The sequence below is a fragment of the Ovis aries genome, chromosome 17 (genome assembly GCF_016772045.2).
Source record: "Ovis aries strain OAR_USU_Benz2616 breed Rambouillet chromosome 17, ARS-UI_Ramb_v3.0, whole genome shotgun sequence".
NCBI lineage: Eukaryota > Metazoa > Chordata > Mammalia > Artiodactyla > Bovidae > Ovis > Ovis aries.
The window spans coordinates 44,011,918-44,145,547 of record NC_056070.1 but is presented as its reverse complement, the minus strand read 5'-3'; the positions used below and the strand labels follow the sequence as shown (position 1 = coordinate 44,145,547).

The following is a 133,630-nucleotide window of genomic DNA, read 5'->3' as shown; positions in this document are numbered from 1 at the left end:
GCTTTCCTGGTGGCTCAGAGGGTAAAGAATCTGCCTGCAATGCAGGAGATGAGGTTTTGAACCCATCTCTGGGTCGGAATGGTCTCCTGGAGATGAGAATGGCAACCCACTTCAGTATTCTTGTCCAGAGAATTCCATGGACAGAGGAGCCTGGTGGGCTATAGTCCATGGGATCACAAAGAGTCAGACACAACTGAGCAACTAATACTTTCACTTCTTCACAATACACAGTTAGGATGTATAGCATAATGATTTGATTTAAATACATCATAGAATAATTATGACAAGTTTAGTGATCATCACCTCATATAGATACAAATTTAAAGAAACAAAATATTTTTTATTGTGATGAGAATTCTTAGATTTACTCTCTTAAAAACTTTTATATATAACATACAGCAGTGTTGATTATATTTATTATGTTGTACGTTACATCCCCGTCAGGAAACATTTAACAGGAAGCTTCCTGTATGCTGTTTTGGATCTGTCATGAATCCTCCATCCCTTATTAATTCTTGAATATTCAGGAATTAAGTGGAGTAGCAAACTACTCCCAGGGAATGAAGAATGCATGCATTTCCTTCTTTAGTTTTTCCATACGGTGATAAGTAACTATTTATGACCCTCTTCCTTTTTATGAACCATATGGTAAAAGTGATTATTTACAACCCTCTGTCTTTGATATGGATTGCCTTATGATAATTTGTAAGTTTGGATTTCTGATTTTTATTTTTGCTGAAAATAGTTACCTTATCACTTCATGGGAAATAGATGGGGAAACAGTGGAAACAGTGTCAGACTTTATTTTTGGGGGCTCCAAAATCACTGCAGATGGTGACTGCAGCCATGAAATTAAAAGACGCTTACTCCTTGGAAGAAAAGTTACGACCTAGATAGCATATTCAAAAGCAGAGACATTACTTTGCCGACTAAGGTCCATCTGGTCAAGGCTATGGTTTTTCCAGTGGTCATGTATGGATGTGAGAGTTGGACTGTGAAGAAGGCTGAGTGCCGAAGCATTGATGCTTTTGAACTGGGGTGTTGGAGAAGACTCTTGAGAGTTCCTTGGACTTCAAGGAGATCCAACCAGTCCATTCTGAAGGAGATCAGCCCTGGGATTTCTTTGGAAGGAATGATGCTAAAGCTGAAACTCAAATACTTTGACCACCTCATGCGAGGAGTTGACTCATTGGAAAAGACTGTGATGCTGGGAGGGATTGGGGGCAGGAGGAGAAGGGGACGACAGAGGATGAGATGGCTAGATGGCATCACTGACTTGATGGACATGAGTCTGAGTGAACTCCAGGAGTTGGTGATGGACAAGGAGGCCTGGCGTGCTGTGTGATTCATGGGGTTGCAAAGAGTCGGACATGACTGAGTGACTGAACTGAACTGAAGACAGTATAAATACCCACACTATGTTGAAATAAACACCTTTGCTCCATCAGAGCTTGGGGCCCTGTGTCTTTCTTTCTTTCTCTCTCTCAGGCTAATTCTCTGGAGCACAGAAACTCACTGAGCTCAGTTTCTTGCCCCGGCTTCTAAGACCCTCTGGTGAAGGTGCACTGTGCCTTCACCTCCTCGAGAGGGCGCCTGGTGCCTACGTGTAGCAGTGCAAGCCTTGTGTCAAAGGCTTTATTGGCTTTCTGCGTAAACCAAGGAATATCAGCCTCTTTCTCTCTCTCTCTCTCACTTTCTTATGGTAGACTCCGGACCACGACGTTCCGGTCCATTAAAGGACCTCAACACATTCCTAGTACTTGTTTGTCTTATAATTGCAAGTTACTTCCTGTTACACAACATAATGTTACCAACTTGGGTCCTTGGACTCTTTAATGGATAGAAATTGGTAAGTGGCCAGATAAGGAATTCAGACGAGGCTTTATCGGGACTCACACTGCAGAACAAGAAACAAGTGCCCTTGCTTGCTTTCTGAAATAGGGTAAGCTGGTCCCTTAAATGGGGTGAAGGTAGGGGTGGATCAGTGGGTTGGGCCAAAGGGGTGGCTTAGGGTGGTCTACCCACCCACTTTGTTCAGGGATCATGCACAGTATCCTTCTTTTGCTCACTGCACATCAGAACTAGCAGTTATTTTTGGCCTTTATATGTCTTATTATTCATAATTTTTCCCAATTGCACATGCGTACAGTTATTTTTTTAGTCCTTTATAGTTTCTTTGTTTTCCATTGTTCAAGGAGATGTTTGTCCATTTGCAAATCCTCCCAGGTGCCAGCCTATCTCAATTCAATATTTTTATACATTTCAAAATGATCACCATGTTAGGTATAGTTGCTGTCTGTTGTTACCTTACAACAGGGGTCCCCATCCCGTGGATCACAAACCAGTGTCAGCTTGCGGTCTATTAGGAACTGGGCTACACAGCAGGTGGTGAGCGTCAGCAAATGAGCAAAACTTCATCTGTAGTTACAGCTGCTCCCCATTGTTCGAATTACTGCCTTAGCTCCATCTCCTATCAAATCAATGGCAGCGTTAGATTCTCATAGGAACTCGAACCCTACTATGAACTTCACTTGCAAAAGATGATTTGAAGTGAAGCTGAGGCAGTGATGTTAGTGCTGGGAAGCAGTTGCAAACACAGATTATCATTAATACAATAAATGTACACTTGAATCATCTCAAAGTTATTCCCCACCCCCACAGCCCTGTCTGAGGAAAAAATTGTTCTTCCATGAAACCAGTCCCTGATGCCAGAAATTTTGGCTACTGCTGCCATATGGGATATTACATAATTATTGATAATATACTACACACTGTATATTTCATACCCATAACTGATTTATCTTGTAACTTAAAGTTTGTACCTCTTAATTACCATCACCTATTTCTATCCTCCCACTCCCCCATGCTGTTTTTTCTATTTTGGCTATACTATGCAGCATGTGGGATCTTACCTGTGCCCCTTGCATTGGGAGCAACAGAGTCTTAATCACTGGACAGCCAGAGAAGTACCCCCTACCATGCTGTTCTGAAGAGAAAACTATTCGAACTAATAAATGAATTCAGTATAATTTCAGTAGAAGGTTGCAGATATCCTTTATCACCTTAAAAGGAAGTTACTTTCCATTTTGAATTTGTTAAGGACTTGATCCTGAAGAATGGCTGGAATATATTGAATATTTTTCTTTAGCTATATAGGTAAACAAATATGTATTTTTATAACAACCTATTGCTGCATTAATATGATGAATACATTAATAAACTTCAATATTAAATTATCTTGAATGTTATTTAGTTATAAAGTTGAACAATACTGTCCTTTTGTGTGTTGGTCCAGTTGTTCAGTCATTATGTCCAACTCTTTGTGACCCCATGGATTGCAGCATACCAGGCTCCTCTGTCCTCCAGTATCTCCTGCAGCTTGCTCAAATTCATGTCCATTGAGTCAGTGATGCCATGCAAACATGTCATCCTCTGCCACCCTCTTAAATCTTTCCCATCATTAGAGCTTTTTTCCTAAGTGAATTGGCTCTTCACATCAGGTGGCCAAAGTATTGGAGCTTCAGACTCAGCATCAGTCTTTCCAATGAATATTCAGGGTTGATTTCCTTTAGGATTGACTGGTTTGATCTTATTGAAGCCCAAGGGACTCTCAGGCGCCTTCTCTAGTGCCACAGTTAGAAAGCATCAATTCTTCAGTGTTCAGCCTTCTTTATGGTCCAACTCTCACATTTGTACATGACGACTGGGAAAACCATAGCTTTGACTAATGAACCTTTGTCAGGAAAGTGATGTATTTGCTTTTCAATATGCTGTCTAGGTTTCTCATAGCTTTCCTTCCAAGGAGCAAACATCTTTTAATTTCATGGCACCTGTCACCATCCACACTGATTTTGCAGCCCAAGAAAATAAAATCTGTCACTGCTTCCACTTTTTCTCCATCTATTTGCTATGAAGTGATGGGACTGGATGCCATGATCTTAGTTTTTTGAATGTTGAGTTTCAAGACACCTTTTTTACCAAGAGGCTCTTAAGTTTCTCTTCACTCTCTGCCATTAGAGTGGTATCATCTGCACATCTGAGGCTGTCTACATTTCTTCCAGCAATCTTGATTCCAGCTTGTGATTCATTCAGCCCAGCATTTTGCATGATGTACTCTGCATGTGTGTGTGCTCAGTTGCTCAGTTGTGTCCAACTCTTTGTGACCTCATGAACTATAGCCTACCAGACTCCTCTGTCCATGGGATTTTCCAGGCAAGAATACTGGTTTGGGTTGCCATTTCCTTCTCCAGTGAGTGCTCTGCCTCTAAGTTAAACAAGCATGGTGACAATATACAGCCTTGTCACGCTCCTTTCCCAAACTGGCATCAGTTTTACCATGTCTGATTCAAACTGGTCCAGTTACTCTTCTACATAATAGATCACGTCACAATTTAGTGGCTTATTATATCTCACACTTTCCTGGGTCAGAAATTCAAGATAACCTCAGCTAGGCAATTTTTGTCTTGGGATCTTTCATGTGATTGCAATCAGTCGATAGCTGGAGCTAGAACAGCAGGTGCTGTAACACTTGGGGTGGTGTAGGCATCTCTCACTCTTCCAGTAGTCTCAGGCCTCTTTAGTTCATCTCTTTGTGTGAGCTGTTTGCACCTCTTCATAGCACAGCAGCCTCAGGGCAGTTGGACTGCTTACCTGGCAGCTGAAATTCTTCATCAGGAAGAGCTTCTGTGAACAAGGTGGGAACTGCATCTCCTTTTATGACCTGGGCTTGGAAGTCTCACAGCTTCATTTCTGCTGCAATCTGCTGTCTATGAACAATTCACTAGCCCATCTGGATTCAAGAGGCAGGGACACAGACCTCTCCTCCCCATGGAAAATGTGACAAAATCACATTTTCACACTGAAAGAGGGTGCCGTGTAAGAGGTGCTCTTGTAGTCATCTTAGGAATACACAATTACCACAGTCCTCTGGGTTTGACAGTTAATATCTGCAAACTATCACTATCTTCTGTTCCAAGACCCCAAATGTCTCATTACATTGTGGCATCAGATTGATCAATCTCATGCTAGAAATCAGGCCCTGCTTGGGGTGAGGCTCTTCAGGACTTCCCCCTTGGATATAGCTCTTACGTGCTATTTCTCTCAATCAAACTACCTGTTATCTTCATCTTACACACATGTAATGCAATAGTTGGACACTACTATTCCAAACTGGGGACAACAGGAGTCCTCCTACAGCAGTTGCTGGCGACAGAGCAGCCACTGATCCATAGAAATTCCAAATCATGCTAGGTATATGTTACCAGTTCACTGCTCACGTACAGTTCTCCATACCTCTTAGCAGCACCTTAGATCTTGATTCTGCTGAGTCATCCTTCCTTATTCATAAAATGTGATCCATGTTTGCCATTGAGTATCTTTTTCAGCCTCCTTCCTGTCCAAAAGTGACTGAGAGCCCAGAGATCTCTTTTTTATTTTGTCCAGCTTTTGTCTTTTTCAGTTCAAGGTAATATGGGAGTTTTTATTTAATTTTCATTTTAAAACTTTTATTTAGTTAGTTATTGTTTTGGCTCTGCTGGGTCTTCGTTGTTGTGTGGGCTTTTCTCTAGTTGTGGTGAATGGGGACTACTCTCTAGTTGCGGTGCACATGTTTCTCATTGCCGTGGCTTCTCTTGCTGCAGAGCATGGGCTCTAGGGTCTGGGGGCTTCATTAAATGTGGCTCCTGGGCTCTAGGACACAGGCTCAATAGTTGTGTCACTAGGGCTTAGTTCCTCCACAGCATGTGAAAGCTTCCCAGACCAGGGATCAAACATGTGTCTCCTGCATTGGCAGGCTGATTTTTTACCACTGAGTCACCAGGGAAGCCTCAGTATGGCTGTTTTTTAAAACTTTGTGGTGCATATGTATATATTTATACTATCTTTCTGTTTACAATTAGCTTTCACTTGTTCCTCTTCTTGCTGGGAACCCTACAATTAGTCATTGTTGTTTAGTCTCTAAGTCATGTCTGACTCTTTGCTACCCCATGGACTGTAGCCCACCAGATTCTTCTGTCCATGGGATTTTCATTACTTGCAGTTGGAGGCATGCTAACTAAAGGGATAAAACGAGTGTCTAATAAAGAAAAATGGTGAAATTGGAACTTGTTTGAGTAGAGAGAAAAATACAGGACAAAATTACATAAGTATGGCTAATTGTAGGGCTTCCCAGGTGGCTCACTGGAAAAGAATCCACCTGCGAATGCAGGAGACACAGGTTGGATGCCTGGATTGAGAAGATTCCCCTGGACAAGGAAATTACAACCCATTTCAGTATTCTTGCCTGGGAAATTCCAGAGGAAACTTGTGGGCTACAGTCCACTGGGTCACAAAAGAGTCAGATATGACTGAGTGACTGAGCAGGCATGCATATATCAAAATATTTTTTTAGGGATAAGACTTTGTCTTAGGGATAAGGCTTCATTATCCCTTTCTTTGTCATGGAAGGTTTGTTTTTTTATGAGAAGTTTCACAGAGGCTTTCTTGTAAGATCCTTTTTTTCCCCTCTGAAGGGGTACATGAGGTACCCTCTGAGATTTTCCTGAAATCTTCCCTAAGGATCTTTCGGTCCCTGAGGACCTTTCTTGCTTTGAGAATGCTTTCTTGGAATAAAAGACTGTACTAAGCCACTGATAATTCCTCATGGAGTGGTTCGTTGTTCAGTTCCTCTCTCCTCTCTCATATTATTATGAAAAGTGAAAGTATTTAGTCGTTCAGTTGTGTCTGACTCTTTGTGACCCCATGGACTGTAGCCTGCCAAGCTCTTCTGTGGAATTCTTCAGGCAAGAATACTGGATCAGGTAGCCATTCCCTTCTCCAGGGGATCTTCCTGACCCAGGGATCGAACCCAGCATTCTTTGCTGTCTGAGCCACCAGAGAAGTAGCATGAGAATAAGGCAGGTAGCACAGTAACACTGTCCCAAGAAAACTCTCAGCTCTACCATTAGAGGTCATTATGTTATTGAACCAAACTTGGGTCCACTTGCCCCCACCCAGCAACACCAAGCTACTGACAGTAGGTTGTGGTGAAGGTAAGTGCAGTGTTTACCACAGGTGCCCAATGTGGGACCAAGCAAGGTGCATGGTTGGCTATTGCTTGATGGCTTTCAGGGAAAGTTTTAAAAGATAGGGTGAAGGAGAGGGATTACAACGTGTGTGATCAGCCTGTGGACATTCTTCTGATTGGTTGGTGGTGAGGTAATCAGGGGTCAACGTCATCAATCTTCTGGTTCCAATCTCTCTGGGGCCTACATGCTGGTGTTCAGCATATACTTAAAATTTTTCCATCTGCTGCAGGTTTCAGTATCTGCAAAACATTTCAAAGGATATAGCTCAGAACATTATCTACAGCCCCTGAAAGAAAGAAAGAAAGTGTAGTCGCTCAGTCGTTTCTGACTCTTGGTGACCCCATGGGCTGTAGCCTGCTGGGCTCCTCTGTCCATGGAATTCTCTAGGCAAGAGTACTGGAGTGTCTTGCCATTTCCTCCTCCAAGGTATCTTCCTGACCCAGGGATCGAACCTGGGTCTCCAGCATTGCAGGCAGATTCTTTACTGTCTGAGCTACAAGGGAAGCCCCTGGGGAGGAACTAAAGGTCTTTGACTTTAGCAGCTAAACTATTATTATTTTGTCTTGCTTGACTGTTTTCCTTTCATTCTGCATTTTCTTACTTCTCTGACTAAATTTGTTCTTTGGAACTTGGGGAAGGCCTAGGAGGCTAAGTTTACCCCAATGTTAACATTTTGCAAAACTATAGTATAATATCACAGCCAGAGTGTTGACAGTGATACAATCCACAAGATTTAACTGTTTTCCCGTTTTACTTAACACTCATTTGTGTGTGTGTTAAGTTCTATTTTATCACCTGTGTGTTTATGCAGGGTTTCACAGGTGGCATGAGTGATAAAAGAACCCACCTGCAAGATGCAGGAGAGGCAGGTTTGATCTCTGAGTTGGGAAAATCCCCTGAAGGAAATGTTTATGTATTAATGACTACAGTTAAGATACAGCGCAGTTCCAACACCACAAAACTTATTTTGTATTTTGATACTTTTGAAAATGAATTCAGTGTATTAAATCCTATTTTGTGAAAATTTTGTGGTGTGTAGAAGTATTAATAGAATTGACGTGGATAATCTGATGTGACATCCAAAGACCTTGCTAAATTCATTTTCCTCTTCCTAACTGTATCATTTACAAATAATTTCATGCTATTAAAAAGTTGAATAAATACTACGAAAACACAGAATTTAAAAAATTGTGAAGAATTCCTAAATACCTTTTATCTATATTTATACAACACTTACATTTGACCACATCTGCTTTCTCTATAAAAGAACATATTTTTCTTGAAAGGTATGAGCATGAGTTGCAGGTGTGAGTCCTCTACACTCCCCAAAGCTTCAGTGAGTTTCTCCAACAAGGTCGTTCTATTATCTAATGACAGTTAAGTTATAAAATTGAGGAAATTAATGCAAGCACAGTACTATTATTTAGCATACAAAACTTATCCAGATTCCATCAATTGCCCAGAAAATGTCCAAGAAACAATGTGGGTTCAGTGTGCAGCACCCTGTCCCTTTAAGTGTTTAAACTGGAGCAGCCTTTCAGTCTCTGTCTTTTACATCCTCAATATTTTAAAAATTGCATGTCATTGTCATGGTCAATGGCCCAGACTTGGTGTTTGGTAGATACTGCCTCATAATTTCGATTCAGTTATGCATTTTGGGCTGGAATACTGTATAAATGATGTTTTGCCCTCCTCTGAGAATCAGAGCAACCAGTTCCCTGATGTTTGATTGTACCAATAGCTGCAATATTAGCTTTGTATAATTAAGGTGGTAAATGCCAGATTTCTTGTTTTCCAACTATAAGCAGTAAGCATTTTGTGGAAAGATGTTCTGAAACTAATGAAACTGTCACCTAGTTTTAGCATTCATGGATGACTGTTGCCTTAAAGAATCACTGTGCTGGCTACCAAGCTGTGAGTTTCTAATCTGTCATTTCCTTTTGTATTTATTGATAGTCAACTTTTAAAAAAAGTTTTCCCTTCTTCCCTAGTTGTTTGCTGCTGCTGCTACTGCTAAGTTGCTTCAGTTGTGTCCAACTCTGTGCGACCCCATAAAGGGCAGCCCACCAGGCTCCCCCGTCCCTGGGATTCTCCTGGCAAGAACACTGGAGTGGGTTGCCATTTCCTTCTCCAATGCATGAAAGTGAAAAGTGAAAGTGAAGTTGTTCAGTTGTGTCTGACTTGTAGCGACCCCATGGACTGCAGCCCACCAGGCTCCTCCATCCATGGGACTTTCCAGGCAAGAGTACTGGAGTGGGGTGCCATTGCCTTCTCTGCCCTAGTTGTTTATACACATACAATTATATATCAATACAGATATATGAATTTTTATTTTATTCTTTTGAATTGTAACCTGTTATTATTTGGTCCCAGTTTTGACCAAAGCCTTAGAGCTGTTTGTGATGCCCTTTGGGGCTTGTTCTGTGGCCTAACGTGTGATCTGTGCTGCACAATGTTTCACAGTACTTGGAGAGTATGCATTCTGCTGCAGTGGAGCAGAGTGGTTCACATGTCTGTTAGGTCCAGTTGGTTTAGAGTGTTGTTCAAGCTGCCTGTTTCCTTGTCAAGTGTTATGGGGTCAGTTGTTTTCACCACAAGAGATATGTTGGAGTCTTCACCCCCCACCTCAGAATGTGACCTTAGAGACAGGGTCTTTATAGGGATAATCAAGTTCAAATGGTCATTAGGGTGGGCCCTAAACCAATAAAACTGGTGCATGTATGTGTGTGTTTAGTTGTGTCCAGCTCTTTGTAACCCCGTGGGCTGTAGCTCACCAGGCTCCTCTGTTCATGGAATTTTCCAGGCAAGAACTGGAGTGGGTTGTCATTTCCTTCTCTAATATGATTGGTATCCTTATAAAAAGAAAAAATTTGAACACAAATTAGACATACATAGAAGAAAGTGATGTGGAGAGACAAACGGAGAAGATCAATATCCAGAAGTCAAAGAGAGGCCTGGAGCAGATTCTTCCCTCAGAATCTGCCAACTCTGTTGGCACCTTGACTTCAGATTTCTGGCCCCAAGAACTATGAAATATATGAAAAATAAATTTTTGTTGCTTAAACCACTTGTTTTGCAGTACCTTGTTACAGCAGACTAGCAAATGTATAAAGATTTTGGCTGGAAAATAGGGTGTTGCTTTACAAATACGTAAAATTTTGGAAGCGGCTTTGGAATTGGCAACTGATGGAAGAGTTTTGAGGTACTTGATAGAAAAAGCCCAGATTGCTTTGAGGGAGTTATTGGTAGACATACGAGAATGTTAAGGTACTACTGGTGAGATATCAGATAAAAATGAAGGACATGTTATTGGAAATTGGAGAAAAGTGGCAGATAACTTGACTGACATGTGTCTCAGTGTTTACCAGAGGACAGAACTTGTGAGTGATGAATTGGGATATTTAGCTGCAGAGATTTCTAAGCTAGGTGTTGAAGGCATGACTTAACTTTTCCTTGATGGTGATGGTAAAACATGGGAGGACAGAGATAAACTGAGACTGCATTGTTAAGCATAAAGGAACTAGACTGCAAAGGTTTGGAAGACTCTCAGCTTACTCATATTGCAAAAAGCAAGAAAGCAAACTCTGGAGAGAACACCAAGCATGTGGCCAGACACTGTTTGCTCAAGGGATTATGGGTATGTGGCTTATGAATCCGATCAATCATTTCGGCAGAAATGCTACCAACTTGGACTCAAGAGAACAGAGAAAAATTAAAATGAAGGAACTTTGTGAAACTTCTGAGATTCTATAGGCAGGAAACAGGTTGACAGAGCTATCTAGCTGTGGACACAGACTGAGGGTGAAGCCTCCTTTTCAATTCCAGAGAGCTGCCCCACTATTCAGAATTGAAGATGCAGGGCCACCATCCTACTGGGCTTAGAGAACAGAGCATTTAGCCACAGGCGATTATTCTCAAACCTTAACATCTAATGGAATTTACCCTGCTAGTTTTGGGGCTTCTCTGGGATCATAACACCCCTTACCCTGACAATTTCTTCCTTTTGAAATGGAAATGTCTATCCCATGCCTATCTGATTATTGTATTTTGGTAGCAAATAACTCTTTTGGTTTCATAGGTTCACAAATGGAGAGGAATATTGCCCCAGGATGAATCATATCCCAAATCTCACCCATATCTGATTTGGATAAGATACTGGATTTAGAGTTGACGCTGGAGTGGATTAACATTTGGGTGGGGAGGAAATGTTGGGCAGGGGTGAATGTACTTTGCATGTGAGAAAGACATGAATTTGGTGGGGTTGAGGGGCAGGAGGGCCGACTGTTATGGATTGAATTGCATCCTGTCAAAAATACATTGAATTCCTAAACCCAGTATCTCAGAACGTGGATTAGAGACAGGGCCTCTACAGAGATAATTAAATTAAAATTAGATCTATACAATGAGATCTAAGTCAATATGATCAGTGTCCTTATAAAAAGAGTACATTTGGACACAGCTGGTAACTGAAACATGGGGTACTGAAAGAATAAGCTTCCTCCTCCAAGGAATGGTCCACTTTTTCAGGGAAGGAAGGGCCTCTACATTAGGAGTTAGCAGGTTTTGGGGGCAATACTGTATCTGCCACAACCACTCAACTCTACCACTGTAGTGTATAAGCAATCTACAGCCAGATTATGGCTGGCTGTGTTCCAATGAAACTCGATTGATGGACACTGAAATTTTAATTAAATAATTTTGTCATTTCATAGTTTGGAAAAATTTTAAACCATTTAAAAATGTAAAAGCTTCTTAGCTTGCCATCCATAAAAGTATCAACCATCTGTATTTGGCCCGTGGACTGCAGTTTGCAAACTTCTAGGCTGTATCCCCGAGTGACAAGCATACAAAGTGTATCATGAGTTTGCTACGTTGAGTCCTCAGATTCTTCACAGGATCCTCTACTCAAATGATTAGTTATCAAGAGACACTTTTTCTAACATTTTTACATAAGGGATTGGTGCACACTTAAGGTAGATGACTCTGTATTTCAGCAACTGTGTCTTTGATTTCCATCATCTCAACCCTACAACTCTTGAGTAAGCAATTATTACCACAATATCAGAGAGCTGCTGACAACACTCTGCCTTGAGATGAGATTCAGGCCATCAAGTCTGGCCTTATGTTTAAGAGCTGATGGAACCAGAATTAGCCATTTCATCTGATGTCCTAGATATCCTCATAAATTTAAAAGTTTTCTAGGACAATAGCTCCTGAGTGTTGCCAGAATCTTACCAACAGAGTCCACAAGGTTCTTGGTGTACATAAGCAACAACACTATTTCCTACTATGAGCTAAAAATATCCACTTTGGAATATAAGTAGGAATCTGAAAGATTTTATTCTTGTCTTAGGAATAAACCTAAACCACACACCCCACTTTTCTTTAACAGTTTACTAACAGTTTATTCCAGTGAAACTATTTACCAATTAAAGCCTTTCAGTTACAAGAAATAGAACTCATTCTTCTTAACATTAGCAGAAAATAATGTTTTTATTGCAAATATGAGGAAGCACACAGAACACCAGAAAACTAGGTTCAGAATATCCAAAGTTATCCTGAGAAATTGAAATAGCAGGAACTAATTGATGGTCTTAGTAAAACTGTGGGACAAGAATGAATTCTGATATTTCCCTTCTGGTTCATGTGAGACTGAATTAGAGAATCAAACTTCTGGAAAACAGGTTACCATGATTCAACCGTGGCAGAATGCTCACCTATGGCTGGTGGGAAGGACACCCTGAGAGATACACCACAAGGATGTGCACAACATAGGAGGAGTATTTCTCCAGAGAATTCTAAGCTAGTCTTATCAATCAATAGGAAGCAGACACTGAATTGCTAAATATAATCAATCTTCACTACCATGAGTGCTCTTGGAAAGCAGCCCTGTAATAATGGACAGGCCCACTTGTTGAATAAGTAAAATCATTTGGATTAAGATAAAATCCTTTCATTTATTAAAATTCACATTATTTTAGTTATATTGCTAAGAAATAAAGAGACAATACTGATACTTAGCATTTAATATAAAGAATATTGGAGAACGTTATTCCACAAATTATCAAATATAACAAGTTACATTTAAAAATAAAATACCAAAATTTTAAAAAATGCTATGTAGTATTACTCAGGAAAGTCACACTCCATGCCCCTGAACCTTCAGAATATGTTCTTTGCTATTTTCCTATTAGTTACATACTAAAAAACAAAACAAAACTACTTCATCCTCCACCAAGAAGGATTTTCTTCACTCCAAAACAGCATCAAATCTGGAACATGACTCCCCTTGTAACACATCTTCTATGGAAAAGTGCTTTCCTGATTTATTAAATTCATATGGACTTAATATGCATTCCCCAAATTAAATCTTCATAATTATGCTACTGTATATGATACCATTACTGCTCTTTACTCCTTCAATCATTCTCCTGTGTATAAAGATTTGCATGACTTATTTCTGAAAGCTTTTGCATGTTCATTCCAAATATGATTGGTCCCTCCCCCACGACTAATTTTATTAGAATGTATTTTTAGGTATTCCTGCTTATACATCCTGCTTCTATCATCATCTGAATTCTCTTGAGGATCAACTTCTGTGAGTACATCCAAATCTATTCTGATTTCTCACTTGTGAGTTTTTCGATGTATACGAAGCCCTGAATTCCAACAGAAGGATTTCCCACACTCAGAGCATTTCCATGGTTTCTCTCCTGTATGAACTCTTTGGTGTTCACTGAGAGATGACTTCTGAGTAAATGCTTTCCCACACTCACTGCATTTAAATGGTTTTTCTCCTGAATGAGTTTTCTGGTGTATCTGAAGTGATGCCTTCCGGGGATAGGCTTTTTCACATTCGCTGCATTCATAGGGCTTCTCTGTTGAGTGAGTTCTTTGATGTATAATTAGCTGTGACTTCCCACAAAAGGCTCTCTCACAGAAACTACATTCATAGGGTCTCTCTCCTGTGTGTGTTCGCCTGTGTATAACGAGGTATGACTTGCTGCTGAAAGCCTTCCCACACTCACTGCATCCGTAAGGTTTCTCTCCTGCATGAGCTCTCAGATGTGCAGTGAGCTGTTCCTTCCTGCCAAAGGCTTTCCCACATTCACTGCATTGGTAAGGATTATTTCCTGTATGAATTCCCTGATGCACAACAAGTTGTGTCTTCATATTGAAGGCTTTGCCACAGTCACTGCATTGATAGGGTTTTTCTCCTGTGTGCATCCTAATGTGAACAAGGAGGTATGACTTACTCCTAAAGGCTTTCCCACATTCACTGCATTTATGGGGTTTCACTCCCGTATGAGTTCTCTGGTGCACAACGAATGGTGACTTCAAACTAAAGGCTTTCCCACATTCACTGCATTCATATGGTTTCACTCCTGTATGGCTTCTCTGGTGTAATATCAGTTGTGATTTCCAGCTGTAGGCTTTCCCACATTCACTGCAACCATAAGGTTTCCCTCCTGTGTGAATTTCCTGGTGGACGATGAGTTGTGACCTGAAAGAGAAGACTTTCCCACAGTCGATACAGGAGTAGGGCTTTTCTCCTGTGTGGACTCTCTGATGAGCATTGAGGTTTGACTTGGCACTAAAGGCTCTTTCACATTTAGTGCACTCATATGGTCTCTCTCCTGTATGAATTCTGAGATGTACAATGAGCTGTGATTTACAACGAAAAGCTTTCCCACATTCATTACATACACAGTTTTTTTCTATACTATGAGTTCTTTGATGCTTAATAAAACATGATTCTTTATACCCATGAAATTGATCAGTATTCTTTCTTAGACAGCTTGTGGCTGAAGCTAAGTTTTGTGTCAAACTTTTTCCATGTGTTTTATATTTAAGGAGTCTTTGTCTTGAAGAAATGTGGGTTTTGCTCAGATGAAGTTTTCCAAATGCATTACAAGCATGGCTTCTCTGAACACTTTCAAATTCATCATGACTTTTCTGGTGCCATTTTTCCCAACCGTCTAAGAAAAAAAAAAACAACACTGTAATTTAAAAATCATAAATAAACCTGATATAGAATTAAAGTGCTTTAGAACTGCTATTTAATGAGTCTTTTTCTTCTGGTCCAGGCCTCTGACACTGGTTGAAAAGAAATAATGGCCAAGTGCACACACACACCATATAACCAAGTGTGGGGGCAAAGGTAAGTGAAATAAACCACAATAAATCCCTCTACAGAAATGGGTAGCTGATTAGCAGTGATGAGAATTGTTTTTTAAATACAAGTTAAAAAAATTTAGCCTGCACTTACTAATAAAATAATTGCCAACTATTTATGCCAATTTTATCATTTCAGAAGTTTACTAAAATGGTGAATTAACAGGGCACGTAATAACTAGGTATAACGTTTAGGATGGTACAATGAGATATTAAAACAGGGATTGAGCCATAAGAAAATTAAGGCAAAAACATTTTAGACAGAAGCAAGAGAAACTCCTAGATTTGAGACTTGACAAGCAGGAGGTACTGCTCTTTGAGACTGAAATCACTGGGAGAGAGACATGTTTGGAGAAAGACAGAGGACTTTGTTTTGGATCTTATTATACTGGAGATCTTCATTAAATATTCAGACAGAGAAGCAGGTAGGCAGTTACACCTAAGTTCAGTGCTCAGTAAAAAGCAGGCATCAACAGCACATACAAGGTATTGAATGACATGAAGGATGAGGTCTTCTAGGGCACATGTGCAAATTAAAAGGGATGCCAAAAGAGCCCTGGAGAAGGTCACATTTAAGACTGGACAAGAGATGTAGAGAGAATGGGAAAGTCCATCTGTGAAGCCTGAACACTGTGATGATGAGTGACAGAAAGGCAAGGTTAAAGGAAAGCAGCAACAGCAGGGCAAGGTCTTGACAGCACCCATCAGACACAAGCCTAGTCACCCTAGGACGTAACTGCTGTACTGGGGACTTCAGAAGCTGTCCTGTTTCCTCAGGACTGCTTGCTAAACATTTTCTTCCCCAAAGAAGAAAATGGTGGGAAAACTGAAGAGGAAAAGCAATTTCAGAAGTGCCTTCCAATTTCTGCCACTGAGAATGCAGAGTGGGAGATCAAGAGCTCTGTCCTAAAGTATATAAAGCTGGAACCAGATTGCAGGAAGAAGAGAGGAGGGGATTGGCAGCTCTGCTGTTACAACACTGGGAGGAAAAAGCTTCAGTTTTCAAGATGGTAAGTCCTTCCAGAGTTACAATACAGAGGAGAAGTCCAAACTTGGACAACTTGAAAGGGAAGAGAAAGAGGAGTCAGGGAAATAAACATAAGGTGATAAAAACCACTTAAGGCTAGGTTTCAGAATTCTTTTCAGAAAAGTGCCCAAGGGACTTCCCCAGTGTCTGGTGCTTAAGACTCCATGTTTCCACTGCAGGGGGTATGGGTTCTATCCCTGGTTGAGGAACTAAGATCCTGCAAGCCATGAGGTGTGGCAAAAAAAGAGAAAGAAAAGTTCCCAAGAAGGTAAGAGTTGTGATTTCCAAATGACTAGTGTGAGAAGAGTGAAGGAAGCAATGAAACCTCCTAAGATGGTCAAGAGGAGAGAAGGAAAAGACTGCAGGTAAAGTTGAGGGAATTAACTGCAGAGGCAAAAGGGAAAATAAGGCCTATGACCACAGTTAGGAATGTGCTCGAGGGAAGGAAACTAACCTAGAAAGCAACCTTTGAGCAGTGTGCAGAGAACAGCTCACCAGCCTCTTGGAGTCATGGGAGGAAAGTGACAGCCCTCACCTGAGGACTCTTGGGCTCATCCCGAGCTGCTCCAATGGTACAAGGGGTTAGAGAACAGTTCCCACACATGACACTGCCTGAATGCCAGCACAGTTTACTCCCCATCTCCCATCTTCATGGTATCTGCTCACCCACCTGGACAGCTCTGATGGGAAACTTCCAAGTTTATGATCCATGGCTCTTCTCCTTGCTCCAACTTGAAGATTAAATCAGGTTTGGTACCATGATACCCTGTTAAGGGAAAGTCACAGAGAATGTAGTCAGACTGCTGAGAACTAAGAGGTCAGGAGGGAGGAAAGAAAGCAGCTTGTTTGCACTTGGGGAAGATGACAGTGAGGAGCTGAGGGTTCAGTAGGGGCTAAGAACATGTGACCTCCAGAGGCTTCAGGGTAGATCAACAAAAGAAAAGGCAATGGTGACTTATGACTCATGATCTGGGCTTGTACAGGCTCATGAAGCTGTACTTACCTACAGACACCAGGTTACTATAGTTTTCCAGAGTCACATCCCGGTACAGGTGTTTCTGCACAGAATCAAGCAGCTGCCACTCTTCCCAGCTGAACTCCATAGATATATCGGTGAATGACAACAACCCCTGTAACAACACACACATTACTCAATAGGCTGCAATTACAGTTGGAGACATGAGAAAGATGTAGAGGACCCAGGAAAGGAGACTATCCTCCACAGTCTGCCTCCTATGCCCAGGCCACCACTTCTTTTGAGAGGGAATTAAAAATACTACTAATAATTGAGGCTCCATGTACCACATAACCTTTTGGGTTCTGAAGATTTCAGGATGAGTGAAACCCATTCTGGCCTCAAGAAGGTTTTAGTCTTGTAGAGCGAAACAAACGTCTATGCTGGGGCTGGGACAGGGGCGGAGGAAGCAGTCAACCAGGAGCCCTATTTTAAGCCTTTTACTATTTTAAGCTTGAGAAGAACAAAAATAAAATACAAAAGAACTACTAAAATTTTTTAATTGGACAAGCATAATCAAGAAATAAGGAAAAGAAAACTATTATGACCAAGACTGTGTGTATTACTCTAGGATATAGAAGCGATTTTAAAATTTGTAAGCGATCACTATACAAAGGCAGTTCTGCTATAATGTGATATGTATTTACAAAAAAAAAAAAAAAATCACCACTATGAAAAGTCTCAGGCTTATGGGAAGAACAGGGCTGGGGTGTAACACCTTTATCACCACATATGAAAAAAAGTCAATAAAAAATCTTAATAAAAATAGTAGAGTTTTATACATGTTTAATGGTTAAGAAATATATAAATACCACCACGAATATGGCACTGTACCTTATAAAAGACCTGATGTTTGTGTAAGAAGCACTGTAGTTTATTATAAAATGGTGAAAAGAGGCTTGCCTGAAACCAGAAAGCTCACAGCATTCCCTAACATATTGAAACAAATTTACATTTTTAAAGCAAACATGACAGCAGAATTGACTGTATGTATAAATTTGTTCCAATAAATACAAAAACTTAGAAGAGACAGAAACTTTCCTAGGAAAATGAAAGTAGCCAAAAATTTCCCAGAAAGAATTAGGAAGACCACACTGATTAGTTCATGATCATAACATACACTGAAATAGTAATCAGAAGTATACCCTCTCCATAAAGTAAATAGCCCCACACTATCTATAAAAGTAAGTTTTATCAATATCCAAGAAACAGAAAATTTCTCCCATTAGATGTAGAGCCAGGAAATGATGGTAAACTCATTATACAAATTTGTATAATCTCACAGAGAAGGCAAGACAGCCCAATGTACACAATTTCATTTGTTAAAAATACCTAGGGCTTCCTTAGGCGTCCAGTGGTTAAGACTCTGCCTGCCAATGCAGTAGACCCAAGTTCAATCCCTGGTCTGGGAAGACTGACATGCCATAGAGCAACTAAGCCCATGAGCCACAACTACCAAACCCACACTCTAGAGCCTGTGCTCTGCAACAAGAGAAGCCACCTCAGGGAGAAGCCCAAGCACTGCAACTAGAAAATAGCCCCCAATTACAACAACTAGAGAAAGCCCAAGAGTGGCAATGAAGACCTAGCATAGCCAAAAATAAATGAATAAATAAATCCTAAAATAAACCCCCAAAACCTAACGGGGACTTCCCTGGTGATCTAGCGGTTAAGATTGCACTCCCAATGCAGGGGGCCTTGGTTCAACTCCTGTTCAGGAAACTAGATCCCAGTGGTGCAGGGCTTCAGAGAACAGTTCCCACACATGACACTGTCTGAGCGCCAGTGCAGTCAAGTAAAATGAATATTTTTTTAAAAACCTAGATAAAAATACTAACAAATATTTAGATAAAAACATTAAAATGAATCCTATACGTGCATAAACAATAGTCTATGAAAGAAATTATTCCAAAAAATTAAAGGACACTCCAAACTTAAAAAAAAAACCAAACTGTAACATAGAAATAAGTAACGTTAGTACATTAACGGAGAACAATAATCTCAATAGAGAAACAAAGTACTATGATTAAATTTAACACCTTCAAAAATCAGAATTCAATTCGTTACAGGTAAAAGTAATTTCCCTAAGCCTATAAAAAATATCATACTTCGTGTGAAACATTAGAAGTGTTCCCTCTAAAATCAGGGACAATTTGAAATTGTTTTTCAGAAACAAGTTGAAATTTTCATATCAACTCTACTAGTCAGTGCTGTCCAAGAAGACCTGGTACAGTGGGGACAAAACAAAATACCAGCGATAAACACTAAGCAAGGAGGAAAAACTACTCTCATTGTCTAAAAACATCTGATTTTCTGACTAAAAAACCTAAGAGAAACAGCTGGCATAACATGAAAATCAATAAGACATATCAACAGGGCAGCAATTTTTTAACAAAATCAACATGCAATGGCTATTTGATACATCAACAGCAACCAACTTGAAAATGTAATAAGAAAAACCACAACACAAATTGACATAAAGTATTCAGGAATAAAACTTAAAATAGAGAAAAACATAACCAAAAATACATGTGATAAAATACATAAATGTAGAGGAAAAGAAAACACAATAGGGAACAAGATGGCGGAGGAGTAGGTAGATGTAGAGTACATCTCTTTCCACAGATACATCAGGAATACACTGTCAGACACAGCAGTGCTTGCAGAACACCAGCTGAGAGCAGACAGTACCTGACCACTGGAAAAGAATAGAGAGAACCACACAAAACTTCGTAGGATGAAGGAACTAGGGGGAGAAACAGGTGTATTATTAGGACTGGACCTGCCCTCAGAGGGTCGGGGAACTGAAGCAGGGGTCCGATCTCCACATTGGGGCAACTGTCTGGGTCAGAGGAGAAACATTTAAGGCTGAGAGTGAAATAGCTGATCTGTGGCAGCTTCAATGGAATGAGAATCAGACAGTCCTTGCCACAGCCATATGTACCCTGGACAGGGACACAGGTGAAGGCACAGTGGCTGGGAGCTGGTGCATAGGATTGTGGAGCAATCCAAGGGCGAGGGCTGCTGTTAACTGCAGAGAGATGGACCGAGGGGATGTGAGGGAGGAAATTGTGGTGGGAAATGCCTGTGGAGGAAAGCCAGGCAGCCATGGAAGCAAGGCGATACTGCTGAATCATGTGTAGGGGGTGGAGCCATCACCATAGCCTCTCTCTCCCTACATGATAGCATTGGCAGCTGAACCCATCAAGCGCCTGACACACTGAACTACAGAGTAGGACCCCACCCAGGGTGCTCCTTTAAGTGACTGATGTGCCAAACTACAGAGTAGGACCCCAGCCAGGGGGACCCCTCTATGTGCCTGATGTGCCCAACAACAGAGAAGGACCCCAGGCAAGGGAGCCCTGTAAATGCCTGAACAGGTGGAGCTATGGTGAGAGACTAGCTAAAAGGCCTTCTGATCACCAGCTATCAAGGTCTTGAAAAAGACTCTGATAGGGCCAATAACTCCTGTGGCTGAGGCAGTCCGTGTCCCTGCACACTTGGCACCACCAGGGTACCCACTACCCAAGCAGCTGCACCACCTTTACATTCAACCCTCACTGGGGCAGAGCTGCCACAGGCAAAGAAGTCTTGCGTCTATGCACGTGAGGTTGCTTCGGCCATGTCCAACTATTTACGACCCTGTGGACTGTGGCCTGCCAGGCTTCTCTGTCAGTGAGGTTCTCCAGGCAAGAATAATGGAATGTATTGGCCAATACTGGTTGCAGTCCCTTTCTACAGCACTATTATTTCCCTCTGCCCTAGCTGCCAACCCCCCTGAGTACCTGATGCTTACAGAACCCCTGTGACTCAAGCAGCTGCACTACTTCCACACCTGGCCCTCACTGGGGCAGACCCAAGTCCTCCAGGGCAGACTCAGGAGCAAAGCCCAGTGGACAACCCCCATGCAGAGGTGGAAATAAAACCACAATCGAAACCCAGGAGCAGTGTGGCTAAGGAAGAGGAACCAAAACCTTCCCACCAGCTGTACCAGCTGCAGATCAAATCCACATGATCAGCTAGGCAGACTCTGTATCTATGGAATATATAAAAGGACATTGAGAGCTCCCACAAAAGAAAACACACTAGTTCTGATAGTTGTGGACATTGGAGACAATAACACAGAGGAGTAGGACCAGATTAGAGTCTGAGCTGCCCCCCACATCAGGTCCAGAAACCAGCGCAGTGTTGGAAGGCACCCTAGTGGGGTGAGGTGGACTGTGACTCCCAGGAAGGGAAAGAATGCTGACAGCACTGACTCAAGAAAAATATTTACTATTCTTATATTCTTACTTGTTTGGTAGTTCCTTTTGGATTTTTTCTTTCTCTTTTCCCTCTGTTGTAGCTGCCAATTTTATTAGCACTATGAAATCTAATTAAGCTTTTGAGATTTTTTTTTCAATCACATTTTTTATTCTTGTTATAAAACTCTACCTCTATGCTAGCCTTTTGCAGTTCTGTGGAGTTTTCCTTTTATTCTTTCTTTTTTCTCTCTTTTTTTAGTTTTAATTAAAAAAAATTAAGCCTATTATTATTTTTTTCTACATTTACTCACTGTTTGCTTTCCCTGTTGTTCTTTTCCTCTTGCAGCTAATCTTTAATGTATATAAATCTTCTTTATCTACCTCTGTTTAACTTTACATATCTATTCTTTCTTTTCTTTCCTCTTTTCATATTTGTTAGTTTTGGTTTCATTGCTTTATATCCCACTTGCACCTTGCGTTAGTTTCATTTTCCAGTTTGTGGTTTAGTTAGTTTTGTTCTTAACTGGTAGATATCATTTTTGGTTTCCTTTGTTCACTAGGTCAATCTACTGTACTTTAGTTTTGTTGGACTGTTTTGATTGTGCTTATGGGTGTATAGGTGCATTTTATATTCCATTATTTTAATTATTATTTGCCTGATTTTGTAACTGCCATTTGTCTGGGGTTCATCTTTGGTTTCTTGTTTTTGGGTATTTGTTTTAATCTCACTTAATGCCATAACAAACCACCTGTGGAATCTTCATTCTTGGTCAGAGATCAAACCCTAAGCCATTGAAGTGGGAGCACTGACTCCAAGATCCTAGACTACCAGAGAACTCCTAACTCTAGGGAGTATCAAATAGTGAGGACTCACACAAAGGAAACCACTTGAATATAAGACCTGGCATCACCCAAACACCAGAAGCACCCCGTGCAGGATGCCTCATCTGAACAAACAAGACAAAAATACAAACCCAATCATCAGCAGACAGGAGTACCACCTCACTCGTCTTCTGCACAAATCTCACTCTATGCAAAGCTTACACAAACCACTGGAACAACCTTAGGAGGGAAGAAACCAAAAGGAAGAAAGAATTCAACCCTGAAGCCTGGAAAAATGAGACCTCAAACACAATAAGTTAAAAACAAAAAACAATGAAAAGGCAGAGAAACACTACACAAATAAGGGAACAAACTAGAAACATGGAAGTCCAAATAAATGAAGAGGAAATAAGAAAACTACCTGAAAAAGAATTTGGAATAATGATAGTAAAGATTATCAAAACCCTTGAAAACAGAATTGAGAAAATTTAAGAAACAATTAACAAAGACCTAGAAGAATGAAAGAATAAACATAGAGAAAAAACAACACAATTACTGAAATTAAAAACACTCTAGAAGGAATCAATAGCAGAATATCTGAAGCAGAAGAATGAATCAGTGAGCTGGAAGATAAAATGGTGGAAATAACTTCTGAAGAGCAGAATAAAGTAAAAAGAATGAAAAGAGATGAAGATATTCTCAGAGATCTCTGGGACAATATCAAACACACCAACATTCGAATTATAGGGCTCCCAGAAGAAGAGAAAAAGAAAGTGTGTGAGAAATTTTCTGAAAAATTTATAGTTGAAAATTTCTCCAAAATGGAAAAGGAAATAGTCAATCAAATTCAAGAGGTGAAAAGAGTCCCATACAGAATAAACCCAAAGAGAAACAAGCCAAGACACATACTAATCAAACTAACACAGATTAAACACACAAAAAGAATATTAAAAGCAGCAAGGGAAAAGCAACAAGTAACATAGAAAGGAAACCCCATACATTTAACAGCTGACATATCAGCAGAAACTCTGAAGGCCAGAAGGGAATGGCAGGATATATTTAAAGTACTGAAAGGGAAATATTTACAACCAAGATTACTCTACCTGGCAGTATCTCATTCAAAATTGATGGAGAAACCAAAAGCTTTTCAGACAAGCAAAAGTTAATAGAATTCAGGACCACCAAACCAGCTTTACAACAAATGTTAAATGGACTTATACAGTCAAGAAATACAACAGAAGAAAAAAGATCTACAAAATCAACCCCAAATAATTAGAAAATGGCAGTAGGAACATATACATCAGTAATTACTTTAAACATGAATGGATTAAATGCTCCAACCAAAAGACACAAACTGGCTGAATGGATACAAAAACGAAACATATATATATATATATATATATATATATATATATGCTGCCTACAAGAAACCCACTTCAGACCTCAAAACACATATAGACTTAAAGTGAGAGGATGGAAAAATATATTCCATGCAAATGGGAAACAAAATAAAGTTGGAGTAGCAATCCTCATATCAGACAAAGTAGACCTTAAAATGAAGAAGATTGCAAGAGATAAGGAAGGTCACTATATAATAATCAAGGGATCAATCCAAGAGGAAGACATAACAATTGTAAATATCTTTGCACCCAACATAGGAGCACCTCAATACATAAGACAAACACTAACAGACATAAAAGGAGAAATTGACAGTAACACAATAATAGTAGGAGACTTTACCACCCCACTCACACCAATGGACAGATCATCAAAACAGAAAATCAATAAGGAAACACAAGTCTTAAAATGATACATTAGATGAGATGGATCTCATTATCTTCAGGATGTTCCATCCAAATGCAGAAGAATACACCTTCTTTTCAAGTGCACATGGAACATTCTCCAGGATAGACCACATCTTGGGTCACAAATCAAACCTCAGTAAATTTAAGAAAATTGAAATCATATCAAGCATCTTTTCTGGCCACAATGCTATGAGACTAGATATCCATTACAAGGAAAAAACTGTAAAAAACACAGGCACATGGAGATTAAACAATATGTTTCTAAGTAATGAACAGGTTACTGAAGAAATTAAAGAGCAAATAAAAAACTTCCTAGAAACAAATGACAATGAAAACGTGACAACTCAAAACCTATGGGATGCAGCAAAAGCAGTTCTAAGAAGGAAGTTTATAGCAATACAATCTGACCTTAAGAAACAAGAAAAACATCGAATAGACAAGCTAACTTTATATCTAAAACAACTGAAAAAAAGAACAAAAAACCCACCAAAATTAGTAGAAGGAAAGAAATCATTAAGATCCAAGCAGAAATAAACGAAAAAGAAATGAAAGAAACAATAGTAAAGATTAATATAACTAAAAGCTGGTTCTTTGAGAAGATAAACAAAATTGACAAACCCTTAGCCAGACTCATCAAGAAAAAAAGAGAGAAGAATCAAATCAACAAAATTAGAAATGAAAAAGGAGAGGTTAAAATAGACAATGGAAAAATACAAAGGATTATAAGAGACTATTATGAACAACTATATGGCAATAAAATGGATAACCTGGAAGAAATGGACAGATTCTTAGAAATGTCCAATCTTCCAAGACTGAACCAGGAAGAAACAGAAATTATGAACAACTCAATTACAAGCACTGAAATTGAAACTGTAATAAAAAACCTCCCCAAAAACAAAAGCCCAGGACCAGATGGCTTCAAAGGAGAATTCTATTAAACATTTAGAGTAGAGCTAATGCCAATCCTTCTAAAACTCTTGGAAAAAATTGCAGAGGAAGGAACACTTCCAAACTCATTCAACAAGGCCATCACCCTGATACCAAAACCAAAGACAACACAAAAAAAGAAAACTATAGGCCAATATCACTGATGAACACAGATGAAAAATCCTCAACAAAATTTTGGCAAACAGAATCCAACAACACATTAAAAAGCTCACACACCATGATCAAGCTGGGTTTATTCCAGGGATGCAAGGATTCTTCAATACATGCAAACCAATCAATGTGATACACCATATTAACAAATTGAAGGATAAAAACCATACAATAATCTCAATAGATGTAAAAAAAAGCCTTTGACAAAATTCAGCACCCATTGATGATTAAAACTCTTCAAAAAATGGGCATAGAAAGAACCTACCTCAACATAGTAAAGTCCAAATATGATAAGCTCACAGCAACCATTATTTTCAATGGTGAAAAACTGAAAGCATTCACCCTAAGATCAGGAGCAAGACAGGGGTGTCCACTTTCACTGCTATTATTCAACATAGTTTTGGAAGTCCTAGCTACAGCAGTCAAAGAAGAAAAAGAAAAAAAAGGAATCCAGATTGGAAAAGAAGTAAAGCTTTCACTGTTTGCAGATGACATGATACTGTACATAGAAAACCTGAAAGAGACTATCAGAAAATTATTAGAGCTAATCAGTGAACTTAGCAAAGTTGCAGGATACAAAATCAACACACAGAAATCACTTGCATTCCTATATACTAACAATGAAAAATCAGAAAGAGAAATTAAGGACTCAATCCCATTCACCATTGCAACAAAAAGAATTAAATATCTAAGAATAAACTTACCTAAGGAGACAAAAGAACTGTACACAGAAAATTATAAGACACTAATGAAAGAAATCAAAGATGACATGAACAGAAAACAGATGGAGATATATTCTGGGTAGGAAGAATCAATATTGTGAAAATGACCATACTACCAAATGCAACCTACAGATTCAATGAGGTTTCTCTCAAATCAACAACGGTATTTTTCACAGAACTAGAATAAAAATGTCACAATTCATATGGAAATACAAAAGACCCCGAACAGTCAAAGCAGTCTTGAGAAAGAAGAATGGAGGTGGAGGAATCAAGCTTCCTGACTCCACATTATAGTACAAAGGTACAGTCATTAAGACAGTATGGTACTGGCACAAAAGAAAAAAATACAGACCAATGGAACAAGATAGAAAGCCCAGAAATAAACCCATGCACCTATGGGTACCTTATTTTTGACAAAGGAGGCAAGAATATACAATGGGGCAAAGACAGCCTCTTCAATAAATGGTTCTGGGAAAACTGGACAGCTACATGTAAAAAAATGAAATTAGAATACTTCCTAACACCATACACAAAGATAAACTCAAAAATGGATTAAAGACCTAAATGTAAGACCAGAAAATATAAAACTCTTAGAGGAAAACATAGGCAGAACACTTGATGACATAAATCAAGGCAAGATCTTCTATGACCTGCCTCTTAGAGTAATGGAAATAAAAACAAAAGTAAACAAGTGGGACCTGATTAAACTTAAAAGCTTTTGCACAGCAAAGGAAACTCTAAGCAAGGTGAAAAGGCAACCCTCAGAATGAGAGACAATAATAACAAATGAAACAACTGACAAAGGATTAATTTCCAAAATACATAAGCAGCTCATACAACTCAATGCCAGAAAAACAAACTCAGTCAAAAAGTAGGGAAAACAGACATTTCTCCAAAAAAGATATACAGATGCTTAACAAACACATGAAAAGATGCTCAACATCACTCATTATCAGAGAAATGCAAATCAAAACTACAATGAGATATCACCTCACTCTGGTCAGAATGGCCCTCGTTAAAAAGTCTACAAACAACAAATGCTGGAGAGGGTGTGGGGTAAAGGGAACCCTTCTGCACTGTTGGTGGTAATGTAAATTGATACAGCCATTATGGAAGATGGTATGGAGATTTCTCAGAAAACTAGGAATAAAACCACCATATGACCCAGCAATCCCACTCCTAGGCATATACCCTGAGGAAACCAAAATTAAAAAGGATACTTGTATCCCATTGTTCATTGCAGCACTATTTATAATAGCTAGAACATGGAAGCAACTTAGATGTCCATCGAAAGATGAATGGATGAAGTTGTGGTACAAATACACAATGGAATATTACTTGGCCATAAAAAGGAATGCATTTGAATTAGTTCTAATGAGGTGGAGGAATGTACAGCCTATTATACAGAGTGAAGTAAGTCAGAAAGAGAAAGATAAATATCATATACTAATATGGAATCTAGAAAGATGGTACTGAAGAGTTTATTTGCAGGGCAGCAATGGAGAAACATACATAGAAAACAGACTTATGGACATGGGGAAAGGGAAGGAGAGGGTGTGTATGGAGAGAGTAACATGGAAACTTACATCACCATATATAAAATAGATAGCCAACAGGAATTTGCTATATGTCTCAGGAAACTCAAACAGTGGCTCTGTATCAACCTAGAACAGTGGGATGGGGAGGGAAATGGGAGGGCGGTTCAAGAGGGAGGGGTTTGACTCATGTTGAGGTTTGACAGCAAAAAACAAAATTCCTTAAAGCAATTATCCTTCAATTAAAAAATAAAAAAAGAAAACACAATAGCCCAGATACAGGAAGCAATGTGTCTACTGACAGATGAATGGATAAACATACAACACACACACACACACACACACACACACTAGAATATTACTCATCCATTAAAAGAAAACTCACAATCTTGCCATCTGTAACAACATGGATAGAACTAGAGGGTATTATGCTAAGTGAAATAAATCAGACAGAAATACAAATACCATATGACTTTACATGTGGAATCTAAAAGATTAAATGAACAAATAAACAGAACAAAAATAGACACATAAATACAGATACCAAAAAGCTGGTCACCAGAGGTGGAAGGATGGTGAAACGGGTGAAGGGGATTAAGAGGTACAAATCTCTAGTTATGGAACAAATTAGCCACGGGGATTCAGCATAAGGAATATGGTTAATAATATTGTATGGGGTCAGATTACTAGACTTGGGGTAGAGATCATTTCATAATGTATGCAAATATCAAATCACTATGTAGTAAATCTGAAAATACCATAATATCATGTATCAACTACATTTCAAATATATTCATATTTTTTTAAAAAAGAAACCGAAGGACCTGAGTAATTGAGTAACATTTATGATATATAGATTCAATATAGTATAAATATATTCTCAACAAATTAATTTATAATTTCAATGTGTTATCAAAATGCAAAGATATTACATTTTATTTCATCTAATGGTATTTTCTAATACTCATTCACGACAAATAAAATCATACATTTGGACTACAGCTGCTACAACTGGAAAATTAATGGTAAATCACAATCCATGAACATCGAGACCCATGGAATGAAGGAGAACTAAATGAGCCAAATTCCAAAGAGGGGAGAGCTCTTCCCAGATAAGCTAAGAGTGCTTTGGCTGTTTACTTCGCTGAGGGCATTTGTCCAGCCTGAGAACAGGCAAGGTGGGCTCAGCTGAGACAGAGGATGACACCAAGAGAAAGAGAAACCAGTAGAGCCTTCGGTGCCCACCCTGGACAGCAGGCTCTTCCCACCGAGTGTTTGCTGAGTGTGGTCAGTGCAGGAACTGGGCAGGAAAGGCAGACTGATTCTCCCATGGTTTCAAGGCACCAAGGACACAAAGGAAGGAGCCTGCGATCAGCACACCCCTTGAAAACAAGGTGATCCAAGTTTAACTAAAGCAGCAATCCAGTCCCAAACCAGCTTGCTGCCTGTTTAGATGGAATGATCAGTCACTCCCCATCTGCACAACAAAGCAAAGGGGAAACAGGCTCTGGTAGAAAGTAACATTGAACTTCAGTCTCTGTGGTTCTTTTTATACCAATTCACATACACACACACACACACAAGTAAAGAAAGAATAACAGAGCTAACTTGGCAAAATAACAATGGGGCAATCTGGGTGAAGGATGGTTTTTTGTTTTTTTTTTTAATACAATAGAGGAGGTTATTTTATTCTATTTTTGCTACTTCTCTAGTTTTGAAATAATTTAAAAATAAAACATAAAATACAATAAACTCCTTGGGCTCTCCAGATGATCGTTCGCATACTTAAAGGGCCCTTCACAAGCTAGCCCTGCTCTCACATGCTCCCTATTTGGCCATATGCCTTCTTTCCACTTCACAATGCATCTGCTGGTTCCATGGCAAGGCCACCAAATTAGCTGCCTCCAAAGCCTGGAATGTGTCATGTTCTGTGCCTTCATCTGCCCATGATCATCAAGTTGTCATTCAGATTCTGCTTAAATGCTGCCCCAAGACAAGTAGCCCCCCAGCCACTCTCATGTGCACAAACACCCACAGTTTTGCTCATGATGTTCCTGTGATATGTTTTACCATCTCCCACACCCTCCATGGGGTTATGGGCCCTGTTAATCTTGTTCACACACCCTAGAAAATTACCTGGCATAATAGTCAATTAATGTTTGTTAGCAAACATGCACTCAAAAATAAGGAAATACAGTTTACATTTGTCAAAGTCTCTTAGGTCCTAAGGGCAATAAGAGCACAGACTCTGAAGACATTCTGCTTGGGTCTGAATCTTAGCTCTGCCATCCTTGTCTCCTTGTTTCCCTTACTAGTTTGGAACTGTGGGCCGCCTCCCCAGTTTCCTCAGCTATACATTGGGGACATACTTGTCTCACAGGGCCCTGAGACTTTAATGACGTCACACACACAAAGTGCCTAGGCCAAGAGTGGTGTCTATTAGTGTTATTCAAAAGTTGTAAAGTCTTCTTTATTAATAGGTCCTGTACACTTATAACCGAGAAGGCAATGGCAACCCGCTCCAGTACTCTTGCCTGGCAAATCCCATGGACGGAGGAGCCTGGTAGGCAGCAGTCCATGGGGTCGCTAGGAGTCGGACACGACCGAGCGACTTCACTTTCACTTTTCACTTTCATGCATTGGAGAAGGAAATGGCAACCCACTCCAGTGTTCTTGCCTGGAGAATCCCAAGGACGGTGGAGTCTGGTGGGCTGCTGTCTATGGGGTCGCACAGAGTCGGACATGACTGAAGTGACTTAGCAGCAGCAGCAGCAGCAGTACACTTATAATGTTCATTTATTTTATATTTCTTAATTGCTATCGGAAATACATTCTCTCATTGTACTTTCTGTATAATTATTGTTTAAAGACAAAAAGTTCATTGATTTTTGAGGTTAATTGTATCCCTCAGGCCACCTTAATGAAATCCTTTCCCCTTGACACCAAAACCCTAAAAAAATACTATTACTATACTATTACTAATTGCTTCTTTACATCCTGCTGTCCACATGCTACGTCGCTTCAGTCATGTCTGACTCATTTTGACCCCGTGGACTCTGGCCCACCAGGCTCCTGTCATGGATTTTCCAAGCCAAGAATACGGGAGAGGGTTGCCATTTCCTTTTCCAGGGGATCCTCCAGACCCAGGGATCGAACCTGCACCTCTTTTGTTTCTTGCACTGGCACTCAGGTTCTTTACCATTAGTGCCACCTACACTCCTAAAGGAAATCAACCCTGCACATTCACTGGAAAGACTGATGCGGAAGCTGAAGCTCCAATACTTTGGCCACCTGATGTGAAAAGCCGACTCACTGGAAAAGACCCTGATTCTGGGAAAGACTGAGGGTAGGAGAAGGGGGTGACAGAGGATGAGATGGTTGGATGGCATCACGGACTCCATGGACATGAATTTGAGCAAACTCTGGGAGATAGTGAAGGACAGAGAAGCTTGGTGTGCTGTAATTCATGGAGCTGCAAAGAGCCAGACATGACTGAGTGACTGAACAACATCTATACTATTACTAGTCTCTTCTTTACATCCTGCTGTCCTCAGCCTAATGCAATCCCTTTACCTCTTAGGAGGTGAATATCTGTAGCACACCCGGCATTCTGTTTGCTCTGGAAAAGAGTGCTTTAGACCTATAAATTCTGAAATCCAAGAAGCACCTTTTGGCTTTATGAAATACTTTCAAGCTTCTAAGAAGTTCTCTTTTCTCAAGTTTGTAGGGGAAAAACCACTCTCCAAATGTTCTCTCACCTCTCCTGCACCCCAGCCCCTCTTTAATGCAGCCCTTGTCATTGTCCTGAGGCCTCTATTTGGTCCTTTTGGGGGCTCTACTCCTATACCTGTAATTCCTATAGTTAAAGGCACTAACATAGGTGTCTTTAATTGGTATGTTAGTGGAAAACTCCCACCTGAATTACAGACTCAACTGTAGGCACCACATATTTAATACCTACAAAGCTACACTCTGAGGTCTAGTGGTAAAGAACCCACCTGCCACTGTAGTGGACATGGGTTTGACCCCTGGTCCAGGAAGATCCCACATGCCTCGGAGCAAGTAATCCCTTGCACCTCAACTAGTGAGCTCCTGCTCTAGAGACCAGGGACCATACCTACTAAGCCCTCATGTTGCAACTACTAAAGCCCGCTTGCCCCAGAGCCTGTGCACAAGAGAAGTCACCGCAATGAGAAGCCCAGACTCTGCAACTAGAGAAAGCCGGAGCAGCAAGGAAGACCTACCCCCGCCACCACCTCCCCCAGCCACAGGAAAAGATAAGTAAATCTTAAAAGAAGGAAAGAAAAAAAAAAAAGCTACATACACTCTGTCCCTGGATACTTCTTCCAACAGTGTTCTCAAGACCGGACACATCACCGGTGTACCAACAGCTCAGGAGTTCAGCATTCGCTGTTAAGTCTCCCTCTGGTTCAGTTCTCGAACCACCTGCACGGTCCAGAGGGTCCACTGGCTCTCTCCTCTCACAACACTGCTCCTTCCCGCTTTGAATCCTTAAACTCCTTCCCCGCCATCCTGCCCAACGACTCTGTGCGCCAGACCACAGCTCCTCTAAAACAAGAAACGTACGTGATTTCTTTGCACTGCCAGCATCAATCTCTGGATCCAGCTCACGAGGGTGCTCAGTATACAAGCATCTGAACAAGCTAGTGAACAAAAAGGAGATAATTTCCCTGCTGATGCCCTGAAAATCTGGACGCGAAAACAACTCTATACTTGTTTGTGGAAAACCTGAAACGATAGAGGATCATTTCCTTCACAAGGGCCCTCACTGCCCTCGGAATTCAGGGTCCGCTGTAGACAACAAAGCAGAGTAACTGCCCACGGACAGGGCACCGGACACCAAGTGCCAGAAGACAAGGAACGTTTCTGGAGACTCAGGGGGATGGCGGGGAATAGGTGAGTTCAGGCCCTGGTGTGACCGTGAAGGGATAAAGAGGTCCGCCCTCACGGCCGAGTCAGCTTTCTTAAGTGAGAAAGTCCCTACTTACCGAACACGAAGCTGTCGGGAACCTGGTGGCCATCCCAGGCTGTTTCGTGCAGGTTGCGGAGAGAACCGAACTCTGAGGATATCCCTGCTGGTCCCACCCTGCCCACCAAGAGGGGGTCCGCGAGCACCAGGCACCTGCCCCTCCGGGGCTGAGTCCCTCTTAGGGAAGCGGCCTCCTGGCCCGGGCAGAGGGAACTTGGACAACGAGTTTGTACCGCTCCGCAGCCCTGATGCGGGAGGGACCGAGGCCGGGCTGGCTGCCTCTACGCCAGGATCGACCGTGGGGGTTCAGTTGGTCAAGATCCTGGTTTGCACAGGATGTTCTGGGCCAGGGTAACTTCTCGTCTCAGCTAGCTCCTCAGTCTCTGAAACAGAACGCCCCCGCCCCGCCCCTGAGCACAGAAACCCTGCGGGATACAGCCTGTTAGGCGCGTACTCCTTTACGCCGCAGGGCGGCGCAGGCGGAAGTACGTCACGTGACGACCAGCGGCAGGCAGAAAACTACATCTCCCAGAATCCTCTGTGGAGGTAGAGGGCCTCGATAGACGGGCGAGGCCTCATGGGAAAGGCGGGCGGGCTCTAAGAGAGTCGGTATCGGTCATTTCCTCAGCTGCTCAGAGAAGAGCCAACGTCTGGGCAGTGGCCGGTGTTGGGTTTTGAGGCCAAACCGGGTAGAGTTCGTAGAGGAAGGCACAGCAGAGAACACACACCGTGTGAGACTATGAGGCGCAGTGCACAGGTATAAAGCTGTACTGAATATCAGTGCACGAGATAATAGTTACCAGCTTTATAGAGGAGAAAGTATAGTAGATGAGAAGTAGAAGGACATCAGTACACACAAACGTGCGGTTGTCCAAGACAGAGCAAACAATAGCCAACTGGAAAAAAAATGCACAACCTGAAAGTTGAGTGTTCTGTTTTATTCTGTGGACAAAACTGAGGACTTAAGCCTGGGACACAGCAGCTCAGATAACTCTGAGAGGGGACTGCTCTGAAGAGGCAAGGGGGAAATCAGGATAGGTAGGAATTTTTGCAACAAAGATCTAGTCGTTGGAACATCAAAAGATTATTGATTAAAGAAAACTAGATAGCTCAAGTTAAGGGATTTACTGCTTTCCTATCTATGGGAAGATACAAGAGTCTGAGCTCACTGAAACCATTCCTTTAATATGCACCTCAGCTATCTGGGGCCAGTATTCTGTGTTTTCTCATCCTGAGACCCCCTCCAGGCTCACAGGTGGCTGTAATGTGATGGCTTGAAGGCTGCAACATCCTTTGTTTACTGATATGGTAGGCAATATTTAACTATAAATTAAAAGCATAATTTAAAAAGGTCTTTCTGTCTGGAAAAAAATTGTTTTAAAAAAGTCTTATCTTCAACTGACAGCAAGTGAAATAGGGAAATACAAAACTGTAGACAACACTATGCATTAATTTGTGGGAGAAACTAAGAGCAATGATGACAGGAAATTTCATAATCTTAAGTAATTATATGGAGTAGGAAATGGCAATCCACTCCAGTGTTCTTGCCTAGAGAATCCCATGGCCAGAGGAGTCTGGTAGATTATGGTCCATAGGATAGCAAAGAGCTGGACACGACTGAGCGACTAAGCATAGCATAGCATAAGTAATTATAGTAGTTATAACAGTGAAAACAAAACAGTAAGAATTGAATTCTTAAACAGCTAAAGAACAAAGTAAGCCTAGGGCTTCCCTAGTGGTCCAGTAGTTAAGAATCTGCCTTGCAATGCAGGGGAGATGGGTTAGATCCCTGGTTTCAGGAAGATCCCACATGCCTGGGGGCAACTAAGCCCAGGCGCCAGAACTAGGTGAGCGGCAACTCCTGCCACCATTTGGGGAAACTACTGAAGCCCAGGCACCTACAGCCCGTGCTCTGCAACAAGAGAAGCTACTGTAATGAGAACCCTGTGAACCACAACAAGAGAAAGCCCCACACAACAATGAAAACCCAGAGCAGCCTAAATAAATAAATATGTATTAAAAAAACCCCAAACAAGGTAAACATAAAAAAGGCAAAGCAGAGGAAATACTAAAGAGAAAAAAAATTATCCAAAATTAGCAAGGACAGAAAAAAAGTGAAATAATCCTGTGAATCCAGTCAAAGTAACTGACATATATAGAACACTGTAACTAAAGATATTAAATATACATAAATTTTACATGCACATGGGGCATTCTCCAAGATAGGGCCTATGTTGGACCACAAAATAAATCTCAATACATTTGAAAGGACTGCACCCATAAAAAGTATATTTTCTGACAATGGTAGAACTAAATTAGAAATAAACCCTAGAAAAATGTAGGAAGTCCCCAAGTTTTTGGAAATTAAAAAACAGTTTCAAGTAATTGCTAACTCAAAAAAATCACAGGAAAATTAGAAAATACTTTAGAATACTAATACTAAATACTAATACTAAATACTAATACTAATACTAATACTAATACTAAATACTTTTTTTAGAAGTGAAAATGCAACATACTGTAAAAGTCTACATCACTAGAAATCCAAATCCTGAGCTCTTTCTTTTATTCCACTTACCTCCAATTTAATCTTCCCTTTCTATCTGAACCCAGAACTGCTCAGTCGCTATTCACTTCAGTTCAGTCGCTCAGTCGTGTCCGACTTTTTGCGACCCCATGAGTCGCAGCACACCAGGCGTTTGAGCATTCTTTGGCATTCCCTTTCTTTGGGATTGGAATGAAAACTGACCTTTTCCAGTCTTGTGGCCACTGCTGAATTTTCCAAATTTGCTGGCATATTGAGTGCAGCACTTTCACAGCATCATCTTTCAGGATTTAAAATAGCTCAACTGGAATTCCATCACCTCCACTAGCTTTGTTTGGAGTGATGCTTTCTAAGGCCCACCTTAACTTCACATTCCAGGATGTCTGGCTCTAGATGAGTGATCACACCATCGTGATTATCCGGGTCCTGAAGATCTTTTTTGTACAGTTCTTCTGTGTATTCTTGCCACCTCTTCTTAATATCTTCTGCTTCTGTTAGGTCCATACATTCCTGTCCTTTATCGAGCCCATCTTTGCATGAAATGTTCCCTTGGTAGCTCTAATTTTCTTGAAGAGATCTCTAGTCTTTCCCATTCTGTTCTTTTCCTCTTTTTTTTTTTTTTTGCATTGATTGCTGAAGAAGGCTTTCTTATCTCTTCTTGCTATTCTTTGGAACTCTGCATTCAGATGCTTATATGATCAGTTGCTATTATGATCTCATAAAATTCCCAAGCAAATTGTATTCTTAACAAATCCCTAACATGCTCTATGCCCTGTTCTCTGATGGAAGGAAACAGCACTTAAGAGCTTTCTTAGGCTGTTCTCCCATTTGAACTGTCATGTCATTTAAGTAAATTTAAATGAATAATCCCTAATACTACTGTCTTTTGAGATCTTACCATATTAGACCTTAGTCTAATTCTAAGGGGAATTGAATTAATTCCCCTTATTCATAATTCTGAAACTTTTGTTATGATCTAAAACTGCTACTGCCTTAAAACAGTGCAGAACTATTTTTAGGGAAGAGGGTCTAGGATTGATATTGGTTTATAATGAAATGGCAGGAAGTCTTGGGAAAGTGTGTGACAGAAATAGACAGCTGTAAGAATAATTAATGACAGTGTATAGCAAAGAGGAAACTAAGGAGGACATTAGAGTGTGTAAGGTATGATAGACTACAACACAGAGATAACCATTCTGTTCATAGAAGATTAGGGATAGTGATTGGGGCAACTGCATGCAAAAAGGAAGTAAAGCTACAACAATGAATACATGCATACCTAATTGTTTCTATATTTTCCAGCGATTTAGCTTAGGCTTTTGCTGTCGTTTGTTTGTTTTAATTGGCATGGGAATTGATGCTGGAAATGAAGTAGAAGGTAGATGGGCTACAGGGCTGAGCAGCTGGAATTTGTCAAGCTGAGTAAATTGGAGTTTTGTTTTCCTTGACACTAAAAAGGAAACCGTTTAAGGTAGGAGCCGAACTCTGCTGAAGTAAATAGATAAGACGACCACGTCTATCACTTTTGAGATCAAGGAGACCTGCCCTGACCGCGCATGCGCAGAAAGGCTCCTCTGGGGTCAAAAAGGAAGGGGGTGCTATCCCATAGTAGGCTAAAAGATGCACATGTATATTGGGGAAAGCCCTGGTCCAGGTCAGATGGGGAGAAGGAAGTGAGATAATTGGCCAGAGAAAAACAAAGATCCAGAAGAACTACCCTTGGATAAGCGATCACCTGTCTGGCACACTCCTTGTTAAGGAGGATGCCCACCCTCTTCTCTGGGTGCATATTTCTGCCCTGTTTTTGTCTTAAATAAATAAAATGCTTCTCTGTGTGCTCTCTCACATATTATGCTGTGTCCCTAATAACAAACTTTGTGACTGTTTTCAAGTTTTTGTCTCCCTGAAACACTTGTTTTTAACAGGGACAAGAGCCAGAGAAGCTTCAAATCTAGCTTCTAGTCTCTGGTGGTTAGAATTCCTGGTTTTCACCCCAGCTACCCCAGGTTCATTTCTTGGGCAGGGAACTAAGATTCTGGTTCAAGCCACCACTCACTGCTGTCTCTGTGAGAACAGAAAAACCATGCTTAATTAATGCATTTAAATTTTTATTTAAGATTCGTTTGGATGCAAATGCCAGAAATATAGCTCAGATTAGCTTAAACTAATAGAGAAAATGTATTAGCTCTCATATATAAATGTATATATATAATATATAAATGTATGTGTAATGTATATAAATGTACTTTCCCCCTCATCACCTGGGAAGATATCATAAATATATATAACATGTATTGTATAATGTATAAATGTGTAAATTATAAAATAAATGTATAGCTTTTCTATAATAACTGAAAGGAACAGGCAGTAGGCTTCAGGAATGACTTGACTCAAAACTTCAATCAGCATTACACTACTTTCTCCCTTTCTCCATTCTTTCCGGTTGGCCTCATTTTCAGTCAAGCTTTCCTCATGAAGTAGCAGAGGAAACCTGACACTGCTTTCATAACCTTGGCTTATTGTATAAAACCAATACTTCATTGTCTGGAGCTCCACTGAAACCACATAGATCAAGCACAGGAGAAACCTTGTCTCTTAAAGAGAAATTGAGATAAATTATCAGAAGAAAGGGAATGGATGTAAGGAAGGCAAAAATAAAATTTCTTAAGTCCTGTATTTCTGGAATTACTGACTCCCCTGATACATGAATTCAGCCTGGGACAGTCACAGCATGAGGAAGCACTGTGTCACATTTTCAATGCTCAAGTCATATTGCAATGCCTCCAAAGTCATTCTTGTCTATCCCAGTGAATTTTGATCTCACCATATTTATGAACTGCGATAGGATTTGTAATCTGAACCATGTAAATTATTCTTATGGTCTTTATAGCATGTCATTCTTTGTTTCCTCTTTGCATATCTTTATTTATTAATTTTTTTCTACTTAAGTTCTAAGCTTTGTGTAAAAAAGTACTCCTATTTATTTTATTCCCAATCTTGGAAACATTATTTTAGATATTGAATTTGTTGGTTGATTTATATGGAATATGCCTAGAAAAATTATTTCTCCATTAAAAAAATTATCTTTTTCATAACAATTTCTTCTCAGTCTCAGCTTTCCTGATCTTTCATTCTCTTTCTGTGGTTTTGAAATGGAACAGGACCCCATGGTCCTTACCCGCCATGTCCTCTGCCTGCCTTTTGTCTGCAGAAAACTTTAGTCAAAGAATAAGTTTAATTGGAGAAATGAGAAATGCAGAAACAAAGGAAAACAGTCAAAGGAGATCAAATAATATAGTCATTAAGCATAGTCAGGGACCTTCAGTTCTTTCTCAAGGGCTATAGATAATATTCTGAGTCACATCTTGAGAGCAGTCTTATAGATACCAAAAACACCAGGGTGAAGAAGTTAACTAAGTTATGACCAGACTGTACCCATAACATAATGGATCCTGTTGCCACAGTGCTGAGAACTGGCCTCAAAGAAATGGGAACAAATGTACCCTGGAACTGAAGATTCAGTTCAGTTCAGTTCAGTTCAGTCGCTCAGTCGTGTCCAACTCTTTGCGACCCCATGAATTGCAGCACGCCAGGCCTCCCTGTCCAACACCAACTCCCGGAGTTCACTCAGACTCACGTCCATCGAGTCAGTGATGCCATCCAGCCATCTGTCGTCCCCTTCTCCTGCCCCCAATCCCTCCCAGCATCAGAGTCTTTTCCAATGAGTCAACTCTTTGCATGAGGTGGCCAAAGTACTGGAGCTTCCGCTTTAGCATCATTCCTTCCAAAGAAATCCCAGGGCTGATCTCCTTCAGAATGGACTGGTTGGATCTCCTTGCAGTCCAAGGGACTCTCAAGAGTCTTCTCCAACACCACAGTTCAAAAGCATCAATTCTTCGGCGCTCAGCCTTCTTCACAGTCCAACTCTCACATCCATACATGACCACAGGAAAAACCATAGCCTTGACTAGGCGGACCTTAGTCGGCAAAGTAATGTTTCTGCTTTTGAATATGCTATCTAGGTTGGTCATAACTTTCCTTCCAAGGAGTAAGCATCTTTTAATTTCATGGCTGCAGTCACCATCTGCAGTGATTTTTCGAGCCCCCCAAAATAAAGTCTGACACTGTTTCTAGTGTTTCCCCATCTATTTCCCATGAAGTGATGAACTGTACCTACCTACAACAACCAATGGAGAATACAATGGCAACCCACTCCAGTACTCTTGCCTGGAAAATCCCATGGACAGAGGAGCCTGGTAGGCTGCGGTCCGTGGGGTCGCTAAGAGTCGGACACGACTGAGCGACTTCACTTTCCCTTTTCACTTTCATGCATTGGCGAAAGAAATGGCAACCAACTCCAGTGTTCTTGCCTGGAGAATTCCATGGACGGAGGAGCCTGGTAGGCTAAAGACCATGGGGTCACAAAGAGTCAGACATGACTGAAGCGTCTTAACACTCACGCTTGATCATAAATGAAAAGGATGGTTCGCAGTTTATGAACAAAGTGGCCCCCGTATCCTAGAGCGCAGCCACAAAGCGTTTTGCAACAGGAAACGGGACACCTGTTCCTCAGGGAGGCGCGCCGCAAGCCCCTCTGGGAAATGTAGTTCTAAAGCGAGTGGGACTCTGGGAAATGTAGTTCGGTATGGACACTTCCGAGGCCCAGCCGCCTCCGCCTCGGCGCCGAGGACTGGAGGGGTAAGGCTGTGGGGGGCGGGGGCGGGGGCAGGAGTGCGGGCTGGTGGTGGCCTCTGCGTCCAGCTGGGGCCGTGTGGTGACCCTGGCGCGGACCTGGCTTGGGGCGACGCTGGCGAGTGTACGAACCAGCTCCGGAGCCGGGTACGGGGGGAGGTTCGGAAGGACTTTCCTGCTGCGGTGGCGTCGATTCCGGTCCAAGTGTGGGGGTACGTTGGGGGTGAGGCTGTGGGGGGGCATAGGGCGGCACGGCGGGGTGGGGCGGCGCGGGGTAAGGGCTAGAGGTGGCAGAGTAGCGCGGAGGCGGGAGGGAGCGGGACGGGGGCCAATGTTTGGAGGACTGGGGTTTGTAGGGTTGGATGTAGGTGGCGGTGGTGTGGGAGTCTGGAGGGAGATTTGGGGGTCCGGGCGAGGCCTCCGGTGGTGGTGGGCGATGAAGGGACTGTGAAGTAGACCGTGAAGCTGATTAATTTGGGAGTCACTTGAGGGTTGAGATATTGGAATGTCTGTGGAAATCAATAATTTGGGGTTAGGGAGGGATGAATTGTTGTGAAACCAGTGGAGGGAAGGATTTTTTGGGGGGGCGGGGGAGTGTTTAGCCTTGGGAGGTGGCGACAGCAGGCGCTGGGAGAGAGGGAGCCCAGAGGTCACCCTCCAGAGTGAATGAAGGGCTGCATGGGGTCATTGTGCACTGGGGAAGTGGATTGAGGGTTTGTAGGACTAGTTAAGGCTCTAGTGATCCATGATTTGGGTGCCTTGGACTGGGGACTGGACCCAAAGGGATGAATGATAAGGCCCTTGAGGGGAGTCTGTTTGGGCAGTGTTTAGAGGGCTCCGAGTGGTTGAACTGAGGATTTGGTTGACAGGCCTGTTGGTTGCTGCAGTGTTAGACTTTGTTCCCTGTGCTCCTGGAAAACAGGAAGGTTAAGAGGTGTCCCCTTCTCCAGGGTTCAAGGAAACACCTTCTTGCAAAGAACCCTGTTACCCCCATAGGACTCCCTTGTTTACCTGTGACAAGGCCATAGATAAATATGACACCATATTTATATCCTCTCATCTCAACTCCTCTCATCCTTTACCTCATCAATGATTCGCTGAACTGTTAGTCCTCACACATCAAAGCACTTATTAACCAAACTTCTTTGGTTCAGCTTCTCTTCTTCTTGCAGTTTCCTGAACTTTGGTGCACTGCAGCTTGAGCAGCCTTACAGCCCTGACCACCAACCACCTCCCCCCACCCCCTCATCGAGAAATGGCCAGCCTCTGGTGAAATGTCCTGTCATCTGCCATCTGGTCATCCTGCCCTTTGATCCAGCATCCTAACACCTTGCCGAGATGCTTCTACCTCTTAGGGCCACAGCGTTCTCCCTACTTCAGCACCCCGCACCACCCACAATAATAAATTCTTGGAGTGAAATATTTCTTTGCCAAGTCTGCATTTTTTAGAAGATTCACTTATTTTATTTTGGCTGTGCTGGGTCTTCGTTGCTGCATGCAGGCTTTCTCTAGCTGTGGTGAGATTATTTATCTTGGCTGTGCTGGGTCTTCTTTGCTGCATGCAGGCTTTCTCTAGCTGTGGTGAGATTCATTTATTTATTTAGGCTGTGCTGGGTCTTCTTTGCTGCATGCAGGCTTTCTCTAGTTGTGGTGAGATTCATTTATTTATTTTGGCTGTGCTGGGTCTTGGTTGCTGCATGCAGGCTTTCTCTAGTTGTGAGATTCATTTATTTTGGCTGTGCTGGGTCTTTGTTGCTGCTGCATGCAGGCTTTCTCTAGTTGTGGCAAATGAGAGCTGCTCTTCAGTTGTGCTCAGGCTTTTCCTTGTGGTGGCTTGTCCTGTTGTGGAGCCTGGGCTCTAGAGCACATGCTTCATTAGTTACAGTGTGTGGGCTTAGTTGCCCTGGGGCATGTGGGATTTTCCCCGACCAGGGATTGAGCTGGTGTCCCCTAAATTGCAAGGCAGACTCTTAACGACTGGATCCCCAGGGAAGCCGTGCATTTGTTTTGGCCTGACAGTTTAGTGGTAGCTTTTTCAGTGGAGGAGAGTGACTAGGGTGGCCCGGGCTAGTGAGTGATCTGGGTCCGTGTTTGGGGATCTGGTGACCGAGATGTCAGGTTGGAGGCTGTGTATCAGTGTTGGGGGTCTGTGCTTAAGTTGATGGGTGGCCTGCTGGGGGTTATGAGTGAGTGGAAAGCGGGGGTGGTATTTCAGATTGTTGGAGGGGCTGGGGGTGTTGGTGTTTATGTGGCGCTGGAGGCCCTTGCAGAGTGATGCGCTGTCGGGGTGTCAGCAAGTGGTGGGTGGGCACAGGGTGAACTAAAGAGTGGATATCAAGGAGGTGAGTGGCTGACAGCCTTATGTGATGAGGGGCTGGGGACCACTGGGGGATTAGTGATGGGGGCTAGTTTAGGTGGTAGGTGGTGATGGGAGATAGCAAGCCTGCAGGGGACTCTGTGCAAGCACTAATGGGGCACCTGTGAACGTGAGTGGGTGGGTACCCATAGAAGGGAGTGATGGGAGGTCTGCAGGTGTCCTTTGGGACTCAGCATGTGAGATTCCAGTGACAGTTTCTAGTCAGCGAGTAGACTGGAGATTGTTGAGTGTGGTTTGGAGGAGCCAGTGATGGGGTTTCTTGGTGGCATTGAGAAACCTGTGGGAACCGGAGGTAAGGGGCTCTGGGGTTGTAGTCAGCTAATGGGTCTGTTGGGATTCCTGTGGCTATGCGCAGGGCTGAGTGAGGGAGAGCCTGCTGTGACCAGGAGCAAAGGGTTCTGTGTTGTCTGATTGGGGATCGAGCTGTGGTGAGAGACTTTGGGATTCATTGATTCACACACTTCTGTGGATTGGTTTTGTCACTGGTGCTTGGTGATTGGGAGCTTTGCTAGAAGAGTGTTGGGGACCCACAGTGTGTATAACTGATGGCCCAGACACCCTGGAGGGATGGTGGACACGTGGGGGTCAGTGGTTGTGTGTTCAGTTATTGGGGCTGGGGAATTCTCAGGTGGTCAGTTAGTGTGATTGAGGTGGTCTTTGGAACCTGTGTTTGAGGGGCTGTGGATGTTGGTGATTGCAGGGCCTGTGAGCATGGTGTTTTGGGGTTTGGATGGATCATGTGTGGGCTCAGGGAAGACTCCCAGGTTGTGACTTCTATTCGATAACTATGTTGTTTTTGTTCTTTAACCCCTCTCATCCAGCACCTGTGTGGCCTTGTTGGTGAGTGATGGCTCCTTTTACCTGAATGTTTCCTTGTTTAAGAATTCTCAGTGACTCCATTGACTCTGAATCCTCCCACTTGTGTCTGATGCACCTTCAAGGCTGTGGTTGGCCTATGGCCTTCCAAAGGGGGCTCTACCTCCTCAGGGCTCAGCTGAGAGTCATCTCCAAGGAGTATCCTTCATCTACCCATTTGTCTGTCACATTTGAAGTTTCTTCTGAGCACTCTGACCGTCAGAAATTTTTTTGATGTTTGTTTCCCACCTGAGAGAGCAGGGATCATCTGTCTTATTTTGTGGTCTCTCCCATGTGTCCAGAGCAGGGCCCAGTAGTAAGAGACCTTTAACAAATTATTGCTTTCCTGGGCCATAAATGAGACTGTGAGTGTGTGTGTGTGTGTGTGTGTGTGTGTGTGAGAGAGAGAGAGAGAGAGAGAGAGAGAGAGAGAGAGTGCATGAGTGTGTGTGAGAGAGAGATCTGATGTGGATGTGAGAGCAGAGTGCAAGAGTATGTTGGATCCTGGGGGAGAAACAGAGTGACTGCTTTGGGTATTAGTACAGTCAGCACGTCCCCTTTTCCAGAGAAGCTGCATGAGGGCTCCTGTGCTTCAATCCAAAAGGGGTCCAGATGAGATAGATGCTTCCAGGGCAGGTGGGCCTGCATCTCAAGGACCCCAGGTTTGGAAAGCATTGACTCTGGAGTCTCTTCCCTCAGCCTCCTAGACCACTGGGACCTGCCCTTGCCCAGGAGCCCCAAAGAGCTCCCTGCATGTCCCAGGAGGAGGTGCTTTTCCCTTGGGTGTCACTCTCTGCTCTCCCAGGATGTTTTTCTTGAGAGACCTGTTCTCAAGCACGACGCTTTTCACACTGGACTGAAGAGAGTCCAGTCTCATTGGGGGACGTTGATCTTTGTGTCCGCTGCACCCACACATGGGCAGAACCCATGGCATTACTCTCCCTTCCCACCAGTAGGAGTTCTTCCTGACCTGGATGCCCTTGCTCTGCCCTCTACCACTGTTTCAATCAAAATCCCAAATCCAGTCTGTCTTCCCAGCCTGCCTGGTTCTTGATTCACTGCAGGTCCTCTCTGCACCTGGTCCACACTGGGACTTTCCCTCCTTCCCTGGCCTGTGTCTTCTCTCGATTCTCTCAAGGCCCTCGATCGATGATGCTGGAAGCTGGTCTGTGGTCTGGCCGGCATTAAGCAGTGTTCCTGGGTTTCCTTTCTCTTTCCCCTGCCCACTGAGCAATCTGGGGCTCCTAAGCAGGTGGTGATGAAAGCAGACTTCCTCTGTCTGATTCCAGCCCTCAGCCCAACCCTGAGGGTGGCAGGAAGGGCCTCGAAGGGGTCAGTGTTCTCTCCACTCTTGTTAGTGGCCCTGGAGTAAAACCTGGCAGTGTGCTGACACCCAGGCATAACTTTCTGCCCTCACTTGTGGAGGACGAGTCCATACATCTCTCTCTGTTCAACTGGGACACTCAAGATGCCTCCTTCCCCTTCCAGGCTCCTGCTCTGGATCTCCTATAGGAATTACATTCTCTTCTTTCTCAGTTTACTTTCTGGAAAAGTGTCCATTGATTGTCCATCACGTCTGGTCTTCCTTGTAGCCTGTCAGCCTGTGGGGACCAAGCCAGGAGCACAAACAGCTAAGGGGGCGCCCAGCAGTCACTCCCAGACCACAGGTTTGGACCACAGCACTGGACAGATCTCAGTTAGGAGGTGGAGTTTGTCCCTCGTGTCCCCAGGTTTACCAGGAACTGTGTTTTTGGACACTTCCTTTCAGGGGTACCCTCATGAAGGAAGTCACATCCCTGTGTGACACTGCCCCCGTGGCATCCTTGGCTCTGATCCGGTGTCTGGCTGATGTCAGTGACCTGGCTCATGAGTGGTGGAGAAATTGAAAGTGTAAGTATTTGTGTGCATGAAGATGTAGTATTTTATTTGTGATCATGCTGATCTTATCTGTTGGTCCATCTGTTCCGATAATTCTGCCTAAGGTGATCTCTGTTTTACAGTTTGTGATCTTTTAAAAAGTTTTTAAAGTAGTGGTTGTATTAATTTATGTGGTTATTTGACTCTTTGTGGATATAGTTTAACAAACCAATCCAGAAAACTTCTCCATAAAAATAGAAGAGAAGGAATAGTTTTATTATTGAATAAAAATTAAACCAGAATGTGATGCCCACTTTAGACAATCTGCTAAAAATATTGCAAGAGACAGGAAGAGATGGTGTTCTTTTCTATAGCCACGCAGGTACAACCTACTAGACAGACCTGCAACACAGTCTCAAGGGATCATTTGTCACGCAGAGTTCATCCTAAACTTACTTGGTAGTTGGAATGGCTACTATATTAGCTACTTGCTTTCACCCAAAGGAAAAACACACTTCTTATGGCTTTATGATGGGAGGTAATTTTCCAGCTTGGACCTGGGTGCCGCAGTCAGGCCAGTCAGGCTGCTATCTTCCCAGAGACCAGGAGATAGGGATGTGTCTTCCTGGATGATTTCAGAGACACCTCCCAGGTCCATAAGAAAGACATTGATGAGTTGTTAAACTTAGTTTTAGAAAAGATTTACATACATCCCAAAGGGGCAGAGAAAGATTTTGTAATTATACATTTTCTACAGTAAATGCTCTTGAAATAGTGATCTGAGGGGTCTTTTCCTTTTTGTTCTCCCTTGTTGGTTGAACCACCAACGCAGGTGGCTCCCATCAGGCATTCCCAGGTGGGAGCTGGGCTGCAGAGCACAACGTGTGCTGCAGGCCTGGCCTGGCTGTGGTTGGCTCGATTGACATGTGCCAGAAGCTCACTCTCCATCTTGTTCCTTAGGGCTAGCAAACAGCCCATCTGAGTTCCCAGTTATAGAGAACGAAGATTGAGGTCCCCAAATGGATGACATCATCTCAAATAAGATTCCCATTGCATCTCTAGGCCATGGGTCTCAGGAACAAGACTTGTGTGAGGTAAGAAAGAAGAGGCCTTAGGACTTGGGGGGCATTCCCATCTTTGAACCAGAGGTTCAGAGCATCAGGACAGAGAGAAGTCACAGAGAGAGCAGATTTCCCAGGACTGGGGGAAGATGATCAAGTCACAGGTAAGTTGTTTGTCTTCCAGTCGTTTTTATCTGTGGGGAGATGAGGCTTCCAGGCATTTCTACAACCAACAGGAAAGGTTTAAATACACTCAAATTACAGCCAGAGAAAACGTAAACCTGGAAAGGAAGGTGGTCAAAAGAAACACAAGGTGGTCCCTAGAATCATACAAAAATCTTGAAGCTGGGACGCAGACCTGTGAGAAGTAAGGGCCTGCACTGTTGGAATTGAGCTGCAAGCTTCCTTAGGTGTCCCCAGAAGCTGCCATAGAAAGAGAAACAGGAATAGCTGTGTGGTTTCCTCTGTCAGAAAGCAGACCATTACTGATTTAGCAGAAGCAAATATTTCCTGATGATTACATGTAAAGAAAATGCTTGGAGAACTGTTTATGTAGATGGCGTGGTGAATGACGTCCCGGAATGGGTGAACATATTTCCGAGGGCTATTCCTTGCAGGGATCCTCAGTGTAGGTGGAGGACGTGGGAGCGGGCAGCGGGCCTGGGCACACACCCTACTTTTGTTCTGCTTTTAGGGAAGAAAACCTGAAGCATCTTGCAGAATTGGTTGTTACAAAACCTTCAAACGGCCTCCATAAATAGTCTCTCAGTTGGAATTTCAGTACATTAAAAAAAATTATTTATTAATTTATTTTTGGCTGTGCTGGGTCTTCATTGCTGCACAGGCTTTTCTCTGGTTGTGGAGAGTGGGGGCTACTCTCCAGTTGTAATGCACAGGTCTCTCACTGCAGTAGCTTCTCTTGTTGAGGAGAAGTGGAGTGGCTACTGTATTAGCTTTTTGCCTTCACCTAAAGGAAAAATACACTTCTCATATCTTTATGATGGAAGGTAATTTTCCAGCTTGGAACCGGATGCCCCAGTCAGGCCAGTCAGGCTGCTGTTCTCCCAGAAAACAGGAGACAGGGATGTGTCTTCCTGGATTATTTCAGAGACACCTCCCAGGTCTATAAGAAAGACATTCTTGAGTTGTTAAACTTTGTTTTAGAAAAGATTTGGTTGTTAACAAAAAAAAAGATTTGGGGCATGCGGGCTTCAGTAGTTGCAGCACATGGACTCAGTAGTTGTGGCTCACAGGCTCAGTAGTTGGGGCATATGGGTTTAGCTGCTCCGCAGCATGTGGGATTTTCCCGGATCAGGGATCAAACCAATGTCTCTTGCATTGGCAGGTGGATTCTTTACCACTGGGCCACCAGGGAATCCCTCAATACATTTTAGCTAGGTGTTTTTTGGCTTCTGTTGGCAAAAGCTGGACTGGAAGATGTCTGTTTTTAGCTCCTTTTCCTGACTTTTTTTTGATCTATGTATAGGTGATTTACAGTGTTGTGTTAGTTTTTTCTGTACACCAAAGTGAGTCAGTTGCACTTTTATATATACGCGCGCGTGCGCGTGTGTGTGTGTGTGTGTGTGTATGTATGTATGTGTGCTAAGTCGCTTCAATTGTATCTGACTCTTGGTGACCCTGTGGACTATTGCTTGAAGTCTCCTTTGTCCATGGGATTCTCCAGGCAAGAATACTGGAGTAGGTTGCCATGCCCTCCTCCAGGGGATCTTCCTGATGCAGGGATAGAAACTGTGTCTCTTACATCTCCTACACTGGCAGGTGGATACTTTACCACCATTGCCACCTGGGAAGTGCATGCACACATGCACACACACACATATTTTTCATATTCTTTTCCATTATGGTTTATCACAGGATATTGAATATAGTTTCCTGTGCTATTCAGTAGGGCCTTGTGGTTTATCTATCCTATATATACATACATATATATATATATATATATATATATATATATATATGTAATAGCTTGCATCTGCTAACCCCAAACTCTCAATTCATCCCTCCCTACCCCCTCTTCCTGACTTTGTTGACTCAAGAAACAGGACTGCAGTGTCCCTTCAAAGCGATTCCTATCCAGCTAGCTAACCTCCATGCTCTTTTCCTCCCTCCCTTTCTTTCTTTCTTTTAAAAATTCTGTTGTTTAAACCACTGTAGGCTTTTCCCTGTTCCTGCTGTGTTCTGAGTCAGGAGTTCAACAGAGCTGAGAGGGCTGAGCTGCTGATAACCGCAGCACCAGGGTGATTGTACCAAAGCCTCTAATTACTGTGATGGCACAGGTGAGAACCAGATGCCGACGAAGGTGCCAACTTCCCATTACCTTTTCCTGAGAAGTGAATGGTGCCTTGGCCATGCGTGGGTAGCTTAGCATGGTTGTGGAGGTGTCTTGCCCTCACTGCCTGGGGAGCCATGAACAAAACCTTCTGGCAGGTTTATGGACTTGGGGGTTAGAAGGAGGGGAAGAGGAGTTGGGAGTGGAAAGTACAAGATACTGGGTCAGAATAGGGACAGTGTCTTCAGGTTCCCTGACCCCATCCTACTCTGCCCTACCACCACAAGGGGATTTTAGAGAGGTACCCAAGAAAGGCTTGTGCCAAAGGCTCCAGGTAGACATAGTACACCCCTCACCCCTCGAGTCTGTGGGGAGAATACATGTTGTGCTTCAGGTCTGGGGGTGGAGGTGGGGGCAGCATCACCCAGGAGGCCTGGAGATAAACCCTTGTGACTTGTGGTGAGACCTGAAGATTCAGATGTAGGTTTTTAACCAGGATCCAGACTCTTCCATTCCACCGCTTGATTTTTTCAGGACCTGAGTGAGAAATAAGCTCCTCCATCGTGGACCTGAGCAGGTCAGACTTGGAGGGACTGAGACAGGAACCAGGGGATTAACCTGGGGCAGCAGCAGACAGCTGAGGAAGACCCTGGAGTGGGGTGATCAGGACTGCCTCCCCAGTGGTCTCAGCTGTTTCTGAATCAGGAAGGCTTGTCTCAGTCCATCAGGAGGCTTCTCAAGTTGCTTTGTGAGTCTTTTGTGATCTGGCACAGGACAGCGGTTCACTTAGCATAGCCCTGCAAGCAGGTGGAAGCTGGCTGGAATGCCTGTCTGCCGGGGCTGAGACAGTGGGGTTCCCATGGCTGGGGGTACACACCAGGAGTGCAATCCCAGAGTCCCCAAGCAGGATACATTTTCATCAGGCAGTGAGGTTAAACAGGGCCTTTCTGTGGGCCTCCCAGGACATCAGCCTGGTCTGAATAATTTAGTTCAGTCCTTGGTTTGTGAGGAACTGCCTGGGGTGCTTAGTTCTAAACCGTTTGTCCAGGACCTCCCACCTCATGGGGTGCCAACAGTGCCCAGGCTGTGGTGTCTGGGAAGTGTGGGGGCCAAGGCCACCCTGTGCTGCTGGCCAGCAGCCCCATCAGGACAGGAAGGCCAGAAAGTCTGCATCCAGACAGAGCAACACAGGAGTCATTTCTTTTGTTTCTTGTCTGCACCCCCCCCACCCCCCGCCCCCACCAAGGAGGAAGGGAAAGCTCTAGGAGTAAGTCTGAAAAACAAAGATCATTAATATCCTTCTCCCTCCCCTGTGCCTCTCCTGGTGCTGGGCTTTATTTTCTTTCTTCTGTTATCATCAGTGTATCCCATTTGATAATCAAAACTTTAAATCATCTTCTGTTTTTATCCAGACTCTGTCTGGAAAGACCCTTTGTCCCTACACAGAGGGGCAGATATTTTTACGTAATTTAACTGGAGCAATCATGTTTAAGAATTGATTAGCAGAAACTCCTGAGATTTTAAAAGATTTAAAAATGGTTTTACATGGGCGCTTCCCTGGCAATCCAGGGGTTAAGACTTCATGCTCCCAATGTAGGGGGCACAGGTTTGATGCCTGGTCAGGGAACTACTAAGATCCCACATACTGCACAGCATGGCATAATTTTTTAAAATAATGTAAAAATTTTTTAAAAAATAAATGGTTTTACATGATCTCCCACTTGTTGAGTCTTCAGGACGGCGTGGTAGGGAGTGGAAGTCTCTCCCAGTGGCTCCCACAGAGTCTGAGGTATCAGTGACTGTGAAAGGAGGACTGTGATCGCAGACAGCCTTTCCAGGCATCCGGCACAGTGAGACGGGCCCTCATGGGAGCTGCTGCACTGGGTCCCAAGCTGCCTTTCTGAGCTCTGTGCTCCAAACTGGGGTTACCTTGACCTCTCTCATCAGCCCTTTAAGTCTCTCCTTAAACTGTTAATTAAGACACTCACTGAACCCCACAGCAAATCTGGGGCTGTGATTAGATGCAGTGAATTTAATACCCAAAAAGGAAGTAAATGTGGTCAGGTGGAGCCTGAGAGTGTGACTCACATTGGGGGAACCCACGAGGTTGGCCAGACCAGACCCCGAGAAAGTGTCAGAGTCCAGTGAAACCCTTTGGATGGGATGAGAAGCCCAGCAAGGTCCACCTGTTGAGTACATCCTGGCACAGGAGGCTGTCTTGGGGCAGTGTTTTCTACCTTGTCCAGCATCTGGAAGGTGGGACAGCTTTCCTGAATGTTTTGGCCCCTTCTGACAACGTGGCAGCACATGCATGAGGGCCCAGCCTGGGACAGTGTCGGTCTCCACAGCATCCTGTCCTGGATCCAGAAGGGGTTGAGCCATCTCTTGCTTCGGATGGGGGCAGTTCCAGACTCCCTTTGGTGAGCATCCACACAGCTGACATCAGTCTTGTTAGGAACAGAACTTGGTTTCGTCCAAATGTGTCACCCCCATGGGGGGTTTGTTTTATCTGGGTTTGAGGCTTGCTGTGGGGTCAACTGTAGCTCATGAGGCGAGAGACTCAGTGTCCCCAACATGCCTCTGTGTTGCAACCCTGACTGTGGCAGTCTCCACAGTCTTCATCACGGCTGTGGGTGGAGGCCAGCAGGGGCACACACACACTATGTCAGTGCCAGTTGCACACTCAGTAACGGGGCCCAGGATAGTTGTCTTTGGAGCTGGTGGCACCCTTAAGGCTGGGTGTCGGGTTTGGGGTGGGAGGGCAACTTCCCACCCTAAGACCTGTCAGGTAGAGCCTTTGTAATTGCTTGTGGTTAATCCTGAAAAATTCTGAGCCAGAATTCTCATACGAGTTTTAAAACATGTATAAATTCATGTAATTAACTTCACAGTCAGGACAGAATAGTTCTCTCTCTCCCAAAAGACTCCTGGGTGTCACGTTCCTGCATCCCTAACCTCTGGCAATAACTGATCTGTTCTCTGTCTCCATAGTCTTGCCTTTGCCAGAATTTTAGATAAGGTAACCATGAGTGAATAACCTTTCATACTGACTTTTTGGCTCGTTCTTCAAAGTATTTGTCCTTTTTTCAAAAGGTGCAGACTCCCTGATGGATTTCAGGGAAGAGTTCTTTTTTCTTCTAGCTGTGCTGGGTCTTCATTGCTGCAAGGCTTTTCTATAGTCGTGGAAAGTGGGGGCTGCTCTCTAGTTGCAGTGCAAAGACTTCCCGTGGTGGTGGCTTCTCTTGTTGCAGAGCACAGGCACTAGGCGCGCAGGTTTCAGCAGTTGCAGCTTCCAGGCTCTAGAGCACAGGCTCTGTAGTTGTGGTGCACGGACTTAATTGCTCCTTGGCATATAGGATCTTCCTGGATAAGGGATCAAACCTGTGTCTCCTGCATTAGCAGGCGGATTCCTTATTACTGATCCACCAGGGAAGCCCCTGTTTGTCCCCTTTCATTACTGAATGGCTTCATACAGTAGTTCCCTTGTGTGGAGACACTGGTTTGCTTCTCTGTTCTCTGGTGCAGGATGTCCTGGTTGCCTCCAGTTCTTAATAGGCTGTGCTCATCTGCATATAGGTTTGAACATAAGCTTTTGGGTGAGCATAAGTTTTCAGTTTATTTGGGTAAATACCTACAAATGGTCTTTCTGGGTAGGTCTGTGTTCAACTTCATGAGAAGCTATGAAAGTGTCCAGAGTCCCTGCCCTGTGTTCCCGCAGCATGAACGGGAGTTGTTGTAGCTCTGCGTCCTCACTGTCATTTGTCAGTTCTGTTCTGTTACTTTTTCATTTTAGCCATCCTGATAGGGATGTAGTAGCAACTCAGTATTGTTTTAATTTGCATTTCCCCTATTGACAGATGATATTGAACATTTTTTCATATATTTTCCATCTTACATCTTTTTTGGTGAAGCATGTGGTAAGATCTTTTGCCCATTTTTTAAACGATGTTATAGTTTTAGTGTTGTTAAGTCCCATTAACATGCTTTCTCAGATTTGCAACTATTTTCACCTAGTATGTGCCTTGTCTTTTCTTTCTGTTAATGGTGCCTTTCATAGAGAAAAAAAATACTAATTTTGGACCAGTTCAGTTTTATTAATTACTTCTTAAATGGACCGTGTGTATTCAGTGTTGTATCTAAAAACTCATTGCCAAATCCAGTCACCCAGGTTGTCTCTTGTTTTCTTCTAGAAATTTCATTGTTTTGTGTTTCACATTTAGGTCTGTGTTCCTTTTTTAAAAAGATTGTTTATTTGTTTTGGGCTATGCTGGGTCTTTGTTGCCATGCGGGCTTTTTTCTAAATGTGGTAAGTCGGGGCTACTCTGTAGTTGTGGCGCATGTGCCTCTCATTGCGGTGGCTTCTCTTATTACTGAGCACAAGCCCTAGGGCTTGTAGGCTTCAGTAGTCTCAGTACGTGGGCTCAGTAGTTTCGGCTCCTGGGATCTAGAGTACAGGCTTTATATTTGTGGCACACAGGCTTAGCTGCCCCATGGCATGTGGAATCTTCCTGGATCAGGGATTAAACCTGTGTCTCCTGCATTGGCAGGCAGATTCTTTATCACTGAGCCACCAGGGAAGCCCTGTGATTCTTTTTGAGTTGATTTTTTGGTAAGGTGTAGTGTGTATCAAGGTTTGCTCTTTTGCTGTGGGTATCCAGTTGCTTTAAAAGCAACTTTTGCTTTTCATGTGCTGAAAACTCCCTGCTCTGAGGAATTGTATGGGCACCTCTCAAAAGCCAGGGAACTTGCCTGTGGGGGTCCACTTCTGGGCTTTCCATTCTTTTCTGGTTACCTACATCTGTAACCTCTCACTGATACCACCTTGTTATCGTGTGCATTTATAGGAAGTCCTGAAACAGGTAACATAAGTCCTGCAATGTTGCTGTTCTGTTTCCAAATTGTTTTGGATATTCTGGTTCCTTTGTCTTTTATCCCCATACCCTGAATGTACTTGTATCATGGCCTCTGTAATGCCTTATTGCCTCTAGCCAGAAAAGACTGAAAAGTATATGAGAATATGATGTTTTTCTACTCATCTTTATATTTCTAGCACCTGGCATAGTTCCAGGCCCCTTAATTGCTGGAAAAAACATGTGTTCTAAAGGATAGCTAGTTCTAATTTAGACCAGAACTGCTCAAAGGGAGGAAGAGTGTTCTAGAAAGGTAGATGTGGTTTTAGTTCTGACAGCGACTGAGACCCATTCCTGTCACTTAGGCCTTGCACTGCGTGGGGCACTTGTGCTCAGCTAAGTGGTTTAGTCGCTCAGTCTTCTCCAACTCTTTGTGACCCCATGGACTGTAGTCCACCAGGCTCCTCTGTCCACTGGAGTGGGTTGCCATTTCCTTCTCCAGGTAATCTTCTCGACCCAGGGATTGAACCCACATCTCGTGTCTTCTGCATTGCTGGTGGATTCTTTACCCACTGAGCTCCCAGGGAAGCCCTTGCTCAGCTAAGAATTGTTCCCAAATCCCAGTGGCACCTTGTTTGAGAAACACTGCTTGTTTAAAGACAGCCTATTCCAACTTCTTATCCTGTGGGTAGATGGGTGGATAAGTTTATGAATTCATAATGATGAATATTTTAATAACTCTTGTTTTTCTCTCAAAGTATAATAATGCAAGATTAGGATATCATTTTACGGTATAGAGAAAATTATCCCAAACCTCGGTGGCTGAAGTTTAAACATTTATCTCAGTTTCTGTGAGTTAGGAATCTGCCAGTGGCTCACCCATTTGGTTCTAGTGGAGAATCTCACATGACCCTGTCTTCAAAATGTTGAGAAGGGCTGTGCTATGAAGGTCACACCCTTCAAGCTTACTCACATGGGTGTTGGCAGACCCCTGGTCCTTGCCATGTAGGCTTGTCCACAGAGCTGCCTCACCACGTGGCCCTTGGACTTCCCCAAAGAGAGCAGGAGAGGGTTCCCAAGGCAGAAGTCACGTTCTCTTATAACCTGGTCTTGGAAGGGAGATCCCTTACTTCTCCCCTATTCCATTCAGTGGAAGTGACTTGATAAATCCAGCCCATATTCAGGACATGGGGCAGTGAGGGTTAAACAAAAGAACATTTCCAGGAGCTGGAGATCATGGGTCCAGCTTTCTGGCCACCTGTTGCTGTAGAAAAGAAAGCCTACATTCAGCAAAGATAATGACTTCAGATTTAACAGGGATTATACTTTTTTAGATATCGTTTGAAGATGTGGCTGTGAATTTCACATTGGAGGAGTGGCAGCTGCTTAATCCTACTCAGAAGACCTTGTACAGAGACGTGATGTTGGAGAACTATAGCAATCTAGTTTTATTGGGTAAGAACATTCTCATGTAGTACAGTGTATACCTGGTAACTGGATATGCGCATACCTCTAAGATGTTACTGACTTTGGATTTAAGTTTCAGATGTCAAAGAGTCTTTGATTTTGACACCGAAGTGAAAGGTTTTTATTTGCTTTCTTTGTTTTATAGCCTCTGAGGTGAAATAGTCTTCATATTTAAGAGTCCCCTCAACCCAAGCGATTGGGACTCTCTGTGTTTCCAATTGACAGGTTATCAAGTTATCAAACCTGAGACCATCTTCAGGCTGGAGCAAGAAAAGCCATGGTTATTAGATGAAGAAATCCTAAGTCAAAACTTCTCAGGTGAGAAATAATCAGCTTAGTGGCAGACAGTGAAAATTAAATCTCAGGTTTTTGATGATAGATTGGTACTTTTGAAATGTTACTTGTGAAACTCCGGTTAAAGCTTCTCCATCTTTGGAGTTGACTCAGGACTCTGTGTCCTGGTCTCCACATCAGGATGTGTCCCCTTTGGTGGAGCTGGTGATGAAATGTGCCTCTAGTGGCACAGTCATGCAGGACCTTTCAATCTTAATCAGACCCTTCTTTGAGTTTCCCCAGTTGACTTTTTCTTCTCTCCTGCCCCAGTCCCGCCTTCAGAGGTAGGCTTCTTTTCTCCTCTTTAAGAATTCATAATTTTTTCCTGTTTTAGGTGATGCTATTACCTTTGAATATCCTTTATTATTTTTCTTTTCTCTCCCTAATTTATCAAATTTCTGTTTCAAACCCACATAGAGTAGACTGTGCGTCCAGAGGATAGAAGTCTAATGCCTAAAAGCATTCTTCCTGCCTCCTTGCAGATAAGAACTTCAGGGTCAGCATCCAGGGCATCTTTCTGGTGCCTTTGATGTTTAGCTTCTAAAGCTTCTTGTTTATCCCTTCAAATAGTCTGTGGGGGTTTAAGACTTGCTGTGTGATATTTTACCTCCATTTGAGTTGAGGACCCTCACAGTATGGCAGCATCTTATCTGTGAGTTTTTTCCTGTGCCCAGAGGTCACTGTTGACTCCAGTTGAAGTAATTCCTTCCTTGTGTCTTTCACATATGTTTCTCTGCATGTGGGCTTTTGTGCACACTTTTTCAATTAGATATCCTCCCCCTCTTTAAGCTCTATTTTTTCACTTCCACAGTGTTTCTTGACTCCCAGCATTTTCTGAAATCTCTACCTATTGAACAGTATTGTAGGAACCTGGGCCTGATCACACATTATCTATAATTTCTTAACTAATTAGGTCTTGAGGTTTTTTTCCTACATAGAAAGATGGTAACTAACTTATTATTCTCTGTTCTCTATGACATTTATGCTGTATAATTACTAAATATTTCATTAATTGGTGATTGTGAGGCCAGATAAAGCAGGATCTGTCTTATTTATCAAATAATTTCTTTAGTACAAAGGTTTTCCTCTAAGTAAATGTTTCAGCTTATTTGGGAAAATACTTCAAATTACAGATGTCTGGGCACCATTCACATGGATGATTAGGACTGGGTATGCGTAGTTTGAAAAGCTGTCAAGATAGACTTTATGTTCCTCTGTTAATTTAGAACCACCGCTGTTTTGTGAAATGAGAGGAGTTGAGATAAAGTATGAGTCATGAGATAACATTACAGGACCAGGGAATTTTAATTTAGAAGGTAATATGAAATAATTCATTGTTTGAACATAATACATTTGTGTCAAAATACAAAGTTAATTATCAGGATTAACTATATAGAAAGGAATTGCTTTAGAAGTTTAATGATAAGTGAATAGGGTTGTATTGAGGGCTTATTATGTACTATGTAGTGGGAGTACATCAGTGAAAAACTCAAACCTGTTCCCTACCTTCAGTACATTCCAGTGGGAGAGACAGAAGTAAGGTGATTACCTATCTGATAAGTGCTATGAAGAGAATAAATGGGGTGTTTGTTAGTGTGCCCTTAAAATGATATGAAATAGGCATACTGGAAGCTGGGCAGGGAGAGGCTTTTGGGGTCAGTGGGGGCAGGGAGGAGCCCAGTGTTGTGAGAGGAAATTGAGGGCTGGAAGGAGCCAGGCATGCAGGGGTGTGTATGCTGTTTTAAAAGCCCAGATTTATCAAAGGTTTTTAAGCAAGAGGTTTAAGCAAAAGGTCAGAGTACATTTTCTAAAGATTGCTGTGTGGAGACTAGAATTGGGAGGGCGTGAGCCTGGAAGTGAGAATATCAACTGAAAAATAGGATGAAATGAAGGCTGAATGGATCAGAGTGTAATGGAAACAGAGACGTGGGGAAACAGACCAGTACCCCTACCAAGGATGATACTAGTAAAACATGGTCTGTGTGTTTGCCAAAGTGCCAAGATTTTAAAAAAATTTCTTTAATATGTTATTGGTGTAGTTTAACCTCAGTATGGTTTTATATCATTTAACTTATTAATTTGGATATATATCTTAATCTTATTCCTTGATTTGAATTAAAATTTATTTTTCTTTACTCTTATATTTCATGAAACAATTTTTTATAAACTCTTAAAGAGTATAGAAATGGTATCTAACTTCCCTCTCTAGTTTTTAAAATGCCCATGAACAGTGTTATCTTGTACTCATTGAAGCTCAAAATGTTGAATCTTTTTTTCCCTCCTCCATATCTACAGCTCTAGGTAGCTCTTCCTCTGAAATTCTGATATATCTGAGAGTTGTTAGATGAGGCTTTTTCTCTCCCCAGATAAATTATCCTACAAAAAAGGAGTGATTGCTTTATATTTGAGATCTTGCCATATTTTTTTCATCTTGGGAGTATTATCTCACAATTCCTAGTAAAGAATATCATAAAGTAAACAAACTTAAAAGATCATTAATGGAGATCACAGATAACTGTACTTACAGGTAAAAAAACTGTCCTAATGTTATGCAAAGCATAATTATGGTTTTGAGTAATTTGCATCATATACAGATGCAGTATATAGATGATGATTCAATTAAAGTATCAGAAACCTTAATAAAGGTGTTGATGCTGAGCTCTGGAGAACTCTTAGATAATTCCAAAAAAGTAGTTCTCATGATGGTGAAGTTACAGATATCAGTGATTTGGGTGATGATTTTGAATGAGGATGCCTTTTGAATGTACTAATAGTACAGAAAACTAACATATCTCACCTTTCAGACATGAAAGTTGATATCCTGCATTTGCTGCCATTATATTCAGTGTTTCTTCCTGTGTGACATTCAGCACTGTGTATTAATCTTGCTCTTCTCTGTACTGTGATACTCAGTACTTCTGATACTGTAATACTCAGAAGTACTCAGTCTTCTCTCATGGGAGTACCTACTTGCCCTTTTCTGATTTCTGTTAATAATGTCTGGGCATATAGAAGATAATCAGTAGGTTATTGTGAAATGAGCACAGTGTTTGATTAGAAATTGCTTGTCTTTTTTATCTCATCATGATCACTTGACTATATTTCATCTTGCTTATTTTAAAGTTTGTGTTTATAAACATTTGTAATTTCAAAATCTGTTTTCACTTCTATTAAAAAGTTCAAAGCCTAATAAGTAGATATTGTATGTGGGAAAATTTTTTGTTTTATGGGCTGGGCTCATGCTCCATTTCCGATTTGTTCAATAAGCTTAATGTTTAGGGAAATTTACACAGTATGGTTCATTTTTTCCTTTTTAGAAAAAGTCTGGCTAGATAATAATCTCAAAATGTGGCATCAGGATAATCAAGACAAGCTTAAAAGTTTGGAGAGAGGCCATGAATATGACATCTTTGAGAGAATGTTTCATTTAGGCATTAACTTTGATCATTTAGAAATGAGATCCCATAAATGTGGCACAGGTGAAAAAAGTCTGAAGCATCCTTTTGATTTTCTTATTCCAAAAAGTAACTGTGAAAGAAAGAAACTTGATGAGCTTAATAGGAAATTATTATTTTGTATTAAACCTGCCAGAACTTATGGTGGAATAAAATACTCTGATGGCAATACATGTAGAAAAGTCAGCAGTAAAGAGCCAGGACTCATTATGAGCCATATAGCACACACAGGAGTCTGTTTGTGCATGGAATGTGGCAAGGTTTTTAACAAAAAGTCACAGCTCATTATACATCAAAGAACTCATACAGGAGAGAAGCCCTATGGATGCCGGGACTGTGGGAAAGCTTTCTCCCAGAAGTCATTGCTCACTATTCATCAAAGGACTCATTCAGGAGAAAAACCATATGGGTGTGGGGAATGTCAGAAAGCTTTCAGTAGGAAGTCACTGCTCATTTTACATCAGAGAACTCACACAGGAGAGAAGCCCTATGGCTGCAGTGACTGCGGGAAAGCCTTCAGCAGGAAGTCACAGCTTAAAAGACATCAGATAACCCATACGATAGAGAAGCCCTATGGCTGCAGTGACTGTGGGAAAGTCTTCTCCCAGAAATTAAAGCTCATTACACATCAGAGGACACACACAGGCGAGAAGCCCTACAGATGTAGTGATTGTGGAAAAGCCTTCTTTTGGAAGTCACAGCTTATTACTCATCAGAGGGTTCATACGGGGAAGAAGCCATATGCTTGTAGTGAGTGTAAAAAAGCCTTCAGCAGGAACTCACTCCTCATTAGGCATCAGAGGATCCATACAGGAGAGAAACCCTATGAATGCAGTGAATGTGGTGAAGCCTTCATCAGAAAACCACAACTTGTTAAACATCAAATGACTCATACAGGAGAGAAGAACTATCAGTGCAGTAATTGTGAGGAAGCCTTCTTTAAGAAGTCAGAACTAATTAAACATCAAAAGGTTCATTTAGGACAAAAACCCTATGGATGTGTTGAATGTGGAAAAACCTTCTTTGGAAAGTCACAGCTCCTGACACATCAAAGAACTCACACTGGAGAGAAACCTTATGAATGTAGTGCCTGTGGGAAAGCCTTCACTCAGAAGTCCAGCCTGGTGTCCCATCAGAGGACACATACAGGGGAGAAACCTTATGAATGCAGTGAATGTGGGAAAACCTTCAGTGAGAAGTCAAGTCTCATTCACCATCAGAGAACCCATACTGGAGAAAAACCCTTCGAATGTGGTGAGTGTAGGAAAGCTTTTGCCTGGAAGCCACAGCTTCTTAGGCATCAGAGAATTCATACAGGGGAGAAACCCTATGGATGCAGTGAATGTGGAAAGGCATTTGTTCAGAAAGTACAGCTCATTAAACATCAGAGAAATCATACAGGAGAGAAGACCTATGGATGCAATGACTGTGCAAAAGCTTTCTTTGAGAAGGCACAGCTCATTATACATCAGAGAATTCATACAGGAGAGAGACCCTATAAATGTGAGGAATGTGGGAAGTCTTTCACTAGGAAGTCGCACCTTATGAGGCATCAGAGGATCCATACAGGGGATAAGTACTGTGGATGCAGTGAATGTGGGACTGTCTTCCACAGGAAGGCGCAGCTCCTGGTTCATCAGAGAAGTCATATGCTGTAGACATGGGGTGAATGTGGTGAGTGTGGGGAGTCTGCCATCAGACGTCAGGCCCCTGACACTCCAAGGACATGTATGGGAGAGAAACTCTGTCACTGCAGTGACTGTCTCACCACATAGAATTTAGAAAGAGAACCTTTTTTTTTTGTTTGTTTGTTTTGTTAAGTAGATGATATAGGAAAGTCTTCTCCCAGGAAACACAACTTGTGACATATTGATGGCTCCTCAGTGTGGAAGTCTTATCAGTATTGTGATAAGTATAGACCTTTCAGTCAAAAGTGCCAGGCTATTAAATTTTAGAAGACCTAAACAGGGGAAAAACTCAATTGTTGTAACGAGTGAGTGAAAATTTCACTGGGAAATGGTAGCTCAGAGTACACTAGATAATACATTCCCAAAGGAAGTAACTTATGTATTAGAGGTCTCATGCAGAGGAGTAGCCCTAGTACACTGAAGAATTTGATAAACATGATCCCTGTTGAAGTAATTCTTTAAGGAGGTTATGTTTACTGTATATAAATTATTGTAAGGAAATAGGCATTTAAAAGTGGTAGCTGTGTTTGAAGTGTGAAGACTTCTTTCTGCTTTCTGCTAGGGTGGTATAATAAGAACCACATAAACTCTCCTGCTTTAAACAGCTAGGAACTACCATTCATGAAATAGTGGTTTTTAGACATATGTCAAGTGCAGGTTTATGATTCCTGGCAGGAGGTGGACAAAGTGAGTACAGCCCCACAACTGCCCAGCCTACTCCCTGGGGGCATTGTCAAGGCTGCAGGTCAGGGAGTTGAATGAACATGGTCTTGCTGAACTGAAGAGGGTTTCTGAGTTGGCATTTGAGGGGCCTCTGTAGCTAGAATTTTCAGGTGAAGGGTGCTGGGTAAGAAGGAGCTTCCCAAAGAGAAAGCTGCATAAATCCTCAGTGAGTCCCTTTTGAGTATTTGGCTTTAGTCCTTATTTGCATGTGTGTTGAAGAAAACTGAGACTCTGAGAGCAGCTGGGCAGCAGGGAGCTGAACAAGCCCTGGAGCTTAGCACAGGCTGAGACAGTTTGTGTTCCCACCAGCCACTTGGAGGGGCATCAAGGGGAGTTCCCAGAACAGTGTTGTCTTGGGGAGGGTGGAGAGTCACTTAACCTAGATTCAGAGCTACTCTGGACCCACACTGTCTGACATCCAGAAACTTACCTGGCACATCAAGAGGCAGAAACATATGACTTGTAACTTCAAGAAAAATCAGTCAATAGAATGAGGAAAGACTGAATTGATGGGAATTAGTAGACAAGTATATTCAAATAGCTATTGTAAGTATAAAGTAGAAGAAAACATGAATTTGATGAAACCCGAAGTGTAAGATACACTTTTAAAAGCTCAAATGGAACTTCTCAGGTTGAGAACAACTCTGAAAAATAAAAAATAAAAAAACCCAACTGGAATTAAGAACATATTAGACATAGAAGAAGGAAAGAAATCAATGAATTTGAAGAATAAGAATGAAAATTATCAAATGATATACACAGAGAAGAACACTGTGGGTGGGGGGAAAGGAGGACAGGAAATTAGTTAAAAGTGGTGTAATATACATATAATGGAAGGTCTAGAGGAGAGAAGTGAGAGGGGGCAGAAAAGGATTTGAATAAATGATGGCTGAAAAATACCCACATATGATGAAAAGTGTAAACACACATATTCAAGAAGTTCAAAGAACCCAACTCAGAAGAAACATAAAGATATGCCAATGGACATCACAGTCAGTTGATGAAAACTGGAGTTAAAGAGAACAATTGTTGGGAATTCCCTGGTGGCCCAGTGGCTGGGAGTCTGTCTTCCAATTCAGGGAGTGAAGGTTCAGTCCCTTGTTGGGAAACTGAGATCCCCCATGACGTGTGGCCCGGTCAAAAAAAAATTTTTTTTTAAATTGAGCAATTGTAAAATGCCTGGAGAAAAAAGGACAAGAGACACCCACAGAGCAAAGAATTACAATATACTTCTGGTCAGAAACTATGCAAACTATAGGACACCAGAGTGACGCTGTTAAATTACAAAAGAAAATAAAGAACCTCCCCTGCCCCACAGCCTGGAGTTCAATTGCCTGTCAAAAACATCTTTCAAAAATGAAAGCAAAAAGGACTTCAAAAAAGCAAAATCAGAGAGAGTTCCTGCCTTCAGGAACCATTGAAGGAAGTTTGGGGACAGCAGGAGAGCATCACTCTGGAAATGAAAGGCTCTGGAAATGGTGAATGCATGGGTGAATATGAAAGATTTTTTTCTTTATTTTAAAATCCTTTAGAAAGGTAATGAACTGCTTTAAACCAAAGTAATGACAGCATACTTTGGGTTAAGATCTACTTAGAAGTAAAGTGCTACAGTAGTACTTAAGTATGAATCTATAAAGATAGTTGAAGAGACTTGTGTTGTCTGAGTCAGAGATGTGGGATGACTTGTATCTATAGCAGCTACATGATGAAAAGTGTCTGTGTTATGGATCTGTACATGTGCTCATGTTCTGAGTGTTCTCCATGTCCACACCATTTTCCTCCTTTCTCTGTATGCCCAGAGGGAGTGCACTGCTTCCTGGGATTCCTGCTTAGGTTTGGACAGGTGAGGTGTGTGTCACCCCTGCTTCTCTCCTGCTGGCACACATCTGGGGGTGTCTATCCATGTGGCTGAAGCTCCCATGTTCACCACAGACCCTCCCCCTGCTCATCAGACATAAGGGTGTTAACTGCTTCTGGGGACTTCACCATCCCTGGTTGATTTTCTTAATTCTGGACACACTTCTGTAAATAGTTTGTTTATTAAATATTCTTGAGTTAATGATTTTGAGTATAACGTTTGTTACAAATGATGAACGTTTGACCAAATTTTGAGTATCAGTTACTGGCCCATGGGGCATAGGCTGACATCTGTTGAGATTTCTCACACTCAAGATTGGTATTTTCTCTTTGTGTTTTAATAATTCAGTAAAAATTATACATTCTTTGTGTGTTTTGTTTTGCTGCGAACATAAATGACTCTGGAGATTGTTACCATCTGCTCCATATGCTGGTGGTCTTGCAGCAATAGACTGAAACATCATGAGGTCTTTGTGCTACCTCTGGGTTGGTTGACCTTACAAGAAAGCATTATTATTTTTGTTAAATATGTATGGACAAGAAAAAGGTAACTCATTACTGAGTGAAGAAAGAAAGGAATGATGTACTGTACTTCCCTGTATTCTTATTTTAAAAACTTGTTCTGTGCAATTAAAATACTCTTGTTCCATATTTGGCTTTTTTTTTTATTATTATGTATAATTCACACAGTCTGTCATCCATACACACGATTTCCCATTTCAGGATTCAGAATCACCCCCAGAGAACCTCTTCAAAGGCTCCCTACTAGGTTCCATCACAGACACCATGCCAAATTGAAAATCAACTTTTCTAAGATTAAAACAGAGGTTCTTCAGGTATAGATTCATGTGTGTGTGTGTGTCTGACTCTTTGTGGCCCCATGGACTGTAGCCTCCCCAGGCTCCTCTGTTTATGGGATTTCCCAGGCAAGAAAACTGGAGTGGGTTGCCATTTTTTTTTCCAGAGGATCTTACCAACCCAGGGATTGAACCAGCATCTCCTGCATAGGCAGATGGATTCTTTATCACTGAGCCACTTGGTAAACCCTACATGAAGCATAATAAGTTAGGCTGAAGTAGACTGTTAAAGAGGCCAACATAGGTCCAGTGTAGCACCCTCCCTGTCGTTTATCAGATATCCTTTTGCACCCAGTCATTCTCTGCTACTGCACACAAGTGGCCTGTCTGTAATAGTGCTCTGTGATCTGTTTATGATAGTGAAATGGTTTCCCCCATTGAGATTCTCCCCTGATCCTTATTGGCCACATAGTGAAGGGAAAAGCCCTTCTCACTCTGGTTATCTTAGAAAATTCTGATTGTCTCCTGATGTCTGTCTGTAACTTAGAAGCTGGCAGCGTGACCTTGATATGTCGTGATTAGCTCAAAAGAATGAAATGTAAGTTAAAGGGTGCTTTTCTTCCACATGGGATAGATTCCTCTCAACACTGCAAGCTCAATCTCCATATCAAGTCACCTTGGTAAGTAGTGGATTTGTTCCAGGGCCAAGTCTGCAGATTTGGTGATGCTATATGATTATTTATTTTCTCTGTGGGCTCTTTGTAGCTTTTTGTCACAATTACTACACAATTCATCCAGACAGTCTTGACATCTTGTTATCAAGACTCTTTTAAAATGCTAAGATGAAATATACTAGGAACAAATTTATTTAATGCCTGAATACCTACATCATTATATTTAAATATTTGTGTATGTGTGCTCAGTTGCTCCTTTGTGTCCGACTCTTTGTGACCTCATGGACTGTAGCCCTCTAGGCTCTTCTGTTCATGGGATTATCCAGGCAAGAACACTGGAGTATGTTTCCATTTCCTCCTCCAGGGCATCTTCCCCACACAGGGATAAAACCCATGTCTCCTGCATTGGCAGGTGGATTTTTTACCCCTGAGCCACCTGGGAAGTCCCCAAATCATTAAAGATGCCCAGCAAAGATAATGTAGCTGTGAAGCAGTCACTGGTGAGATGAAAAGGAGAGAGACACAATGAGGTGATGTTTGTAAACTGAGGGTCTCAATTAAAGCACTGCTGCTGCTGCTGCTAACTCGCTGCAGTCGTGTCCGACTGTATGACCCCATAGACAGTGGCCCACCAGGCTCCCCCGTCCCTGGGATTCTCCAGGCAAGAACACTGGAGTGGGTTGCCATTGCCTTCTCCAATGCATGAGAGTGAAAAGTGAAAGTGAAGTCGCTCAGTTGTGTCTGACTCAGTTGTGTCTGACTCTTTGCGACCGCATGGACTACAGCTCACCAGGCTCCTCCATCCATGGTATTTTCCAGGCAAGAGTACTGGAGTGGGGTGTCATCGCCTTCTCCGCAATTAAAGCACTACTCTCATTTAAATTGTTCATTAAAAAACACATGAAGCTCAGACTCACAAAAAGATGTGCAAAGTGGATTAACTTTCACGTGCTTGTTAGAGACTATGTGAAGGAAACAATGAAACCAGAGATGCCATCACTGCAGCCATCCAAAGTGGTATGGATGTGTCCCCAAACCATGACGTCACCAGACAGCTCTGAGTGCAAAAGCAAATCGTATATTTTGTCCTCCTGGGTATAACAGATTAATAGAAGGCAGAGTGCATCCAGTGATGGCGATGTCTACAGTCAGGACCATGTGCTCTGGTGTGAAGGTGGGGTCAGTGGTTGAGGATGAAGCCAGGCTGCTGCCCCTTGTTGAGGAGCAGGCTCTGCCCTGACTTGGGGCATCCAAAGATCAGAACATGGCTGTGTCAAATCACGCCTGCTGCTGATACTTCCTCAGTACTGCATTTGAAAGGAAAACATCTGTACCCATATATATATATATACTGAGTAAACAGTTTGATGAATTAATATGTGTGAGTGTGATTATTAGGAACTGTAAACTCTAGTTTCCTTGCCAACGAGGTATTTTCCAAACAGTCTGAACTCACACCACTTTCCAACCTGTCATGATGCAGATACACTTGTCACAGAGAAAAAGCAGTTGGTAGTGATGGTACGAGTTCATACTCTGCCCAGAACTTAACTCACCTGCGTGGGACCTGGGGTCTGTACAGAGGAAAATAGTCTGTTTCTTTTACAAACTAATCTGGGGACTCCCCTAATCCTCTGAGTTTTAAAAGAGAAGGATAGGGCTTTCCTGGTTTCTTACGGTAAAGAATCTGTCTGCCAATGCAGGAAACAAGTGTTTGATCCCTGATCCTGGAAGATTCCACCTGCCACGGAGCAAAACCTGTGTGTCACAACTACTGAGCCTGTGTTAAAGACCTTGGGAACCATAACAAGAGAAGCAACTGAAAATGAGAAGCCCACACATCGCAACTAGAGAGTAGCCCCCACTTGCTGCAACTAGAGAAAAATTCAAGCAGCAGCAAAGATGCAGCCCAGCCAGAAATAGTTTTTTAAACAAGCATAGGATACTTAGAGATTAGTCATGCCAAGAGCATAACTTTCAAGAAAAAAGAGATGAGACATATATAAGAAGGTTCACCCACACCTACCCTCCACCTTCTGAAGAGGAGGGTCTGGGTAGGGTCATAGACAATTCAAGGTGGGAACCCATCAGATGCTGAATCCACATCCCCACTGAATATAGGGTAGTATTACCAGAGATGTCACAGCTAGGCCCCCAGATCCCACATCCCACGTCTGGTGCTGTCCTGTCTTAATTTCCTTGCTAAATACAAAAAGGCAAAATGGTTATCTGAGGAGACCTTACAAATAGCTGAGAAAAGAGAAGTGAAGGGCAAAGGAGAAAAGGAAAGATGTGTCCATCTGAATGCAGAGTTCCAAAAAATAGCAAGAAGAGATGAGAAGCCTTCCTAAGTGATCAATGCAAAGAAATAGAGGGAAACAATAGAATGGGAATGACTAGAGATCTCTTCAAGAAAATCAGAGATACCAAGGGAACATTTCGTGCAAAGATGGGCTCAATAAAGGACAGAAATGTTATGGACCTAACAGAAGCAGAAGATATTAAGAAGAGGTGGCAAGAATACACAGGAGAACTGTACAAAAAAGATCTTCAGGACCCGGATAATCATGATGGTGTGATCACTCACCTAGAGCCAGACATCCTGGAATGTGAAGTCAAATATGCCTTAGAAAGCATCACTCCAAAAAAGCTAGTGGAGGTGATGGAATCCCAGTTGAGCTATTTCAAATCCTAAAAGATGATGCTGTGAAAGTGCTGGACTCAATACGGCAGCAAATTTGGAAAATTCAGCAGTGGCCACAGGACTGGAAAGGGTCAGTTTTCATTCTAATCCCAAGGGAGGGCAATGCCAAAGAATGTTCAAACGACCACACAATTGCACTCATCTCACATGCTAGCAAAGTAATACTAAAAATTCTCCAAGACAGGCTTCAGCAGTATGTGAACCGTGAACTTCCAGGTGTTCAAACTGGATTTAGAAAAGGCAGAAGAACCAGAGATCAAATTGCTAACATAGAAAAAACAAGAGAATTTCAGAAAAACATCTGCTTCATTGACTACGCTAAAGCCTTTGACTGTATGGATCACAACAAACTGTGGAAAATTTTAAAGAGATGAGAATACCAGACCACTTTATCTGCCTCCTGTGAAACCTGTATGCAAGTCAAGAAGCAACTTTTAGAATTGGACATGGAACAGCAGACTGGTTCCACATTGGGAAAGGAGTACGTCAAGGGTGTATATTGTCACCCTGCTTATTTAACTTACATGGTGAGTACATCATGCGAAATGCCAGGCTAGATGAAGCGCAAGCTGGAATCAAGATTCCTGGGGTAAATGTCAATTAACTCAAATATGCAGATAACACCATCCTCATGGCATAAAGTGTAGAGGAACTAAAGAGCCTGTTGATGAAAGTGAAAGAGGAGAGTGAAAAAGCTGGCTTAAAACTCAACATTCAAAAAACTAATATCATGGCATCTGATCTCATCACTTCATGGCAAATAGATGGGGAAACAGTAGGAACAGTGACAGACTTTATTTTCTTGGGCTCCAAAATCACTGCAGTTGGTGACTGCAGCCATGAAATTAAAACGTTTCTTCCCTGGAGGAAAAGCTATGACCAACCTAGACAGCAGAGACATTAAAAAAGCATCAGAGACATTACTTTGCCAACAATGGTCCGTACAGTCAAAGCTATGGTTTTTCTAGTAGTCTTGTATGGATGTGAGAATTGGGCCATAAAGAAAGCTGAGCACCGAAGAATTGATGCTTTTGAACTATAGTGTTGGAGAAGATTCTTGAGAGTCCCTTGGACTGCAAGGGGATCAAAGCAGTCCATCCTAAAGGAAATCAGTCCTGAATATTCATTCGAAGGACTGAAGCTGAAGCGCCAATTCTTTGGCCACCTGATGTGAAGAACTGACTCATTGAAAAAGGGACTGATACTGGGAAAGACTGAAGACAGGAGAAAAAAGGGATGGTAGAGGATGAGATGGTTAGATGACATCACCGACTCTATGGACATGAGTTTGAGCAAGCTCCTGGAGTTGGTGATGGACAGGGAAGCCTGGTGTGCTGCAGTCCATGGGGTCACAAAGGCTAGAACACAACTAAGAGACCGAACTGAACTGAACATCAGGTCCCATCTTTGACTCATGGCTGAGTATGGGTGTTATATGTCACTCTTTTGCCTTGTTGAGAGCTTTCCTGATGGAAGCAATGAGAAACCACCTGCTCTGGCTCAGTCAGTGCTGTGCTGGTGACAGGTGATTGTGTCTCCTACATCTATCTATTTAGTGCTCTAAGCTATTTTGAGACCACAGTCCCACCAGGTGGCAGGATTGGGCGTAAACTCCTCCATCTCCCTAGACATGAAGTGCTCTCTGTTATACTACTGTTAATTATGCTGTTTTCATCCCTGTATAAGTCAGCTAATTTATTCGGATACCTCAAAGTCCTTACTGGGATTTGTCACAAACTAAAGCTGGAAAGATTGAGGTCTGAAAAGATCACAAAAAGTGTATCTCATTTGGATTATTAGTCATTTTACTATTGCATAGTTTTTGACAAATAAAACTTTTTTGAGCTCTAGTTTCCTATCTGTAAATTAAAATGGGGTTGTGGAGTCTTGCAGTGTGTGTCCAGTCCATTCATCCTGTTCTGGGGCCTGGAATACTGGCACACTCTACTTACCTTTGGGCAGCACTCTGGCCTGCCTAGCTGCAGCTGTATTCTATCCCAGTGGCGAGTGACTGCCCAGGTTTTGGGCAGATGACTCAAGAAGTGTATTTACCAAAACCATATAAACAGGTGCTGAGAAGTGACCTCACTCAGGACAGAGCTGCTCTTATCCATCTCCCCTCCTTGCAGGGATAACCCAGCCATCAGCCAGGATGGAGAGTTCTAAAACTTAAAATGAAGCAGAGGGCTTCCCTGGTGTCTTAGTGCTAAAGAATCTGCCTGCCAATGCAGGAAACATGGGTTAGATCCCTCATCCGGGAAGATCCCACAAGTCATGGAGCAGCTAAGCCCATGTGGCACAACTATTGAGCCTGTGCTCTAGAGCTAGTGAGCCACAACAAGAGAAGCTACTGCAGTAAGAAGCCCGCACACTGAAACTAGAGAGTAGCCCCCACTCACCGCAGCTAGAGAAGAACCCACGCAGGAACGATGATCCAGCAAAGCCAAATAAATAAGTAAAATCATTAACAAGACTGAAGCAGAGATGTGACTCTAAGGAAAGTCCCTAGTGTCATTTGAAGTCTGGACCCACTTTTCCCTAAGGTAGCTACACTCGAATTCTGTTTCCTAAGTTTCTTTTCTGCTTTAGTTGCATTTTGTCTCTTGCAATCAAGAGAATTTTGACTAAAATAGGTATTACACCTGCTGGGCTTCCCTGGTGGCTCAGAGGTTAAAGCGCCTGCCTCCAATGCGGGAGACCCGGGTTTGATCCCTGGGTCGGGAAGATCCCCTGGAGAAGGAAATGGTAACCCACTCCAGTATTCTTGCCTGGAAAATCTCATGGACAGAGAAGCCTGGTAGGCTACAGTCCATGGGGTTGCAAAGAGTCGGATACGACTGAGCGACTTCACTTTCACTGTTTCTAAGATTCTTCTTAAGACTGAAGTAAAAAATAAATAGTGTATAGGCCTCTTACTTTTTTATGTGTAAAAACTGTGCTAACATACATATAATATAAAATGTACCTCCCTAACTATTTTAAGTCTGAGTGTGGAAGAGCTGATGCTTTCAAATTGTGATGCTGGTGAAGACTCTTGAGAGTCTTTTGGATTGCAAGGAGATCACACCAATCAATCCTAAAGGAAATCAATTCTGAATTTCATTGGAAAGACTGATGCTGAAACTGAAGCTCCAATACTTTGGTCACCTGATGCGAAGAGCCGACTCACTGGAAAAGACCCTGATGCTGGTAAAGACTGAGGGCAAGAAGAAAAGGAGGCGACAGAGGATGAGATGGTTAGATAGCATCACTGACTGAATGGACATGAATTTTAGCAAATTCCAGGAGATAGTGGAGGACAGGGAAGCTTTGCATGCTGCAGTCCATGGGATTGCAAAGAGTCAGACATGACTTAGTGATGGAACAACAACAATTCCAGTGTGTTAAGTATATTCATAATAGTTTGAATATATTACCGCCATACATCTCAATAGCTCTTATCATCTTGCAAAACTAAACTTCTGTACCCATTAAATGCCCCAAGGCCCCTTCCACCAGCCTCTGGTTACCACCTCTCTACTTTCCACATTAGGTAACATTCAAGTGAAATGGTACAGTATTTGTCCTTATGTGACTGCCTTATTTCACTGAACACAGTGATAAACCTCGAGGTTTATCCATGTTGTAGCAAATGTCAGAATTTCCTTTGTTTTAAGGCTGGATCATATTCAATTGTATATATACATCCCATATTGCTTATCCATTCATCCATTGATGGACACTTGGGCTGTTTACCCATTTTAGCTGTTGTGAATGATGTCAGTGTTAACATGGGTGTACAGATGTTGCTTTCAGGCCCTGCTTTTAATTATTAATTTCTTGGCTGTGCGGGGTCTTTGTTGCTGCGTGGGCTTTTCTTTAGTTGAGGCAAATGAGGACTACTTTCTAGTTGTGGTGCATGGGCTTCTCATTATGGTGGCTTTTCTTGTGGAACACAGACTCTAGGGCACATGGGCTTCAGTGGTTGAAGCTCCTGGGCTCTAGAACACAGGCTTAGTAGTTGTGGTGCATGGGCTTAGCTTCTCTGAGGCACGTGGTACCCTCCTGGATGAAGGATTAAACCAGTGTCTCCTGCATTGGCAGGTGGATTCTTTATCACTGAGCCACCAGGGAAGCCTCCTGAATGTTGAGTTTTAAGCCAGCTTTTTCACCCTTGTCTTTCACCTTCATCAAGAGATTCTTTAGTTCCTCTTCACCTTTTGCCATTAGAGTGATATCATCTGCATATCTGAGGTTGTTGATATTTCTCCAGGCAATCTTGGTTCCACCTTTTAATTCATCCAGCCCAGGATTTCAAATGGTATACTCTATGTAGTAAATAATCAGGGTGACAATACACATCACTGTCATGCTTCCTTCCCAATTTTGAACCAGTCTGTTGTTCCATGTCCAGTTCTAACTGTTGCTTCTTGACCTGTGTACAGGTTTCTCAGGAGACAGGTAAGGTGGTCTGGTATTCCTATCTCTAAGAATTTTCCACAGTGTGTTGTGATCCACACAGTCAAAGGCTTTCATGTAGTCAGTGAAGCAGAAGTAGATGGTTTTCTAAAATTCCCTTGGTTTATCTGTGATCCGGTGTATGTTGACAATTTGATCTCTGGTTCCTCTGTGTTTTTTGAACCCAGCTTGTACATCTGGAAATTCTTAGTTCATTTACTGCTGAAGCCTTACTTGGAGAATTTTGAGCATAGTCTTGCTAATATGTGAAATGTGTGCAATTATATGGTAGTTTGAACATTCTTTGGCATTGCCCTACTTTGGAATTGGAATGAAAACTGACCTTTTCCAGTCCTGTGGCCACTGCTAAGTTTTCCAAACTTGCTGGCATATTGAGTACAGCACTTTCACAGCATCATCTGTTAGGATTTGAAATAGCTCAACTGGAATTCCATCACCTCCACTAGCTTTGTTCATAGTAATGCTTCCTAAGGCCCACTTAACTTTACACTCCAGGATGTCTGGCTCTAGGTGATGATCACACTATCATGGTTATCTGGGTCATTCAGACTTTTTTGTATAGTTCTGTGTATTCTTGCCACCTCTTCTTAATATCTTCCGCTTCTGTTTCTGTTAGGTCCTTACTGTTTCTTCCCTTTATCATTCCCATCCTTACATGAAATGTTTCCTTGATAGCTCTAATTTTCTTGAAGAGATTTTTAGTCTTTCCCATTCTGTTTTTTCTTCTCTATTTCTTTGCATTGTTCACTTAAGAAGGCTGTCTTATCGCTCCTTGCTATTGTCTGGAACTCTGTATTCAGTTGGGTATATCTTTCCCTTTCTCCCTTGCTTTTTGCTTCTCTTTTTTTCTCAGCTATTTGTAAAGCCTCTTCAGATAACCACTTTGCCTTCTTGCATTTTTTTCCCCTTTGGGATAGTTTTGGTCACCACCTCCTGTGCAGTGTTATGAACCTCTGTCCATAGGTTCTGTGTCTACCAGATTTAATCCATTGAATCTATTTGTCACCTCCACTGCATAATTATAAGGGATTTGATTTAGGACATACCTCAGTGGCCTACTGGTTTTCCCTCCTTTCTTCAACTTAAGCCTGCAAAAGAAAAAGAGTTAAGTCTGAATTTTGCAATAGGGAACTATGGGCTTTAATAATAGTAATAATAATAAATATATCAATGTTAGTGCATCAAAGGTAACAAATATACCACAGTAATTGTTGACTGTTGTTGTGAGTTGTTTAGCCACTAAGGCGTGTCTGATTCTAAACGACCACATGGACTGTAATCCGCCAGACTGTTCTGTCCATGGGATTTCCCAGGCAAGAATATTGGAGTGGGGTGCCTTTCCTTCTCCAGGGGATCTTCTTTACCCAGGGATTGAACCCGCATCTCTTACATCTCTTGCATTGGCAGGCAGACTCTTACCCCTGAGCCACCAGGGAAGCCCTATATTTCAATAATTTAGAAGTGTAAATATAGGGGACACTGTCTGAAGATGGAGGGTGGAGGATATAAAGGAACTCTTTGTACTTTACAATCAATTTCTATGTAAAACTGACACTGCTATAAAAAATGGTCTAGTGATAAAAAAATACTACACATGGGCCTTAAAAAAAGAATTTTACAAGTTTGTCTTTGTCATAGATACAGATTTTTAAATGCTCAAATGTGAACAGAAATTGATCAGGCAATGCACATGTGATTTTATGTGTACACAATAGACATTTTTATGTACTTGCATAAATATATATTAAATAAATAACATATAAAGACTTTCTGAAAACCTATAAGCAAAAGTTCTTCACAGAATGTGTGAACATTGGACTAATGGGAGCTCTTATCCATTGTTGTGAATATACATCTTTATTTAATGTATTTAATATTAATATCCCTGGATACTAATTCTGTGTAATTATTGTAAATTCCTTCTGATTTGTTGCTAGTCTTTCCATTTTGCTTATGGTGATTTTTTGCTGGTGAATACACATTTATGGACTTCCCTGGTGGCTCAGATGGTTAAGGAACCTTCCTGCAATGCAGGAGACCAGGGTTCAATCCCTGGAGCAGGAAGATCTGCTGGAGAAGGGAATGGCTACCCACTCCAATATTCTTGCCTGGAGAATCCCAAGGACACAGTAGTCTGGAGGGCTACAGTCTATGGGGTTGCAATGAATCAGACACGACTGAGTGACTAACTCAGACACACAGACACACACCCATCTACAGGAGGACAAGGAAATGTGTAAGATTGTTCCTGGAAACAGTGTTGAATCAGTTGCAAAAGTAAGATTTAGAACAAGGTGGCAGAGGAGTAGGTGGATGTGGAATACATCTCTCTCCATGGATACGTCAGGAATACACCTTCAGACACAGAAGTGCATGCAGAACACCAGCTGAGAGTGAACAGGAGTACCTGACCAGTGGAAAAGAACATATAGAACCACGCTAAACTCGGTAGAACGAAGGAACTAGGGGGAAAACAGGAGTGTTAGTAGGACTGGACCTACCTTTGGCAGGTGAGGGAACTGAAACAGGGGTCCAATCCCCACAGCAGGGCAGTTGTCTGAGTCAGAGGAGAAGTGTTTAAGGCTGAGAGTGAAACAGCTGATCTATGGCAGCTAAATGGAATGGGAATCAGATAGTCCTTGCTAAAGCCATACAGATGCCGGGCAGGAACATGGGTCTCCTGGAAGGGGCAGTGGCTGGGAGCTGGAGTTTGGGATTGTGGTGCAATCCCAGGGCGAGGGCTGCTGTTGTCTCCAGAAAGACAGATTGAGGGGATGTGAGGGAAGAGATTGTGGTGGGAAATGCCTGTGGAGGAAAGCCAGGCAGCCATGGAAGCAAGGTGATACTCCTGAGTCACACATAGAGGATGGAGCCATCACCATGGCCTCTCTCCACATGCCAGCATCGGCAGCTGAACAGTAGAGAGGCTGGCCCATCAAATGCCTGATGCACTGAAATACAGAGTAGGACCCATCAGGGGGTCCTCTCTATGTGCCTGATGTGCCGAACAACAGAGAAGGACCCCAGAAAAGGGATCCCTCTAAGTGCCTGAACAGGCAGAGCTATGGAGAAAGACTGGCCAGAGAGGCCTGATGGCCAGCTACGAGAGGCTCGAAAAAAGACTGATAGGGCCATAACTCCTGACATGGAGGCAGTCTGTGTCCCTGCACACTTGGCGCCACCAGGGTCCCTGCAAGCCAAGCAGCTGCTCCACCTTCATGCTCAACCCTCACTGGGGCAGAGCTGCCACAGGCCAAAAAAAAAAAAGTCTGGTATTTAGGCATGCAGTGTCACTTCCGTCCTGTCTGACTGTTTGCAACCCTGTAGACTGTGGCCTGCCAAGATTCTCTGTCAGAGATGGGGTTCTCCAGGCAAGAATACTGGAGTGTATTGGCCAATACTGGTTGTCATGCCCTTCTAGAACACTATATTTCCTACTACCCTAGCCACCAATCCTCCTGAGTACCTGGTGCTGCCAGCACCCCTGCAACCCAAGCAGTTGCACCACTTCCACACCTGGCCCTCACAGTGACAAACCCAAGCCCTCCAGGGAAGCTTCAGGAGCTAAACCCCAGTGGACGACCAACATGTAGAGGTGGAAATAAAACCACAATTGAATCCCAGGGGCAGTGTGGCTAAGGAAGAAGACTCAAAACCTTCCTACCAGCTGACAAGCTGCAGATTAAATCTACGTGATCTACTAAGCAGACTCTGTGTCTATAGAATATATAAAGGGCCATTGAGGGCTCCCACAAAAGAAAACATACTAGCTCTGATAGCTGTGGACATTGGAGGCAATAACACACAGGAATAGAACCAGATTAGAATCTGAGCAGCCCCTGCAGCAGGTCCAGAGATCAGTACAGTGTTGTAGGGCATCCTAGGGAGGTAAGGTGGACTGTGAATCCCAGCATGGGAAAGGACTCTGACAGCAGTGACTCAAGAAAAACATTTATTATTCTTATTTTTTGACTTGTTCTGCAGATTCTTTTTCTCCCCCCTCCTCCCCCCGCCCCCCCCCCCACCTCTGTTGTAGTTGTTGATTTTTTGGCACTAAGAAATCCAATTAAGCTTTTGAGCTTTTTTTTTTTCTTTCTTCCTCAGTCACATATTTTATTGTTGTCATAAACCTCTGCCTCGACGTTGGGCCTTTGCAGTTCTGTGGAGTTTTCCTCTTCTTTTCTCTTTTTATAATTTTAATTTTTTAAACCTATTATTTTTTCTACATCTATTCCTTTGTTTGCTTTTCCTACTGTTCTTTCCCCCTTGCAGTTAATCTTTAATGTATATAAATCTTCTTTATCTACCTCTGTTTAACTTTGCATATCTATTCTTTCTTTTCTTTATCTCCTTTCCTCTCAACATATTTGTTAGTTTTATTTTCATTGCTTTATTCCCCAGTTGGCACCTTGTATTAGTTTTGTATTCCAGTTTGTGTTTTAATTAGTTTTGTTCTGGTAGATATAATTTTTGGTTTCCTTTGTTTGCTGGGTCAGTCTATTATACTTAATTTTTGTTGGACTGTTCTGATTTTGCTTATGGGTGTATATGTATATGTGTATATCCAGTCAGTTTCTATTGTTATAAACCTTTGCCTCTACATTGGGCTTTTGCAGGTCTGTGGAGTTTTACTTTTTTCTTTCTTTTTCTGTTTTTTTCCTCTTTTCTCTTTTTTATTATTTTAATTTTTTAAAACCTATTATTTTTTTCTACCTTCATTCCTTTGTTTGCCTTTCCTACTGTTCTTTTTCCCTTGCAGTTAACCTTTAATGTATATAAATCTTCATCTACCTCTATTTAACATTGCCTATCTATTCTTTCTTTCCTTTCCTCTCAACATGTTTGTTAGTTTTGTTTTCATTGCTTTATTCTCCACTTGGCACCTTGCTTTAGTTTTGTTTTCCAGTTTGTGATTAGGTTAGTTTTGTTCTTAACTGGTAAATATAATTTTTTATTTCCTTTGTTTACCAGATCAATCTACTGTACTTTATTTTTGTTGGACTGTTTTCACTTTGCTCATGGGTGCTTATGTATATGTGTATATTCCATTATTTTAATTATTATTTGCTTGATTCTGTAACTGCCATTTTTCTGGGGTTCATCTTTGGTTTCTTGTTTTTGGATATTTGTTTTACTCTTCCTTAATGTCATAGCAAACCACTTGTAGAATCTTCATTCCTGCTCAGAGATCAAACCCTGAGCCTTTGGAGTGGGAGCACCAATTCCAAGACCCTAGACTACCAGAGAACTAACCCTAGGAGATATCAAATAGTGAGAACTCACACAAAGGAAGCCCCTTGAATACAAGACCTGGCATCGCCCAACCACCAGTAGCACCCTGTGCAGGACACCTCATCTGAACAATAAACAAAACAAAAATACAAACCTAATCATCAGCAGACAGGAGTACCACTTCACTCAGCACTGGCCATCAGAGGGAAAACAAACAAAAACTCGGTACAAATCTTACCCTATATGAAGCTCATCTAAAACCGCTGGATCAACCTTAGGAGGGCAGAAATCAAAATGAAGAAAGAATTCAACATTCTTCAAGGAAAGGATTCAACTTTCCTTGAAGCCTGGGAAAAGGTGACCTCAAACACAGTAACATTAAAAAAAAAAAAAAGGGCAGAGAATTATTGGACAAATGAAGGAACAAAGTAGAAACACAGAAGTCCAAATAGATGAAGAGGAAATAGGAAAATTACCTTAAAAGAATTCAGCATAATGATAATAAAGATGATCAAAAACCTTGAAAACAAAATGGAGAAAATGCAAGAATCAATTAACAAAGACCTGAAAGAATTAAAGAATAAGCATACAGAGATAAACAACACAATTACTGAAATTAAAAATACTCAGTTCAGTTCAGTCACTCAGTCGTGTCTGACTCTTTGCAACCCCATGAATCGCAGCACACCAGGCCTCCCTGTCCATCACCAACTCCCGGAGTTCACTCAGACTCATGTCCATTGAATCAGTGATGCCATCCAGCCATCTCATCCTCTGTCGTCCCCTTCTCCTCCTGCCCCCAATCCCTCCCAGCATCAGAGTCTTTTCCAATGAGTCAGCTCTTCGCATGAGGTGGCCAAAGTACTGGCGTTTCAGCTTTAGCATCATTCCTTCCAAAGAAATCCCAGGGTTGATCTCCTTTAGAATGGACTGGTTGGATCTCCTTGCAGTCCAAGGGACTCTCAAGAGTCAAGAGAAGAAATCAGTGAGCTGGAAGATAAAATGGTGGAAATAACTTCTGAAGAGCAGAATAAAGTAAAAAGAATGAAAAGAGCTGATAATAGTCTCAGAGATCTCTGGGACTATATCAAATGCACCAACATTCAAATTACATGGCTCCCAGAAGAAGAAGAGAAAAAGAAAGGGTAAGAGAAATTTTTGAAGAGATTATAGTTAAAAATTTCCCCAACGTGAAAAAGGAAATAGCCAATCAAGTCCAAGAGGTGCAAAGAGTCCCTTACAGGATAAATCCAAGGAGAAACATGCCAAGACACACGCTAATCAAACTAACAAAGATTAAACACAAAGAAAGACTATTAAAAGCATCAAGGGAGAAGCAACAAGTAACATAGAAGGGAAACCACATACGCTTAACAGCTGATCTTTCAGCAGAAACTCTGCCAGCCAGAAGGGAATGGCAGGATATATTTGAAGTAATGAAAGGGGAAAATCTACAACGAAGATTACTGTATCCAGCAAGGATCTCATTCAAAATTGATGGAGAAATCAAAAGTTTTTCAGACAAGCAAAAGTTAATAGAATTCAGTACCACCAAACCAGCTTTACAACAAATGTTAAATGGACTTATATAGTCAAGAAATACAACAGAAGAAAAAAGATCTACAAAATCAACCCCAAACAGTTAGAAAATGGCAGTAGAAACATACATATCAATAATTACTTTAAATGTAAGTGGATTAAATGCTCCAAACAAAAGAGACTGGCTGAATGGATGCAAAAAGAAGACCCATTTATATGCTGTCTACAAGAAACCCACTTCAGACCTCAAGACACATATAGGCTGAAAGTGAGAGGATGAAAAAATATATTCCATGCAATGGGAAGTGAAAGAAAGCTGGAGTAGCAATCCTCATATCAGGCAAAATAGACCTTAAAATAAGATTACAAGAGATAAGGAAGGACACTATGTAATGATCAAGGGGTCAATCCAAGAGGAAGCCATAACAATTGTAAATATCTTTGCACCCAACATAGGAGCACCTTAATATATAAGACGAACACTAACAGACATAAAAGGAGAAATTGACAGTAACACAATAATAGTAGGAGACTTTAACACCCCACTCACACCAATGGACAGATCATCAAAACAGAAAATAAGGAAACACAAGTCTTAAAATGATACATTAGTTGAGATGGTTCTCATTGATATCTTCAGGACGTTCCATCCAAAAGCAGAAGAATACACCTTCTTTTCAAGTGCACATGGAATATTCTCCAGGATAGACCACATCTTGGGTCACAAATCAAACCTCAGTAAATTTAAGAAAATTGAAATCATATCAAGCATCTTTTCTGGCCACAATGCCATGAGAACAGATATCAATTACAAGAAAAAAACTGTAAAAAACACAGGCACATGGTGATTAAACAATATGTTTCTAAATAACGAACAGGTTACTGCAGAAATCAAAGGGGAAATAAAAAAATTTCTAGAAATGACAATGAAAACTGAAAACCTATGGGATGCAGCAAAAGCAGTTCTAAGAGGGAAGTTTATAGCAATACAATCTGACTTCAAAAAACAGAAAAACATCGAGTAGACAATCTAACTATAATACCCAAAACAACTGGAAAAAGAAGAAAAACAAACAAAAAAACCTCCAAAATTAGCACAAGGAAAGAAATAAAGGGCAGAGCAGAAACAATTGAAAAAGAAATGAAAGAAACCAATAGTAAAGATTAATAAAACTAAAAGCTGGTTCTTTGAGAAGGCAAGCAAGATAGACAAACCTTTAGCCAGACTCATTAAGAAAAAAGAGATAAATCAACAAAATTAGAAGTGAAAAAGGAGAGGTTACAGTAGACAATGCAGAAATACAAATGATTATAAGAGACTATTATGAACAACTGTATGGCAATAAAATAGATAACCTGGAAGAAATGGGCATATTCTTAGAAAAGTTCAATCTTCTAACACTAAACCAGGTAGAAATAGAAATTAACAACAACCCAATTACAGGCACTGAAATTGAAGCTGTGACCAAAAATCTCGCAAAAAGCAAAAGCCCAGGACCAGATGGCTTCACAGGAGAATTCTGTTATTTAGAGAAGAGCTAATGCCCATCCTTCTAAAACTCTTTCAAAAAATTGCAGAGGAAGGAACACTTCCAAATTCATTCTACGAGGCCACCATCACCCTGATACCAAAACCGGACAAAGACAACACACAAAAAAGAAAACTTCAAGCCAATATCACTGGTGAACATAGATGCAAAAATCCTCAACAAAATTTTAGCAGACAGAATTCAGCAACATATCAAAAAGCTCATACACCATGATCAAGTTGGGTTTATTCTAGGGATGCAAGGATTCTTCAGTATACAGAAATCAACACGATACACCATATTAACAAATTGAAAGGTAAAAACCATATCATCTCAATAGATGCAGAAAAAGCCTTTGACAAAATTCACCTATTTATGATTAAAACTTCAAAAAATGGGCATGGAAGGAACCTATCTCAACATAGTAAAGGTCACATATGATAAGCTCACAGCAAACATTATTCTCAATGGTGCAAAACTGAAAGCATTCCCTCTAAGATCAGGAACAAGACAAAGGTGTCCACTTTCACCACTGTTATTCAACATAGTTCTGGAAGTCCTAGCTACAGCAATCAGAGAAGAAAGAGAAAAGGAATCCAGAGCGGAAAAGAAGTTAAGCTCTCACTGTTTGGAGATGACATGATACGGTACATAGAAAACCCTAAAGATAGTATCAGAAAATTACTAGAGCTAATCAGTGAATTTAGCAAAGTTTCAGGATACAAAATCAATACACAGAAATCACTTGCATTCCTATATATTAACAATGAAAAGTCAGAAAGAAATTAAGGAATCAATCCCATTCACCGTTGCAACAAAAAGAATTAAATATCTAGTAATAAACTTACATAAGGAGATGAAAGAACTGTACACAGAAAATTATAAGACAGTAATGAAGGAAATCAAAGATGACATAAACAATTGGAGAGATATTCCATGTTCCAGGGTAGGAAGAATCAATATTGTGAAAATGACTATACTACCAAATGCAATCTACACATTTGATGCAATCCCTATCAAATTACCAATGGCATTTTCCACAGAACTAGAAGGAAAAATTTCACAATTCATATGGAAATACAAAAGACCCCAAACAGCCAAAGCAGTCTTGAGAAAGAAGAAGGGAGCTGGAGGAATCAATCTTCCTGAATTCACATTATACTACTGTCATCAAGACAGTATGGTACTGGCACAAAAACAGAAATACAGACCAATGGAACAAGATAGAAAGCCCAGAAATAAACCCATGCACCTATGGGTACCTTTTTTTTGACAAAGGAGGCAAGAATATACAATGGGGCAAAGACAGCTTCTTCAATAAATGGTGGTGGGAAAACTGGACAGCTACATGTAAAAAAATGAAATTAGGACACTTCCTAACACCATACACAAAGATAAACTCAAAGTGGATTAAAGACCTAAATGTAAGACCAGAAACTATAAAACTCTTAGAGGAGAACATAGGCAGAACACTCGATGACATAAATGAAAGCAAGACCCTCCATGACCCACCTCCTAGAGTAATGGAAATAAAAACAAAGGTAAACAAGTGGGACCTGATTAAACTTAAAAGCTTTTGCACAGCAAAGGAAACTATAAGCAAGGTGAAAAGACACCCCTCAGAGAGGGATAAAATAATAGCAAATGAAACAACTGACAAAGGATTAATTTCCAAAATATACAAGCAGTTCATACAACTGAATGCCAGAAAAACAAACAACCCAATCAAAAAGTGGGGAAAAGACCTAAACAGACATTTCTCCAAAGAAGACATACAGATGGCTAACAAACACATGAAAAGATGCTCAACATTACTCATTATTAAAAATCAAAACTACAATGAGCTATCACCTCACACTGGTCAGAATGTCCCTTATCAAAAAGTCTACAAACAATAAATGCTGGAGAGGGTGTGGAGAAAAGGGAACACTCTTGCACTGTTGGTGGGAATGTAAATTGATACAGCCACTATGGAAGACGGTATAGAGATTCCTTAAAAAACTAGGAATAAAATCACTGTTCAGTTTTAGTTCAGTTCAGTCGCTCAGTCATGTTCGACTCTTTGCGACCCCATGAATTGCAGCACGCCAAGCCTCCCTGTCCATCACCATCTCCTGGAGTTCACTCAGACTCACGTCCATCGAGTCAGTAATGCCATCCAGCCATCTCATCCTCTGTCATCACCTCCTCCTGCCCCCAATCCCTCCCAGCATCAGAATCTTTTCCAATGAGTCAACTCTTCGCATGAGGTGGCCAAAGTACTGGAGTTTTAGCTTTAGCATCATTCCTTCCAAAGAAATCCCAGGGTTGTTCTCCTTCACAATAGACTGGTTGGATCTCCTTGCAGTCCAAGGGACTCTCAAGAGTCTTCTCCAACACCACACTTCAAAAGCATCAATTCCTCGGCACTCAGCCTTCTTCACAGTCCAACTCTCACATCCATACATGACCACAGGAAAAACCATAGCCTTGACTAGATGGACCTTAGTCGGCAAAGTAATGTCTCTGCTTTTGAATATGCTATCTAGGTTGGTCATAACTTTCCTTCCAAGTAGTAAGCGTCTTTTAATTTCATGGCTGCAGTCAGCATCTGCAGTGATTTTGGAGCCCCCCAAAATAAAGTCTGACACTGTTTGCACTGTTTCCCCATCTATTTCCCATGAAGTGATGGGACCGGATGCCATGATCTTCATTTTCTGAATGTTGAGCTTTAAGCCAACTTTTTCACTCTCCTCTTTCACTTTCATCAAGAGGCTTTTAGCTCCTCTTCACTTTCTGCCATAAGGGTGGTGTCATCTGCATATCTAAGGTTATTGATATTTCTCCCAGCAATCTTGATTCCAGCTTGTCTTTCTTCCAGTCCAGCATTTCTCATGATATACTCTGCATAGAAGTTAAATAAGCAGGGTGACAATATACAGCCTTGACGCACTCCTTTTCCTATTTGGAACCAGTCTGTTGTTCCACGTCCAGTTCTAACTGTTGCTTCCTGACCTGCATACAGATTTCTCAAGAGGCAGGTCAGGTGGTCTGGTATTCCCATCTCTTTCAGAATTTTCCACAGTTTGTTGTGATCCACACAGTCAAAGGCTTTGGCATAGTCAATAAAGCAGACATAGATGTGTTTCTGGAACTCTCTTGCTTTTTCCATGATCCAGCGGATGTTGGCAATTTGATCTCTGGTTCCTCTGCCCCTTCTAAAACCAGCCTGAACATCAGGAAGTTCACGGTTCACCTATTGTTGAAGCCTGGCTTGGAGAATTTTGAGCATTATTTTACTAGGGTGTGAGATGAGTGCAATTGTGCAGTAGTTTGAGCATTCTTTGGCATTGCCTTTGTTTGGGATTGGAATGAAAACTGACCTTTTCCAGTCCTGTGGCTTGTATGACCCAGCAATCCCAATCCTAGGTATATACCCTGAGGAAACCAAAATTGAAAGAGACACATGTATCCTATTGTTCATTGCAGTGCTATTTACAATAGCTAGAACATGGACGCAACCTAGATGTCCATTGATAGATGAATGGTAACGAAGTTGTGGTACATATACACAATGGAATATTACTCAGCCATAAAAAATGCATTTGAGTCAGTTCTAATGAGGTGGATGAACCTAGAACCTATTATACAGAGTGAAGTGAGCAAGAAAGAGAAAGATAAATACCAGATTCTAACACATACATATGGAATCTAGAAAAATGGTACTGAAGAATTTATTTACAGGGCAAATTTATTTATTTCTATTTACAATGGAGAAACAGACATAGAGAACAGACTTATGGACATGGGGAGAGTGTAGGAGAGGGTGAGATGTATGGACAGTAACATGGAAACTGACATTACCATATGTAAAGTAGATAGCCAACGGGAACTTGCTGTATGGCTCAGCAAACTCAAACAGGGGTTCGGTATCAACCTAGAGGGGTGGGATGAGGGAGGGAGTTTCACAAGGGAAGGGATATATGTATACCGTGGCTCAGAGATTAAAGCATCTGCCTCCAATGCGGGAGACCTGGGTTCAGTCCCTGGGTTGGGAAGATCCCCTGGAGAAGGAAGTGGCAACCCACTCCAGCACTCTTGCCTGGAGAATCCCATAGATGAAGGAGCCTGGTAGGCTACAGTCCACGGGGTCGCAAATAGTCTGATTGACTTCACTTTCACTTTCATGGCTGATTCATGTTGAGATTTGACAGAAAACAGCAAAATTCTATAAAGCAATTATCCTTCAATAAAAAGTAAATTAATTTAAAAAACTAAAAAAAGAGTAAAAATTACTTTGAGACTTTTATGGTGTCTCAATGGAAAAGAATTTGTCTGCCAGTGCAAGAGATGGGTTTGATCCCTGATCCAGGAAGACCCCACATGCTGTGGAGCAACAAAAAGCCCATGAGTCACAACTATTGAGCCTGTGCTCTAGAGCCCTCAAGCTGCATTTGCTGAACCTAGGAGTTCACATTAATCGTTTTTACAGTGCTGGTTTATCTTGCTAGTTATAGGATTTTATTAAATCCCAGAATGGCTGGCCAGACCTCCTCCAGGGGCTCAGGAATCCCAAGACCCATTCCCTATTTTATCTATTTTGACTCTTGGCTTGCACTCACTAGCTTATGTAGTCAGGGCAGTGTCCAGGCAGGTGAGAAGCAAGAGTAGAGGCCTTCTCTGCTTTCCTGTCTCTGTAGACTGAACAAGATTGCTTCTACTTAATTTCCCTTACAGTGGCCCTCAACCTGTATGCATGCTGGCCCTCTTCTGCCCAGATGACTGCTCAAAGTACTGATAGGATTGAAATAACCTCAGCCTGTGTGTCATCCCCAGCTGTCATGGTTGGAGGGTCCCTCAGATTGAGAGCTCTTGGACCTAATGCAGGTTCAGCAGCAAGTATGTGTGGGAGTATCCATCTGCTAGAGCCATGTGACAGTGAGACCTGGTGTTGTGCCCTGGTATCTGACTTGGATCCATGTTTTGTTGACAATCCCACACCCCTTGTAGCAGCATTCAGTCCGTTTCCCCTACTGCTTTTCCAGTGCCTATCCTCTTTCCCAGCCTTATCACCTCTCTCCATCAGGTCTGCTAACTTCAGTGCCATGACCTTCAGTGCCTTGTTTCCTGGGCCCACCAAGACCTTGCTCCATGTCCATTGCTGCCTCCAGACTGCTGGAAGCATTGTGTGGGAGATGGACTGCCCACCCTTGACTTGCCTGGCTCTGGTGAGCTCTCCTGTGTGTGAGTTCAAGATGGGTTCCAGACAGTTTGTGATTGGTCACACTGCCCACTGTCCACCCAAGAGCAGTTGATATGCTGGCTAGACTTGAGCAAATGGCCTGGTGCCCCAGTCCCACTCCCATGCCATAAAGAGGCTGAGCCTGGGGATGGCACTACGGGATTCTTTTTTTCTTCTGAGTAGTTAGCCATTCTTGCCCTGGGTAGGGTATTTATTTGGTTGGGCCACAATGTTTCCCTTCCCGTTCTCTCACCTTGAGGTGAGTGCTGCCACCCACTGCTGCATTCCCAATGGCCTGTGTTCCTTATACCTGGGATGTTTTTGAGCTGATTCTCTGGGTCCTTGCAATGCACACGACCTGGTTGTTTCTGCTGCTAGTGTATACTGGTCTCAAAGATTAAAGCATGTATAAGTATGCATGGGACTGAAACAGTATATGGCTCACTAAATCAGTTATGATTCTTTTGGTCACTCACTTGTCTCCTACTTGGATAATAGGCAATGCTAGAGTTGACTACACACCAGAGTAATGCATGCGTTTATCAGATCCAACAACACTCTCCCCATAGCTATGACTGGGGGATGTGTACCATTGGCTGTGGTGATTCATTCAAATGTTTGCCTAATCAGCCTTTGATGGTAGTTCTCATACCTACTTATGAGTGATGGGGAATCAGGGTTTGAGTCAGGAGAGGGAGCCTGATTAATGGCTCCCACATTCAAGGAAGGCAGCAGGTATGCAAGTGACAGATGCCTGGCCCAGAAAAGTAGTGATGAAAGGACCCTCTTTGATTTTCCAAGTCCTATAAATGACTGCTTTAAATCATTCCATAAAAAAAGAGATAAATTATTCCACAAGAATCGACTGAAGGGCAGTCAGGAATTCCATCTACAATAGGGCATATTAGAGATGTTGCAGTTAAAACACATCTGGTATGATTTTGGGAATGGGCGGCCAGTCCATCATGAAAGAGAGTCATTGCCCATGCCTGCCTCTTGGTACTTCTCAAACTGTTAGCCAAATGTCTGTGGCCCCAGAAGCATTTGCATTGAAAAAGCTAGGATGTTCAAAGCAGGTCTGAGCCACTGGGATATCACAGCTAGGAATAATGGAATGCAAGTGTGGTCCTATTTTGTTCATTTTCAAAACAGGCCACAGTTAAGAGATACTGGAGTATTCTTATTACACACTGTAGGTGAAATTCTTGAACTGGTGCCAGATGGACCAGAGAGCTGTGCCAAGAATGTTTTTATTAATCATGAATGAAAGTTGGAGGTTCAAAGAAGATCAGACACTATCATGATTCTGACCATAGCTGATGGTGACTGACAATGTGGCTGTGTTGTTCTTCCCATATCCTGCTGGACAGCTGAAGGGAAATGAAAGTTTTTGGTTTCTTGGGGGGTATGGTTGCAAAGCTGAAACTTAAAAGAATTGGTGAAAGGGCATCACCAGGAGTGGAGTGGAGGTGGAGTTAATGTCTTAACTTGACTTAGCAGAGGAAATCTGACATGGACAGGATTGTCAGATAGCTCTTTAGCGATTTTGTGGGTGGTGCTGCATGGCCACTGGTTGAGTGATTTCTCTGATTAATTCCAATAATGAAAGATACTCTGGTATGCCAATTCGTTATATGATCCCTGAGCAGTGTCTTCTAAAGTTTTTAGGGATACAGGTGGCATTCAGCCACCCCAATTTGAAGAAAAACAGGTCTGTGATGGTTTCAGATCGCTAGGGCTATACACATGATACACTGAATGGCTGAACATGTGCCTACACTCCTATCAGCAGGTGGAGGTAACCCACTGAACCCTTTTTGTGATGGAGATTGCAGTTATTCATGATTGAGGAGTTCCCAGGCCCACGCTGCTGAGTTCTCTAAGTGCAGGTTTTAAGCTTGTGTTGAGTCCCTGTTTTCTGGTTCTTACCACCCATCACTGATGGGTGATCAGTATCTTATTCTACTGATAAGAATGTTTTGGTGAGGCCCTCCAAGTGGCCCCTCTGGGGTTGGCCAATGGCCCTGATGTAGTGCCAGGTGGTGAAGGTTGAACTTTAGAGGAAGTAAAAATAACAAGGTTTCCATATTTCCATAGCTTGTTTCCACAGGTCAACCTGTGAAAGGATCATTAGCAAGAGCATAGCAGTATCAGTGCTATCTTGGGCCACTGTGGAGCTCCACCAGTGTTGCATGGAAAGGAGGGAATAATGTATGGAGACTGTCCTTCCACCTTTGTGGTGTTGTTGTTAAGGGCAGGAAGAGATGGAGTGGTGGGGAAGGGACTGGTGGGGAGAGGCTTCCTGCCGTCTCCCTGCTGGTTTCCTCAATGTTCCTCCTCATTCCCATCTTAGATGTTCAGGGCAACCATGTCCACGAGGCCTTTGGTATGTCTTCTGCCAGGTCACCCCACCTACTGGGAGGTGGGTTGAGGGTTTGGGGACTGTGTCTCTTGTAACTTTGTTTCTGGCCTGGTCACCCCTGATTTTTGACTGCCCACATGTTGAGTTTGGGCTTCCTAGGTGATGCTAGTGGTAAAGAACCCACTTGCCAATGCAGGAGACCTAAGAGACCTAGGTTTGATACCGGGGTCGAGAAGATCCCCTGGAGGAGGAAATGGCAACCTACTCCATTATCCTTGCCTGTAGAATCCCATGGACAGAGGAACCTGGTGGGCTGTAGTCCATGGGGTCGCAAAGAGTCAGATACAACTGAAGTGACTTAGAGCCAGCAGCACCAGCAATTTGACTTCAGTACTTCTTGGGATGTGTGGTGCAATCACTGAGGGCTTTGACATCCATGTGGCTACTACTGCCTGCTGCTGTCTACCTTATACTGGTTCATCAGCTCTAATCCTGCCATCCTTACGTTTCTCCTCACCCTCTAAACTTCAAGACTGACCCTGTCTGACTGTATTTCCCATTGTGCTCTGCTGACTTGTGACCCACTTCCTGTTTCAGTCCCCACTCTCTGTTACAAGACTTGGGGGTAGGTACAGGGAGGGCTGAGAGTTAAGTGTGAAAGAGCATAGGAGCACTTGCATTTTGGGGTAGGACTGGACAGCAGCAGGACTGAGAATGTAGTGTGATGGTGCCTCTTGGGCTCCAGTCAGAGGCCCAGAGTGCTGAGGTCTGCTTCCTTTGGGTGGTCACAGAAGCAGTGTGGTTGTCAGTGGTGAGACAGAGGTTGTGGGGTGTTCCATACCTGCCTTGCCTGACTTACTCTAATTACCTGGCACTACACAGGTGTGGAGGTTTAAAGTCTCAAAAGAGTTACCCTTCTTGGGTGTCAGGGAAGTTTCACCAAAGGGCAGTGGGGAGGCCTTTTCCTTTTCCCACAGCCCATGTGCCCAGGCTGGGGCACCACACTGTACCATGGCCACACTATGTGCACACATGCTCTCTATCTGGGGAGATGGGCCCCTGTGGAGTTTGTGGGGCATCTGAGGTTTACCTGTGTGAGCAATCCTTGTTCAATTATCACTTACGTTGTGTGCCTTCATGGGGTTGTGGATTTGGTGGTGACTTTGCAGGGCCCATGGGCCCTCAGTCTGCATAAGTGCAGACATGGTGCCCCAAATCACAGCACACCAAATTTTCCTTTGACTGACTACTGCTTGCTTGAGGTACTTTTGGCAGGGAAAGCAGTGGCGCTGCTTTCAATAAGAGAACAGTCATACACATTGTCAGCCATGATCAGGGCTTTTTGTGCATCCAGGGTCCCTACCTTGACCCCACCTGGGTGAGTAATGTTTGGGCAGGAGGTTTGCTGCTATGTGAATGGCTGTGCCCCAGGGCTCTGTGCCTAGCAGTGAGATGTGAGATAAACCTGTTTTTCACCTTACCATACTTTTTGCATGCCAGTTTGGGGCTGGGAGTAACTGGTGTCCATCGCTCGGTGGGACTTTTCTGAGATCCTAAAAGATGATGCTGTTAATGTGCTGCACTCAATATGCCAGCAAGTTTGGAAAACTCAACAGTGGCCGCAGGACTGGAAAGGGTCAGTTTTCATTCCAATCCCAAAGAAACACAATGCCAAAGAATGTTCAAACTACCGCACAATTGCACTCATCTCACATGCTAGCAAAGTAATGCTCAAAATTCTCCAAGCCAGGCTTCAACAGTATGTGAACCCAGAACTTACAGATCTTCAAGCTGGATTTAGAAAAGGCAGAGGAACTGGAGATCAAATTGCCAACATCCATTGGATCATAGACAAATCAAGAGAGTTCCAGAAAAACATTTATTTCTGCTTTATTGATTATGCCAAAGCCTTTGACTGTGTGGATCACAACCAACTATGGAAAATTTTAAAGAGATGGGACTACTAGATCACCTTACCTGCCTCCTGAGAAACTGTATGCAGGTCAAGAAGCAACTGTTAGAACCGGACATGGAACAGTAGTTCCATGGTTCCAAATTGGGAAAGGAGTACATCAGGGCTATATATCATCATCCTGCTTCTTTAACTTATATGCGGAGGAAATCATGAGAAATGCCAGGCTAGATGAAACACAAGCTGGAATCAAGATTGCCAGGAGAAATATCAATAACCTGAGATATGCAGATAACACTACCCTTGTGGCAGAAAGCGAAGAACTGAAGAGCCTCTAGATGAAAGTGAAAGGAGAGAGTGAAAGGGTGGCTTAAAACTCAACATTCAAAAAACTAAGATCATGGCATCCGGTCCCATCAGTTCAGTTCAGTTGCTCAGTTGTGTCCGACTCTTTGCAACTCCATGAACCACAGCACGCCAGGCCTCCTTGTCCATCACCAACTCCTGGAGTCCACCCAAACCCATGTCCATTGAGTCGGTGATGCCATCCAACCATCTCATCCTCTGTCGTCCCCTTCTCCTCCTTCCCTCAATCTTTCCCAGCATCAGGGTCTTTTCAAATGAGTCAGCTCTTCGCATCAGGTGGCCAAAGGAGTTTCAGCTTCAGCATCAGTCCTTCCAATGAATATTCAGAACTGCCTTTAGAATGGACTGGTTGGATCTCCTTGCAGTCCAAGGGACTCTCAAGAGTCTTCTCTAACACCACAGTTCAAAAGCATCCATTCTTCAGCGCTCAGCTTTCTTTATAGTCAAATCAATATAATTAATATTGTCACAATCTCATTTATCATTTATCAAATTCAAATTTATCCTGTTTATTATTCTATTTAAAATATCTTATAAATTAAGTATATATATAATATATATTATATATATTATTTATATGTATATTATATATATTATATATATATAAAGTCCCCTCTTAAGAACATCTAAGTTAATCAACAACTCTTACACAGTTTCAGGTTTTCATTCTTTCATTCTTTTATTGATTTTTGGCTGCATCTGGTCTTAGTTGCAGCATGCAGTCTCTTAGTTGTGATGCATGGGCTTCTCTAGTTGTGGTGCACTGCTTGCTGAGCATGTGGACTGTGTAGTTGTAGTGTGTAGGCTTAGTTGGCCCATGGCATTCAGGATCTTAGTTCCCCGACCAGGGATTGAACCCATGTATCCTGTATTGGAAGGTGGATTCTTAACCACTGAACCTCAGGAAGGCCCCTGCAGTTTCAGTTTTTACATTTATGTTTCAAATCATGCTGATGCCAAGTGATTTCTTGAAGTAATACCCAGTAACTTAAATTTTAGAATTTCATAATCTAAGTCTGGCACGACCTGTCAAATGTACCTGGGAAAGATGATGCCCCCTTATTTCAGAGCTTTGTGTAGTTAGTACAACAGCCTCCCATGTAACAACTAAGTTTTGTTTTACTTGTAGTCCTAGGAATTTCTAAAACAGTGAAAGCAAGACCCTGGTTTTATTTAATACCTGTAGAAACTAGAAACCAACGTTGTGATTCCAGCAGCACCAAGCCTGTAAAGTGATGTTCTGATTTCTGCTCCAGGGCTTAACTGTGGACCACACTGTCCGGGGGGTGGCGGCTGCTGTGATTACCTGCCACTTCATGAACCATGCAGGAAAGGCCTTCTGCTTTCACCCTTCATGCCTCCATCACATCCTTCAATCCCTGCTGTCACAGTAAATACAAAACTGCCTTTCTACTCTATCATTGGCTTGCAGATGTACTTCCTGTGATGTGATTTGGATCATCACAATTCTATTGACATCCCAAAGGAACCCACACAGCTACAGCATTGTTAAATGTTTCAGTTTGTCATTCTGTTACCCAAGATCCCTTTTACCACAGGCTCCAAATAATTGTGATCCAGGCATCTCAAACAAGATAAAATGGAGCAGGAATCTTGATAGACATCAAGATACTTTGCCATATGAAACAAATCTTGCCCTGAAGTAGGTGAACTTATTAAGAGAGAAATATATAAAACCAAAGACTGAAAAATAATCTTTTATCTGAAGATAACGTCTTTCATTTGGAAATATCTCAAGTTGCTTTTCTCAAGTACAGGCATTCCAAATTACTGCCCTAAAAGAAAATATGGGAACAGGATGATTAATTTCCCTGTAACTGAAGTATGTATTTCTATAAGAACAACTTTTAAAAATTTCCTGCTCCTTTAGGGTAATTTTATCCTCCATGTCCCATGGCCCATATTTTCTTCTTTATGATGGCTTGCATGAAGTCCATATGACCAGTTGGAAACATATGGCCATCAATCTACCACCCATGTTATTTTGTTTATAAAGAGTAGAAACTCTCAAGATCCCAAATGGGTGGATTGCTTTAAGAACAGATAGAAAGCATCAAGGAGATGGTCATGTTCCTCAAAGCCTTGGGGAGAATCCAGAACAGAGCAGAGTCTATATATAAGTGTATATGAATATTTTTATGTATATAGATATTTACATCTGTATGTGTAGAAATATTTATGCCTATATGTATAGAAACATTTATACCTAAATATAGAGAGATATTTATATCTATATGTATGCGTATGTATGTGCTAGGTCAGTCATGTCCAACCCTTTGCCACCCTATGGACTGTAGCCTGCCAGGCTCCCCTTTCCATAGGATTCTTCTGGCAAGGATGCTGGAGTGGGTTGCCATGCCCTACTCCAGGGGATCTTCCTGAAACAGGGATCGAATCTGCATCTCTTAGGTCTCCTACATTGCTTCAGTTCAGTCGCTCAGTCGTGTCCGACTCTTTGCAAACCCATGAATCACAGCACGCCAGGCCTCCCTGTCCATCACCATCTCCCGGAGTTCACTCAGACTCATGTCCATTGAGTCCGCGATGCCATCCAGCCATCTCATCCTCGGTCGTCCCCTTCTCCTCCTGCCCCCAATCCCTCCCAGCATCACAGTCTTTTCCAATGAGTCAACTCTTCGCATGAGGTGGCCAAAGTACTGGAGCTTCAGCTTTAGCATCATTCCTTCCAAAGAAATCCCAGGGCTGATCTCCTTCAGAATGGACTGGTTGGATCTCCTTGCAGTCCAAGGGACTCTCAAGAGTCTTCTCCAACACCACACTTCAGAAGCATCAATTTTTCGGTGCTCTGCCTTCTTCACAGTCCAACTCTCACATCCATACGTGACCACAGGAAAAACCATAGCCTTGACTAGATGGACCTTAGTCGGCAAAGTAATGTCTCTGCTTTTGAATATGCTATCTAGGTTGGTCATAACTTTTCTTCCAAGGAGTAAGCGTCTTTTAATTTCATGGCTGCAGTCACCATCTGCAGTGATTTTGGAGCCCCCCAAAATAAAGTCGGACACTGTTTCCCCATCTATTTCCCATGGAGTGATGGGACCGGATGCCATGATCTTCATTTTCTGAATGTTGAGCTTTAAGCCAACTTTTTCACTTTCCACTTTCACTTTCATTAAGAGGCTTTCTAGTTCCTCTTCACTTTCTGCCATAAGGGTGGTGTCATCTGCATATCTGGGGTTATTGATATTTCTCCCAGCAATCTTGATTCCAGCTTGTGTTTCTTCCAGTCCAGCGTTTCTCATGATGTACTCTGCATTTAAGTTAAATAAGCAGGGTGACAATATACAGCCTTGACGTACTCATTTTCCTATTTGGAACCAGTCTGTTGTTCCATGTCTAGTTCTAACTGTTGCTTTCTGACCTGCATACAGATTTCTCAAGAGGCAGGTCAGGTGGTCTGGTATTCCCATCTCTCTCAGAATTTTCCACAGTTAGTAAATTCAATTTAAAATGTTTAATTAAAACTCTACATGAAATATTGCTAAATATGGTGAATTGTTAGCAATATGAAAATAAAAACTACAATGAGTTATTACCTCAGAAAAGACAATTAGGCCACTAACAAAAAATCTAGAGACAAGAAACTCCTGAGTGGAGTTAAAAAAGAAGACCCTTTAATGATGTTTGTGGGATGTAATTGGTAACAGTCATTATAAGGACCACTAAAGAAAAGCCTTTTAAAAGTAAATATAGAGTTACCATATGATCTGGGAGTTCCATTCCTAGGAACATATACAGAGAAAACCTGATTTTGAAAAACGCACACACCCAAGCATGCACTGCAGCAGCATTTAAAACAGCCAAGACATGAAAATAAACAAATTGTACCTGGACAGATAAGTGAACATAGAAAAAGTGATGCAGGTATAAATGGACTATTTCTCAGCAATGAAAAAATGAAATAATGTCATTTTGAAAGACATAGATAAATCTAGAGATAATCATAGTATGTGAAGTAAGTCAGAAAAACAAATACCATATAGTACCACTTATAGGTGAGATGGAAAAAAGTTCATACGAATGAGTTAACTTACGATAGACAGTCTTAGAAAACAAACATGGTTCCCCAAAAAGAATGATGTGTAAAAGGGGTGAATTAGGAGGTTGAGATTAATTTATACCCACAAATATCTATAAAATACCTAATCAACATTCACCTACTTTAGAACTGGTTATATACTAAGCACAGTGTAATAACTGATATGTGAAATAAAACCAAGATGATTAGATATATGTATGGGTAATACTGAAAAAAGTTTCTGTACACAAAAAGCACGATATTGTAAGTCAGCTTTGCCTCAATAAAAATAAACATTAATGTAAATTAACACAAAAACAAAAGAAATAATGAAACACAAGTTTTAGTGGCTTTTTGTGCCATATTCCACACTGATGTTCAATCAGAAACTAGGACCAAACTTAAGACTCCGGTTACCATAGTAACAAGAGAAGTACATGAAGCAACTCTGCCACCTTGTGGCCATTTCTACCAACAGCAACCTTAAAAGTATTACCAATACGACCGTGTTATAGTCACAAGGAATGCTGCACTCTAAATGATTCCTGCACTTAAAAAATTTCCAAGGATAACTAAATAGAGAAAAATTTAAAACTGGATACTATCAAGAAGAAAAAATCAACAGTAACTTTTACTCACACTGTTTGAAAAGAAAAACCCATGGAAACATGCTGAATATTGTGAATTATTAGAGATATGCAAGCAAAACTACCATGAGAGATCACTCAAAACTATAATGAGAGATCACTCTGCACCAGTGTGAAAGGCCATCTTCAAAACTCTATAAAGAATAAATCATAGAAAGGGCATGGAGGACAGATAACTCATTTATGGTACTTGAGGCATATAAATGGTAAAAGTCACTAAAGACAGTAGTATGGAACTGCCCTAAAATGTAAAAATAAAGCTACCATGAGATCCTGCAAATCCACTCCGAAGAGCATAGGAAGAGAAAACCTGACTTTGAAAAGACATATACAGCCATGTGCCCACGGACTATAGTTTACAATAATCAAAAATGGAAGCAAAGAAAATATTTATAGTGAGATGAATGGATAAAGAAGTGATACATGTAAACAAAGCTATATGACTCAGTAATGAAAAAGACTGAAATAATGTGATTTTCAGTAACCTAGATAAGTTTGAGATAATCAAACTAAGTTAAAAAAGTCCAAATCAAAAAACAAATATCATAAGATACCACTTATAGTTGGAACCTAAAAATATACACCAAGGAATGAAATGAGAATACATAAAGTCTCAGAGATGTAAAATCATACTTCTGGTTATGCAAGAGAGAGAAGGGGGCAGGTTAAAGTTGGAGGTTGGAATTAACATATACCAACTATTACATATAAAATAGACAATCAACAAAAACATTTATTTCAAGTGAGGCCTATCAACACTCTGTAATAAGCTATATAAGAAAATTCCAAAGATGAAAAGACATATGTATAAGTGGAAAACCATTCTGTATTCCAGTAACACACATGACCATGTATATCAATATTGCTACAATAAGAAATACAAGTGTGTTCAATTTTAAAAGGGAGAATTAGACACAAACTTCCAGGTGTTACTTCTGGCACATTCCACTCTAAATCACAACACCAAATCAGCACTTTCACTAAAGCTCTGGTTGCCTAATAAGCAGAGCTAGCAGGAGGAAATCCTGGCATCTTGTAACCATCTCCCATATCAACAACTTTTACACCAGAGTTGAGTGGCACTTAGTCTTCACAAGGCCTTCAGGGCTCTATATGAAACCTGACCTCAAGAAATGCCATGGGGTAAATCATTGATAAAAAAAATTTCAACAGAACTGATGTTCAAGAAGTCAATTGCAAGAAGTATATTTTACTCACATTTTATAAATTATAAACACATGGAAAGATACTAAACATCACTAATTATTAAAGAAATGCTCATCAAAATTACAATGAAATACCACTTCCACTGGTCAGAATGCAGTCAACAGAAATCTACAAAGAATTAATGCTAGATAGGGTGTGTGGACAGAATCCTCCATTGTTAGTGGTGATGTAATTTGGTGCAGCCACCATGAAAAATAGTATGAAAATTTCTTAAAATCTAAACATAGAGAAACCCTATGATCAGCCAATGCCACTTCTGGGCTGAGCTCCAAAGAAAATAAAAATTCAAAAAATTCAAAGGAACCACCCTGTTTTCAGGGTGGCATTATTTATAATCACTAAGATATACAATCAACCAAAATGTCCACGGACAGAAAAAATGATGACAAAGTAGTACATCTATACAATATAATTCTACTCAGCCATAACACAGAATGAAATAACACCACTGGCAGTAGCATGCAGGGACAGAGAGGTCATCATAAGGTTCAAAGTAAGTCAGAAAGAGAAGGACAAATATCTTATATATTAAGACATCACTTGCAGGTGGAATGTATAAATTCATACAAATGAACTAATTTACAAAATAGAAACAGACTTAAACTTAGAGAAACAACTTATTCATCTGAAGACAATCTTAGGGAAGAGGGATAGATTAAGATTTTGGAATTAACATACTCACATAATATATATCAAATGGATAATCAGGTATGACCTAAATCAAATCCCTTATGATTATACAGTGGAAGTGAGAAATAGATTTAAGGGCCTAGATCTGATAGATAGAGTGCCTGATGAACTATGGAATGAGGTTTGTGACGTTGTACAGGAGACAGGGATCAAGACCACCCCCATGGAAAAGAAATGCAAAAAAGCAAAATGGCTGTCTGGGGAGGCCTTACAAATAGCTGTGAAAAGAAGGGAGGCGAAAAGCAAAGGAGAAAAGGAAAGATATAAGGATCTGAATGCAGAGTTCCAGAGAATAGCAAGAAGAGATAAGAAAGCCTTCTTCAGCGATCAATGCAAAGAAATAGAGGAAAACAACAGAATGGGAAAGACTAGAGATCTCTTCAAGAAAATTAGAGATACCAAGGGAATATTTCATGCAAAGATGGGCTCGATAAATGACAGAAATGGTATGGACCTAACAGAAGCAGAAGCTATTAAGAAGAAGTGGCAAAAATACACAGAAGAACTGTACAAAAAAGATCTTCACGACCCAGATAATCATGATGGTGTGATCACTCATCTAGAGCCAGACATCCTGGAATGTGAAGTCAAGTGGGCCTTAGAAATAGAAAGCATCACTAAGAACAAAGCTAGTGGAGGTGATGGAATTCCAGTTGAGCTGTTTCAAATTCTGAAAGATGATGCTGTGAAAGTGCTGCACTCAATATGGCAGCAAATTTGGAAAACTCAGCAGTGGCCACAGGACTGGAAAAGGTCAGTTTTCATTCCAATCCCAAACAAAGGCAATGCCAAAGAATGCTCAAACTACTGCACAATTGCACTCATCTCACATGCTAGTAAAGTAATGCTCAAAATTCTCCAAGCCAGGCTTCAGCAATACGTGAAGCATGAACTCCCTGATGTTCAAGCTGGTTTTAGAAAAGGCAGAGGAACCAGAGATCAAATTGCCAACATCTGCTGAATCATGGAGAAAGCAAGAGAGTTCCAGAAACACATCTATGTCTGCTTTATTGACTACACCAAAGCCTTTGACTGTGTGGATCACAACAAACTGTGGAAAATTTTGAAAGAGACGGGAATACCAGACCACCTGACCTGCCTCTTGAGAAATCTGTATGCAGGTCAGGAAGCAACAGTTAGAACTGGACATGGAACAACAGACTGGTTCCAAATAGGAAAAGGAGTATGTCAAGGCTGTATATTGGCACCCTGCTTATTTAACTTATATGCAGAGTACATCATGAGAAGCGCTGGACTGGAAGAAGCACAAGCTGGAATCAAGATTGCTGGGAGAAATATCAATCACCTCAGATATGCAGATGACACCACCCTTATGGCAGAAAGTGAAGAGGAACTAAAAGCCTCTTGATGAAAGTGAAAGAGGAGAGTGAAAAAGTTGGCTTAAAACTCAACATTCAGAAAACAAAGATCATGGCATCCGGTCCCATCACTTCATGGGAAATAGATGGGGAAGCAGTGGAAACAGTGTCAGACTTTATGTTTTTGGGCTCCAAAATCACTGCAGATGCTGACTGCAGCCATGATATTAAAAGACGCTTACTCCTTGGAAGAAAAGTTATGACCAACCTAGATAGTATATTCAAAAGCAGAGACATTACTTTGCCGACTAAGGTCCATCTAGTCAAGGCTATGGTTTTTCCTGTGGTCATGTATGGATGTGAGAGTTGGACTGTGAAGAAGGCAGAGCGCTGAAGAATTGATGCTTCTGAAGTGTGGTGTTGGAGAAGACTCTTGAGAGTCCCTTGGACTGCAAGGAGATCCAACCAGTCCATTCTGAAGGAGATCAGCCCTGGGCTTTCTTTGGAAGGAATGATGCTAAAGCTGAAGCTCCAGTCCTTTGGCCACCTCATGAGAAGAGTTGACTCATTGGAAAAGACTCTGATGCTGGGAGGGATTGGGGGGCAGGAGGAGAAGGGGACGACAGAGGATGAGATGGTTGGATGGCATCGCTGACTCGATGGATGTGAGTCTGAATGAACTCTGGGAGTTGCTGATGGACAGGGAGGCCTGGTGTGCTGCGATTCATGGGGTTGCGAGGAGTCGGACACGACTGAGCGACTGAACTGAACTGAACTGAATCAAAAAGTAACTATTGAATAGCAAAGGGACCTCTACTGGACAGACTTTAATGATCTCTATGGGAAAAAAGCATGAAAAATATACATATATGTTTTTTATGTATACTGAATCAAGCACCTTCACACCTTAATCAATTCCAACTCCACCCCAATATGAAATACAAATGAAACTGCCAAAAAAAAAAAAAAAAACCAAAACAAACAAAAACCAACTTATGTCTAAAACCTTTGACTGTGTGGATCATGACTAATTGTGGAAAGCTCTTAGAGAGATGGGAATACCAGACCATCTTACCTGTTTCTTGAGAAACCTGTATGTGGCTAAGAAGAAACAGTTAAAACGGAATAACTGATTGGTTCAAGATCAAAAAGGAGTATAACAGGGCTGTCTGCTGTCCCTCTATTTGTTTAACCTATATGCTGAGTACATAATGAGAAATGCCAGGCTGGATGAATTACAAGCTGGAATCAAGATAGACAGGAGAAACATCAAAAACCTCAGGAATGTGGATGATACCACTCTAATGGCAGAAAGTGAAGAAGAACTAAGGAGCCTCTTGATGAGGGTGAAGGAGGAGAGTGAAAGAGCCAGCTTAAGACTAAATTTTAAAAAAGACTAAGATCATGGCATCTGGTCCCATTACTTCATGGCAAATAGAAGGGGAAAAGTTGGAAGTAGTGATAGATTTCCTTTTCTTGGGCTCCAAAATCACTGCAGACATGAAATCAGAAGACAATTGCTTCTTGGCAGGAAAGTGATGACAAACCTAGACAGTATGTTGAAAAGTAGAGCGATTACTCTGCTGACATAGGTCCATATAATCAAGGCTCTGGTCTTCCCAGTGGTCATGTACAGTTGTGAGAGCTGGACCACAAAGAAGGCAGAACGCCAAAGAATTGATGCCTTTGAACTGTGTTGCTTGAGAAGACTCCTGAAAGTCCCTTGGACAGCAAGGAGATCAAACCAGTTAATCTTAAGGGAAATCAACACTGAATATTCACTGGAAGGACTGATGCTGAAGATGAAGCTCCAGTATTTTGGTCATCTGATATACTAACTAATGACTCATTGCAAAAACTGAGGGCAGAAGGAGAAGAGGGTGTCAGAGGATAAGATGGATGGATGGCATCACTGATGCAGTGAACATGAACCTGGGCAAACTCCGGGAGATGGTGAGGGACAAGAAGGCCTGGCATGCTGTAGTCCGTGGGGTTGCAAAGAGCTGGACATGACTGGGCGACTGAACAATGGCACATGAAGAAATGCTGCCACCATGTGGCTATTTCCCATAAAACCAACTTCAAAAGCTGTACAGATGGGCTGTTAACATTCACAAGGCCTGTGGGACTGTAAGAAAAAAAAAAATCACCTGCGCTCAATAAATGTCCAAGGGGTGGTCATCGAAAAGACATTCCAAACAGGGCAGACTTCAAGAAGCCAATTTCAAGAGGTAAGTTTGACCCACACCTTTGACAAAAAAATCACATGAAAAGATGTCATATTTGCGAATTATTAGAGAAATGCAGAGGAAAACTACAATAAGGAATCACCACACACCTGTTATAATGGTCATTGTCAAAAACTTGACAAACAACAAGTGGTTAAGAGGGTGTGCAGAAAAGAGAACCCTCCTCCACCGATGCTGGGAATGACAGTTGGGAGTAGCCATTAAAGAGGACAGTGTGAAGGTTCCTGAAACAATGGAAACAAAGAATGAAATTAGAATACTCTCTAACAATATGCACACACAAAAAACCTTCAAATACTTTAAAGACCTAAATGTAAGGGCAGATACTATAAAACTCTTGAGGAAAATATAGACAGAACATGCTCTGACATAAATCACAGCAATTTTTTAAAATACATCTCTTAGAATCATGAAACATAAGCCATAAAGAAACAAATGGGACATAATAAACCTTAAAAGCATGTGCACAGCAAAGAATACCATAAAAGAAAGAAAAGGACAACCCTGAGAATGGGTAAAAAATATTTGTAAATGAAGATAAACACCAGGAATTCATCTGCAAAACATACAAACAGCTCATATAGTTCAATATATAAAAAAGTGCAATAAAAAAATGGGCCAAAGGCCTAATTGGATATTTCTCTAAGAAGGCATACAGATGGGCATTAAGCACATGAGAAGATGCATTGCTAACTATAAGAGAAAAGCAAATAAAAAGCCCAATGAGGTATCACCCCATGCCTTTCAGAGTGATCATCTCAAAAAATCTCCAACAGTCGATACTGCAAAGGTTGTGGAGGGAAGAAAACCCTCCTGCACTCTTATTGGGAATGTAAATCAGTTCATGCACTAAGGAGAATAGTATAAAGGGGTTTTAAACAACAGATCATAGAAATAAATGGGACCCAGCACTCTCACATGTAGGCATAGATCTTGAGAAAACCAAAAATTTAAAGACACTTGCAACCTTATCATTACGATGGTACTAGGTACCGTAACAGACACAGCAGCAGTCTATGTGTAGGAGGACAGATGAATGGATAAAGAAGATGGGGTACATATACACAATGAAATATTAGTCATGAAGAATGAAAAAAAAAAGCCATGTCCAGCCACAGGGAAGAAAGTAGGCATAATCACACTAAGGGAAGCAAGGGAGACAGGGAAAGAAAAGTATCATGTGATATCACTTCTATGTGGACTCTACAGATGGATCCATATAAACTTCTTTACCAAAGAGAGATAGCTTCATAGACTTAGAAATTTATGGTTAGCAAATAAGAAAGGTGAAGGAAGGGACAAATGAGCTGGTTCAGATGATCACAAACACACTGCTATTTACAAAACAACTCACAAGGACCTGCTGTATGGCACCAGGAACCCTATTTAACACTCTGTAATAACCTATATGGGAAGAGAACGTGAAGATCAACATATATACCTCTATGTATGTGTGAATCCAGTTGCTGTATTTGGAAAAGAAAAAAAAACCCACAATATTTTAAGGCATCTATGAACTCTAGATTATACTACTGAAAAAAAAAAAAAAAAAAAAGAAATGCTGACTCTGTTTTTGCCTTTGTGGCCTGGGCTGGTGTCTCATCCCTGGAACCTCAGCAGGCTTGGGTTCCAAGTGTGGAGTGTCGAGGGGCTGGTGAGGATGTGTTAGTCAATGTGCCCCCAGCCCCAACAGATCTGGACTGCCTGCTGCCCTCTGCATGAGCTCACAACCTCCAGATCCAGGCCAATCCTCCTGCAGTGAAAACAAACCTAGGGCACCCAAAGAATAGTTGAGCTTCTGGGCTGGAATCGCTTTGAAAAATCCCCTGGGTTGTATGTCTTTTGGTGATGGGGTTCTGCCTCAGGCTCTTTTCTTAAGGTCACCCCACCTACAGATGAGTGCATGTTCCCCAAGTGGTGTTGCAGGAACTGGGACGTGTCCCAGGAATAAAGTGGTAGAGGGAAGAGGTAATGAAACACAAGCCTTTGGTGTTTCTTCTGGCACATTCCACTGTGATTGACACTAGTTGACTGAGAAACCAGAGTAGGATATGAAGAAATGTTCTGGTGTTTCCTGTAACGAAAACTAAAAGTGGTGCTGATAGGTTCTTAATATTCACAAGGTCTGTGGGGCTATAAGTAATAAACACCTGCCCTCAAGTAATGTCCTGGGGTAAATCTTTGAAAAAGAATTCAAAACAGGGGGCTGACTTTCAAGAAGCCAATTTCAAGAGGTACATGGTACTCACACTATACAAGATCAAATAGCTCCTGGAAAGACGCTCCACCTCACTCAATATTAAACAAGTGTGAATCAAAACTACAATGAAGAATCACCTCACACAGGTCAGAATGGCCATCATCAGAAAGATCTTCAAAAAATAAAAGCTCCAGATGCTGTAGGGAAAGGGGAATCCAACTACATTCTGGTGGGGATATAAACAGGTGCGGCCACCCTGGGGAACAACATGGACATTCCTTAATTAACTAAACACAAGGGACTATATGATCTGTGAAATCCACTTCTGGGCTTATATCTGGAGAAAATCATAATTCAAAATGATACATGCACCCCTGTTTCCAGGGCAGCATTTTTTTTTCTTTTTACAGTAGCTGAGGCATGCAATCAACCAAAATGTCCAGAAAATGATGACTAAGTGGTCCATATATACACTCTAATTCTGCTCAGCCATAACACAGAATGAAGTAATGCCATTGGTAGCAGCATACATGGACAGAGAAATTATCATAATGTGTGAAGTAAGTCAGAAAGAGAAAAACAAATATCTTAAGATACCACTTGCAGGTGGAATGCAAAAATTCATACAAATGAACTAATTTACAGAGCAGAAACAGACTCACAAACTTAGAAAAGCAACTTATGCTCATCCAAAGAAATGTTAGGGGGTAGGGATAAATTAAGATTTTGGAATTAACATTCACATTAATATATATCAAATAGGTAATCAAAGAGAACAGTACAGGGACCTCTACTGAACAATCTGTAGTAATCTATGTGTGGGGGGCACCCAAGAAAGAATAGATGTATGTTTATATATGCTGAATCAAGCACCTATACACCTTAAAAAAAGCCCCACAACATTGGAAATCAACTCTATTCCAACATGAAATAAAAATGAAATTGCCAAAAAAAAAAAAAAGTGGAGCATGAAGAAATGCTGCTGCCTTGTGACTGTTTTCCATAACAACTTCAAAAGCTGTATTGATGGGAACCTAATATTCACAAAGCCTTCCAGGCTGTACATAAAGATCACCTGCCCTCAAGAAATGTCCTGGGGTGGTCATTGCAAAAGCACTCAAAACAGGACAGACATTCAAGAAGCTGATTTCAAGAGGTAAGCTTAACTCACTCCTTTGAAAAAAAATCACACAAAAACATGTCAACATCAATAATTATTGGAGAAGAGGAAAGCAAAACTACAACAATATATAACCATGCACTGGTCAGAATGGCCATTGTCAAAACCTCCACAAACAACATGTGCTATAGAGGGTGTGCAGAAAAGAGAACCCTTCTCCACTGATGCTGGGAATGACAGTTGGGTACAGCCACTGTGGAGGACAGTGTGCAGGTTCCTGAAACAATGAAAACGATCATGAAATTAGAATACTCCCTAACACCATACACAAAGTAAACTGCAAACAGTTTAAAGATCTAAATGTAAGGATGGATACTGTAAACCTCTTGAGGAAAATAGAGGCAGATCACGCTCTGACATAAATCACAACAAGTTTTTCTTGAATCCACCTCTTAGAATCATGAAAAACAAACCAAAAAGAAACATTTGGGACAGAATTAACTTTAAAAGAAAGTACACAGTAGAGGGACCCTAAATGGAAGAAAAGGAGAACACTCAGAATGGGTAAAAGATATTTGCAAATGAAGTTCAGTTCGGTTCAGTTGCTCAGTCGTGTCTGACTCTTTGCGACCCCATGAATCACAGCACGCCAGGCCTCCCTGTCCATCACTAACTCCTGGAGTTCACTCAAACTCAAGTCCATCGAGTCGATGATGCCATCCAGCCATCTCATCCTCTGTTGTCCCCTTCTCCTCCTGCCCCCAATCCCTCCCAGCATCAGTCTTTTCCAATGAGTCAACTCTTCACATGAGGTGGCCAAAGTATTGGAGTTTTAGCCTCAGCATCATTCCTTCCAAAGAACACCCAGGGCTGATCTCCTTCAGAATGGACTGGTTGGATCTCCTTTCAGTCCAAGGGACTCTCAAGAGTCTTCTCTAGCACCACAGTTCAAAAGCATCAGTTCTTCAGCTCTCAGCCTTTTTCACAGTCCGACTCTCACATCCATACATGACCACTGGAAAAACCATAGGCTTGACTAGACAGACCTTTGTTGGCAAAGTAATGTCTCTGCTTTTGAATATGCTATCTAGGTTGGTCATAACTTTTCTTCCAAGGAGTAAACGTCTTTTAATTTCATGACTGCAGTCACCATCTGCAGTGATTTTGGAGCCCCCCCAAATAAAGTCTGACACTTGACACTATTTACACTGCTTCCCCATCTATTTCCCATGAAGTGGTGGGACCAGATATCATGATCTTCATTTTCGAAGTTAGCCACAGGAAAATTATCTCCAAAACATAAAATAGCTCGTGCAGTTCAATACCAAAACCCCCAAATGACTCAATTAAAAAAATGGGCCAAAGACCTAAATGGACATTTCTCTGAAGAAGGCATACTGATGGCCATTAAACAAATGGAAAGATGCTCAGCGTCACTAATTATTAGAGAAAGACAAATCAAAAGTCCAATGAGATTTCACCTCACACCAGTCAGAATGGCTGTCCACCCAAATTTCCAACAATCAATGCTGGAGAGGGTGTAGAGAGAAGAAAACCCTCCTGCACTCTTGTTGGGAATGTAAATCAGTACATGCACTAGGGACAACAGTATGGACGTCCTTTAAACAATGAACCGTAAAAATAAATGGGAGCCAGCAATTTTACACTTGGGCATAGATCTGGAGAAATCAAACCTTTAAAAGACAGTTAAAAGACACCCTGCGATCACAGCGGCACTAGGGATCATAGCCAAGACGTGGAAGCAACCTATTTGTAAGAGGACACACGAATGGACAAAGAAGACAGGTTATATACACACAATGCAGTATTACTCAGCCATAAAGAAGGAGAAAATAATACCAGGTCTGGCCACAGGAAAGAAAGTAGAGAGATTATCATACAAAGGGAAGTAAGTGAGACAGGGAAAGACAAATATGATATCTCTTCTAGGTGGCTTCTGCAAATGGGTACATATGAACTTCTTTACCAAAGAAAAATAGCCTCCTAGAAAAGAGGCTTGATGTTATCCAGGTCAGCCTTCAGGATTTGTTGAGAAACAAAGTAGAGTTTCTACTTGTTTTTGCTGTATGTGGGTGTTTGCTTCTCTGTGCTACTTCTGAAACCTCTTCACAGAAAGACAGTGTCTACTTACTAAAGCTTTTAGCCTAAAGGGATATAAAATTACCAATGAAAAATTTCAGTTGGCCCAAACTCAGATTTGATATTTAGAGCATCTAACATTAGGAGAAGGCAATGGCAACCCACTCTAGTACTCTTGCGTGGAAAATCCCATGGACGGAGGAGCCTGGTAGGCTGCAGTCCATGGGGTCGCTAGGAGTTGGACACGACTGAGCGACTTCACTTTCACTTTTCACTTTCATGCATTGGAGAAGGAAATGGCAACACACTCCAGTATTCTTGCCTGGAGAATCCCAGTGACGGGGGAGCCTGGTGGGCTGCCGTGTATGGGGTCACACAGAGTCGGACACCACTGAAGCGACTTAGCAACAGCAGCAGCAGTAGCAGCAGCAGCAGCACCAGCAGCAGCATCTAACATTAGAACAAAGACAAAACCTAGATCCAGATAGACTTCATGGTGTCCTAAATTTTCCATAGCCCCAAACTAAGCACTAAGCGTGAGATTTTCTTGGGCTAGTTGGTTATTGCTGAAATTTGATTCCAAAATTCTCTCTTATGACTAAATTTCTATATGGTTTACTCAACAATAACAACCCCAACCCCCCTTTATAAGAAGAACAAAGTGACTTAGCTTTCAAGCACTTAGAAGAGAGTTTGATGAACATATCTGCCCTTGGGAATCCCAAGGATTTGATTTCCTTTTCCTTTTTGTATGTGAAAAGCAAGTGATTTGCCCTTGGGACACTCGTCTAAAAACAGGGACCAGCATCAACCCACAAGTCATGAGCCAGCAGCTGGACCCTGTGGCACAGAGCTACTCTCCTTGCCTTAGAGCCATTATGGGCACTGCTCTTTTGGTTAAAGCCACGAAGAAAAAAAATTTTTTTTTAAAATTTATACTTAGTAGTTTTTTGTATTCTTTTTTTAAAAATTTTTATTTTTACTTTATTTTACAATACTGTATTGGTTTTGCCATACATTGACATGAATCCACCACGGGTGTACATGCATTCCCAAACATGAACCTCCCTCCCACCTCCCTCCCCATAACATCTCTCTGGGTCATCCCCGTGCACCAGCCCCAAGCATGCTGTATCCTGCATTGGACATAGACTGGCGATTCGATTCTTACATGATAGTGTACATGTTTCAATGCCATTCTCCCAAATCATCCCACCCTCTCCCTCTCCCTCTGAGTCCAAAAGTCCGCTATACACATCTGTGTCTTTTTTGCTGTCTTGCATACAGGTTTATCATTGCCATCTTTCTAAATTCCGTATATATGTGTTAGTATACTGTATTGGTGTTTTTCTTTCTGGCTTACTTCACTCTGTATAATCGGCTCCAATTTCATCCATCTCATCAGAACTGATTCAAATGTATTCTTTTTAATGGCTGAGTAATACTCCATTGTGTATATGTACCACAGCTTTCTTTTCCATTCATCTGCTGATGGACATCTAGGTTGTTTCCATGTCTTGGCTATTATAAACAGTGCTATGATGAACATTGGGGTACATGTCTCTTTCTGTTCTGGTTTCCTCGGTGTGTATGCCCAGCAGTGGGATTGCTGGGTCATAAGGCAGTTCTATATGCAAATTTTTAAGGAATCTCCACACTGTTCTCCATAGTGGCTGTACTAGTTTGCATTCCCACCAACAGTGTAGGAGGGTTCCCTCACAAAGAAAATTTTTGTGGGATATGTTTTAACCATTTTATACCTCTTTCAGTAGAATCTCTCCTGAGTTCTTATCACACTCAAGATTTATCTGCCAGCCACCTCACCTCTTATGAAATCCTCTTAACTGTCTCTAACATAATTCTTTTACATCATAATAAACTTAACCCAGATACTTTGCTCCACACTATCACCAACAAAGTCTTATATGACTGTTTATTGCTGATGGACCATCTTCTGACTCCTTGTAATGATCTACAGGAAATTCCATTGGGTAACAATGACTTCTCATAGTTCACTGGTGGTTCTTATTTAAAAGGTCACAGTGGCAAATATTGTGCTGGCTATGCTATTACAACTCCTTTTGATGTCGTTAAGGCAGCATTTTAACCTATGACTGCTTCAGTCCACTATGCTAAATCAAATGCTATTACATGGATTTGTACTTTAGTCAAGGACAAAACTGCCAATATTATTCTGATAGCAGATATACTTTCAGAGTAGCTCATGATTTTGGAATGTTATGGAAACAGGGCTTTGTTACTTTTGTTGGAAATAAAATTTATCTCTAAGTTCAGAAATTATTAAATATATTACTTTTACCTTTCACTTTAGCTATTAAGATTTCTGGGCATTCTATGGATTTCTAACTTATATTTACTCAAAACTTTGATATAGCTCCCTGTATTTGGGCATCTAGTATTACTTGTAAAAGTCTAAAAATTGTATTATTTTAGTGATCCTTAAACATGTTTTTAAATGAGACTTGAAACTTCTAATCCAATCTTGGGAATATAAAGAAATAGCTACACTGTTAAAAAAAAACAAACAAACAGAAAATTAACATGTGATACAGTATTATTAACTAAAATACAGATATTGTTTAAATTTCACATAATTTTATGGTAGTGTACATTATTTGTTTTCATATCTTATTCAAGACTCCATGTTGTATTTAATTGCATTGAACAGCTTTAGCTGCATGGAACAATTTCTAGTAAATTCTCTTTTTATTTTTATTCTATTGCAAATATTTTCTATTTCCATGTTATGGCTTATTAGCTACCCCATCATTTAAAAGTAGACATTTAATTTCCAAATACATGGGGTTTTAAAAATGTCTCTGATGTTAATTTCTCATTTTGATAGTAATTTCTCATTTAAATGCTTTCTTCTCTCCAATTACCCTCTCTGTTTTTTCAGTCTTCTAACTTTACTGAAGCTTTCAATGGCTAAAGTAAAAGATCACTCTTGGTAGATACCACATTGCATTTGAAAATATGTGGGTTACTTTCAAACATCTTTTGATATTGATCTTTAACATAATTCCAAAGTGATAAGAAAACAGACTCTGTATGATTTCAATATCTTAAATCATCAAATTTTTGTGCCTGGTCTTATGTCCCTGGATATGTTCCAGTGTCTCCTAGTTTATAGTTTATGGAACTTGAATTTGTATCTTACTGTTGTGTGAAAATTGTATAAATCTTAATTATGCTGAATTGGTTCATGGTACTTTTCAGGTATACTATATTTTTCTATTTCTCTGTCTATTCATTCTGTTAACTTTTGAGAGTTTGATATTGATACTCCAAATAAAAATCTTAATTCCTCTACTTAGAAGTTGTAATATAGATTGGAACTAATGTAACATTGTTTTGCATTTTTCAGTTTCCTGTGTTGGTTACTATATTTTCATAATTTAGAAAAGATAAAAAGATCTGGAAGCTAAGGAAAATCATCTTGCTGATATTTTTACAAGGAATCATGCCTTTAAAGAAACCAATAGCAGTAAAATCTCTGTCCCGGTCCAAAGGGATATGTCCCCAAATGGTAATTTAGAAAGACTGCATAGGGAGGCCCAAAAATTGTCCTCAGAAAAGAAAAACAAGATTGGAAATTAAACAATTGTTGGGTTGATAAAAAGCTCTAGTTTCTCTGGAGTTCTACTAGAGACTCTGAAATTCCCACTTCTCTCCTCACCACTGTACATGTAATAAACCACTTGTCTACTGAAAAACAATGATAGCATTCACAAATCTGTATTGGTGGGGGAATAAAACAAGGCTGCAAAAAGTCCCTCACCTTTCCCACTTGTCCAAAATACAATCCAGGGAAGCCTAATCATTCTGGATGTTTTAAACTGTCTAATGGGCCATTCAAGGTTTAGAAATGAATTCCATACACCTTCCTCTGTCTAATGAATGAAAATGTGTTTTAGTCATGATCTGTATGTTTTCACTCTGCCTATCTTGAGACTAAAGTCCTTTTGGAAAAGATTATCCCTATTTGAGAAAATCCTCTCAAACTTCATAGCAATCGAGGAACCTGTTTAACTGACCGGGTGCTTTAACAAGTCTGTGCTGTTGGCCAGTTTTACAACACTTTAACTGTGCTTACCACTAGCAGTATCAAGACTCAGAATTTGTAGAGGCCCTCCAAATACCTTGGTCAAGAGCATTGCTGTTTGTTCTTAAAAACTTCATATTTACTCCTTTTGGAATTCAGAAATTCTCACCTTTAGTCAGAATGCCCAAAGAACTTGGCTCCTGCTTCTTTTGACCACGGTTGATAAAAGGAGCAAAACTTCAATATTGCAAATGCCTAATTCCTTCTATTGAAATTGACATGTTTGGTAGACAACAAAGATCTTAAGCATCACAACTTGCTACCTAGAAACTTTGTCTTTTGGAAAAGATACTTTCCCTGAAGTATTCTCTCCAGCTTTACTGGAAAGGACGCTATTAAGTACTGTTAACCAACTCTTAATGCCACCAGATTCCAAGGAATAGGCTCTTGGATTCATGTGACACTTAAAGAAAACACTAAACCCCTACTGGACCTGCACTGTCATGTAGTGCCTGAAAATAAAGATTTCTCAGAATCAAAGCATATGTCATGATGAGACGGTTTTCCCAGGGTATGTGGACCAGGCTTGCTGGAAGTTCGTTGTCAAACTTTGACAATGACATAAAGCTTCAGATGATCTTCAGTGTCTATTGCCGGGGTCCAGCCCCAGTGGATCCAGGGAATTTGAAGGGTGGACGGAGTCAGCGAGGAAAAAACTTATTTATTTATTAATATAAGATTAGGTTAGGAAGAAATAGTGTAGTAGGAAAATTAAGTGGAGAAAGAAGGCTGAATAACTTGGCTTACGGGGAAGGCCAATAAAGTTCCAGACAAGGAGCTTACACCATCGACGTTGGCGCACCAGCGTCCATTTGAAAATCAGAGAGTGCCCCGCCTTGGGCTCTCTCTCTTACAGATCTTAGAAGCCAGGACAAGTAAGTATACTTGGTGAGCTGCCCCGCTCCAGATGGGAATTCAGCCTGAAATTAGAGTAAAGAGGAGACATGGGAGGGAGAGGAAGAAAAAGAGAGAGAGAGACACGGGGGAGCCAGATTCCCAAGAAACTAGGCTGAGAGACTAGTAACTGGTCCATCCTTTATTGTTCAGAAGGCTTTTTATACTTTTGATAATACATGGAGATCAATGGGTAACACAAAGTTATGCAGCGTTAGCAGCCCAGATTCTTATCAAAACCAGGCTTTTCTCTCTGCATACCTAATTGTATACACAAGCCTTAGGTGATTTACATCATCTTCTGGCCAAAAAGGGCCAATTAACATTTTACAGCCTTTTTTCTGATAAGGGTTTGTTAACTAGAAGACTTATTTGTGTTGATCTTCCCAAAGTCTGGTGCCATTCTCAGAAAGCACTAAATAAAGTTACATTCTTACATAGCAAAGATACAGCAATTTATAACAAGTAAAAGGAGTACAGTGATTTATAACAAAAGAAAAGTAATTAACTCAAAAGTCTAGTGTTGCTAACATCAAAACTACTATATATGTTTTTCCATATCCCGTTTATTGATTAACATCCTCCCAGGTGCCTAAAAGATAAAGAATATGGAGGCCTGGCTGCAATCATTGAGTCAACAGTGAAAACCCGTCACCAATATGATTTTTAACTCTTTAGAAAAGGCTCTGTATCTTTAAGATGCTTTAAGCTTTGTGCCTCTCGTGGTTGGGGGCTGTAAGCAATTCACAAGCTGTAAGAGGTCTGGGGAACCTGTTAGGCAAGCTAGAGAGCTATCAGAGGGGTTTAACTGAAACATCCTTTCAAATGCAGAAGACTAAAGCCCTGATTTGACTTTTTCCAGAGAGTATCAGAAGAGCAGAGTACAAAAGCCGGCAGATTTTTGTTTTTTTGGGGTACATGCTCAGGAAATTCCAGGGGGAACTCCTGAAGCCTAATCACATCCTTGCGTTTTGTCAGGCTTCCTTCTTCATGGCCTTGTCATGGGCAGGATTCCTCACACTGGCTCCTGGCAGTCTATAATCTTGATAATGTATGAAGTTTAGATAAAAAATGCCTGAGAGTTCTTTGTTACTTGAATGTGACCCTATTAGGTTCCCTATTTGTGCACTTCCTTTCCACATGGGACCCTAGAAACAAGGGAGGATACTCCTGACATTGAGGGGCAAAAAGCCACTGAAACTAGAAAATGTAACTCTTGATCAGTGGTGTTTTCAGAGAAAGATCTTGATCAAAAGGGGGAAGTGTAAAAAATTGGTAAACATAAATCCCAGTTAAGTGGAGTTTGGAGCCCAGAGGGGGAACTCTGATGCTTTGCAATGATAGCTGAGACCAAGAGAATGAATCCTCTTCTTTTATGGCAAGGACTCAACAGTGAACAATCCATGGATTGTTTCCTAAAACCCTTCACCTTCCTTTTTCTCTCTAAGAAAGCATTCTCCTTCCCTTGCTATTAGGGGACTTGCATGCAGCTTACCATGGTTGCAGATCTTTAATTGCAATTCACAACTGATCCCAGAAAAAATCCATCTTTGCTATATATATATCTGTTAGTCTATTTGTTTAATGTCAGCACAAGTATTGGGGTCAACATTTTTCCATCAAATGAACTAAAAAAAAAAAAAAAAAGGACCAGGCCCATTGTGTTCTGGAAATGTTTCTGCCCCATTAGAATTTAGAGCGAATTAAACTAATTATGGTTGAGAGGTCTGACAGAATGTGGTCCACTGGAGAAGGGAATGGCAAACCACTTCAGTATTCTTGCCTTGAGAACCCGATGAACAGTATGAAAAGGCAAAATGATAGGATACTTAAAGAGGAACACCCCAGGTCGGTAAGTGCCCAATATGCTACTGGAGAACAGTGGAGAAATAACTCCAGAAAGAATGAAGGGATGGAGCCAAAGCAAAAATAATACCCAGTTGTGGATGTGACTGGTGATAGAAGCAAAGTCCAATGCTGTAAAGAGCAATATTGCCTAGGAACCTGGAATGTCAGGTCCATGAATCAAGGCAAACTGGAAGTGGTCAAACAGGAGATGGCAAGAGTGAACGTTGACATTCTAGGAATCAGCGAACTAAAATGGACTGGAATGGGTGAATTTAACTCTGATGACCATTATATCTACTACTGTGGACAGGAATCCCTTAGGAGAAATGGAGTAGCCATCATGGTCAACAAAAGAGTGCGAAATGCAGTACTTGGATGCAATCTCAAAAACGACAGAATGATCTCTGTTCGTTTCCAAGGCAAACCATTCAATATCACAGTATTCCAAGCCTATGCCCCAACCAGTAATGCTGAAGAAGCTGAAGTTGAATGGTTGTATGAAGACCTCTAAGACCTTTTAGAACTAACACCCCAAAAAGCTGTCCTTTTCATTATAGGGGACTGGAATGCAAAAGTAGGAAGTCAAGAAACACCTGGAGTAACAGGCAAATTTGGCCTTGGAGTACGGAATGAAGCAGGCCAAATGCTAATAGAGTTTTGCCAAGAGAACACACTGGTCATAGCAAACACCCTCTTCCAACAACACAAGAGAAGACTACACATGGACATCACCAGATGGTCAACACTGAAATCAGATTGATTATATTCTTTGCAGCCAAAGATGGAGAAGCTCTATACAGTCAGCAAAAATAAGACTGAGCGTTGACTGTGGCTCAGATTATGAACTCCTTATTGCCAAATTCAGACTTAAATTGAAGAAGGTAGGGAAAACCACTAGACCATTCAGGTACGACCTAAATCAATTCCCTTATGATTATACAGTGGAGGTGAGAAATAGATTTAAGGGCCTAGATCTGATAGACAGAGTGCCTGATGAATGGAGGTTCGTGACATTGTACAGGAGACAGGGATCAAGACCATTCCCATGGAAAAGAAATGCAAAAAAGAAAAATGGCTGTCTGAGGAGGCCTTACAAATAGCTGTGAAAAGAAGAGAAGCCAAAAGCAAAGGAGAAAAGGAAAGATATAAGCATCTGAATGCAGAGTTCCAAGGAATAGCAAGGAGAGATAAGAAACCCTTCCTCAGTATCAATGCAAAGAAATAGAGGAAAACAGCAGAATGGGAAAGACTGGAGATCTCTTCAAGAAAGTTAGAGATACCAAGGGAACATTTCATGCAAAGATGGGCTCGATAAACGACAGAAATGGTATGGACCTAACAGAAGCAGAAGATATTAAGAAGAGGTGGCAAGAATACACAGAAGTACTGTACAAAAAAGATCTTCATGACCAAGATAATCACGATGGTGTGATCACTCACCTAGAGCCAGACATCCTGGAATGTGAAGTCAAATGGGCCTTAGAAAGCATCACTACGAACAAAGCTAGTGGAGGTGATGGAATCCCAGTAGAGCTATTTCAAATCCTAAAAGATGATGCTGTGAAAGTGCTGCACTCAACATGCCAGCCAATTTGGAAAACTCAGCAGTGGCCACAGGACTGGAAAAGGTCAGTTTTCATTCCAAGCCCAAAGTAAGACAATGCCAAAGAATGATCAAACTACAGCACAATTGCACTCATCTCACATGCTAGTAAGGTAATGCTCAAAATTCTCCAAGCCAGGCTTCAGCAACACGTGAAGCGTGAACTTCCAGATATTCAAGTTGGTTTTAGAAAAGGCAGAGGAACCAGAGATCAAATTGCCAATATCTGCCAGATCATGGAGAAAGCAAGAGAGTTCCAGAAAACATCTATGTCTGCTTTATTGACTATGCCAAAGCCTTTGACTGTGTGGATCACAATAAACTGTGGAAAATTCTGAAAGAGATGGGAATACAGACCACCTGACCTGCCTCTTGAGAAACCTATATGCAGGTCAGGAAGCAACAGTTAGAACTGGACATGGAACAACAGACTGGTTCCAAATAGGAAAAGGAGTACATCAAGGCTATATATTGTCACCCTGCTTATTTAACTTCTATGCAGAGTACATCATGAGAAGCGCTGGACTGGAAGAAGCACAAGCTGGAATCAAGATTGCTGGGAGAAATATCAATAACCTCAGATATGCAGATGACACCACCCTTATGGCAGAAAGTGAAGAGGAACTAAAAGCCTCTTGTTGAAAGTGAAAAAGTTGGCTTAAAGCTCAACATTCAGAAAACGAAGATCATGGCATCTGGTCCCATCACTTCATGGGAAATAGATGGGGAAACAGTGTCAGACTTGTTTTTATTTTGGCCTCCAAAATCACTGCAGATAGTGAATGCAGCCATGAAATTAAAAGATGCTTATTCCTTGGAAGGAAAGTTATGACCAACCTAGATAGCATATTAAAAAGCAGAGACATTACTCTGTCAACAAAGGTCCATCTAGTCAAGGCTATTGTTTTTCCTGTGGTCATGTATGGATGTGAGAGTTGGACTGTGAAGAAAGCTGAGCACTGAAGAATTGATGCTTTTTGAACTGTGGTGTTGGAGAAGACTCTTGAGAGTCCCTTGGACTGCAAGGAGACCCAACTGGTCCATTCTAAAGGAGATCAGTCCTGGGTGTTCATTGGAAGAACTGATTTTGAAGCTGAAACTCCAATACTTTGGCCACCTCATGCGAAGAGCTGACTCATTGGAAAAGATCCTGATTCTGGGAGGGATTGGGGGCAGGAGGAGAAGGGGCCAACAGAGGATGAGATGGCTGGATGGCATCACCGACTCAATGGACAGGAGCTTGAGTAAACTCTGGGAGTTGGTGATGGACAGGGAGGCCTGGCACGCTGTGATTCATGGGGTTGCAAAGAGTTGGACATGACTGAGCGACTGAACTGAACTGAACTGAAACTGAATTATATTTTGACTATCAGGGAAAGATTAGCTACTTGAAATCTTAAATAAGCTGAGTTGGACCTATTAAATATACAAATTAAGGACATTTAAAGGTATTAAACCTGAGACGCCATGAAAAACTCCAATTTACTGTTCATTTTGTTCTATTTCAAAGAGCTATAGCTGAACATCAGATAAAATCAGGCATTTTAGGGAAAAAAGCTCTTCTTGAGTTGTTATGGATCTGAAAATAAATCTCTTTAAAATTACGTTTAAAGATACAATGAAATCTGTTTATTGAATCAAAATGACTTTATAAATAAAAATACTAGTTAAATTGTGAACTTTCTTCTTAAAAACTTAATCACTTTTTTTTTTTTTTTTGGTGGGAAGACCACTAAGAAAATTTTTTGTAATTTAATACAATTTCTTGGTAACTAAAATAATTTTTCAGAGAATCACTGTGGAAAATGTATTTGTAAAATCTATTTCAGTTTATTAAAAAATATGAGTGTGTTTTCCATCAAAGTTTCCCACTTTTACCAATATTCACTTGTAAATCTTGTTTCTCTGCACTTTTCCTGTGAAAATATAACAGTGCAATAAGTTTAATGAGAATTGAAAATATCAAAATAAGCAACTCACTCAAATTTATAACTCATCTATTTTCTGATTTGAGTAAAAATAAAACATTGAATATTAACGTTTCTTTGTATAATTATCATTGCTCTGTGTCTAGATTTTTCTGAAATTTTAAATATCATTAAATAACAAGTTTTTTGATTATACTAAAGTATTATTTTTAAAATAAGAGGGACTTCCTTTGTGGTCCAGTGGTTAAGACTTATCTTCCAAAGCAAGGAGTATGAATTTGATTCCTAGTTGGGGAGAAAAGATCCCATATGCCTCGTGGCCATAAAACCAAAAAATAAAACAGAAGCAATATTGTTACAAATTCAATGAAAAGTTAAAAAATAGTCCATATAAATATCTTTTTAAAAAGTGAAAAATAAAATGACATAGGAAAGTATCACTTTTGAACTCAAATTCTTCATGCTTCCCTTGCTACTGAGAGTAAAGTTATTTACAACAGAATCCCAAGTCTGGATATGCTCTGAGCCACTGTACACTTGACATGCAGAAAATTTTGTGTTTCATTTTTGGAGCCCTCTCCATTACTCAGGATTCATCTTCCCTGCATTTCCTGAGAGGGGACAAGCATGAGAGTCTGTCTGAAGATCTTTACTTCCTCTGTTTTGATATCCATGGCTTTTGCTACTCTCCTGGGGTGACCCCCAGCTCCTCTGGCTGCCTGCCCTCTTGCTGTGTCCTCCAGCAATTTTCTGTCAGCCTTGCAGCTCCTGCTTTTCTTCCATCAGCTGGTTCCTACAGCAGAGCTGGTGGACACAGCTCTTTCCTTCAAAACACAGTCATCTCCTTCCCAGAGCATACAAAGCTGGTGGGATGGGGGTAAGACAGGATGAGTTGAGACAGGGCTACTGAGGGAGCAGGCTGCACAGGATGTTGGAAGCACAGTCCAGCTTGGTACCAGAAATGAATCCGCTTCTTCCCCTGCCCCCACAATATTTCTGTCTTGCATCTCACACCGGCCACTTCATACTGTAACTTTCCCTTCCTTCCTTCCATCTGTTTTTCCTTCCTTCAATATATTCTAAGCACTTATGTGCCAGGCGTTATGCAGAACCTTTCACAGATAAATAAAAATGCTATTACAGTAAATTGTTCTCGATCTAAACATAGCTGCATCCCAGTTAGAATAGCTTTCATGTTCTTTTCCATAAGATTTCTGTGTCATTCAGAAGTCTAAACACACTAAATTTCGGGAAGGGGAAGCCTCTTATTCTCTCAACAAATAGCAGCAAATTCCCTTTTCAGTCCCAATGGAATTGGAAAACGTCCCTTTCAAATCGAGGGACGTGTCTCAGCAAATCTTCAAATATATTTGAAACACACAGAACCTTTTATTTCAGGGAACCAGCCCATCCTAAAGGAAATCAGTCCTGAATATTCATTGGAAGGACTAATGCTGAAGCTGAAACTCCAATACTTTGGCCACCAGATGCGAAGAACTGACTTATTTGAAAAGACCCTGATGCTGGGAAAGGTTGAAGAAGGGAAGAGAAGGGGACGACAGAGGGTGAGATGGTTGGATGCCATCACCGACTCAATGGACATGCGTTTGAGTAAGCTCCAGGAACTGGTGATGGACAGGGAAGCCTGGAGTGTTTCAGTCCATGGGGTCGCAAAGCGTGGGACATGACTGAGCGATTGAACTGAACTGAAATGAACCTATTCGTGCCGTGCCCACCAAAGATCTCTAGGGGGCAGTATGGTCCAATGCTACAGCTCTCAGGGATGTTACACATTCAAAACCTCAGGATGATTTTTATGGATTGGTTTCTCTCAATTTGGCTAATGAACCGTTTCTAGGGAAAAGGTCACCAGAGGAAAAAGCAAGTTGTGTCATTTTATCATTCCCCCTTTGTCCTGCTTTTCTGGCAGATGATAAATGGAAAGAGAGACTTCGGGACACAGAGTTCTACTTACTTCGGGGAGTGGAGGGAGAGGAGCATTTAGGACTGATGGCAGAGTATTGAATTCAGAGGAGATTTTCTTTTTCTTTTCTTTTTTTTACTGTTGTTGTCAAGTCTCCTTGGGGATGCCAGAGGAGGAGGGTCAGCATTTCTGATGTTGGTTGAGAGGATGGCTGGCTTCTCTTTCCTAGTTTTTAGGGTCAGTTTAGAGCATTGCTTGGCTTAGAAAGGTGCTTAGGTGTCTGTGTTTCCCATGAGGTATCTGTGAGTCCACTCTGAGGAAAAGGGACCAGTTAGAGGGAATGAAGGTCCTGGGCAGAGCCATACCAGGTTCACTGCTGAGACCCTGCACAGAAAAACCTGACCCCTGTGGTGATCTCTGTGGCAATTCAAACACAATGGGGCATCATCAGACCATTATTATAATATGGATGCTGTAGATGACAACAACTTGGTTGATACTGTATTATTTAAGAACTCTCAGAAGTTTTTGGAAACTTAAAGTATGGGCAACTTATGGACTCATAAGTCAAGAGTTTTCATTCAGTTTATTTAATTAAATAAATATTGGATTGTGTTGGCATTTGCATGCTAAGTCGCTTCAGATGATTCCACTCTTTGTGATCTTGTGGACTCTTCGTGATCCAGCCTCCTCTGTCCATGGGATTCTCCAAGCAAGAATACTGGAGTGAGTTGCCATTTCCTACTCTGGGGCATCTTCCTGGCCCAGGGATTGAACCTGGGTCTGCTTCATTGCAGACAGGTTCTTTACTGTCTGAGCCACCAGGGAAGCCCATGTTGGCTTAAAATAGATGTGCAAATATAAGGATAGATTGTGTATATGATGAAGTTATCTCAAAGAGAATAGGCATTTAGAACACACAGAAAACCTGCTGGTTAGCAAAGAAATTGATTTCCAAAGTGAGTGTGGAAGTTTCTAAAATAACTGTAATGCTTAATATGTATAATTTTTTGAGGATGAAATTAAATGAAATAATGATGAAGATATCAGGTTTGATGCAGGATACAGGATGCTTTGGGCTGGTGTACTGGGATGACCCAGAGAGATGGTATGGGGAGGGAGGTGGGAGGAGGGTTCAGAATTGCGAACATGTGTACACCTGTGGCGGATTCATGTTGATGTATGGCAAAACCAGTACAGTATTGTAAAGTAAAATCAAGTAAAAAAAAAAATTAAAGAAATACAAGGAGCTCATTGCTATTTTTAAGTACTATTCTAACTTTTTAAATTGGTGTATAGTTGATTTACACTATTGTTGTGCTTCAGATGTACAGCACAGTGATTCAGCCATACATTTACATATATGCACATATATATGTACATAAATATATATATTCTTTTTCAGATTCTTTTCCATTATAGGTTATTACAGGATATTTGAGCAGTTTCCTGTGCTATATAGTAGATTTTTTGGTGCATCTATTTTATACATAGTAGTGCATACAGATATTCATTCCAAGCTCCTAATTTACTCCTCTCCCCTTCTAAAATTTTCTTTATGAACTCCTAACCTAAACAGCACATAGTGGCTATTCAAAAACGTATTTATTTGAAAATGTCTGTGTAACTTGAGATTTTTTTTTGCAGCAATAGCCTCTAATAACTATAACCATCAATGGAAAATATGATTTGATATATATTTGCTTTACATTTGACTTTACATAAAGGAGCCAGTACTTAATAGTAGAACAAATTCATGACTGAAAGCTATGTTTACTCTTGAGGCATAAAGTACTTCTTGTCTCTCAAGTCCTTTTTTTCCCCTTTAAAACTTTTCATCAAAATCAGACAATCAAGGATTTCCCTGGTAGTCCAGTAGCTAAGTCTCCATGTTCCCAATTCAGGGAGCCTGGGTTCAGTCCCTGGTCAGGGAAGTAGATCTCATGTGCAGCCACTAAAGATCCTCCACATGGCAACTAAGACCTGGTGCAGCCAAATAAACATTAAAAAAAAAGAAAAAAAAATTAGAGAATCAGTTTTACAAATTATTCTGGTTCTCATATTCACTGGTGCAAATTTTCTACTAGATGAAAATAATCCTTAAATGTGTTTATTACTACAGCTTGGAAGAATGTTAAAAAAAAACATAAAAAATGGGCAACAACTTGAAATTTTAAATAATAAATCATCAGATATTCAAGGCAGCAGATACAAGAAGGAGCTTAATAAATAAAAAATTATACTAAGAATTATATATAAATAGAATCTAACAGTATGCTATATTAAGAGACTTTGGTTATATATGTCAATCACAAGTTATTTGTTGGATAAGTTGCTAATATATGATCATTGTCATTTATGCTTGATTAATAACCCTGAACTTTTTTCTTTTTAGCTGATTTTATCTGCAGCTTCAAATTCTCATCTGTAAAATACAAATATTAACTCAAAGGCAGTGGTTGCTTTATTTGGGGGAGGGAAGGGCTCAGAAAATTTGTTAAGTAAATTACCGCATGGATTTTTCAAGTGCTCAGATACATTAGGAAGCTATGTGTGTTATTCTAATCTTATCTTGAAAATACCAGATCTGTTTTTTAAATTTTAATTTATTACTTATTTTTGGCTGAGCTGGCTTTTTGTTGTTGCACACGGGCTTTTCTCTAGTTGCGGCAAGCCAGGGCTCTTCGCTGGGGTAGATGGACTTGTCATTGTGGTGGCTTCTCTTGTTGTGGAGCAGGGACTCTAGGGCTTGCGGACTTCAGTAGCTGTGGTGCACCAGCTTAGTTGCTCCGTGGCATGTGGTATCTTCCTGGCCTAGACATTGAAACCTCGTCCCCTGCACTGAAGTATATTTACAGTGTAGTTCAGAAACCACTGCCTCATTTATAGGAAAGAAAATAGGGGTGTAAGGAAGTATTTTTAAGAGATAAAAAGTGACACAAAAGATTTTAAAAGCAAAATCTCTACGAGGTCAAGGAGGTGGTGGGAAAGTCATTAAATAACAAAAGTCACTAGAATTAAGATATGTAATAAAGGACAAAATGATAAGTGCAAATAGAGCTGCTACACAAATAGTGAGAAGCCAGCGTGGGATGTGGTGGCTGAGGGTGGGCTTGTGCTGGCTTTGACACACAAGTGCAGAGAAGAGGGACACAAAGATTATGCATTAAGGCTCAAAAAAGGAAAAGAAATGCTAAAAAACAGGCACTCATTATTTTTAAGAGTAACTGAAAGATTCCTCTTCTGTGAAGCAGTGAGAAGTGTGTGGTATGTAAACTGAATCAGGCTTGCATGCCAGACAGAACAAAAATTCCTATTCCTTAAAAAATATGAAGCTGCACTTCTTCTAGAGGGACGAAGTAAACATGTTTTTCCTGATTCCTCCCATTAAGTAAAATTAAACCCTGTTCATTTATATGTAAGACAAAGCTCAGAAGACTTTGAAAGGTGGAGAGAGGAAGGCAGCCCTGCTAAGAACCTCAGGATGCTGAAACAGCATGGCCATAGTGGCTCGAGCTTGCTTTTTGCCTCATGACCAACCTAGATAGCATAAACTCTGGAAAATTCTGAAAGAGATGGGAATACCAGACCACCTAACCTGACTCTTGAGAAATCTGTATGCAGGTCAGGAAGCAACAGTTAGAACTGGACGTGGAACAACAGACTGGTTCCAAATAGGAAAAGGAGTACGTCAAGGCTGTATATTGGCACCCTGCTTATTTAGCTTATGCATGATGCAGAGTACATCATGAGAAACACTGGACTGGAAGAAACACAAGCTGGAATCAAGATTGCTGGGAGAAATATCAATAACCTCACATATGCAGATGACACCACCCTTATGGCAGAAAGTGAAAGAGGAGCTAAAAAGCCTCTTGATGAAAGTGAAAGAGGAGAGTGAAAAAGTTGGCTTAAAGCTCAACATTCAGAAAATGAAGATCATGGCATCTGGTCCCATGACTTCATGGGAAATAGATGGGGAAACAGTGGAAACAGTGTCAGACTTTATTTTTTTGGGCTCCAAAATTACCGCAGATGGTGACTGCAGCCACGATATTAAAAGACGCTTACTCCTTGGAAGAAAAGTTATGACCAACCTAGATAGCATATTCAAAAGCAGGGACATTACTTTGCCGACTAAGGTCCGTCTAGTCAAGGCTATGGTTTTCCTGTGGTCATGTATGGATGTGAGAGTTGGACTGTGAAGAAAGCTGAGCGCTGAAGAATTGATGCTTTTGAAGTGTGGTGTTGGAGAAGACTCTTGAGAGTCCCTTGGACTGCAAGGAGATCCAACCAGTCCATTCTGAAGGAGATCAACTCTGGGATTTCTTTGGAGGGAATGATGCTGAAGCTGAAACTCCAGTCCTTTGGCCACCTCATGCGAAGAGTTGACTCATTGGAAAAGACTCTGATGCTGGGAGGGATTGGGGGCAGGAGGAGAAGGGGATGAGATGGCTGGATGGCATCACTGACTCGATGGACGTGAATCTGAGTGAACTCCGGGAGTTGGTGATGGACAGGGAGGCCTGGCGTGCTGCGATTCATGGGGTCGCAAGGAGTTGGACACGACTGAGCGACTGAACTCAACTGAACTGAACTCAGACTTATAGCTGAGTAAACCAGCCCCAGAAACACCAACAGACAAATGAATAAATAGATAAACCTCCGAAGAGAAGCTTGCTCTCTCCAGCCAAAAGACCAGGAGAGAAGTTTTGAAGACAGAAAACGTTCAGCCAATCGTACACAGGGAAGATATGACTCCACCCTCATTCACACCCATAAAGGCCAGATGGGAAGCCCAACTGTCCACCCCAGCCAGACCGTGAGGAAGCGCCCATCTACCTCCCAGGGTAATGTCAGAGAGCTGGGGAGGGACCTGGGCTTTGATCTCACTGGGTGGTAAGGGGTTCACATGGTGCTGGCAGTGTTGATGTTAGTGGTGCTAGTGGAGTTGTTAGCAGAGGGCAAACAGGAGCCATAGCAGAGCCCTCTTATCAGTCCCATCCGAGTCGCACTGGAAACCCAGCCAGTGGGGAGCAGGCCCTCAACCCTGCCTTGCAGTCTAGGACCCTTCTCCAACTTGATAGTCAATGGGCCAGCAGGAAAACCTGGATTCTGGACCATTTATCCCAGAGCAATGAAGACATGTAGTCACCCCACAACCTTTACACAAATATTTCTAGTAGCTTTATTTAAAGTAGCTAATAACTGGAAACAACCCAGGTGAGTGGCTAAACAAAGTAGTATATCCATACGTTAGAATATTATCCTGCAGTAAAAACCAAAGAACTGTTGATACACGGAGCAGCCTGGATGAATCTCCAGAGGTTTACTCTGAGTGAAAAATAGCAAGTCCCAAAAGGATTGGTTGTATTCTCATTTAAATCTCACTCTTGTCTCCTGTATTCTCATTTAAATCTTACTCTTGAAATGACAAAACTACATAAATGGAGAACAAATGAGTGGTTATCGGATGTTAGGGAGAGTGTATTTTGCTACTAAGGGCAACATGAGAGATCCCCCTGGTGAGTACCTTGACTGTATCAACAGCAATATGCTGTTGGTGATATGGCTTTGCTTTGTATTTTTGCATTACCAATAGTTTTCCTGTTGGTGGACATTTGATGAAGGCCACATGGGATCTCTCTGAATTATTTCTTGCAGTTCCATGTGAGTCTACAATTATTTCAAAATTAACATAGTTTTAAAAATGCATGGGATTAACAGATACAAACTGTTATATATAGAATGGATAAACAAGAAAGTCCTATGTATAGCACAGGATAGCATATTCAATATCCTGGGATAAACCATAATGGAAAAGAATATGAACATATATATATATCTTCACCTTACTGTACAGCAGAAATTAACAGTAAATTAACACAGTAAATCAACTATATTTCAATAAAATCTTTTAAAAAACAGGGACTTCCCTGGTGGTCCAGTGGTTGAGACTTCCAATGCAGGGGGTGCATTCCCCTGGTTGGGGAACTTAGATCCCACATGCCTCATGGCTGAAAAACAAAAACATAAAAAACAGAAGCAATATTGTAACAAATTCAACAAAGACTTTAAAAATGGTCCACATTAAAAAAAATCTTTAAAAAAATGTGGAGCTAATTAGGTGATTTTTCTGTTTTTCAAAAAGTGAAGTGAAGTTGCTCAGTCGTGTCTGACTTTTTATGACCCCATGGACTTTACAGTCCATGGAATTCTCCAGGCCAGAATACTGGAGTGGATAGCCTTTCCCTTCTACAGGGGATCTTCCCAACCTAGGGATCGAACCCAGGTCTCCCGCATTGCAGGAGGATTATTTACCAGCTGAGCCACAAAAAGTAGCAACATAAAAATGGATTAGAAGCAAGAACCTGAAGGAAGAGAACCAAATAGGAGACCAAAATTAGTTTATCAACAATTAGTCCCTTCTCCTGGAGTAAAACAACTCATTATACATATTTCAGTATTGATGGCATCACCATCCTAGTGTTTCATAAGAAGAGTTGATGGTGTTAGTGACACAGGGTTGCAGCTACTACATCCCAAGCTACCTCTGTCCTTTACCAAAAAGAGCTCAGTCTCCTAAGAAATAGTCTTGTGCTCTGTGATGCTCAAAGGCCAGAGGAATGGGAATGCTGGTTAAAACACACAGACCATATTTAGCTCTAGGTCCTTTTATTTATTGTAGCAAGGGCAGATATGGAATAGTCATTAGAAAGAATTTACCATAAACATATCCTTTTTAACCAACAGGAAGTATATATGAAGTATTGGTATGCCCAATGACACAAATGTACTTTAAGCATTATTGTCTTCATCTAATCTTAAAATGTGCCAAGATGGTTGGTGTTTGGCTAGTTATCTGTGAATTAAAGGAAGAGATAGGGAAGATGTGAGAAAGGTTTGTGATATTTCTGTTACATAGTATATTTCAGGTATACATGTATAATTTATATTTGAAAGACAAGTAGGTTTGCTGTTTGCCTGTGTTAGCAACGTTCTTATAGTATGTGACATGTGAGTCGTTGACCCAAAGGATTGGCAGACATGAAGGTTTAATAATACCAGGTTACATATATTTTATTTGGACATAATACCTGCACATGAGAATAATGTGGTTTTCAATTTTACTTAATGGTACTGAGTGGAACATGCAGCATTGAATGCAGGAGATGCACCATTTCATTGCTGATGTTCAGAAGTTCTCAAGGAGACCAAGTGGAGAATAGAGAAACAAAAATAAAATAAATAAAGTACTGGTAGCCCTGGTAACTGAAGAAAAACACTATCGAACTTCTGCATACTTCCTTCTCCAATCCCTTTTCAAGTGCAAATATTTTTGGTTTATTTTAAAAATCAATTTATTTTTATTTGTATTAAAAATTGATGACACATTTTGTACAGCATTGAATTTTTTTTTTCATATGACATTTTGTGGCAGATCCAATCCCATCTTCCTTATCCATGCTCATGTTATTTCTGTGCAGAGGAGCTGACTGTGGAGTCCAGTTTTGCTTGCTGAGATGTGAGGAGAGGTTACTGGAGACTGTGGGGAAGACATACTCCGATTCTGTGCTCAGAGTCAAGAAAATTTTTCGCCAAGTTTACTATCTCCCCCTCTGCACTGGTACTTGATTTTGATGCCTCCTGTAGAGGCCAAATTGGGATCATAAGGTGATAAGTCAAAGAATGAACAGTCAATGGGATGTATGTAACAGAGCATAAAAACGGAGAGCCTGGCTTCTGGATGTCTGTGCTGAGCAGCTGAACCAGAGCCAGTCAGCAGCCACCTACCTTGGACAACTTGTTACATGGGAAAAGTAAATCACAGTCTGTTGAAGTCACTAGTTATAAGGTATCTGTTAGGTATTATGTATATACACACTTGAAGCAAGTGTGACCTGAGTGTGATTATCCACACTACTGGATAATTCTCATATAGGTAAACTTAAATGTTATGGAATATTTCAGAGCAGATTCACCACAGCTTTTTTGTTTTTTTTTTTTGGTTTATCTGCTTTTAGTGTACTGGAGGTCTTTATATTTTATAGAGAAGAGGGAACACTTCTGTGCATTACTGGTTTCCTGACCTTAAATCTTTAGGTAATGTCACTGAATTTGCTAGTGTAAGAATTTGTACTGTAATTTGCTAGTGTAGGGCTTTCCATACATTTAAGGTAGATAGATAGTTTTATTCAGTATTACTGAAGAAAAAAATAAACACTATCAGGGATATTAAATGATTTGCTTAAGTCCACAAAGAAAATCCAGGACTTAAAGCCAAGCTTTCAGGTTCTGATCGTTTCATCTTTCCATAACATATACCCCTCTACAGTAAGTCCTAGGGAATAGCTCATGGAGACACTCAGCTACAGAAGATGTTAAATATGAAATGCTTTTAAGACTTTCCACTTTTCTGTAACTGTGTTTCCCTTGTGCTTATCTCTTAGCCTCCATCTGTCAAACATTTTCTGCTAAGGTCTCCAGGGGGTCCAGCCAAGACCTCACTGCTCAGGGTCATCTGATAGACTGCATCTCTCAGAGTATTCATCTTCGGCAGTAGTTAAACTCTGACCACAGAACTCTAGGGCCACAGGTCTCTGAAATCATTTGAAGGGATCCATGAGGTCAAAACTATTTCTATATCTTATTTGCCTTTTTCACTATGGTTTATCTACAGCGATGGTGTAAAAGCAGTTATAGGTAAACTGCTGACATCTTAGTGTAAAACAAAGCATTGACACCAACATATATTAGTATTCACTGTACATTTTAGTGCCACAAGTTAACTGTTTTTTAAAAAAGGTTGACTTCATTTAAGAGTGCCCTTGATGAAGCAATAAACATTTAATTAAATTTCAATCCTTGAGGGCAAGTTTTTTTTTTTTTTTCCTTAACATTCTGGATGACAAAATGGGAAGATCCCATAAAAAAACTGCTTGCGTATCAAAGTAGAATGATTTTCTTTAGAAAAAGCCTTAGTGTGATTAAGTTGTAAGCTGAACTAGCTGCTTCTTTATTAGTAGCACATTTTTACCTGACAGAATACCTGTCAGAATAACTGACAAACTGTGGCTATTCACTCTTGGGTGTTTGACAGATGTTTTTGTGAAAATGAGCCAAGTGAACCAAACAGTATTGTTGTCAATGATAAAATTAAAGATTTTAAGCAAAAACTAGAGTTTTTGAAAACTCAGACTTGAGAGCTTGGCATCCTCTTAATTGTTAAAGACTTTTCTGATGAGATTGATGGTGATATTAGTGACTATGATGTTCTGATATTGTATATTGAATTTGGAAGATCCTTATAATTTAGCAACCAGTATTTTTCAAATGATCAGTATATATATTGAATTATGAAATAAAGCAAAAGAGAAGATCCATTCAAATTACAACATAATGGATTTTAATGGATCAGAATACAAAAAGTTATTAATATAACAAACTCCATATTGTAGTAGCCTTTAAAAAAATGCAGCTTGCTAAGTTTTGGCATAGTATCAAAAATATCTACAATTATCTGAAAGGACTATTAAAATACTCTGTTTCTTTCCAACTAAACCTGAGAGAGGTCAAATTCTCTTCAAACGCTTCAACTAAAGCAGCACATTAAAGTAGTTGGAGTACAGAAGTAAATATGAGAACACAGCTATAATCAGATCAGTCAGACACTGAAGACATTTATGAAATGTAAAACAATTCCACACTTCTCAGCAATTTTTTGTTTGGAAAATATATTTTTCATAAAATATGTTATTTGTCAATACTTAGCATGTTTGTTATTATCTAAATCACATTAAGAAATATTTTTCATGGCTGGCTGCATGCAGTTATTATTAATATACATTTATTTATTTTAATTGTAGGCTAATTACTTTACAATATTGTATTGGTTTTGTCATACATCAATATGAATCCGCCACGGGTATATATGTGTTCCCCATCCTGAACCCCCCTCCCACCTCCCTCCCCATACCATCCCTCTGGGTCATCACAGTGCACCAGCCCCAAGCATCCTGTATCATGCATCGAACCTGGACTGGCGATTCGTTTCATATATGATATTGTATATGTTTCAATGCCATTCTTCCAAATCATCCCACCCTCTCCCTCTCCCATAGAATCCAAAAGACTGTCTGTACATCTGTGTCTCCTTTGCTGTCTTGCATGCAGGATTATTGTTACCATCTTTCTAAATTCCATATATATGCATTAGTATACTGTATTGGTGTTTTTCTTTCTGGCTTACTCCACTCTGTATAATAGGCTCCAGTTTCATCCACCTCATTAGAAGTGACTCAAATGTATTCTTTTTAAATGGCTGAGTAATACTCCATTGTGTATATGTACCAGAGCTTTCTTATCCATTCATCTGTTGATGGACATCTAGGTTGCTTCCATGTCCTGGCTATTATAAACAGTGCTGCACTGAACATTGGGGTACACCTGTCTCTCAATTCTGGTTTCCTCAGTGTGTATGCCCAGCAGTGGGATTGCTGGGTCATAAGGCATTTCTATTTTCAGTTTTTTAAGGAATCTCCACACTGTTCTCCATAGTGGCTGTACTAGTTTGCATTCCCACCAACAGTGTAAGAGGGTTGCCTTTTCTCTACACCCTCTCCAGCATTTATTGCTTGTAGACTTTTGGATAGCTGGCTGCATGAAATTAAAAGATGCTTGCTCCTTGGAAGAAAAGTTATGATCAACCTAGACAGCATATTAAAAGGCAGAGACATTACTTTGTCAACAAAGGTCTGTGTAGTCAAGGCTATGTTTTTTCCAGTAGTCATGTATGGATGTGAGAGTTGGACTATAAAGAAAGCTGAGTGCTGAAGAATTCATGCTTTTGAACTGTGGTTTTGAAGAAGACTCTTGAGAGTTCCTTGGACTGCAAGGCGATCCAACCAGTCCCATCTCAAAGGAAATAAGTCCTGAATATGCATTGGAAGGACTGATGCTGAAGTTGAAACTCCAATACTTTGGCCACCTGATGTGAAGAACTGACTCATTTGAAAAGATCCTGATGATGGGAAAGATTGAAGGCGGGAGGAGAAGGGGACAACAGAGGATGAGATGGTTGGCTGGCATCACTGACTCAATGGACATGAGTTTGAGTAAACTCTAGGAGTTGGCAATGGACAGGGAGGCCTGGCGTGCTGCAGTCCATGGGATTGCAAAGAATCAGACACGACGGAGCGACTGAACTGAACTAAACTGAAGAAATATTTTTAAATTGCCTCATTTTAAATTTCTAACATTGTCTCTGTGTATATCCTACGTAAACAAAAGTCTTTGGGGTTCTCAAAATTTTTTAAGAGTATAAAAGATTTCTGAGATTTTATACTCTTAAAAAACTTGGTCTAGTATATTTGTTCTCCAGGTAACTTGTGTTTTTACTGCCTCTTTTTACTTTTTTTAATCCACGTAAAGAATTTTAGCAGTCTTTCAAATATGACTGTGAACATGACGGAAGTAGTTTTTATTAAAGAATGTTTTAATGCCTCGCTGAAGCATCTTTTTCTGCAGAAGCATAAAATCATCCTTTGGAACAGGGCCTTCCTCATCCTCCGCTTTGAACTAAACCTCAGATGAGTAAAGGATCTGACAGGACTGGCCTGTTTCTCTTACAACTTCCAGAAAAGAGATGATAGAAAAGCTAGAGCTGGACTTATATCTACAAATAGAAAGAGACTTAGAGAACTCAGTTCCACTCATTTGCTGTATAAATACAGTACCTGAAGCCCAAAAGTGCTGTGTGACTCCTACAAAGACACATGACAGTTTGGCACATCGCAAACTAGAGCCCAGGTTCCCTGACACTGTGTTTCTTTCTATTGTAATTCATATCTGGAAAATGACTTTTAAAAAATTGTATTTTTGCTTTTCGACATTATGGTGGGGTTGACCTTAATCTCATCTCAATTTGATGATTTCACCCTTCACATGATTTCTTGTGGGTAGGATACGACACAATTACTGGTAGTACAGCATACATTCCGGAGCTATTGTTAACTTGAAGCGATGAGTAAGTACAGGATGACCTTTGCTAATCAGATATAGAAACAGAAGACACTCCTAGATTGTGGGAGTATTTATGCACATCTACGCGCCTACAGGTCTGCACAAGCTTTGGGAGTCCCCATGAGTCCACATCAGTGCTTAACTCAAGGAACTTGCGGCTCGACTCTTAACTTTTCTGTGTCCTTCCTTATTTCTGCCCCATGACATGGTTGAGACCAAAACGTATTTTCTCTACAAAAGCTATGTCACATGCAGAAAGCTATGTCACAGTCATATTAAATGTTTGGAAGTCATGCAGTCTTTATCACTGAGGATATTTAAGGTGCTGAAAAGTAAACTAACTTAATTAAAATAAGAATAATCACACCAACTGGATTTCTTCCTAAATAGGTTTATTTTTGCTGTCTTGTGACCATATATTAAGCCCATAACTTGGAACAAGTTCTCACAGAAGCATGTAATTGATCATAAAGTAAATAAACAAGAAAGTGTGAACAGAAATAAAGTATATATAAAGCCACAAATGAAAAACAACTCAGAAGTGTACGTCCCAGTATTTATGAGGCCCTAGCAGCAGCCATTTTGTGGTCTTTTGACACACTGTTTTTATAATTTGCATCATTGGTGAATTAGTTGATATTTTAAATTCTCTGACGATTTCTCTGTGGTTTCATGCTTGATTTCTTTCCGAGTATTTGTTAAGGAACAGTTCTGTATGTTTTCCTTGCTGTTGGAGTTCTCTGATTGTGTGTCTGCTTTCATCATTGGTTTTGATTTCCTGTCTCATCCTGTTGTCTGCTTAGTCGTTGTCAATCCAACCCCCCCCCCCCGCCCCCGCCATCCCCGAGGCTGTAGTTTACCTATCCATCTCCCCTCCCCTGTCCCCCTACTTTCTGTGGTCATAGCCGTGCTGTGGTCCACAGCGTGTGTGCCCTTAGACGGGATTGTGCTTTGTCTTCATGTCTCATTAAATGGTGTTTTTCCCCCATAGCAGTATGTTGAATCGGTGTATCACTATGCAGTTACAGGAGAAGGCAATGGCAACTCACTCCAGTACTCTTGCCTGGAAAATCCCATGGACGGAGGAACCTGGGTGGCTGCAGTCCATGGGGTCGCACAGAGTCAGACACGACTGAAGTGGCTTAGCAGTAGCAGCAGCAGCAGCCATGCACACACACAGCTGAAAGGTAGTATGCAGCACAATGTGATGTGAAGTTTAGACAACCACCTTTTTAGTTTTATTAGTCTGGACTATCCAGTAGTTTAATTCAGAGACAGATTTGCTTTGAAAATCAAAAATACCAGTATCTGGTGTGTGTGTGGGTGAGGTGGTAGTGGAGTGTGTGGTATGTACACTAGAAAATAGCCAGCGTGTCACCATATGGTCTCACAACTCAGTTATTTTGAAGAGTTGGGAAAAAAATCTTGGAACATTCAGGTAGTCAAATGATCTTACACTGCATCTGATAAATTACTTGATGCTATTGTGGGCTTAACCATATAAAAATAACTGGTGCCCCTCCTGCCTTTCCTTGCCAACACACAAATACCCATAGAAACTCAATATTATCCTAGGATGAAAACCAACACATTTTCTCTAAGATTATTTGTATTACTTATATGGCCAAAATTTTTTTCTGATAAATATCCTTGGTTATTTTTAGTGATCAGCAAGCTCATTCTGTTCTCTGAAAGAATATTTTCTTCAGAGCTCTGCTATCTCTGTTCGATGGATTCCTCATACATTAGAAAGAGGCAATAACATTTTTTTCCCAAAGTAGAGTTTAATAAAGTTAGTATGTCTGGACTCTATTGAAAGGTATCAATTATCCAAAAGATGAATGAGGTTTTTTTATAAGACAGTCTCCTCTACAGCTAAAGATAGAATAGAAAGGCTTTGAGTACAAGTTGTTAATGTTTCTGTCTTTTAAAAATAAAAATTTTAAAGCCATCAGGATCTTAATGAACACCTTTTTAAATTATTTAGGACAAAGATGATAAATAGAAAAGCCTACTCTGATCGTATGTTCTTTCCATGCTCATTTATCTGAACACCTCAGCAGAATTGCCAATAATTATATATGGCTATATTTAATATTAATTAAGATGTCTGACCTTTGGGCCAGAAAATGAAAAGAGCTGCTCTATTAGGCTGCTTCTAAGGCTATGTTCTTTCAACCTATGATAGCATTGTTTTGGGTCTTTAATACTCTCCAACACTTCAATAAACTTGGAGGTAAAAACAATGTTAAAATGAACTATAAAATTTCTATCCTTTGTCACTCACTTGTCTGAGCATTTATTGTCCACTTACAGTGTGATAATTACTCTTTTAAGCACTGACATTGATATTTATTTATTGGCTGAGCTGCTAAGCAGGTGGGATCTTGGTTCCACAACCAGGGATTGAACCCAGATCGTGGTGGTGAAAGCACTAAGTCCTAACCACTGGACCACCAGGGAATTCCCCTGATACCTATATATGTATTTTTAAAAAGGTATGGCCTCTGCCTTCGAGGAGCTTACTTACAGTCCAGTAAAATTCAGAAGCCTCAGTGGCTAGGGAATTAGCTCCTCAGATGGCTTTGTCAGTGAGTGTGTGTGTATTATTGTGAATTCTGCCTGGAATGTGTCTAGGGTCAGTTGGGAAGAGCAGGTTGAAGGAAGGTAAAGAGGACTGAATGCAATGCATTTATTTCAGTTTTACAAGGTCCGGCCCTCGCAATGTTCTCCCCACTGTCTTTGCCCTAAAGTTGGTTAGAAGAAACCAAAAAGCAGGGAATAAAAATACATTAAAAAAATTATAGCTACAAGAAAGAAATGCATAGCACAGTTGCAGGAAGAGGCATTGTCAGGGCACAATTTGAGAAGATATAATTTCAGTCCTGAAGTGATTGCCTTCAGAAGAGTGAGACAACCTACCCATTAAAGATCTTTGACATGAGAAAAGCTGAAGTCCTCTGAGGAGAGTTGGATGGTCTCTGATATTTTGATTTACTGTTTGAAAGCCCTTTTAACGATAGGAAACAGGTCCCAGAGTAGGCCTACCAAGGACTAGAGTATGACGATTACTAAATGGGAGAGTTGTGTGAATACTGGTCACTGATGCAGTCTTGCTCTGAGCTGCTGCTGCATGGTAGCCTCCAGAACCTGGTGTGTGTTTCTTCCTCCCAGCCCCGACCCTTGCCACCCCTTCCTTTGTCTTGTCAGTCATCCTTTATGCAATTGTTTAGGTAAAATGAACTGCTTGGACACTCTCTCAAGGGATTCTGGATGTGATAATAACCTTGCTTGGATGATTGATCCTTATAGGCTAAATTCCATATATGATCCATATATGATCAATCACATATATGCTAAAATCTTGGTGCAGTGACATCATAGGGCAAGAAACAGATAAACACAAAGATCCCTACTAAACTTCCAGTCCTTGCCTAAAATTAAGAGGATAGTGATAGCAGTGGTGGTGGCCAAGGAGAAGAGAAAACGAGAAACAATACTTAAAAAAGAAGAAAACATTTCTTGGAGAACACGTTTATTCAAGGGAAGCTCAGTTTTCAGTTTAGATTCCAAGCAAAAAATTTCTCATTCCCCTGATGATTATGGAATAATCCTTAACACTCTGCCCTCATAGAGCATTGCAACACAGAAGCCCTGTTCTTAGGGGCCTGGGGAGTCTGTGATCTGGGATTCCCATCTGCTGAGCTTTGGGGAATACAAAACTCTTTGAAATGTGCATTTTGTGTGTGTAATGTGTATTTTGTACTGAGAAGGTTTATAGCTTTTATTAACAGCTCAAGAGACACTCTGACTCCAAAAAGTTTAAAGTCGCTGTTGCTTATGAAGCACTCTTCATCAAAAAAATACAGATATAAAGCAAAGGATTCATTACAGCTAAAGACTGTTGCAATATCCCCCAACTAGACATTTTCAGAATACAATTTCCACAGAAATGTCTGGATTAAGAGAAGCTGCTCACAAGTTGACTTTTAAACAATACATGAGCAGCTCCCTAGATTAATGAGCTCCTAAGCAGGGATTATTCATAGTTACCCACCAGCCACACACATGAGGGGCTTCCCATGTGGCGCGGTGGTAAAGAATCCACCTGCCAGGGCAGGAGATGCAGGAGATGTGCACTTGATCCCTGGGTTGGGAAGATCCCCTGGAGAAGGACATGGCAGCCCACTCCAGTATTCTTGCCTGGAAAATTCCATGGACAGGGGAGGCTGGGGGGCTACAGTCCATGTGGTCACAAAGAGTCGGACACAACTTCTATCTGGGTACTATTTCTCATTTATATAAGGGACAAGAAAACCAGGGAAAATTCTAC

General features: G+C 41.2%; 2 protein-coding genes across 21 annotated transcripts; one reads left to right on the top strand and one right to left on the bottom strand.

Annotated features, from left to right (window-relative positions):
• Nucleotides 1-12,532: 12,532 nt before the first annotated feature.
• ZNF26 (zinc finger protein 26) lies at nucleotides 12,533-32,959 on the bottom strand. The gene is made up of 4 exons (XM_042234428.2): nucleotides 32,517-32,959; nucleotides 17,270-17,396; nucleotides 16,937-17,032; nucleotides 12,533-15,043 (listed from the first exon to the last, which is right to left on the bottom strand). Exons 1-4 carry the CDS (start codon nucleotides 32,547-32,549, stop codon nucleotides 13,692-13,694), a joined length of 1,608 nt encoding a protein of 535 aa, XP_042090362.1. The 5' UTR covers nucleotides 32,550-32,959; the 3' UTR covers nucleotides 12,533-13,691.
• A 6,718-nt stretch (nucleotides 32,960-39,677) lies between these two features.
• On the top strand, nucleotides 39,678-63,198 carry ZNF605 (zinc finger protein 605). 20 transcript variants are annotated; one of them, XM_060400687.1, is made up of 7 exons: nucleotides 39,678-39,740; nucleotides 42,933-42,951; nucleotides 44,735-44,856; nucleotides 45,886-46,048; nucleotides 54,359-54,479; nucleotides 54,717-54,809; nucleotides 58,142-63,198. In XM_060400687.1, the coding sequence occupies exons 4-7, from the start codon at nucleotides 46,034-46,036 to the stop codon at nucleotides 59,935-59,937; spliced, it is 2,025 nt and encodes a 674-aa protein (XP_060256670.1). In that variant the 5' UTR covers nucleotides 39,678-39,740; nucleotides 42,933-42,951; nucleotides 44,735-44,856; nucleotides 45,886-46,033; the 3' UTR covers nucleotides 59,938-63,198. The 20 variants fall into 20 exon arrangements, with proteins under 20 accessions (XP_060256670.1, XP_011952989.1, XP_060256662.1 ...); XM_012097599.3 differs by having other exon boundaries at nucleotides 45,784-45,917; XM_060400679.1 differs by having other exon boundaries at nucleotides 40,907-42,951; nucleotides 45,784-45,917.
• The last annotated feature ends 70,432 nt before the right edge of the window (nucleotides 63,199-133,630 follow it).

What these genes read in the sequence shown, in the direction of transcription:
- ZNF26 (XM_042234428.2), bottom strand. Translation starts at nt 32,549, where the DNA reads ATGGCCACCAGGTTCCCGACAGCTTCGTGTTCG. An exon ending in TCCCGACAGCTTCGTGTTCG is followed by an intron (nt 17,397 to 32,516) that starts GTAAGTAGGGAC and finishes GTGTTGTTACAG; the next exon opens with GGGTTGTTGTCATTCACCGA. An exon ending in TTCCCATCAGAGCTGTCCAG is followed by an intron (nt 15,044 to 16,936) that starts GTGGGTGAGCAG and finishes TTTTTTTCTTAG; the next exon opens with ACGGTTGGGAAAAATGGCAC.
- ZNF605 (XM_012097598.3), top strand. Translation starts at nt 45,843, where the DNA reads ATGGATGACATCATCTCAAATAAGATTCCCATTGCATCTCTAGGCCAT. An exon ending in AGGAACAAGACTTGTGTGAG is followed by an intron (nt 45,918 to 54,358) that starts GTAAGAAAGAAG and finishes ATACTTTTTTAG; the next exon opens with ATATCGTTTGAAGATGTGGC. An exon ending in CCTAAGTCAAAACTTCTCAG is followed by an intron (nt 54,810 to 58,141) that starts GTGAGAAATAAT and finishes TTTCCTTTTTAG; the next exon opens with AAAAAGTCTGGCTAGATAAT.